Below are 144,179 nucleotides of genomic sequence, written 5' to 3'. Positions count from 1 at the left end.
ATAGCCACCTCTCTGGATTGTTGCACTACACCATTGTGATTGGATTATTGGAAGATATGCTGAGGATTTCCCATACCAATTAGTTGAACTGAAGAAGCTGCTCGAATGAGTAGTGAACATCTTCAAGGATTAATCAGCATGTCCAGTTGCTCTAGATTTACTTTTACTAGATATACCATGACCTGGATAAATGAAGACCTAATAGACATACAGTCAGAGGAAGGACATTTAAAAACTATAAAAATACAAAAACTGAAGGCCAATTGAAAAGTTGCTTAGAATTAGCCATTTTATAACATTCTAAACGTTAACGTAAAGGTGAGCCGCCCCTCGAATGTGATGAGTCTTCACACATATAGAAATTTCATGGTCACAGTGCTGAGAATAACCTGTAAAAGACAGGTATGAGACCTGTTATCCAGAATGCTCAGGACCTGGGGTTTTATGCTTTTGAACATTAGTGATGTCGATGCCATCAGTTGTAAGCAGTGCTTAGCAAGTAGAAGTTACCACACAATCCATGGCCTGTATAAAACCTCACAACTGGTGGCCTTCTATTTATATGGTCATGGACCATACCTTATAATATCTTAGAGTTATTCCCTATATTTTTACAGGTTACACGTTATACATTATTCCTCAGAGACAGTGTCTTTTAGTTTAAAAAACGTAACCTTTTCCTTTAAATAATGCCTCGTAGTCATATACAAATATATGTTTTGGCAGGTCTTTACTGGAAGAGGAGTGCAAGGCTCTAGAGAGAGATCTAGTATCTCTACAGGTATGTGATGTGTTTTTTCCTTAGTGATCATGTGCTTAACAATGTTTCTACCCTCGAAATTTTATTCACTTAATTATGCCATTTACATGGTAAACATATTCTTTGTACAGTATTGCACAGTTTAAGCTGCCAATCACAGGTGTCCAATCAGTGTCAGGCAACATGGAGGGTCACTGCTCTACAGGAAACAAGCAAATGAGGAACCGGCACACAGAGATGAATGCAAAAGGGGATAGACCCCTATGAGTTTATTGTGTCAAACAAGCACAACGTTTCGGGGGCTGGCCCCTTCGTCACATCACCAGTCTCCCTAGAGGACTGAGCACCGGATAATTGCACCAAGGAAAGGCCAGGGAGTGCATACAAATTTCACTTTGGTCACTGCTCTAGTCATTAATTTCTAGCTTAATCTCACTCAAGTTAGTGGCCTGAAAATGGCCCAAAAATGTGCCAGCTGTAGGTATTGATAATAATAATAATTCTCTAACAAAATTATGAATTTAAGGATGTGGAATACTTCCCATATGTCTGGTGTAAATCACCTGGGGCTAAAGCCAAGAGATTGTAAAGTTTTCTGCGGCCCTACTTTGAGGTCTGAAGTCAGGTTTCCTTTAGCTGGTAATGTAAAGGTTTTTGAAAGTATTGTAGTCTCCATATAGCTAGAGTTCTGAAAATATCTACAGCATCCATTCTCCCCAAAGCTAGCCATAAAGCTGGTCATCAAGTCATATCTAGGAGAGCAAGTAGGCATTGTAGTGTTTAAGCAGCAGCTCTTCCTCAATCCTACAACCAAAGCCTTATGTGTGCATGTGGGTCAAGATTTTACTGGCATTATTCACATAGCTCAACTTATCTAGCACCCCATCCACCTTGGGGTTATAGGTGGCCAGCCCCACAGGCATACAGTTCCTGTGTACCTGTATGTATTTGCCATTCTTCTGCTGCACCTGCAGATTGTAATCTGTTACATATATGCAATCTTCACTGTTTGAGCCAGTGGCATAACTACAGTGCGCCATGCCTCCCTGCAAAAAAATATTCGGATGGCCGGCGCACTGCACTTCCCAACCATCCCTCCGCCCATCTGCACTACCCTACCCTACACCCACTCCCAACCCAGCGCCGGAGCAGCCTGCATCCCCCTTCCCTGGCCAAAGATGATTCTTTTTCTCTCACTTGTGAAAATAACATATTTCCCAGCCTAAACCTTATGCTCCATGGTTACCAGATCACATGAAATATCAGTAACACTTCAATAAATTCAACTTGCTTAGCTGTGATTCAGTAACCTCGCTTCAGCCTGGTGTTGCTTCTTCAGGAGTGGAAATCAGATTTCACTAAATGTTTGTTCCAAGGCCTATTGATGGTCGAATTTCGAGGTATTTCTAACTTCGAAATTCGACCCTTGATAAATCTGCCCCCTGCCCCTATATATATATATATATATATATATATATATATAATAGTATATATATAGATTAATATAATATAGTAATATATTAGACAAACAAATCCCAATTCATAAATTTATAAAGAGCACTTCAGGGATTGTGTTCATGGCCATTATACATTTAATTATGCTTAGCTTTAAGGAATATGTAGAATGTTGTAAGCAGAACCTAAGTGCACTCAAGAAAGGGGACTGGTTATTTAATAAAATTTTAAAAAAATGCAGTATTAGCCAAGCCAATGTTTAAGCAGATGTGTAAGCTGAAATAACAAACAGTGTTTCTGTGGGAATCCTAATTTCATTGTTTATACAGTATATTAATGTGACTTAGCATTTGAGGAAAGTGAGCCTTGCCAGTTCAGTCAAGCCAAAAGTCAGTTTTCTCACTATACGATAAATTCCAAAGTAAGATACAGGAGCCCAAAGGGAAATTCTTTAGTCAAAGGCCTTGACAACTATAAACATTTAAGAATAAACACTGGGATTAAAAAACCTCACCAGCTATTTCCTTCTGATTATGGGCTTTATGGTAATGTTTGATTGCCCTTAGGCTTTAACTAGAGTTTTAATGATTAAACCTATGAATGTGAATGCTTACATGGAGAGAATGGGAAGGCAAATAAAGGGTGGCTTGAATATTAATGTGCAGAAGGCCTGGGACAGACTCTCTTCATAGCCTGGGGGGGGGCAAATACAGCCAAGCTGGAGACATATATGAATAATGAGTAGTGGCAGTGGCTAGATATGTTACATAATTAATTTGGGTTGAAAAAAAGTCCATCAAGTTCAACCCCTCCAAATGATCCCCCACTATCTGCTTTTAATGTCCTCTAATGTACTTGCAAAGTGTTTTCATGTCCCCTCATGAGCACAACCCCAACCATGACATTCAAACTTCATAATTAAAAATCTTCTATCCCTTTTACCAGTTTAGTTGCACAACTCTGCACTCTCTCCAGCTCATTTATATCCCTCTTATGGACTGGAGCCCAAAACTGCACTGCATACTCCCTGTATACTCTACTGTATACTCTACTGTATACTCTACTGTATACTCCATACTCCACTTTTACCAAAGACCTATAAACATTCAATTAGTTATATCTTATTATTTGCAAAAGTTCATGTATCTTAAGTCCATACATCCTGAGTGGATATAATTAGTTAGTGACATTAAATTGATCTGAGGCGCATATAGAGTACCTGTACTGCATACTATACACATTTCTCTCTCTAGGGCACTTCAGGTTATGCAGGTGGCAGCATTAAGGGAAAAAGAGTTATTTAGTCACCATACTGTATATAATCATGGATCTTATCCAAAATCACATCAGTACTAGTAATGAGTCTACATACCTACTGGTAAATAAACATTTCCGGGGTGTAATCTTTATTCAGGCCCTTAGGCCACACAGTATCTAGTCTGTGAATCCAGTGCATTTCTAGTTTCTGTAGTGATAATAGTCTGTTACTACCTCTTCTGGGTATTGGGACTGAGTCAATTACTTGAAATTTCAATAGACTCACTGAATGACTCGCCACTTGAAAATGAGCAGGTACCAATAAAGAGGTTTGGCTCTTACAGATGGTGTATTTGTGCTTTGATATATGGTCTTTGGGTGGTCTTCCCTACAAGGGCACTTCAATAGTTATTTATCTTAGGGACCAATGCACAATATACTTATACTGTATATATAATATAAATGTCAAAATATAAGGCTGATTAGTAAACAATTATTGGTACATGGCAGCTCATAAACAAGCACAATTAACATCAAAATGTAATCAGAGGGCTGTCTGATGTTCTTCTGGTTTGGAAAAAAATAGAAACCTTTCTCAAATCTTTCCTAAGCAGAAGAACATCATCAGACCAGCCTTCTTTCTTTCTCTTGACAACTTCCTTGACTACTTGGTGGTCAGAACGGTCAGAAAATGACCAGCAAGTGGCTCTATTGTAACAAAATTCATTCATGTTAACAGTAAATGTACACAAAAATTTGTGGCAGCGCACACCGGCATCTTGGAAGAATCGCCCACTCTCGAGGTTATGGTTAAAAGGTATATCTTTATTTTCACATCTGATTGACCCAGGGCCGGAACTAGGGGTAGGCAGAGTAGGCACGTGCCTAGGGCGCAAAGGTGGAGGGGCGCCAGGCACGTACTTACTCCTACCCCTAGTCCGGTCCCTTCTCTGCCGACCGCCCACTGTCCCATGCATGCGTCAATTCGCGCATGCGCAGAAACGATTTTTGTGCATGCGCAGAAGCGGTTTTTGCACATACGCAGAAGCGTTTTTTCGCGTGTGCGCAGAGGCGTCTTTATGCGCATGCGCGTCTTTTCGCGCATGCGCAGAATCGCTCATCCAGCCGGCACAGCAGCCGGGCAGGCTGCCTAGGGCACCTGTCCGGCTCGGCCCGGCTCTGGATTGACCATCTAGCGTCTGCGTCTCAGACGCTAGATGGATGAATTTGAACCCTTAGTATTATGCATGTTTTTTTGATGATTCTTTTTCTCTCACTTGTGAAAATAACATATTTCCCAGCCTAAACCTTATGCTCCATGGTTACCAGATCACATGAAATATCAGTGACACTTCAATAAATTCAACTTGCTTAGCTGTAGTCACATGATTCAGTAACCTTGCTTCAGCCTGGTGTTGCTTCTTCAGTAGAACTATAATTGTGCCAGAAATTGGGGTTTTTAGTATTTCAGTGGTTCATAAATAGGGCCGTAATAGTTACAAAACAAAAAACGATTCCTTAAAGTTGAACCATTCACTTACTAATAATCCCATCCTTTTAGGCTAGAAAACTAGAGCTCTCTCAGCCTTTACATACATATTTGCTTTGGCCACAGGAAAGACACACCCCCCATAAAAATAATATAATAAAATAAAAGTAATAATAACAGTAGGCCTTGTTTTAATAATCAGAGCTACATGCAGCTTTCTTTCTGGGTGATATGAAAGTGTGTTTCAGAGCAGGATTGCTTACAGCTCTCTATACTGACAAATCCCTTAAAAAATAAATCATTAGAAGTCCTCAAAGTCCTGTGAAGTTCAACCACCTTATGTGGGCTATATATATATATATATATATATATATATATATATATATATATATATATATATATATATATATATATATATTTATATATATATATATATATATTGGCATTAGAGTTGGAGTTAGAGAAGCGGTAGCCCCAGGGCAATGAACAGATACTGGACACACAAACTGCAACCCAGGGATGTCCTACCTGTGACCCTTCAGCTTCTGATATCTCCCAGCAGAGGCCACACCACAACCTTCAGCCAAGTAACCAAACGTTCTCTAATTATTCAAGCACAAAGCCCACACTGCTTTCCCTGCCTGCCAGGAACAACACAATTGCCTTTCTTTAGCTGCTGCTTTGATTGCTGCTGGTTACCTTTGAGAGATTGGCCATGATTCCAAAGCTAACATTAGTTGGTATTAGGGACTATACCATGTAAGTGAAAACAGTTACCCATAAGTGCCAAACCCATTCTTTTATGCTGAAGTTTGACTTTTTCAGGTACACCCGCAGCAAGGGCATACACACAAACACACACTTACACAACAGTGCGTCAGCTTTGGAGCACACAGTAATTGTTGTATTCTTCTTGTTAGCACTGTCACATAACACAGCTTTTAACTGCGATTATTCATCATTCACAGATCAGTCCCTGCCCCATACACACCCACACACACCCTGTCTGTGCATTCCACATATAACATTGTCACGTGAGACTTCATTATAATGTGCAGAAAGTCCTCCCAAGCACAAGATATAGATCTGTTATATTGACCCTGAAGTCAATAAAGGAAAACTATACCCCCAAAATGAATACTAAAACAACAGATAGTTTATATCAAATTGAATGACATATTAAAGAATCTACCAAACTGGAATATATATTTACATAAATATTGCCCTTTTACATCTTTTGCCTTGAACCACCATTTCGTGACTCTATCTGTGCTGCCTCAGCGATTTATGATTACCCAATGGCACATACTATTAAAAAAGTATATTATTATGATAATGGTTCATTTACATGAAGCAGGGTTTTACACATGAGCTGTTTTACTCAGTATCTTTTAATAGAGACCTACATTGTTTGGGGGGTATAGTTTTCCTTTAAGTTGTCATGTGTAGGCATTGTTAGTGCTTCAGACTGTGTGTAAATAGATCACATGTTACTGTGACAATGCTGCCCTCTAGTGTTTGTTCTTCATTTCTGCTTTACACAAACACAACATGTTGCTGCTGCTGATTGTGCTAATAAACTGTTTAACTGTCTTTATTGTTTGTGATGGGTAAATATATGAGCCCATTTGTATCTGTAGTTATCTATATAACATTAGTGATGGACTGTTTTCTGTGACACAGCAACGTCTCGAAGAGGAACATCTATATGCGACAGAAGTGCAGACTTCTCTCCCTGAGCCGTCACTTGCAGGTACTGGAGATCACATTGACATGTCTTCCTGTGGTTAAGTGAGTGCAGGAAAAGAGCTGCACAAAATGGCTTTTGTCTTTTCTTATTGAAGCTTTTACTGGTTGCCTATCTCAGCTGATATATAAGCTTCCTTTAAAAGTACAAACAGTTCTTCGTCACACAAAGTACAAAAAGTATACAAAGTTAAAAACAAGACACAAGATAGCAATATAAAACGAACGTATCTGTTACATATAAACTGAAGTGAAATAAACTTTGTTGCCAGTGTGTCACTCTCTGAGTGGATGTTAAGTATAACTACCAGTCTCTAAAAGCTATGCATTGTGTTCTTCCTCAAATCGTACAGATTCAGTGTCAAATATGCCCTTCACTTTTTCCAATCTATCTTTTAATTTATCACTTGTTCTTAATTAGAGAACTTTATATATCATTGAATTCACCTCTTATTTTCTTCATTTAACTATTGTTGCATATCGGAAGCTGCCTAGTAACCCAAGCTCTTGGAATGTATTATGGAAAACTACACCATGTTGTGTTACATCCCGGGATTTAATCATCCATTATTGTGGTCTATGGGTCTCTGGGTCTCTGGGCCTTAACCCCTAACATTCAGGTGCATCTAATGCTGTGTTGTTACAACCCTTGATATCCTCCCAATAAATAAATTGACCTCAACCAATTGACCATTGCTCCCAAATGTAATCAGTTATACATCACACTATGTGTAAATCTCCCTCTCACATCTTCTCCAATGTGTCAGACTGCACTACCTAAAGCACCATGTGAGTGCTGCTTCTGCGGGAGGCAGAGAGATTTAGAGTCAGTTTTTAAAAAAAAAAAAAAAAAAAAAAAAAAAAAAAAAGGAGAACTAGACCCTAGAAATTAATATGGCCAAAAATGCCATATTTTATATACTGAACTTATTGCACCAGCCTTCAGCTTATCAATAGCAGCAATGATCCAGGACTTCAAACTTATCACAGAGGGTCACCATGTTGGAAAGTGTCTGTGACACTCACATACTCAGTAGGCTCTGAGCAGCTGTTGAGAAGCTAAACTTAGGGGTTGTCACTAATTATCAAGCAGAAAATGAGGTTGGCCTGTAATATAAGCTGATGCTACAGGGCTGATTATTAAATTCTGATGCTAGTTGCACTGGTTTCTTTTTTTTTTACTATTGCACAGTGCAGGGAGGGAGAGGGGGGAAATGCGAGGCAGTTAAGGGGGGCTTTTTTTGGTACAGGGGTTAATTTCTCCTTTAAAGAGACAAGAGGTAGATCCCTTTCCCCATAGAGCTTATAAACTAAGTATATAATGAGTTTAACCACCTAATGCCAATTTTTAGATTTCTCTGTTTCTATTTTTCAAAATTCTCCACTTGTCTCCATATTTATTCTTTTCTTCCCAATTTGTCTTCTGCCCTCCCCCTCTTGTCTCCCTTCTTCTTCTTCTTCTGTCCATTCTTCCATTGTTGTCCCTTTTCCTAACCTTGTATTCAAAGCTGCATGCAATAAATAGTGCTAAATAAGCTCAAATATACTTGTTTTATTATGTTTTCTAATGGTGTTTTTGTGAACAATTTATTTTTCAGAACTAAGGGAGGAGAGGCGGGTCCTTGAGAGAGACCTACAACTTAACCAGCTTGCAGTAACCTCCAAAGACTCCCAAAGGAACCTCACAGTGTCGAGGTAACACATTTGACTTCATTGCAGAACAGAACCTTCCTGTGGCCTAAGTACTAATCCACTGACTCATCAGAATTCAGGGATCCAAGTCTGTGGCAGAGGCAGTGCCACAATATAGTTACAATATAACAAACTGGTATTTTTTATGCAACTTAGAGCGGCCACACTTGCGATTCCTGTGTATATGATGTCTATTATGTGTGAATTTATTGAAGTTATTACCCCTTGGGTGTTGGTATATTTCATAGGATATAATTGTGAAGTAACATGTACACAGATCTGGATTTTCCAGCAGTTACAGTCCCTCATTCCCAGTTTTATGCCATTAGAGTCAGTGGCTTTCAGTTTCATTCCAATTCAGTTTTGTTTCACAGATCTATAGAAACAGTCCCAAGGAGCTCATCTGGGTCACATAAATTGAAATTGAGCAGACGGCCTCTCTCTGGAAACTTGCAGGGTTCTGAATTGAGCATCTCTCCTTGTACACCAGCTTCCATGCCCGCCTCACCTGCTGCAGAGAGAAACCGTGCCCTCTCTTTTACTTCCCTGCTGCCAACACCCCTAACTCCACCTGCACCTTATCAGCCCAAGGCTTTTGGGAAGGCTACAAGTGGCGGGTCAGAGCAAAGCATAGAGAGAGGAACGGCTGTGGCATCTCACAGGCACATTACAAGTCCAAGCAATGCACAAAAGCGAGACCTGCTCCAAAATTGTCTTTCTTGTGAGATTCCGTTATCAACTAGAATGTCGGGAAAGTTTCCGCCTCCAGATTGTGTTGTTACAGAGCAGACTCAGAGCCTATTCAGGCAAGGATTGGTGCCCCAAAAACTGGACTTGCCATTTGTTCCATCACCACCAGCCGTGCAGCGACCATCAAATAGCTCTAAATCACTCTCATCTTTCCGCAGAGTGAGGTCACAGCAGTCACACTCTTGATCTGCATTTGTACTGTTTCCTGCTATTCTCTACAACTAGAGTCAAATAGGAAAAACATGGATTCCTTTGGAAAAAAGTTTGGGTTCATTGAGTTATCAGCTCTGACTTCTCTCTATCACTTCTCCAACCCCAATATGGCAGAATGTAAAGCTCCACCAGACCAGTTCAGATAAAGAAGCATCTATGGGAGAAATGTGTTTTTCTTCTCCTTTATAAAAATCATTCTTGGGGTGTCATAGTAGTAACAGGGTACATTTGTTTTATAGTAAATTTAGAGGACATTTAACTACCGGCAGCATTGGGTTCCTTGCATAAAATGACTGCCGGTTTTTGCTGTGGGTTTTTTGTAGTGAAAAAACGTAGTTTAACGCAACACAAATCTGACACTTTTATAATAACCCTGAAAAAGAAAAGTCATTACAGGGTTTAGTATAGCTAGACACATTGGGGCTCATTTATCAACTCTGGGCAAATTTGCCCATGGGCTGTTACCTATAGCAACCAATCAGATTGCTGCATTCATTGTTCTTCTTGCAGCTGGCTTTAAAAAGCTGATCACTGATTGGTTTCTATAGGTAACAGCCCATGGGCAAATTTGCCCAGTGTTGATAAATGAGCCCCAGTGTGTATGCTGCTACAGGTATGGGGTTGATTATATGGAAACCTGCTATCCACAAAGTGTTGAAATTTAGCAATACCATTTTCAATTGTGTCCTATTTAAATAAATAAATCTTCATTCCCTTTTCTCTGTACAGGTATGGGATATATTATCCAGAATGCTTGGAACCTGGGGATTTCGAGATAATGAGGATTTCCATAATTTGGATCACCATACCTCTAGTCTGCTAAGAAACATTAAAGGGATCCTGTCATCGGAAAACATGTTTTTTTCAAAACGCATCAGTTAATAGTTGGGTGAATTTATTCGCCAGGCGCGAATTCGCGCGATTCGCACCCAGCGAATAAATTCACGAAACGCCCACGAAAATTTGCGGTAAAAACGGACGCCGGCGTCAAAAACGAGACGCCGGCGCCGTTTCGCGAATTTCGCACGAAATTCGCGAATTGTTCGGCGAAGCAAAACGGTGCAAATTCGCCCATCACTAGTTAATAGTGCTGCTCCAGCAGAATTCTGCACTGAAATCCATTTCTCAAAAGAGCAAACAGATTTTTTTATATTCAATTTTGAAATCTGACATGGGGCTAGACATTTTGTCAATTTTCCAACTGCCCCTGGTCATGTGACTTGTGCCTGCACTTTAGGAGAGAAATGCTTTCTGGCAGGCTGCTGTTTTTCCTTCTCAATGTAACTGAATGTGTCCCAGTGGGACATGGGTTTTTACTATTGAGTGTTGTTCTTAGATCTACCAGGCAGCTGTTATCTTGTGTTAGGGAGCTGCTATCTGGTTACCTTCCCATTGTTCTTTTGTTTGGCTGCTGGGGGGGAAGGAAGGGGGGTGATATGACTCCAACTTGCAGTACAGCAGTAAAGAGTTATTGAAGTTTATCAGAGCACAGGTCACATGACTTGGGGCAGCTGGGAAATTGGCAATATGTCTAGCCCCATGTCAGATTTCAAAATTGAATATAAAAAAATCTGTTTGCTCTTTTGAGAAATGAATTTCAGTGCAGAATTCTGCTGGAGCAGCACTATTAACTGATTCATTTTGAAAAAATGTTTTTTTCCATGACAGTATCCCTTTAAAGATAATTTTAAAAACCGATTGTTTTGTTACCCATATGGATTCATGTAACTTAATTACAAAATACTGTTTTATTATTACAGAGAAAAAGAAAACCATTAAAACAATACAATATTTTCTTAAAGGGATACTGTCATTGTTTGTTTGGTGTGTTTGTGTCCACTGTGAATTGTAGGATCCCAGGGGGCGGTCCCTATTTATGATTACCCAATGGCACATACTCTTGAAAAAGTGTATTGTTATGAAAATGGTTTATTTACATGAAGCAGGGTTTTACATATGAGGTGTTTTATGCAATATCTTTTTATAGAGACCTACATTGTTCTGGGCATTGTGGGGTATAGTTCGCTGGGAAATGTGAGACAAATTTCTAACAAATCTCCCCGTGTGTCATTGCCGCTAGTGCTGCCCTTCAAATTGATATCAATAACCCCCCCCTCCAACAGATGGAATTGTCTGTTCAGCTCGGCCTCAGAACAATTGTCAGGTAACAAGATAACAGCAGTTCCTGATGCCTCTCCCTTTCTGGAGCTCTAGACAACTGGCTGAACTGCTAGTATAGGTGGCTATTAAAATGCTGTAATTCACATTTTCCTGACAAGAAGCAACTGTACTCTATTTACATGAATAGGAAGCAGCATGGGCGATTTCAGGCAATTCTGTGCCTTACAGACTTGCTAAATAGGTGAAACATGGTGGTGCAATGGTTAGCCCTGCTGCCTTGTACTACTGGGGTCCAATGTTTGATTCCGATCAGGGAACTATCTGCAAAGATGTTTAAATATTCTCCCGTGCTTGTGTTGGTTTCCTCCCACACTCCAAAAACATACAGGCAGGTTCATTGGCTCCTGGCCCTAGTGTGAGTGAGGGAGATAGAGACTTTGGATTGAAAACTCCACTGGGGCAGGGACTGGTGTATGATCTCCATGAAGAGCTGCAGAATATGTCAGCACTATATAGATGAGGGATGATAAAATAAATACTCTGTCCTTGATGGCTGGGAGATAACTGTTGTGTAGCTGCCTGAAACAACTTGCCTGTTACTACATAAAGTCTTGGCTGCCCTCACACCATTATTGAAACTGAATTTGAAATAATAGATTAAACGATTTGCAAAACAAACAGATTGAGGACTGCATAAACAAACCCATACAGTCCTTGATCCAGCAGGTGTTTTAAACCCACCTGATCATATCGATTGGGGAAGCCAATCTGAGGGCCCCATAAACTGCCCAATAAGCTGCTGACTTAAGCTGGCCAAAGACGCAAAGATCCGTTCGTACAAATCGTTTCGTACGGTCAGAACTTTGCGTCTATGGCCAGCTTTAAAGGAGAAGGAAAGGTTAAAACTAAGTAAGCCTTATCAGAAAGGTCCATCTAAATATACCAGTAAACCCCCAAAGTAATGCTGCTCTGAGTCCCCTGTCAAAAGACATACTGCATTTCTTTCCTTCTATTGTGTACTCATGGGCTTCTGTATCAGACTTCCTGCCTTCAGCTTAAACCTCATTGCCCTGGGCAAGAGCATGCTCAGTTTGTTCCTCTCCCCCCCCCCCTCCCTTCTCTACTGTAATCTGAGCCCAGAGCAGGGAGAGACTCAGGCAGGAAGTGATGTCACACCACATTAATACTGCAGCTCCTATCCTAAACAAACAGAGAGTTTCTAGAGCTTTTTACTCGGGTATGGTAAAACATTCTACAGAATAAATATAGCATTCTAGCTTGCACTATTGCAGCTAATCTATTGGCAATAAAATGCCTCCGTAGCTTTCCTTCTCCTTTAATCTGTCGGCAGCATATATCTGCCTTTGTATGGAGGCCTTTAGGGCTCTTACACACAAGTGTTTCTTCAGGTGTTCCCTTCTGTGCCTCTTTCCTTTGTTCCACCACAAGGGAACGCATTAGTTACAGCAGTCCATCTCTATTAGTGCACCCCTCCAGTTAGGGGCAAATAAGCAGGTCTCCCTGTAGCAAAGGTGAAATAATTGCCATTATTGAGTGCAATAAAAACACACGTGATGGGAATATAAATTTATTGAAATCTCTATCATCCTACACGTCACTTGTACAGCAGTGTAACTGAACAACAGTGTGCTTTTTACATAATTATTGCTATGAACAGTTAAAAGGTATCACATCAGCAAATACTGGAGGTTTTTTTTTGGGGGGGAGGTGTGTAAGCCGACACATGCATTCCATGTTACAGGTTACAGCTCTGGGATATAAATGGACAAATGAGCTGGAGAAAAAGAGCCATGTTGAAGCCGTGTTCCTCCACAAAGGCTCCACCTGCTGGATTCTATATATATTCTTTATTGCCAAAAAATAACGGACACAGATTCCCCGTATGATATTTCAATTCCACTCTTTCAATTTGCTTTCAACACCTTGTTACAGGCACCTTGTGTTCCAGTGGGAGCTGCACCCACTGATCTCTCTCTACAATCGTCCAGTTGTCCATCTCACATCACACAGATACCTTAATTAAAGGTACATTGTAAGTTTTAGGACAAATGCAAATACATCCGCAGAAAATTGATGGTTGATGGAAGATATTCATTTATGTGGATGTTCTTAGCCCGTGCAATAGGAGCACTTGTTGGCTTAAAGCAGATTTATTCAGAGCTCAGGCCTATCTTTTGTGGTCCAATGTTTGCTCGAACCCCTTGTGGGGGCAGATGTGGGATAACATGGTTGTGAGACACTTCTAGAGTTCCTGTGAAGTCCAAGGCAATAAAATAGGTTAGGGATACACTTTAGGATTGGCCCACTTCTCCACTGTCAGACCCACAGTTTGGGAACCACTGGCTTAAAGGGATGCTAAAGTGATAGACTTGGCCAATGTTCATACATTTATACAAACACGCTGCTCCCTTATCCATCTCCTCTGGGCTCAGCATTATTCTATGATAGGAATGCACTTCTGTTATGTAATAAGAGACACTAATGGTGTCAATACACAACCAGATCCGCTAGTATGGACACTCAAATGCTGGATCAAATCAGATCAGGGGTGTCCAAATAGCGGCCCGAGGGCCACATGTGGCCCAGGATGCATATGAATGTGGCAACGCTAGGAAATAGGAGGAGGAGGGACTCTGCCCATTGCCCAGTTAGTAATAATAATATAATAATAAGTCTGTTTAATATCCAGGTGTCCCATATTCCAGTGTATAGCTCCATCTGCTTATCCAACTGGTATTGTAGTTCTTTTCTGTGTATTTCCTTTACTTTTACAAATCAAATGTGTTTGTGTATTTCATGTGTGGCCCCAGACAATTTTTCTTTTTCCAATGTGGCACAGGGAAGCCAAAAGTTTGGACACCCCTGAACCAGATCATCCATTGGGGCCTATGGAGACCCGTCAGATAGGGTAGCCACCTGTCTGGTTTTGACCTGGGCAGCCTGGTTTTTTGAAAGCCTGTCCAGGACTGGGCAGGATTTGCTATGATTGACATGGTGATCGGCCAATCTCCATAACTCTTCCCCTGATGCTATGGCCTGACCCATACCAATATGTCGCGCCTACACTCAATTACGTCACTGCTCCACCCCCCTGCCCTGAGTTCCACGCGACAGCAGGTTGCAACCCTAGATAAGGACCATATTGACATTTCACGGCTGTTGTAGTCTGTCTGCAGTTTCAAAACTGATGTTTTTGCCATATATCAGGCAGGCCTGTCTGTGGGCTCCGTATAGGGACAGATAAGCTGATGACTTGGTATGAAGGGCCCAAATCAACAGCTTAAATCTGCCCTTGTATGGCCAAATGTGCTTAGCACTAGTACCAATCAGCAGGTAGCATTTAATGGTCACCTGTTCAAAAGCAAACTGTATCTGGCAAACTTCGTTATTACTCATCCCTCTCAATCTTAGGTGAGTAAATCCACAGTTTTCAGGAAATGGTTCACCTCTGCTTCTCCATTTTAGTTTATATGGGCTTTCAATATCAAGGTCACACTTCCTGTCATGTAAATACACACATCTAGAGCATTATGAGAACTAAAAGCTAAACATGAATGTGGTTAGAAATGCCACATTCTAAATACTGAGCTTGATGCATCAGCCTAAAAGTATCCCTATAACAGTAAAGATCCAGGCCTTCAGGAGTTCACCATCTTAGGAGTGTGAGTGAGGCATGTTTGGTGGCACAGATCATCACTGCTAGAGGGCAGCTATTGCCTTGAGCTGGTGCACAAATCAGTGTTCTGTACCTTTAATGCTCATCTCATGGATATTAAGCTGGGTCTGTTTCAGTGCTCAGGCCAAACCACTGGTACCTGGGGAACGGGGGCAACATGGTAAGTATTTGAATGTCTCATGGTCAAACTAAATATATTAAAATCCATTTTAACTGGAACTTGGTGACCATAACATAAGGAAAGTGACAAAGCGCAGGTGGAGTGTTTCCCTTTGTGCCAAGTTTCTGGATTTTGCAAGCAAAGTCCTAAGTTATTTCATTTCTCTTATATTTTGACTGTCATTGCTTTTGCACACACTGGCACATTACACAAAAGAGGAAGGGACATGTTGACGGGCCAATTCAGTTCCACTTTAAACTTAACTGCAGTAAGTCTATTCTTGTCTTTGGGAAGGATCTGTGCTGCAATAGTTTTATGAAATAATTCAGAAGTCGTATCCATTCTACTAAAGTCTGACTGGGGGTTCTAGCAAGTGTCAAGCTCCAAGATCTACTAAACACAGGCTGAGAATCAGTCCCGACGTTGGAATGAACCTCTCCCTGCGCCTAGAGCCATAAAGCTGCATTGATGTGTCACATATGTGCTTCTCTTCAGCTACAACTCCCAGCCACCCTTTGGTAAATCATTCCTGTTCTAATGAGCTTGCTAGTCACTACATTGTTTGTTGTCTCCATTTAAATGAGAAGTGACTGTGGTTGTGCATTTGGAAGCAGCTTTATTAGGGTCTCTGGCTCCAAATTCTGCTGTGATCCTGGGCTGGGGATAGTCACTTATTAAGAACAAGGAACCCTATTTAATAAATAACAGTTGGCTTTCAATAATGTGCTTAGTTAAAGCTACAGTATCCTCACACAGATGTGCTGCCATAAGTACAGGGCTTCTTTGCAGCCTGTGCCCATTTGCCCATCTGACTGAGGCACAAGTTATGGAGCGACGGGGGGGGATTCTATGTGGGAAGTGAAAGAGAACCCCAAAAATTAAAAGAACTCTGACTCATTTAACAATTTTGCCTGTTAACCCCCCTTTAATCACTTATAAACTTCATTTGAATGAATGGAGAAATATTCTTGTGGCACTGAATCTGCTCATTGATGCTGGGATGGAATTAAGGCCAACTAAAGGGAAATGGGCAGCAATACAGATAAGCAAATGTGATTGGAGGACGACAGGAAGCTCAGAAATGCAGAATAGAGAAATGAAATAAAAATGCCATGAACAAAAACAAGAACTAATTATATATATATATATATATTTTTTTTTTTGTCAGAGAAAGGAGTTATTAAAAAAATAATTACAAACTATGTGAAACCATAATACTTGCTGGTGTAGCGCGGGAACGTCGGCCACCATTTATACACAATTACACATTTGTCTTGTACACCTCTAAAGAGACAAAATTGTACATTCAAACATATATTAAAATATGGAATGCGAACAATTAGAAAGAAACCTTCTGCAGTTAATGATTTAGGCGAGGGAGCCAGGGACATTATAAAGTAGAAGTAGAAAGAGATGTGGGCGTCAGGGAAATATAGGATTTATGTTCTGGTACATTATCACTATGGATTCTGTGAACTCCTTTCCACAAACTAATGATTAATCTACGTAACATTTAAGACATTGGAGGTCACTTTTTACATGAAGGGTAAAAGGTTTCATCCAGTTTTCTGACCCAGGCCATCATATTTCCCAGCAGGCAGTGGTGCTTCAGACTCCTGTGTTCCTATCAGTGAATTTCTAGACCATGAGCAGCTGCTAAAGTTACACAGAGACATTCCCTGAGTGGAAATACATGTCCCTCTGACTCCTTATACTCTTTATAGAACACAAAGCTGGATATTTCCAGCACTACTTACATTCTGTGACTCTGGGTACCACAAATAATCTTGCTCTCAGCTTCCATATAGTCCCCATTTGGTGCCTGACAATTATGACCCTTTATACAGACAATCATTTTAGCCAATCAATTTTTAAATTCGAATCAAGTTTTTCTAATTTGAGTTTTTGGCTCGATCCAATTCCAAGCTGAGAAAATGCAAATTTATTGACAAATTTAGAATTTCAAATTTATGGGAGTTTTAAATAACTCACATGAATTTGAATTTCGACCCTCGATAAGTGTGCCTCTGAATGTTTCACAGGCACAAGGTGCACAGCACATAATTCCAACTGCAAAATTTAGGGGAGTGAATTACTGGAACCCTACAAAAGAGATACATTTATTTATACATAACAGGCATGGAAATATTCAGCTGAACCAAACACCAAGCCAACCAATCATCCACTGACTTCCTTGGGGCCCATATATGTTTTTATAGGATACTATAAGCCCATTGATACACACACACACATATATATATATATATATATATATATATATATATATATATATATATATATATATATACACATACACATACATATATATATATATATATATATATATATATATATATATATACACACATACATATATATATATATATATATATATACACATACATATACATACACACACATATTTGTATAGTAAGATGCTACCCACATTTACAACTAAATTATTATTCAGTTGTACTAATTATACATGCTATCAGATGAGCCCATACTTCTTAATAAAACTCTATAACCCCCTATATGTAATATAAGGCACTAAGTTTGCCCAGGAGCAGTTACCCAGGGCAACCAATAAGATGCTTGCATTTAAACAGATTAGAATTCTTTCTGCTGATAATTGCTATGGGTTACTGCCACTGGGAAAACTTAGTGACTTTTATTACATTACCCCGTGTTTAAACCAACAAATGATGATGCCAGTGACCAATAACTGTGCAGGAGGGAAGCAGGACAGGGATATTCTACAACCAGTAGCCGGGTGGTATCACGGGAAGAGTATAACAGACAGCAGTAAACCAATCAGATTTGACCAAGGCACTGGTTTCATGATTACATGAATGGCTCCTCTCATTATCTGCCACATATCCAGCAGTGGGGGGTGTCTTTCTCTCTCTCTCTCTATATCACACATGTAATTAGAGCCTAAATAGCAACAGTAAAGCATCAGCACAATATATAGAGCTTTGTACAATGAGGTATTTTGGAAGAGAAATATAATTGCAGTGTTTCAACAGATTCACCAACTGATGGGCACCTTGTACACTTCACATTACATTTAGTGTTGCTCCTGTCTGTGCAAGTATTGTCTGAGCAAATCTTCTGGGACTGGCCAGTGCGGAGCAGCAGAAATGATTCATGATACTAAATCACCAGCAGGTTTCCCTCACCACAATGATGTGAAATAGAGAATACTGTACAACATGTGTGTATCTGACTCATGTACATACACTATATCAATGCAAATATGAACAAATGCAATGTCATTTTAAAATCTAAGGATCCAGATGTTTTTATATGTGAATAAAGGCAGAGATAGATGTCACAGTGATGCATGGGATTAATACCTGTGCCTTATTAAATGGTGTCTAGTTGATGGTAGTGACCTTAGTAACCAGACCAGTTAAAATGTCAAACTGAAAAGTTGCAGAACAAAGCAATGAATAATTCACAAAAAGAAACAAAAATGTTAAAAATAAAAATGCAGACGATCTACAAAAGGTATTATAATATCTACATCATCATAAAAATTCATAACTTGAGGTCAGCTTCCCCTTCATTACCTGATTTCCAAGTTCATGTGTTTAATGACAGTTAATAAAAAAAGGTTATTATTTAAAGTAAGTTGGAAACAATGAATAATGATGGCGGATGTTGAACACACAGAGGCATGGCACATCATATACCGTGTATAGAATTCTGTTTTGTGATGTTCTGGTCCATCAGAGGTACGAGATACAGTACAAGGTACTGAAGCAAAGTTTCCTATCATTAAATTCATACAAAGTTCATTAGAAGCCAAAAGGGTAAGTGTTAGCAAAGCCAGCACTGAATATGAAATATATAGTGAATAAAGTACCCCCTCTTGTAAAATATAAGGATATTATAAGTTACCGAGGAGTTTCATGACCATATAAAACACGAGGCCGAAAGCCGAGTGTTTTTATACAGGTCATGGAACTCCGAGGTAACTTCTAATATCCTCATATTTTGCAACTGGGGGCACTTTATTTATTATAATACACAAATTTCAGTGAGTCATGTGACAGAAATGACATCAGAACACACCGTTTATAACTGATGACATCATAACTCACCGTTTATAAGGATATAATTTACAGGATATTCATGGCTTTTGTGTATTATAACAACATAAATCATGTTGTTCCTGGGGCACGGAGGCCTGTTTGCTGCTGGTACAGTCATTTTACCTCTATACATAACTCTATACATAACTCTACACATAACTCTACACATAACTCTACACATAACTCTACACATAACTCTACACATAACTCTACACATAACTCTACACATAACTCTACACATAACTCTACACATAACTCTACACATAACTCTACACATAACTCTACACATAACTCTACACATAACTCTACACATAACTCTACACATAACTCTACACATAACTCTACACATAACTCTACACATAACTCTACACATAACTCTACACATAACTCTACACATAACTCTACACATAACTCTACACATAACTCAGCATGAACAATGGACAAGCTGGAAGTATTCCTGGGCTGGCGTTATCTATATTACTTACTGAGACATGAAAGCAGCCCCGGCACAAATAAGGGTTGAAGTCATAATATAACTGTCATAGTCCGATTTGGTTCGACATATTTCAATTTTTATAATTCAACTAAACTTTATATTTTTAGTAGAAAAACACTGTCACTTGCCACTCCAGGCAGCAGTGCTGTAAAAGTAAACACTGTCACAAAAGTCATAAAGTGTGTGATTTGAGCTGTGCATCCAGAAGTTCAGCCATAATATCATCATTCCCATTACACATCCCCATGCAGCCATACACCATTGCTCTCTGAACCCCCAGTACATTCCCCCTATAACAGCACCTCTTTATTTACATAACAGAACCCTGTTTAGGTAAGAACTAAAAATACTCAACATCCTTGTGAAATGCTGAATTTCCATAATGCTGAGCTGCTGTAAGATTGCAAGTTCTGCACACTAGAATATACTGTAGCTAGCAGGAGCTAGAGGAGGAGGAAGCACAAATACAAATGGCCAGGGAACAGCCCATCGTAGGATATCATGTGCTTAGTAACCTGCCTTGCACCACACGCTACTCTGGCATTAAAAAGTTATAGATAAAAACATGATTTTAATGTTAAGTAAAGTGCTAGAAACTCCTCATATATTGTCAGAAAACGCTAAGGATGTGAGGGCCTTTACCGTTTTATGGGAATGGTCGAAGCAGTAGGAAACCCTGATGGTGGAAAGTAATAAAGGTTGCTTCATTGTTGTGGCTTATGCAAGGCTGAAACTGCTACTACAGCCACTAGAACTTTCATAGAAAACAAAACTACAGGAAACATTCATCTCTTAAAGGACAAGGAAAGTTAAACCATATAAGAAGCTAGAAATGTTGTACATAATGTTTTGGGCTTCTGTACCAATCACAGCCCTTTAGCAGTAAAGATCTGTGTCTCCAAAGATGCCCCAGTAGCTCCCCATCTTCTTTTCTGCTGATTCACTGCACATGCTCTGTGCTGCTGTCACTTACTGAGCTTAGGGACCCACTCACAATACACATAGAATAGAAATGTCACAATATAAGGCTGATTAGTAATTAATACAGATAATTACTACATGACAGCACAGAAACCAGTACAATTAGCATCAGATTTTAATGATCAGCCCTGTAGCCTCATCTTATATTACAGACTAACCTTATTTTCTACTTGATAATTTGCGACGACTAACCTTAGCTTCTCAACAGCTGCTCAGAGCCCACTGAGACACTTTCCAAGATGGTGACCCCCTGTGACAATTTTAAAGTCCTGGATCATTGTTGCTATTGAGAAGCTGAAACGTTAGCCTGGTGCAATAAGTTCAGTATATAAAACATGGCATTTTTAACCCTATTAATTTTTAGGGTTTAGTTCTCATTTAAAGCCTTGGTCACCCATTGTAATATTCAGAATCTTCTCCATAGAAGGACATTCTGAATCAGTATTGTGTTAGAGTTCAGTGTTAAAACTGGACTCTAACACCCATGGGAATGAGTGGAATCCCACTGCAGCTGATTCCGCTGGGGGAAAAAGCGGGACACTTTTCTGACAGCAATGAGATGTTGTTAACAGGCAAGAGCTGGCACTCCATATGCTGGGGACTACAATATCCAGAATCCTTCTGCTGGGAATGTGGGCTTAATTTTTTTTTTCCAGCAGCAGACGGAATGTAGAATGTTTCCTATCATCTATTGTTGTGTAAACACGGATAAGATATTGCGAGATAAAGTGCATAGGGCAGGGATGGGCAGTACCTGAATCTACTGATGTTATTGAACTCCAACTCCCAGCATCCCCACAAAAGCCGTTGTTTAACTCTGGCATAGGGCATGTTGTCTTGAACCTTCTATATACATAAAATGGAGCAGTCTGGGACTGTCCGCATTTGGGTGTTTCATGTAAAGAATCAATCATCGGTATGCATTGCACTCTAATACTAACAGGCACTAAATCAATCACAACACATAGAGATTGAATTATGAATCGAGTGCTGAGGTCGGGGAACTCACATTCCCAAAAACACATGCATTTTTTTGCCAATTTCTTTCTTAAAAAAATGTTTAAATTAAAAAGCTCACCACTTAAAGGGGTGGTTCACCTTCAAACATCTAGTTGTTTTCAGATAGATCACCAGAAATAATGACTTTTTCCAATTACTTTCTATTTTCTATGTGTCACCATTTTTCTAATATTGAAGTTTAAAGTGTCATTTTTCACCTTTAAAGCTGTCCTGGGAGGAGAGGTCGCCGACCCTGTAAACTGTTCAAAATTGATACGTTTAAATGATACATTTCTTATCTCTGTCCCTGCTGAAAAAAACTGAACTGAAAAAAGTGTTTGGAAGGTGAAAAACCCCTTTAAAGCTTGGAAAGCATTTTATTTTCTCTTTGCTCTTTTTTTGTTGTTGATGGGAAAAACAAATCACACAAAGCAATCAATGGCAGAAAAGGTGAGACATCTAAAAAAACTCGCATTTTCTGCCTTTGCCCCCTGAGACTCAATGTCCATAAATAAAGTGTTTTGAATATTATGGGTGCCTGCAATTTACATCTTGGGACCTTCTACCCCAAAACAATTGCACTGAATGACATCATTGCACCACCTCCAAGAACAATTGCAATTAGCGATGCATTGAATCCACTATTTTGGTATTTGTCTGAATCCTAAATCCTTTGTGAAATATTCATCTGAATACCAAATCCCAGTATGCATAAGCAAATGAGGGTAGGGAAGGTTGAAAGAGAAAGTCACATGATTTTAAGGATATGGATTCGTTTCAGAATCCAAATCCATCTGAAAAAGGTCTAATGCCGAACTGAATGCTGGATTTGATGCATCCCAAATTACAATAAAGAAATCCATTATCAAATCATTGTTTTACCAATTGACCAGCAAAACTGTCACATTTGTAACCATATTGAACTATTGTAAAACGCAACTATTCCTTCACTGGAAGAAGAGATGTGAATTGCATGAATCCAGCACTGGACTTTTGGGCCCTTTATCTTTATATATTTACTAAAATCAGCATATAAATGTATGTCAGTCAAGTCGTCACTGAGATACTGTTCAAGCCTTTTCAGGTTTGAGGCTCCTCCCCCAATTCCATTTCCCCCTCTGAATCCTGGCACATTGTGGGGAAAATGAATGAGGCTGTCCCTTCAGAAAATACTAAATCTTAACAGCACGGCCTCTCTGGACCTTCTGTGTCCCTGGTGATGTAACATTACATATATCATGACACAATGATCAGGTAATTGCATATTTAGGATTACAATGTGAATTCTACTTTTTCATCTCAAATGATACACAGTACCCCTCTATTAGATATGGACATTTAGACCAGTGGTTCCCAAAATGTGGTGCTGGATTACTAGGAGCACGTAACAGTCTTGGAGGAAGCAGGGTAAATTTAAGGGGCTAATTAAAATTCCTGAAAATATATTTGGTGACAAATGAGACCTTACAATCTAAGGTCCTTATCAAACACACACACTAGGGCCAATTTACCTGCCTGTAAGTTTTTGGAGTGTGGGAGAAAATTGGAGAACCCAGGGGAACCCGCGCAAGCACAGGAAAAACATGCAGATGGTGTCCTTGCTGGAAATGAACACTCCCTAGCGCTGTAAAACGTACACCTTATTTGAAGTTCACGGTGGGCTGGCCAAATATTGAAAGGAAAACACCCAAACGACCTTGTGACTGCCATATAGCATTTTCTGCACCTGCTCACTACTTCTAGTTTCATTCCAGTTTATCCAGTAACTGGCTAATACTCTGGCGAGATATTAGCCCTCAAGACCTTGTGACCTTAATAGAACTCTCCAAATTCTGTAGATTTACAAGTCCACTAAGCATGATGAGATTTGTAGTATTTCAGCAGCTGAAGGGTAAAGGCTGTACAGTGTCTTATACAGGCTATTCACACTATGATGGTAAAATGTAAGGTACGAAAAACAGCAGGTAAAACACACTTCATGGTAAAATCATGTCAGTGACAGAGAATTTCACTACTGTTACAAAATGTTATGTATTTGCTATAACTGCCATAACTCTGATTCCTGTGCCCTTACAGATCAGCCTACTGATATGAGTAATCTATAACAGCTTTATATACCAGAAGACTTTTGACTAAAATGGAAAATATACCCTATTTAGAGTTCATTCAATAAACTGTAGTGTGACCATTGTGAATCTAGAGAAGTATTCTGTTCTGTCCACACAATAACCTATTGCCTCAAGCTCTACATTCTGTTTAGTGAAAATAGGGAATATTTTCAATTCTGAGTATGTCTAGAGGCTGCTGCTGTCGTACATTTGCAAGTAAATAATGTATAAATACTGTAAATTCTTGCTCTTATTTGTTTCCATCATAGTATAGTTTAGTAGCGTATAATACAGCAGACCGGACACACAGACAATAGCTATAATATAACATCAGCAGATAAGTTAAATCTGAGTGTTACTGTGCCACTAAAACTTTTCCCACACAACCAAAGAAGGCCTAAATACCAAAATTATAAATAAAAAAAGGAAAGCTGTTAACAAAATTTAAAGCAGCCTGGTTAAGGTGAGCTTCAATATACTATGCCAACTCGATCCAAGTCCAAGATGCTTGGTTTACAATTCATTGTCTCAACTGATGTGAGCATTGTGGGAAGCAGGGGAAAGTCAAGGAAAAACAGAATGGGAGGCATGGTGGAGAGAACAGCGGTGGCTGGACAGACATGCTCTCATTCCTTCTCTGTAGGAAAGCTTTGTGCATTAAGGCAGTGTCGGACTGGCCCACCAGGATACCAGGAAAACTCCCAGTGGGCCCAGGTACCAGGAAAACTCCCAGTGGGCCCAGGTGTCAGTGGGCCTCTTGCTTCTAAACAGTTAGCCTATTTCATGGCCATTCCCTATTTCTTTATGGGGAAAAATGCATAATAATGGAAGAATATAGTAAGTAGATCTAAGAGACTAGTAGAATAAAGATGTTGAGCAAAGAGAGGAGGAATAATAGTTTGGAAAGTGGCCTAAGGTTTTATGGTGTGCCCATGGTCTAAGGTTTTCTGGTGGGCCCCTGACATCCCAGTCCGACACTGATTAAAGAGGAGACATAACCACCTTATGCTTGGTTCTGGTACAGTTTGTAGCACAGGTGACGATTGAGTTAAAGTCCCATAACCTGCTCTATATTTATCTGACCACCAGGGTCTGCTGGTACAGTACCATGACTGATAACATTTACATTAAGCACCAATGTCCACTGCAGCAAAAAAAAAAAAAAAAACAGGGCTGGCAATTCATTCCCTCCTTCTCATAATACCTTTGTATTAAAAAGATATGCATATATGTGAGTGTATATATATATATATATATATATATATATATATATATATATATATATATATATATATATATACACACATACATACATATATATACACATACATATATACACACACATACATATATACAAATTTAACTAGCATGTGGGTGCATTCAATTGGTTCAGCATACCCAGAGCTTCTAAAATAAAACATTTTGGACTACTATGTTGAACCAAAATTGGTGTATTTACAATAGACACTGTGTGTGCAAAACCAATTGTACATACTCTTGCTGAAGATCCTTATATTTCAGATTTAATCCTATCTTCTACCTGAACGCCTTGCAGATCACCGGGTGCTTTTTTTTTTTTTTTTTTACATTATCTTCTAATATGTGGATTATAAACTGACCCCTATCTACATGTACATGGAACCATCCTTTACTAATATACTTAAAGACCAAATTGGCAGCTTTATAGACAATGGTTTTAGCAATATGGTACTTAAATGTATAGTCTGTGACCCACAGAGAAGAGCACACAGGTGCTTTACCATATATCAGCTGGTTAAACTGGTGAACCTATACTGAATTTGAAGAAAAGGCGCTATAAGAAAATTAAATGCAGTGTTGTTAAAATTGAATTATCACAGAATTAAAAAAAAAAAAAAAAAAAAAAAAAAAAAAGCTTGTAGCGAGAGTTAGAAACTGATCCACAGGAGGTGTTCAAAGGGTTGAACAAAGCTTATTCTGGAATGCTATTCCTTCTGTGGTACAAGAGAATTTCCAAAGACACACAGCGTTAGGGTTATTCCAGGCAGCAGGGCATGAGAATTACATAAGTCAGTCACCCAATAAGTGGATGTGTTTGGATGCAGCAAGTAGGCAAGTGGACAGATTCCTTAATTTCTCAGGGAAGCCCCTTTGCTTCCTGCTGTACTGCTCAAGTAACAGGAAACGTGATGCTTGCACTTTGCTTTATTCCTTGGCACAGTAAAATGTTCTAATGCTTCAGGTACTGCTGAAACATTGTCTTGCCTCAGCATCCAGTCCATGACTGGCAACGGAAGATAGTGGAGGCCATTTCTGTCACAACCAGACCTCTACGGCGGAACAATGGAAAAACAAAATGAGGTTTTAAAAACATCTAAAAAATAAAATCCATGTAAACTAAACTTCCATAAGTGAGTTAAAATTATTGTGTTTTGAGATGACTTCATCTCTCCTTTCTCCCTGTTGCCCTATCTTAAGAGACGTATAGACAAAATTCCACACGATAAACTGTGTTCATTTGATCCAGAGGGAGAAGGAACAGGATGGTCCCACACTGGGAATCCTCGGCTCAGCAGCTGAAGGGTTGTAGGTTTTTTTTTTCTCCATGTGAATAGGAGTGTTGTTATAGTTTCTGTAGCATACTGTTGAATTCTCTGGGATGATGGGGTGAAAATGTGGGACAACAGAGGGTATGACTGGTCTGGATGAATATGAGATGGGTGAGTGGGTAAGGGGTAGTTCTCATCCATACCATTGCCAGTGCTCTCGGCTTTCCCCTTGCCTGATGGAGCTCATTACACTTTAGAGTCCTGGGTGTGGGCCTGGCCATTGCTGCCTTGTATTGTTAGGCTGAGATCTTCCTTCATCTTTTCTGGATTCAGTGGTTGAGCTTCTGGATTACTCTCACTTCTTGTACTGGACATTTGAGCATATCGGCCTGTCCGGTGTTCTTGTAGAGCAGGGCCCCAATCCTTGCTGGGCTTTACTGCATTCTTTAGTCTCTAAAATCACAAGTGAGAATGAATGATTGTCAATAACAAAAGAACTAAGTTTTTAGTTAAAAGGAACAAAACTAAATGGGAAGATATTATGTGTTATGTGCTGGATTGTGTATGTCAGTATATGTTGTTTTTGAAGATTGAAGTTGGACACAGGTAGTCACAACACAACCGCAATGGGAGCAGTGCATACTCTTAATTCTCTTCATTTTAGGCAGGTAGGACATTCATGCTGCAATTTCTTGGGTCGGATCTCTGCTTCCAACAGACTGAAGGGCTAAGTCTATCTTTATCAGCTTTTCTAAAGAGCAGAATAGCAATCACTGTTCATTAATGACAAAAACATACCGGTAGTCACTGTATAGTCCCCAGAATGGTACCAGACTGTATTTGAGTATAATATGTTTTGTGACACTCATGAGCTTCCACTACAGGATGGAAGTCCATAAACTTTAATACTGGAGTCATCTCCTATGCTGCCCTTACTATCCTTTACATTAGCTTTAAGGATCCTATTTAAATCTATTAAAATACTGCAATTCACCCTTTAAACAGGTTTGCTGAACTAATATTTCTCAAAATCTGAGATTCCTATTACAAATTATAATGATTATTATTACATTATTATGATTACAGTATAAAAAGGGTTACTCTCTAAATAATGTTTTAAGTGGAATGAAAATGCTCCAGTAATGACTATAGTGAAATACTGAACAATACATAAACTCTATAGAGGCAGATGATGGCAAAATATGCATAGAAAAACAAAAAAGAGTGCTCACTTTCTTAATACATGGAGAAAGCTTGTTATATATCAGACTGTGAAGTGTCTGCCTAATCTTGATTTTGGAACCTTCTACAGATACTTAACTAGTACCAGGTAAATTAAGATATAAGCAAGCAGATATTTTGGGATTACTCATTTAAAAAAATCATTAAATACCTGAATTACGTGTGTGTATCTACAGTACAGATAAAAAGGTGGCAACCCGTATAGCATTGTCAGTTTACATTATCTCACCTGAAGGAATGTATCCCCCTCTGAGCACCAGATCTTAAAAATAGCATAAAGTGGGATACATATGACTGAAGATAAGGCCATCAGAAAGCCAATAGTGATAGCCCAGTCTGGGTAGAGGTAATCGTTGTACTGTATTGGACGGTATTGGATTACAGTGAAGATCAGAATGAACTACAATTAAAACAGGAAGACATACAGTTACATTTATATCATCACTGATTCTAAATACCATATTTGTTTGATATACGTATTTATGCGTTTGTGCTTGAGATAAATAAAATAAAATAAATCAGCTTACCTCGGAAGTAAATCATATAAATACATTTAATTGAGAAACACTGATGCATTATTTACTTATATCCTCCTCCATAATTCCCCCCCAATCTACTAAACAGTAGGAATAATCAAGTATAAGTGCATCCAACTACATAGGAGCAGTATGCAATTAATCCCATTTATTGAAACCTATGCTGCCATCATGCTATTTCCATATATAACTAAATCAATTATCAATGAATTATTAATGCCAGATTATATAGTACAGTATTAGTTATGTTCTCTTTATACTGCAAAAGGGAGATATTGTCTATGATTTATCAGTTAAATCCCATGCATCCTTCTAAAAACACAATCTGAATTGATACCAAGGATTTGTTAGATTTAGAGTAGCAGAAGGTTGTACCGTGTTAGCAATATATCAAGCCATGTATAAATATATTAATATTATGACTTGACAGACACCATATGTTTGTCTATAATGCATATGTGAGGTCTGCAGCCAATAATACAGTTTAGTGATATTGCTATTCAACTATGTTTTATCAATTAATATCCAGTTAATCCTTTTAGATTTGATAGTAGTCATTTAAGACTATCCATTTACCATGTGCCAGATTTACCCTGTACTGTATATCAGCATCTAAAAAGCATTATTCTAAATGTTACCAGCAAGAAATAGGGTCAACTATTTTTTTTCTGTGGTGTAACTGTCAGTATCTAGACTTACAAATATTATTCCCGGGGAGATGAACCTCCAGCAGATCTGAAAGAACAAGGGAGGAGGGAAACCCAACATCATCTCAATGTCCTTAAAATATTTCCTGTGACCTGGGAAAAGGTTAGAAGAAAACATGGTCAGACTGAAAGTATCAGAATAACATTAAAACATACACAGCAAATACATTACTCGCTGTAATCTATATACATGAAACTTAATTTGCTATTAAGACAAATGTGCAGAGACCTGATTATGTTTGCATAGGAATATATGTGTATATGCTATATACAGTACATAATTAGAAGATAACCTAGCCTCTAAATGCCATTTTTGCTACTAAACGATTCCACTTAGCACTAAGAATACTCACCATAAATGTACATTACTGCTATGCACATAATACATGATATGATGACCAGGGAGAAACTAGCAGCATAATTATCCATAAGCAGGAGCCAGTATATGCCAGCCTGTGGGTAAAAGGACATTCAATGAAAAGGGCTTTTAGTTGAACAGTTATGGAGCTGTGTCTCTCCCTTGCCAGAGATGCTTAGAACACCCTGTATTCCACAGTAACGGATACAAATACCATTTTGGTGGCGTAACTTTGGGCCCCAGGCCTCCCTGCAAAAACTGTTTTTCCAGGCTAGATAAATAAATAAGTGGTCCAGGTTTCTTTGTATTATTGGCCACAACTACCATTAAAGTATTACACAACCCAAGGGAAATGGAATGCATGTCTTAAAAATATTGAAAAACCATATGTGCAGGTTATTGAGCAAAACAAGCTATTACCTGTGTAGTGAGAGGGATACCAAGAAGGAACCCAATGATCGCTACACCCAGTGTTACCAAGGTTTTCCAGCGAATGATCCAGTCATTGCCAATTTCATCCACAACTGCTGTGACCAGTGTCTCAAGCAGACAAAACTGCAGTCAATAGAAATATAAGACAACCATCAGGTTTGTGTGACAGAAAGTAGTCTTCAAGGGGAGATATGTTTAAACCTTGTGAGACTCTGCTGCAAGTTTTCTTTAACATTTCAAGAGCAATTATATTGTACTTTAATCACAGAGTTAAAATAGTGAATACCTGAGTACCCAGCCCAAGCAAAATAAGCATGAAGAAAAAGAGGATGGACCACAGAGGTGAGATTGGGAGCAGGGTCAATGCCTCTGGGTATGCAACAAATGCTAAGCCAGGACCATGGTCGGCAACTTCAGACACATCCACTCCCAAGTGAGTTGCCATGAACCCCAAAATGGAGAAGATGACAAAGCCAGCATAGACGCTAGTCGCACAGTTGGTAATGCTTATAATAATGCTGTCTCTGAAAAAGAAAAGAAAGACAACTTTAGATGATTGCTGCTGAACATCAAGGAATCGCCTAAGCCCTTTGCAGAAAACATTAAAAGAATCAAATGAAAGGGCAAAGCAAACTACAGTTCTCTATCAAAAATAAAAGTTAAAGTTTTTCACATCTTTCACCAGAATATAGTAGAACAAGGCAAAAGTGATGTAATGATTGAATTTAATGTGAATATCCTTTAAAATCCTTCTATTTATCAATCTCTGAATCAGTTCATATTGATGTACAATAAAGTTCTGCAACTGAACAGGTTAGGGGCTACCCGACTCCACTGACAATTCTACAGTAACAGTAAAGGATTTATTTAGCAAGAAAGTATTTCCATATTGATTATCAGCATGAAGCCCTTTTACTTTTACCCAACAGCCATTTCTTGGTGAGTAATTTCACCTTTCCTTTCATTAGAGCATGCACTCATTACTTGAAGGAGGTGCATGGAACCACCTTCCAACAATAGAAAGCAAGAGTAGTGGGTGACTGGAAATCATTGTTTTTGTAGTTTTGCTTAATATTAGTCAAATGTGTTTTTGCAGTTGTCAATAACCTTTAATTTTAAGTAAAAGTTGGGATTTGTAGTTTAACAACCTGATAGCATACATCTATGGTAATATAGTATATAGTATTTATAGACAGAAGGCCGTATTGCTTGAGACTGCCTCATTCACTCTTTAATGGCTTCTAACAGACTTATATTTAACAGTAACGGGTTCACTAACTCTTATAAATTGCCACTTATGGTTGCAAAATACAAGATTGCCTGGTAGTGATGGGCGAATTTGCGCCGTTTCGCTTCGCCGAAAAATGCGCGAATTTCGCGCGAAATTCGCGAAACGGCGAAAAATTCGCGAAACGGCGCCGGCGTCTCGTTTTTGACGCCGGCGCCCGTTTTTGACGCCGGCGCCCGTTTTTCCGACGCCGGCGCCCGTTTTTGGCGCCGGCGACTTTTTTCGGAAAATTTTTTTTTTGACGCCAGCGAATTTTTACCGCGAATTTTCGCGGGCGTTTCGCGAATTTATTCGCTCGGCGCAAATTGCGCAAATTCGCCGCGAATTCGCGCCTGGCGAATAAATTCGCCCATCACTATTGCCTGGGTCTTCATAAACCCACTATAAAAAGAAATAAGACATGTTTAACAAATATGTAAGTGGTATAGGAGTCTGTTGTGCCCTCAGCATTAATCATTTTGACTCTTACCTGTAACAGTTGTTGTGAAACTTGTTATAAGAAGCCATAGTAATAAGACCTCCCCATGCACACCCTAATGAGTAGAAGATCTGGGATGCTGCATCACCCCAAACCTGAAAAAGTAAGAGAACATTATTTAAAAAAATAAGAACATGTCCTTGTCCCTTAAGCAAGAAGTCTACCTAATACATTTTTGTAACACATTTTGTAACACATCTGAACACACATATGGTCTGCTAGACCTGCACTGAAAATTAGTAGCAACTACAGACAATGGCATTTTTAAGGGGCATTTTAGTGTTGATATTGCAATATTTAATAAAACAAGTCAAGGAGACTATTGTTCTACTGAATGCTAACTTGGACACGCCACGGAGGTTATGAAGCTATCATTAGGATATGCATGATTATTGATTGTTTTCAAAGGAGTACGATTAGAATGTCCTGAATATAGTTAACACTAGTACAAACATACAACTTATGCATTGTATAGTTGTAAATAATTTCAGTTATCTGACTTCTATCTACATATGTAAAGGAGAGAAAAAAAAATGCTGAGCCATAACCAAAAGTGTAGATAAGAGCTCAATAGCTCAATTCAGGAAGCCTACCTTGGCATGCAAAATCTTGTCCCATTGAGGAGTGAGGTAATACAGAATTCCATTAATAGCTCCATCCAGAGTGATACCACGAATGAACAGGATGGTGAGAACAACATATGGGAATGTGGCCGTAAAATAAACTACCTATGGGCCAGAGGTGGAAAAAATGATTAACAGAATGAAACTGGTCAAGGAAGGAAAAAAAGTATTTGTCTTCTGCTTAGCATGACTCAAAGTGTGACATGGGAAAAACCTCTACAGAGAGGATCTTATTGAGTTGCACTCAAGGTAAGAATCTTGTTGAGTTGCACTCAAGGTCCAAGGTAAGAAAGAACTGACTCATTAGATAAAGCAGAGTACAATAGGAAGATACAGAAACACAAGAACTTAGACAGTATGCAGCAACCAATACTCTACAAAGCTATTTGCTAGCAAAAAGATTTTTATAAACATTTTTTACTTATACAATGGAAAAAATTCTTACAAAAGAGGGACCCACCTTGCCAGAGGACTTTACACCTCTAATTAAGCATAGAAAGACAACCAGCCATGATACACCAAGGCATCCTAGGAGTGGTAACCGTACTTCACCAAAATCACCAATGTCTTCTGAAATCTTCAAGACATGTCGTCTGCAACAGAAAGTTTAAAATATATTCAGAGGCGCAGTAATGCAGGTCTGTGCTACATCATGAAAGTATTTCGAAAATGCATTATGTTATGTGAATTTACTAGAAATACAGTACTTACTATATTTAAGAAAGTAGAACAGCCTTGGGTGTAAAAAAAAACCCAGACATAAAAAGCTGTACAACACATGTAATCAAATTAAACATGAAAACCTAAATTCTTTTTTTATGGAAACATACATGCCTATTACAAAGATATTTAAACATCTTAGCTGTCTTCCTAGCCCCTATGCCCCAGGTACACAGGTGGGGCAGGCAGTAGCTTTTACTTTCTATTCTGCATTTCATAGATGTCACTGTACTCCTCATATTCCTCTCCCTCCCCGCGGCCTATAATTGTGTATCCTGTGCATGGGCATGATTTCTCTGATTCTGGCAAATAAACATAATATTTGAAAGTGGAAAGAGTCAGAAGAAGAAGGCAAATAATTTAAAAAGTATAAAAATAGATAATGAAGGCCGATTTAAAAGTTGCTTAGAATTGGCCATTCTATAACATACTAAAAGTGACTATATGACTATAATACAAGATGATTTCTATGTGTATAAATATTTAAATGCATTTACTGATAAAGTGGTAATGGTGTGATAATGATATACCGTACCTCTCTCTTAGTCTAATCTGCTAATCAGGAATTATAAAGGGAAGCATGACTCACTTGTACATGCTTTTAAAGCTTGGTTGTGTTTCGCCCTGAGGAGTTAAATATGTTAGATTGTCCTCCAAACAATCAAAGCCGATTAGGTACCAGGCACGCACCAGCCCTTGTGTTCTCCAGCACAGACAATGACTTTAGCTTAGGAACTCAAAAGGTATTTCCTGTGCGACTCTATGGCTGGCAATCTGATTCCGTAGGTAGCGTCATTACGTAATGCTCCCCCTTTCCTTTCTAGTGTTTGGCTCCCTCCAGGAAACACTTGGCATTGTAACCTCTTCCTCCACATGTGAATTGCCGGAGGAGTACCTTTTATTGAAGGGTTTAAAATTGATTTCCACATAACTGCAGTTGAAATGGAGGGTTCCCTCTCAAACTTGTTGCGTACATTGTTCTGTGTACATTGTGAAGTATACACTAGAGTATAAGTAGTATGAAAAAAACAAATTTTCCATAGTGAAGAAAAAAAGCAAAATATTTGTTTGACCATTTGATAGAAGATGTGATTCTGCTTCCATGTACAGATACTAAGGGGCAAATTCAATAAAGCGCGAAGCGCCGAACGCTAGCGTTAATTCGCTAGCGTTGGCCATTTTCGCTACTGCGCAAATTCACTAACGAACGCTGGCGTAGTTTCGCTAGTGTTACTTCGCAACCTTACGCCAGGCGAATCTTCGCTAGCGACGAAACTACGCAAATTCACTAACTTGCGCAGTGTAGCGAACGCTACCTTTTACGCTAGACTTCCTTCGCCACCTCAGACCTGGCGAAGCACAATAGAGTAGATAGGGATTGTTTCAAAAAAAGTCAAAATTTTTTCTAAGTCCCAAAAAACGCTGGCGTGTTTTCTACATGACGGGTGATAGGCTGAAAAAGATCGAAAATTTTTTTGGGGCTCCCCTTCCTCCCCCCTACATTTCCTGACTCATGGCAACTTACCTAGACAGTGGGCACATGTGTAGGGCAAAATAAAATTCTTATTGGCTGATTTGAAGGTTTTCTAGGCATTTGTAGTGCAGATACGTGTTCCTCCATTGAAATTTGAATTTCGCGCCGTATGCAAATTAGCCTTCGCTAGCGCAACTTCGCTTTATATAGTGAAACAACGCTAGCACAACTCCGCAACCTTTCGCTACCCCTGTGCGCAACTTCGCATTTTAGTGAATTTGCGTAGCGCTGGCGAAAATTCGCCTGGCGAAGTGCGGCGAAGAGCGGCGAAGTTGCGCCTGGCGCAACTTCGATTCTTAGTGAATTTGCCCCTAAAAGTGGAAGAGGCACACTTAAACCAGATAGTGCCATGTACAACCACCCAGGCAGTTAGCAAAGTGGTGTAAACAGTTCTTAAATGGGGCAAACAAATGACTAATATGTACACAATAAATACAGAATATCGCTTTTCTTGTTGAATAATAAATGCATGTGCCAAAGCTGTCCCTTACATGAATAAACTGCTTAGATTCTATGGAAGAATTATTATAGATACACCTCAAATCATGCCGTATGATAGCTACTATTTATGACAGTAAATCAAAATATTAATTTCAGTAAGGTTCTTTTAGCAGAATAATATATTAGTTTTACTGGACATTTGTTTTCGATAATCTACATATAGTAATTAATGTTACCACACAATAACATTTAACAAAAAAAATAAGAAAAGTTAAATCTATATGTAAATCATTCCTTGTAATGTTATTATGCACTAGTTATTGGGCATTGTGTTAATACTTAAAGCAGCCTCTTTATACTGGTGATTCATTATATTGTTGGCTTCACCACTCAAGTCATGAAATGGTAAACGAAAATCTCAAAGTCTATTGAAAATGACATGTTACATAAATGTAGGTCTCTAAACTGTTCATTTAAACAATTTGGTTCATTTCTATGTGTTAAGTGTATATTTCAGTGGGCACCGCCCAGAGTACAGTCACAATGCACTTTGCCCAGTGATTCCTCTGATTTTTTTAGTAGGCTATGTGCAGAGAAACGTTCTTTTGTGCGTACATTACAAACACTATGTAGAACGTAAGGTAAGTTGGTCAAAGCAAGTACTACATACCAGTGTAGAGAACATTTTCTGTGCATTTTGCAATAGATGTGTAGGTTAGAAGGAAAAAATGTTCATAAGTGTCGAGTTTACGAAAAAATGTGGTCTTTGCAAAAATTATGGCTCCTTTACATTTTTCAAAACTTATAAAACTGCCACACAAAGGTGCAAAAACAGCCATGAATCATAAAGAGCAGCAAAGCCTATATTTCAGACTTTCTGTTATCATTACCTAATTAGATCAATTGTTCTCCCCTTACACAGGCTACACAGAGTTTAATACTGAAAGCAGCATTTTATCTCATCCATCTCACATCTCTGTTTGGTTTCTATAAGAGGCACCAGTGTATTCTAACAACAGTTTAACCCATCAATAGAGCCTCAATAAAAGCCTTTAGAATGTACTTTATACAACATTATGCTTACAACCATAAAGCAAGAAACTTGATTATAAGCACCAGATTTGCTAATTGGTGCTGCAATTCACAATGTCATGTATTAGGGCTGCCAGACTGGTGCAATTCCAACTGTTGCTAAACTACATTGTGCACCTCAAACCAGATTTATGCTTATATGTCTGCAATAAATATTAATCAGTATGATAGTGGCTGCTGCTACGTTCTGTTGTTGTTATAAATTTAACCTTAATTGCAGTGGGTATTTAATTATTCTTTTCCACAAATAGATTGTTACTTTTTTTCTGCAGTGCATCAGTTTAATAACTCTTTTACTTATCTGTAGGAAATTTTTCTGTTTATACTAATTCTTGCCAGCCATTAGTTTTTATACTGTGATATAACACTGTTTGGTACAAGAACCAAGCACTTTAACACAACACACAGCAAAAACAACTGATAAAGGGTTATTTGTGTAAAACTAACATTTTGCTCCCTTTCCCAAAGTCTACTACATTCTTTCCTAAATCACTGTTAAAATGCATTTCTCTGATCTGCTGACTATACAAGTATTTGAAAGAGTTTGGAATTTGTTACCTCCAATATTCTTCACTGGGACTTGTCCTCTTCAGTGTCTGGTTTAATCCCAGTGTGAGGTTAAGTAGACTTTGCTGGGAGCTGAGGTTAAAGGAGACACTAGAGTTGGGACTCAGAACACCTGCACAGTTATCTGTGTTCCATAGGTTATTGCAGTAGGTCCAGGGGAGAACACGGTTCATAGATGCAAAGAAGTAGTAGAAGGCGATACAAATAACCACATTGTAATAAATACCAATATATGTGGAGACAACCATCATTCCGTAACCTACACCTGTAATGAATGACACAAAACCACTGGTTTAATGGTTAAAAAGCACAACTTACATAGTATATCTATGTCTGTTCTTATACATACTGTATGACAGTTGATACATTTGATATACAACCATATATACATATATATGAGCAATTTCATTGTTTTGTAATTTATTGGTTTCAGGGGTTTTGGCTATTATTACATGAATCTATAATACACAAGATAAACAACTATCCTGATAAATTTTATAGCGAATAAAGCACCCCTATTGTAAAATATAATGATATTATAAATCACAGAGGAGTTCCCATACCATATAAAATGCAAAGTGCTTTTACACAGGTCATAGAACTCAAAGGTGACTTATAATATCCTAATGTTTTACAACAGGGGATACATTATTATAATACACAAGTTTCTGTGAGTCATGTAACAGAATTACACCACTGAGCACTGATTATATCTGATGACCCCATTTATAAGGATATAAGTTACAGAATATTCATGGCACTTGTGTATAATATTCTTATAATACACAAAAGCCATGAATATCTTGTAAATTATATCCTTATAAAAGGTGAGTTCTGATGTGTATCAGTTATAAATGGTGAGTTCTGATGTAATTTCTGTCACACTGAAATTTGTGTATTATAATAAATAAAGTACCCCCAGTTGCAAAATATGAGGATATTAGAAGTTATTTCGGAGTTACATGACCTGTATAAAAAGACTCTGCCTTCGGCCTCGTGTTTTTATATGGTCATGAAACTCCTTGTTAATTTATAATATCCTTATATTTTACAAGAGGGGGTACTTTATTCACTATATAATACACAAAAGCCATGAATATCTTGTAAATTATATCCTTATAAACGGCGAGTTCTGATGTCATCAGTTATAAACGGTGTATTATAATAAATAAAGTACCCCCAGTTTCAAAATATGAGGATATTAGAAGTTATCTTTATATTTTACAAGAGGGGGTACTTTATTCACTATATAATCTGTGATGTAATCCTTATAATCTGTGATGTATTCCTTATATAGGGATGTAATGTGTCCCATGACACACTGCAACTTGTGTATTACTGTATAAAAGATCATCTATCCCTTGTTGTAAAATATGTGGATGGTAGTATTATTTTTTTTTTATAATACAGAAGAGCCATGAATTTCCTGTAAACAGTGTTTATAAACAGTGCTTAGACGGGCCATTGGTTATTATTGGAGCTTAGTGATGTCATTTCTGACACATGACTCACTGAAACGTGTGTATTATAATAAATAAAGTATCCCCTGTTGCAAAATATGGGGATATCAGAAGTCACCTCGGAGTTCCATGACCTGTATAAAAACGTTCGGCCTTCAAACTCCTGTTTTTATATGGTCACGAAACTCCTCGGTAACTTATAATATCCTTATATTTTACAAGAGGGGGTACTTTATTTAATATCTCAACACGTATTTATAAACACATTTTCCAGTAGAGCTGTATAATAAATGACTTTATATAATGAACAAAGATTTGTTTTTACAGTTAACTTGGAGTTCCCTGACCTCAGTGGCGGAACTACCGGGGGAGCAGGGGGTGCGAGCGGGCCAGGGCCCGCACCCCCCCAGGGCCCCCGGCAGCTCACACGCCACTGAAAAATTCGGCCGTACGGAGGGGGGCAGGGCCCGGCTGCGCGTCACGCACCAGGGCCCGCCCCCCTCTAGTGACGCTACTGCCTGACCTGTATAACTTAGCTTGCAGCCTTGTACTTTAATATGATCACAAAAATGCTTGGTGTCTATTAAAATATTTATAATTTACAATTAATACTCATAGTTCTTTAGCCTGCAGCCTTGTGCCCCCATATGAACAATGAAATGCTCAGGGACTTCCCTATTTTAAAAAGTAGGGGATACAATACTCTCTTTGTAATGCTGATTGGCACAACTATAATTTAGCATGTGGAGGTGATTTGGCTAGATATACCTTTACCTTTATACATGTATTTGTTTTGTCAAGACCAACTTTTTACCATTCTAATATACTAAAACATAAGTGTGGAGAGTAAATACATTCCATTTATACATATGCCTATGCATGCTGCTGTATGTGGAAATCTGCCTCATACCCAATTAATTATATTTGTTCCTATACATGCATTTTCATTGTAGCGCCCATGTATTTCCCCATCCTACCTTTAAATATGGGGCTGACTCGCCACACCCCAAGGCATCCCTGACTGGCGAACTGCCCAAATGAGAGTTCCATAAAGAAGAGTGGAATCCCACAGAACACAAGCATGATAAAGTAAGGAAACATAAATGCTCCTGTAGAGAATTAAATATCAGAATTAGTAAACAGATCGGATATTTGTTTCAGTAACACAAAAGCACAAGATAAAACAGCTGCCTGCAGAGGTACATTGTTGGACAGACACAGAGTTATGGAGAAACTGGGTGCAGATCAATGACTGCTTTACACAAGTTAAGTTATGACTATGTGTTTGTCTGTGGAGTACCTGACAACTGATCTGGCCAAACTCTGGTGTGATTGCTGATTGTCCAGAAAATAAAATAAGACAATATGATAACCCTCACTGTTATTTTATTGTGTCACTGCTTGGGCCTCTCTATAACTATGAAATGAATCAGGTAAAATATACTGATCTGCTGTTTAAAGTCAAATATCTGTTATTGTTTGCTGTGGGTTACTATACCTGGCAAATTTGAACCAGGTAGCAGAGTCTAGCATTTTGCACCTCTCTCTGATTATTACAGTACTGCAGTTTACTCTAGACGCACCTCCTCCATTCCTGTAGCAGAGGTAAGGGAATCTCCAGACATTGCCCAGGCCTACAGCATATCCCACGCTGGTCAATACAAATTCAATTTGATTTCCCCAGTTTCCTCTTTTCAAATTTTCATCCTTCTTTGTTGCCTCGCCAGGCACAGCACCATTCTGCAAAGAGAAAATAAACAGGAGATTATGCAATTTAGAGAGTAAGGATTTATAGCCAGCATTAAATAATTTGCTGTAAATTGCCAATTTCATAAAGAAGAAACATAGCTAAGGATTACATCTGCTATGCCACCCTCTATTATTAATAATATCAAGCAAGTGATGGAAAGGCAGTGCTCCTATTTGCTCTTTTAATTATTTGAACATAAATACTTAGCATGCTTTGTATAATGACTTGTAGTTTTTCAGTTAGTCTAAGTTTATGTGTTTGAGTCAGTAGTTTAAAATTACTGTAAAGTCTCTAGGGAACAATTAGCATATTTCACACACAGAGCTGATATAGGTGCTGCTTGTAACCGTCTTTGTGCTATAGGAGGTGATTTTGTTCCCTTTGGTTCTGCGTGTTTAGGCTGCTAAAAAAACAAGTTGTCCTGTGTGCCATTCTCCTTAAGGTAACCAGACTGTGTATAGGGCCAGTCGAGGCAATGATTAGGTCTTTGAGACTAGAGCAATAGAAAGCATGACAAGAAGTCTGACAGACCAGACAAAGCCAGCTCTGTTCTTTTGCTTCTCTCTTCACATCTTTAGGCAATGCACGAGCCTCGCAAGGAAGGTCTGAGCCCTCTTTCCCTATCTTGTCTATGCGCTAAAAAAATGAAACTGCAGCGAGGTATAACAGATGAAATATTTCCTTTTAGAAGCATTTTATTGGTTTACTTATTTATTTAACAATAACTGCCCTTAATTAAAAGGCATTTGAATGGAGCAAATATCAATTGAACTCGAAAAATAGGCTATAGAAATTTTAGTCTAAATTCTTTTCCCCAAAGCAGCTGTAGGCAGACGGGGTAAAATCTGCTGCTACGTTTTAGTTATTTATAGTTACGCACTGAGAGTCTCTGTAGCCTTTATCACGTCCGATTTGGCAGAAGCCAATGCAAAAATTGCAATAAGTGAACAGTGGGATATGAGACCAAATGCCTCTATACCCCATCTTTATTATAACTTGTTTATTGATAATGTGAACAGAGCAACAGGAGGGAGTGTTGTGTTAGAAGCAAGTCATTTATAATGATCAGACTGTGGGAATGTGAGTAAGATGGCAACCCTTGATCAACAATATAGGGCATATTTAGAATTTATCCCTACTGGACACAGATAAAATAGTGGAGATTGGACCAGCTATCATAAAATGCAGTAAAAAATTAAAAATAAGAAGTTCACAAACACAAGGGCAAACATCACAAGGAAAGAAGGGCTGAATAATGAACAGGCAAACCAACGCAGGATAAACTAGTACTTGCTATAAACTGTTCATCCTCCGTGCTTTTTACTTCTATAACAAGTGGAAAAACAATAGGGTTACAATGTAGAAGGCAGTGTGCAGGATGAGCAAGTTAGGGAGCAGTGGCAGCTGCCGGTCATAACTGGGCTATGTATTACTGGCTGCCAGACAATGCGGTCCTCTAAGCTGTTTTAAACCACACCCATTTTACTAAAACACAACCCAGATGTAATTCCTATATAATATAATTGTTAACGGCATATTAACCCTAGGCATGCCAGTACAAATACTACAAAAAATGGATAATCTTTTTATTAATCCCAGCTGTGCCAGTATAATCACTGTAGAAATGACCAATCCCAGATGTGCCAATAAGATCACTGAAAATGTCCAATAAGTACTCCATTAACTCCAAACATGCCAGTAAGATCACATTAGGAGACACTCCTGCTAATAAACCACTCCCCGTGTTACAGATACACATCAGTAAATATTATAAAATATAAAGATATTATAAGTTACCAAGGATTTCCATGACCCTATAACACACAAAGCCAGGTCATTGAAATCCGAGGTACTTCTAATGTCCTCATACTTTGCAACAGGAGGTACTTTATTTATTATAATACACAGTGCGTCATGTGACAGATGCCTGAAAGCACAGAGGCAATTCAGTGTATAAATACCCTCAGAACTCTTGCAGGAGGACACAGTGCTGCAGACTGGTGAGGAGTGTGGCAGGCACAGACTGAGGTAGTGGAGACTGGTGTGGACCAATTAAGAGCAGCAAGTTGTATGCAGATACAACACTTACTCGTTGTCTCTCTTCTGCATTGTCCCTCCAGCTCTGAGCATGCGCACACACATAAGGTCCCTGTCCTGACTCCAACCCACATAGCGATGTCGCATTCCTGCACCACTCTCCATTAGTGTTAGAGATGGGGGGTATGGGGGTGTTGGACAGATGATGGCCCAGGCATGGAATCCAGGATGGCCAAAAAAAAAAAAAGTAATTTTTTTTAAAAAAAATATAACTTTGCAGTCAGTGAACCCCAAAATAAGTGGGCCCTGGACAGATGCCCCATTTGTCCCCCATAGCTAAAAGTTGAAAGCGCGGAGCAGGGAGGGGTGGCGGCATTGGGGCTGCTGCCTCAGGCTGCAACAGCCTCTGAAACACCGCTGGCAGAGAGAAGCGGCAGTACACTAGTGTGCCCTCAGAGTCCTGAGATGCCTTTACAGAGAGAAGTGCTTAAGATAAGGCTTTAAATTCAGCACTTTTTAGGTAAATGCCAGGGCAGCTTCTGAGCTTACCCTAGTTATATAGATATAGTAAGATATAGGAGGAGGTCAAATAGTTCAGCAGCTGAGGCTCCACAAAAGAGAAAGGAAGGAATTAGTCCCCGGTGGCACTTTGCCAGGGACACAATTTCAGGGACAGTGGCTAAGTGCTAGGTAGGCCCTAGATCTCACATGAGAGGGTAACCCACTTTTGAAGTGTGCTTCATTCTGTGTGCTAGAAATTTGTGCCATAAGAGCAGGTCTGGACTGGCAATACACCCATTCGGGCAAATGCCCACTGCGCCACTCAATTTGGTCTTTAAAGGGCCACAGTAGGAAGCAGAAGTTTCCTTTAAAAGGGAGCCGAAGTGAAGTAGCTGAAGTGAGCCTAAGTCGCTAAAGTGAGCCAAAAAAGAAGCCGCCGGTTTTTTTACAACTTTTATTGGAGGACCCTGGCCACCAATTTTTTTTTACTTTTATTGGGGGATCCTGGCCACCAATGTCTTTTTTTAAACCTTTATGGGGGGGGCGTGACCACCAATGTTTTTTTTTTTTTTTAACTTGAAGGGGCACAAGCCTTGACCCCCCCAAGGCCAAAGCACTAACCTTTCCACAACACTGGGTTATTGTTATAATATTCTTCTAGAGAAATATGTTCCTGAGTTCATTTGCAAGTCCTGTGTGACCCTCAAAGTCACCCTGTAATGGAGGTGTGTGTGCGCAAAAGGTTAATTCAGCCTTAATATATACAAAAGACACCCCATTACAAATATTTTTTATCCCATAAACATATCGCAGTGCATATAAGCTGTAGAGTTCAGTGTACTGACATTTTCACTATATGCTTGAAAGTACTCATGCACAGGACTTTTATTTAGAAAATAATGTTAGAAAGATAAGCAAGCCAATAACAGACCCATACTTTACAAGAGGTATCATTAACATAAACATCAGTCGTCCGTTTATACAAGCTTTTTTTATTACTGGGAACATGGCAAATGGGACTAAAAGGAGCAAATGAAGCAAATATAATATGAAGGGTTAAACTCATTATGGTTTTCCGTATTTTTCAATAGCTTCTATTGTGTAAAATACAATTGAAACCGCTTCTGAAAATGCTAAATAGGAGCAAAGCAACCCTGGGGTGAATGGGAAACAAAGTCTCCACTTCTCAACCCCACACAATGGCTGAGGTCAGTGCTGCTCCCAAGAAGGCATGCCGGACAGTCCTTGGGGTCTTGTTATTCTTGATGGGCATCCTACATAAACAAGACAAGGCGTTCTGTTGTACCATCTGGGCAATGGCTATGCCAAAAAAACAAACTAACATGCACAGCAAAGAGCAGCAGTAAAATAAAATAAATGGTTTTGAAACATAGTATTGTTTATTTACTGATATAGGCAAGATTTGACACATAGGCAAATATACTAAAAAAAAAAAGGGGTTGTGCCACACATAAATCAGTAGCTGCTTGAAATTGGTTTCACATAGGATTTGTTGTTTCCAATTTTGCAGGTTTTATAGGTGTTTTCCTTCAAATAGTAACTCCTACATTTAGCTGAAAGAAGCTAGCTGTTACTTATCTCCATATTATTAGAGTTAAATAACATACAACAGAATCTGAATGATCACATATAGTAGTAAACATTCAATGTCTGTATTTTTATATTTTAACTTCTGAACTAAATGGGAGCTGCCAGATGATATGGCACCGTTGTTGTTGGTGAATAAGTAGCCATACTGCCTATAAGAATTGGGAGGTTACCTTGACTGAGTCTGTATAACTACAATTTCCATGACTCAAAATATATCAAAATCCTTTATTGTTAAGTGATGAGCACAAACCAAATTAGTATGAAAAACACATTATGGCATAGGTTCTGTAATATTCTCTAGATAAAACCAGTAGCCTTGCACTCCAGTGAGGAGGGTAGTAGTTAGGTGCCCTTGAGCTAGTAAGACAGCTACCTGCATATGATCCAGCTTAACCTCTCTGTATGATACAGGTTAACTGGTTTGCAGAATTTGCATTAAGTAATGACAGTACATGTCTATCCCTGCTTCACCTCCTAATTTTAAAGGTTACATGTGCAAAAAGTTGACTGCCAACAACTGTTTTGAATTCTTTGCAAATGGCGAGATTTTGTTGTGATTTCGCAAAGGTCTGCGGGGTGCTGGCATCAGGAGTCTGTGTGCGTCTAACCATGTCATTTAATTATTGACGCCAAGGACCAAGATGTGACAGCTAGTTATTCCTGTGCATTCCTCTACATCTGCCAGACAAAGCAATCTGCGGATAGCTAATTCACTTGGATCATCGGTCCTTATTAACTCCTTGTCCACCTTTTTACTCATGGCATATCTATGGTGCTTGCTTATAAATGGATGAAGTTCAGGAAATGCTGACTGGTGTACAAGGGACTAGCTTTGATGAGCTGACTAATATTCTGTTTGAACAAGTTTACAATGGGATGGATACAGACAAAATAAAACCTTAAACATTTGTAACATTTTTATTGTCTCAAAACACACACAAAAATTATAACATTTCCTGGCCAAGCAGCCAACAAATGTTTGAACTACATCAGCGGTGCAACTTTTTTTGTGTCTGTATTGCAAAGAAACTGTGCAAGATCAATGTAGCAATAACTACTTTTTGTCTTATAACACAAACCTCAAGTTTCCCATGATGTAAATTAGCCTAACAACAAAATGCACCAAGCTAATGAGGATCATGTCAGTAATAATATAAGGACTTCCACTGATGTACTGCACCCCTTGGTATAGTACGGAAGATCTAGGTATCGCTGTGCAGCTGGCATCTGTCAGTGGGTCAGGATAATGCAATTGGAAAGCAAGTGGCTGATTATAAGAGCACAGGGGATAATAGGGATAAGTATATAGCTTAATTAACCAATATGTACTTCATAGGAATCTCATTCATACAGGATCAATACAGCACACAGTGGGTGAAAGTTTCCAAATATAGTGCATACACTGTAAAAAACAAACATTCTGAGACAATTTGTATTTGGTTTTCATTTTTTATTATTTGTGGTTTTTGACTTATTTAGCTTTTTATTCAGAAGCTCTCCAGTTTGCAATTTCAGCTATCTGGGTGCTAGGGTGCAAATTACCCTAGCACCCATGCATTGATTTGAATAAGAGACTGAAATATGAACAGGAGAGGGAATGAAGAGAGAGACAAGTAATAAAAAGCAGCAATAACAATACTTTTGTAGCTTTAGGATGGTGGCACACGTTCAGATTCGGGGAGATTAGATGCCCTTGTGTTTGTGCACTTCTTGTTTTCAAATTTTCACTGCATTTTATGATAGCTGGTCCCACCTCCACTATCTTATCTGTGTCCAGCAGGGATACAGAATTTTAAATGTGCCCTATATTGTTGATCAAGGGTTGCCATTTAAGGGTGGAGGAACATACTCCGATTCGGGGGGGATTAGTCGCCCAGCAACAAATCTCCTCTTCTTCAGGCAACTAATCTCCCCGAAATGCCTTTGCTTCATTTTCCGGTCATCTGAAGTTCCCTCACAAGCAAACTTTGATGAACTTCGGTTAAAATTTGGTGGATCTCCATAGATTGCTTCCTCTTGACTGTAAAAGGAAGAGTCATGCATTTCCAATGCTTATCATCCAAACAAATACCCATTCTCATTCTGGGGAGAGAACTGTAGGGAGTAGTAATAAACATGGTGCATTTCATTGTAGTCAGGGGAAATCAAATCATGGAAAATTACAGTGTTCTGATCTCCACTACTGAGTGATAAGTGTTGCAGCCCTTAGGTAAATACATTTTCTAATCTGTATAAAAACATGAAAAATTTATTACTTCCCCTTAGTGGGACATATATGAAAAGTCGCATACTTTACTTAATTATTAGCTTTTTATACTTGAAACAGATTATTAGAGTATCAGAATTTTCTTTGCAGTGCATTGTCTCTAAATAAAAAGAATATGATGTTTTGGTGCAAATAGTTAGCAAAAATCCTCATCCCACAGAAATTTAAAAGGAAATCCAATCTGCCTCCATCATTAACAGCATATTTATTCTTGCAAAAAAAAAAAAAAAAAGCAAATCTGGAAATGGTACAGAACAGTTTACCTCTTTTTAAAATGGACTTATGTTCAGTAATTCATTTTTCTCCCTTTTTTATTACTTTGAATTAGAAATGAGAAAAGAGTTATAGGTTCCCTTTCTGAGATAAAGTGCAGAAAATGTCAATTTTTCTTTTATCATTCAAGGAAGCCCCAGTCATGTAGAAAGAAATAAGTCTCATCGCATTGCCTCCAGGATGTCTACAATTTTTTCTTTTTTTTATATGGTAATTGGTGATCTCCATCAACAAAAGCTTGATTTGCTAGGGGTCCTCACTCACATGCCATTTGGCTTTCATTGCCTTGTCTTCAATAAATGAAGCACATCATCAATACAGGCTTTCTGGGGACCAAGGAAAGATTGTCTCAACTACACTGATTTACGTTTGGGAACTCACTGCTCAACCTTGTGGGTGTGTGTGTATTGGAAGAGCTCTTCCGCTGTAGCATAAAAAACACACAGAACGAAAAAAAAAAAAATCACAAGAAGACATTTCATATAGATTAACTTGTGAGTCCAACATAAACCCGAAATGCCCCTTTCCATAGAAGGGCAAGAGTTATAGCATACAGACAGATGCCTCTGTAGACACGGAAGAGAAGATGAAATAGGGACTTGTGCAAAGAGGAAGTTGAAAGAAAAAGGGGAAACACCAATTATTGACTTTGTCTGAGCAAAGCAAATACTGGATTTTAGGTAAACTGAGAGAAAAGAGATGTATTTGCTAGGCACTCTAAAAACAAGTATGGAAAAAGTATATCCTTTAATCTAAATGGTTTGTACAGGTATAGGATCCATTCCAGAATGCGCCAAACCCCAGGTCCTGAGCATTCTGGATAACAGGTCCCACAGCTGTATTGAAAATAGTACAGTCTCTATCTTCATATATATTTATATACAATATGTTATTAGAATGATTTTACATGTTATGTTTTTTGCATTTCCCTCTAGCTTTTATTACTTCCGGTTTACTTTCTGTTTGATTTGTTGATCTTATGCTCTTTCATTTTCTTTTGCATGTGTCTGTCCCTTTTAAGTTTCTCTTTTGTCTCCTGTTTACAACCTCTGGCTCTCCCTTTCCAGTCCTCTTTTATTTGCCCAAGAGCAGTTCTTTGACATATTTCCTTTTCATCTGTATTTTCTTTCCCATTCTGTCAGCCATTGGTATGATCTAACATTTATTTCAATTATATTGCCTGCTCTTTAAAAGCATTTAATTTCCTCATACATTTTTCCACCTCTCTTGTCTCCCTTTCCTTTGTAATACTCCTTTTGACTTCTCTTCTGCTATTTAATTTCATGTTGCTTTTGTCTCTAACCCTTCTCTTCTGCTATTTAATTTCATGTTGCTTTTGTCTCTAACCCTTCTATCATCACATTTTGTCCATTTTCCACTTCTGGTTTCACAAAACCTTTATCTATTTTCATATTATTTATGCGTTCTGTTCTCTTCCTTCAGTTAGTGAAATCTTCACATGCATAAAGGTAATGCTTGTCTAGACTTTTTTTGTGTTTCTGTGTGGATATGCTGTAATTTCTTTAATAGGAGGAGGTTTACCTGTTAATTTGGTGGTGGAGAGCATTCCTGTCCAAAACAGATACCAGTATTTGACCTTTCCATTTTGATTCAGTAATCAGATATATACACACACACACTTTATTAAATCAGAACAAGCATTTTGCAAATAAAAAAACAACCTGCAGATGGCTTGATTAGCTTTCAGATGGTAAACATTGTTGGCACGACAGCCATTGTCAGACACACTGCTTTTTTTATATCTGTATAATGAGCAAATACCATCAGAATGTGATTGAAACTGGAAGGCATTTGTAATAAAAGCTATATATTACTGACACCATTCTGTTTAGCCAAGACAACAATGCAGAATGATGCATTCATTCCTGGTAGTCAAATGCCAAATCAGCCATGTTGTTTTTTTACAATTAATCAATTTGGTTTTAAAATTAATTTGACCATGAAGTGAGGAATGGGACTTTTGACCTTACCAAAGCAACAGAACTCAGCTCAATCCACTAGAAACCACTATGTGCCTTTTGTTCTTCTTAAAGGGGTGGTTCACCTTTTAATTAGTATATACGACCAATTCTAAGCAACTTTTAAATTGCTTTTCATTATTTATTTTTTATAGTTATTTGTGTTTTTCTTCTGATTCTTTGTAGCTTTGAAATGGGCGTCTGTCATCTTCTAAAAAAAAAAAATGCTCTGTAAGGCTACAAATGTATGGTTATTGCTAATTTTTATTGCTGATCCTTCTATTCAGACCCTCTCCTATTCATATTCCAGTCTCTTATTCAAATCAGTGCATGGTTGTTAGGGTAATTTGGGCCCTAGTTACTAGATTGCTTAAAATGCAAATTGAAGAGCTTCTGAATAAAAAGCGAAATAACTCAAAAACCTTCAATAATAAAAAATGAAAACTAATTGCAAATTGTCTCAGAATTTCACTCTCTACATCATACTAAAAGTTATCTCAAAGGTGAACAACCCCTTTAAACTACAGCTGATCTAAAACAGATAGGGAGCAACACACGCATGAAAAATGTTCATGGGTGGTGCAAAATAAATCAATATGCTGAAATTAAAATGGGCCCTCTCGTTCACCGAAACATTTGGCCTTAATTCAGTATCATTGCCATTTCCTACTAAAGTGGTGAAAGCTGAACATCAAAAACAAAGATAGAAGTAGAGAAACAAAAAGGTGCAGAGAAGAGACAGAATTGAAAGAATGATGAAAATAACACACAACATGGCAGTATAGAATAAAATATTTACTATTAATACTATTACTATTTAATATTTGATGGGGAAGATGGAGGATCACCTTTTGGATATTGTTTTGTGCCTCAAACAACCCAGTCTGAAACAGGGATGGCATACTAACATGAGGTACAAATAAGACTAGAAAAAAGACAAATGTTTAAGTCATCTTTTAAAAGTTTATATTAAAGGGATTTTTAAGGGATTTCAGATGATTACAGAGATGATAATACAAGACTACTTGATAATGCTCTATATGTAACTGTCATATACATTCCTGGAGCACTAAATGTTTATTCACTCACTGTTCACCACCAATAAAGCCAAAGCAGAAAAAACGTATTTGCTTCCTATTCAGATATATAAATGGATATGTATTTAAAAGTCTAAGCTGAGTACAGCACTGAAGGATACTCCCCACATTTATGGGGGCATATTTATCAAAGGTTGAAAATAACGCTTATTGATATTGGGAAAACAATTGAAAAAAACTGGTGTAACCCACAGCAACGCTAATTAAAACAAAATGGCTTTCAGTAGTGTTATTAATCATGGCACAGTAGTGAATTATTTCCCCCTGTTATGCTGCAAGTCGCTATTGTAAACATTGGGCCAATTGAACCACCTTGAATAGGTTATCCTCACAGAGCATATCATTTAGGCAATATCAATGTCTTATTCGAAGTATGCATTACTAAGATTCTAGGAAGCTTAGTTCCATTACATCCCTACAGCTAAAGTAACCTGGAGAGGGCTCCCCATCTCGGTTTTAAAGGACTAGTGAATAAACATTATCCACTAGACTAGTGTGTGTAATGATTCTGCAATGCTCACTATCTTTGTATAGATGCTAACACCTACTTAGCTTGAGTGAAGGAATATTATAAAAAATACTTTGAATTTCAAGTATTTTTTTAGCTACTTCGACCATCGAATTGGCTACTTCGAATCGAATGATTCGAACTAAAAATCTTTTAACTATTCGACCATTCGATAGTCGAAGTACTGTCTCTTTCCTACTTCGCCACCTAAAACCTAGCGAGCATCAATGTTAGCCTATGGGGAAGGTCCCCATAGGCTTTCTAGCCAATTTCTGATCGAAGGATTATTCCTTCGATTGGACGAATAGCGCTTAATCCTTTGACTTCGATATTCTAAGGATTTAACTTTGAGGGTCGCATATCGAGGGTTATTTAACCCTCGATATTCGACCATTAGTAAATGTGCCCCTTAATGAGTAGACATTCCAAACCACTTGAAGAGATGCAACTGTTTTGTCACTTTCTCTATTAAAAATACTCCATAATATTTAAGTGGAACAAATATATCCAATAACTATTAACAAAATTTGGACATTTACATCTACCAATGTCTCAGTGCCTTCATTTATCGCCAACACAAGCTTAAAGGGGTTGTTCACCCTTGAGTTAAATTTTAGTATGTTGTAGAGTGATATTCTGAGACAATTTGCAATTGGCTTTCATTTTTTATTATTTGTGGTTTTTGAATTATTTCATTTCAGCAATCTGGTTGCACTTACACATTATCCTAGCAACCATTCATTGATTTGAATAAGAGACTGGAATATGAATACAGAGGCTTGAATAGAAATGAGTGATAAAAAAAAAATAGCAATAACAATACATTTGTAGCTTTATAGAGCATTTGTTTTCTAGATGGGGTCAGTTACCCCTATTTGAAAACTAAAAAAAAGTCAGAAGAAGGAGGCAAATCATTCAAAAACTATAACTAAGAAAAAATGACAGCCACTTGGAAAGTTGCTTAGAATTGACCAGGAGTATTTATTTGCATATTCTATACAATTCTATTCTCCTATAACATTCTAACAATCTGCAGAACCGTATAATGACGCAGAAATACACAAACAGTATAGCAAAGAAAAATATACCAAGTAGTAGTGGCACAAGCATAAATTGAGGCATGAGAAAGCCCTGGCTCAGGAGTGCTTACAGACTAGGGGCTTAGGCAAAAATATTAGTTGGTTTCACATTTAGCACAGCAATGGAGCTCGTACAGATTGTTTGAAATACTGTAACAAACACAGAATTTTAGGTTATGTATTACCATTAACTAGTTGCTTGAATATTTTCATGGACATGGGACCAATAAAAGCTAACTGGTGATTAGTTTCAATGTGGCTATTGGGCAGGGGCAAACTTGCCAATGTTACTATAAAGCCCTCAAATGTCTATATACACACACATTTATCTTGCAGTGTTTACAGTTTTGTATGCAATGCTGTGCTAAGCACAGAAGAATAAATATAAATAGTTCTTAGCAGATCAGGATCCAAAAGCCTCTTGCATCTTTAGGTCTATGACCCTCTATGACCCTCTAGTAATACAGCCTTCCACTTTACAAATGTGTAGCTGTATCAGGACACACACAATCACAATCAGGAGATACTGAATATTACTTAAAGGGGTCGTTCACCTTTACGTTAAATTTTTAGTATCTTGTAGAATTGTCAATTCTAAGCAACCTTTCAATTTGTCTTCATTATTTTTTTTTATATAGTTTTTTAATTATTTGCCTTCTTCATCTTAATCTTTCCAGATTTCAAATGGAGGTCATTGACCCCATCTAAAATCACATGTAAGGATACACATTTGTTATTGCTACTTTTTTTACGCATCTTTCTATTCAGACCCTCTCCTATTCTTGACCCAGTATCTTATTCAAATCAGTGTATGGTTGCTAGGGTAATTTGGATCGTAACAAAAAAATTAAATTTTCCCGAAAACTTGCTGATTCTGGTTTAAGATTTTTTCGGATTTTTCACCCGAAAACTCCGATTTCATATCCTTTTGGCCCAAAAACTTCAGGGTATTGCACGTAACCCAGCGCACATCAAAAAATCTTTGGAACTCCTCCCATTGACTTATATGCACCCTCGACAGGTCTGAGATTCCAGATTTTCTAATTCTGACTTTTCCATCCTCGGGGTTTGATGAATTCCAAAAAAACATGTGATTTTTTTAAAAGTTCTATTATATAAAAAAAAATTCGGGATTTTTGCATTCGGGTTTAGTAAATAGCCCCCTAGGTAATATATTACAATTAGAGAAGGAAAAAAATGAACGGGGAATAAACACATTTAAACTATGGCCAGACAATATGGATTCTCCATAGGAAGAGAATCTGCTGCCCGGTTGCTCCCCTTAACTTCTTCACTACAGTGGATTCCTGCGAGAAATGCAAAATTTTTCATTTCGGTGCACAAATCTGCAGAGTATTTTCACGCTGCAGCCAACACAAGGATCCAGATGCAAACACAGATGAGGATTCTGCCAGCGGTCCGGGCTGTAATCAGCCTATGGATTTCAGCAGCCCGTCTGGCCATAGCCCCTAGGGATTATCAATAAATTTTAGGACCTTGCTGGTGTCTGCTGATATATCCTGGTAGAAAGATAAGATGACCCTGAACTCTAGCTATGTTACTGCATCTTTGCTGGCAGAGGGGTTAAGAAACCATATACACATATAAAGAATGTGCTACAGCCACTTACTGTATGTGTTTCTAGTTATTTATGTCTCCATGGCAAATGCTTCTGAACAGGTCTGAGTATTCTATTGTGTATAACTGCAAAACCTAAAACAGGAATGTGTTTCATATCCTCTGGGGAGTTCTTGCTTTCTTTGCCTGCGATCCATAAGGTGAGATTAGATAAGCAAGGGATTTGAAGCATGTAAAGTTGATAGCTAAACATACAATGGGCATTTAAGCAAACCTTTATTAAAGGTATACATAAATAAACGTGCAAAAGAGACATAATGTAATGAGACATGTTTCAGTTTAATATAATTTTCCATCCCCTTTCATAATTGCTTAATTAGAAGCTAAGCAGAAAACTCTAATCGACTTCCCATCTATGCTACTGTTTCCTATTGTAAAGCATTTTCCTATTGTAAAGCACTAGAAAACTGAACTAAAATATGCAAAATATGCATATAAATGTTCTGTGCAGAAACAAACCAAAAACGAAATAAAGTACACACAATGTGCATGGCTGCCTATAGATCCATGGCTGCCCCTCTTACAGGCTAATTTGTGCATTCCAGCGTGTGGCCAAATTGCCTCTTGAATGCGATCCCTTGAATGTGTTTGTCACCTGCTGGTCATTTTCCAACTATTCTGACCACCAAGTAGTCAAGGAGGTTGTCAAGAGAAAGAAAGCGGGCTGTTCTGATGTTTTTTTGGTTAGGAAAGATTTGAGAAAGGTTTTTTTTACTAACCTAAAGAACATCAGACCAGCCTTTTTACTTTCTCTTGACACCTTCCTTGACTACCTGGTGGTCAGAATGGTCGGAAAATGACCAGCAGGTGGCAGTATTGTAACAAAATTAATTCATGTTAACAGTACATGTATTCTTTAATATCTTGCAATTAATAAAAAAATAATGAATGTAAATTACAAATCAATTTTATATTCACTTTTTTTAAAAGTTTACTTATTCTTTAAGTAGTGTAAAATATGTTAATTGCAGGGAGACTGAAGGAATTATGCTACTTTTGCTTTACAAGTAAAATAATGGCCATGTAGTGTTCTGTAGGTATGCCTTCTCTTTTCTTGTAACATTGGTCCATTTATAGATGCCGAGAGTTGCCATAACCACCTAAATAAAGATATTTACAGCTAAAGAAAGAGAAAGGAAGGAAGGAAAGAGCTGAAGAACTGACAGGCACACAAAGATGGAGCCCTTTTTCAGGTTCATTCGGCCTGAAGTAACAACATTACAAGCTACCATTTCAACTCAAGACACTAAATGCACAATTCTCTTTTTTCATGTAATTCTTTGGCTGTTGTTACCACTTTATATTCTTTCTGCCTTCTACAAACTACATGACAATCTTCTGCCTGGTGACTAGAGCATTTTTAATGTAGTGGGTATTTGGATTATGAGTAATGTACATAGGTCTGCAAAATCAAGACCTGCTTAAAACAAGTTTTAATAATTTTGTACATACCATATTTCCATGAGCCACTAACAGCTAATGACCTGTAAGAAAAGCACAGCCTCACCATTAGGGTTTCCACCTGACTGGTATTTTACTGGCTGGCCAGTAAAAAATATGTTTGGGATCAATGTTATTAACGTTATTAATAGGAAACCAGACAGCCATGTGTCAGTGCAGGGCTGAAAATAGAATATACTAATATAATATATGTTGGAGAGTCTGCATGTATGTCACTGGATCCTGGGTCACATGCAGCAACAGTTTTTTTGTGCATTCACCGCTGTAAAGTAAACATTTGCCTTGTTCAGATCATACTGCTTAACGGGCAGAAGAAATTAACATACTTTAGCAATGCTTTCCCTGGACCTTTTTTTACTGTGGATAGTTTTTAAAACAACATCAATGCATTACAGGAACAAGCAACAAGAGTCTGCACTGCTAAAATACCTTTATGGTCTTTGTTATCTTGAGATTTTGCTTTATTTCTTAGTATTTACTGGTGAAGATGTATCTTAGTGCTCATATTTTTATGATCAAAATATATGAAGTAACGTATTATTCATTTATGCTGGTTTGATGGTGCCGAAAGTACTAGAAACATTATACTCTAGACCAGTGGTTGTCAAAAATATCTAGGACAGCAAATGTGTTTTCATCCCAAATTTCACCCTACCTGACCTTGAAACTGGGCTTTTCAGACTGAGCCCCCACTGCTCCAGCACCACCTCAGTTTGGGGACCACCAATCTAGACCATTTGTCACAGACCATCCTAGTATTAAAACTTGTTCTGATGAGAAAACTTCAGATATTCCTAGGATACCGAATGTTGTATTTTATAACTACTGATGCACATGGTTCAGCCAAAACGTGGCAGTAATATATTCACAAGCACACTACACACATCACCTGAAAGTCTGAACAATACTTATTATGTTTCTAATTACGTTTTTATATTAAAAAAATGCACTATTGTGTTATTTAAATCGGTTCACATCATTTTTTAAAGTAACAAGAAAAAAGATAGAAGGCATCCTTTTCCAAACTTAGGCAATGATGACAGTCACTGCACAAAGTTTTTGTGTTCATTTAGAGTCTGAGAGCAACTGACAGCTAATAGAAGCAACTGTTACCAATTTCTGACTTGAAAGCTTAAAACATGTCACAAGCCAGGTCCGAGTTCTTCTGTGTTTCCATTCATTTTCATGATATTCATGGCCTTCTTAAAAATCATTAAATTAAATTATATTTATATAGATGCAGAGTAAAGAAAATATATATTTATAATAGGATACAGAATAATGAAGTGTCTCTATTGGGACACTTTTGGATACAAAAATAAAGTAGACGCTTTACAAAACAAACTAAGAAATGAAATATAAACTTCAGTAAAATTAGAAAAGGTTGGACTTTACTGCCAATTTTCACATTGTTCTACAAGTAGCCAGAGAATGATGGAATTAACATATGCTTAGGCAGAGAGGGCACAGATATCAACAAAAAGCAGAATGAAAGGAAAGATTTCACCTACCACACAAAGTCCCATCCCGACTTCCAGAACAGTGAATCTGGGCAGCCAATATAATTTTGGTTAGATAATTCCAGGGAAATCACAGGAGCTGTCCCCCTCAGGTGTGGTTTGTGAGGTTCCAAGTACTAAACTGGCCCTTCGGGTGAGAGATCGAGACACATCGCACTCCAGGGACAAATGAGTGTGGAAAGAAAGAGGGGACAAAACCTACTGGTTCTCGACATAAATCCGCAGAAACACAATGCACGGCTGCGGAAGTGTATGTTTTTTAGAAAAACACACACACATAGTTTATCTGCCAGCCTTTTTAGGGAATGACAAGCTTTCAAAGTGTGCACAACTTATTAAGAAGTGTTTGGCACATCCATAAATATGCAGAGGAGGGGAAAGACTTTTATTCAGGACTTTCCCTCCTCCATCTACACCCTCACCCCCACTTTTTCTCTCTATTCTATTCAATAACCACCACTATGAATGCCACAGAAACTCACAACCTCCCCACTTTTATGCCTTCACAAAAGGAGGGGAACTTCTGACCTTTCCCTTTCATGTATCTCAACTAGTTTGGAAGACTACAAAACATTTAAAGCCAAAAGAGAAAAAAAAAGAAAAGGAAATGAACATTCTGCACGTGAAACATTTTTAAAATAGGAGCAGTGTTGCATGCTTTTTATGCATCATGCCACCCAAACCTTGCCATCTATCTCTTAATGTACATTGGAGACAGTAACAAACAAGAGGACCCCTAGCTCATTTCCCATCCCACTAACATGAATAAATGGCCCAGTGAAACCCACAATAAGTCAGAAGAGATTGAAACAATTCCAGAGGACATCCATACAGTCTCCCCGGGAGCCTGGCACAAAGAGGCTTTGAGACAAAGGCAAGGCACTCAGTGCATCCTTGTACTGATCACTATAACTTTCTGTCTCTACCTCCCTCTCTCTTTCTTTCTCCCCAACACAACCACCTTATGCATTTGCATTAGATTTAGCTGCAAATTTATATGATAGATTAATGAATAGATTTGTTCCTTTTTCCCCCATTATGCAACTAAAAAAGGATTCAAACCAAGGATTGATTTAGCTAAAGCATCTATATTTGCATCAGCAAAGGGGCTTTAATAGCCATCAATGTCATTGAATGATAAATACATTTTGAAAGCTGCCATGATAGTAAAAAAAAAAAACAGCATTATTTAATTGATTTCTGAAAGTTTAACAATTTGAAATGAACATCATAATAATTAAATACAAAGGGGCATAACTTAACCACTATTAAAAGTGATATAATCAAAGCTTAAATACATTTTAAAAAGTTTTTGTGTAAGTTATTTATATGTTTTGCATTTGTTGGCATTAGCTTAAAGAGTGGAGGGCTTTTCAATTAACTGCGTGTGCCTCCTGGCATAATCTGCCACCAGAAGAACTGATTAATTTTTCAAAAATATCACTACTCAAATGAATGTATAAAGTAGAAATCCTTTTAATGCCTGTGAAGTCTATAGGAACTGCAGCCTCTAAAGGAAACAAAATGTAATTTTGCTTAATTATTGCATTGTTTTGCTTCTTAGTTGGAGCTAAAAATCCTAAACCAAGCCATTAAATTACCTTCTTCTCGAATATTGCTCTTATAAATGTTTCTGCTTGGGTCTCCTCACAATGTGACATGGTTGATATGCTTAGTTGTGCAGATCATGACCTTCTTGTGGAAAGGAGGTCTTCTTATCCCCTGACCTTGTTGTATCCAAGTTAAGACTTGTGTAGTTATTCAACCATCAGGCATGGGAAATCCAGCTATGACTCCTTCCCTCAACCCTGGCTTTTGTAGTAATTCAAATATATTATCATCATTCCCCTATGCAGGGGTCAAAAAGTGACCTATGTTATCTCCACCAAATCTGCTTGGGGTGGAGTAGAAACAGAATTATGAAACAGGAACCCTTACTTTTCGATCATGGCAACTTTAAATAGTGTGTAAAATAAACTGAACAGATTAGGATAATTTTTGCACTCTTGACCACCACTGATGCGTTATGAACACCAGTACATACCTATCTTATACTAAAATCCTTCAAAAAGTCTGGCACCTACAACTAAGCGGTTCATGAGATCAGCATCCCAAACAGTAATATTCCAACTGACATCGCATGCCACTATGATACATTTATAATTTTGGCCACACACTGAAAAGGGACACAGCCAAAGGGAGACATGACCAAATGTTCATGGGAAATTCAAGATGTCTGTAAGCTACTACCTTAAAATATTGCTTGTTGGTGAATGCAAATTCAGCTGGTTCTACCTTTTGAATACATGACAAACAGGCACCTTGGGGAAACCAATCCATAATTCAAGCCTTTTGTGTTTAATTCTACTTTTGATTAAGCAGCGAATATGGGAATTTAAAGATTGATTGGAATTTACTGGAACCAATTACCAATAAATATAATTAACTGAAGAAAGAGGAAGGGGTTATATGGTAAATAAAAAAGTAGGGACATCAAATTACACAAACTCAGCTTGGTGTGTCCCTTAATTAAGTCTCATTAGAGGAATCCAGCTGCTTCTCACTCGTTGTCCCACTGCATGCATTATTCACCCGATTACACAGCTGACCCCCACCTAAACGGAAGATCTGCGTTCACTAAGGAAACTGCATACATACAAGCAAAGATTTTAACTCTGCTTAATGCCACCCTTGCTATTTTTCAACGAATACAAAGAAATCCTTCTACATTTTTACGATGTAATAAAGTTCCTTTAATAAAATTACCTGACGTAAAGAACAAGGACTAGAATGTCTTGATTTCATTTACTAAAGGGTGGAAACTCAACTGGTTAATGTTCTTGCTTTGAAAATGTAAAACCATATGTAATTCTCCCTTTTTCGGCCCACAATAAAATTTAGGAAATAAAATCAACAGTACCTGTCAACTCACGTGGTATCACAAGATTTTCACTCTAGCAAATAATTCCTTACGATACGAGTAAACTCTGAGAATACGTTTTATGCTTATTCAGTAGTTTGACTAGTTGTTGAAATGACAAGGCCTAACTTGTTAAGTGAAGGCAATGTTAATGAAATGAACACATATATTTACAATCATATCAGATTGCTTCATGCACACTTAGGATCCTCTGGAAAGTATATTTGTTTTCTATGTTTAATTATATATGTATACTATGCGATTATTTAATGATTTAAGGTACAGTCTCATAATCTTTAGTAAACCAACAGGTTAGAGCTTACCTCTGGTGGCTTGCGTCCTAATTTTTTTTGTTTTCTCTTAGGTTCTTAGGGAAGTTGGAATTTTATGAGTAAGCAGTTACAATGTGCAGAATATTTACATGTGGCAAATAGCGTTGGTAACAAAATGGAGGTCATTTATAGTAATAGGTCAAATCTGGTGCAATTATTTAATTTTCTGCCCATTTACCTTTATTTCGGCCACACAAGACATCATAATATATGAGCTAAACTTTGACACACAGTGCAAATGGACCAATCACATGGTTTGAAGGAGAAAGTGAGGGACTGCCCCTCCTCTGACTTTTGCATACAGAGATGCCTTATCCACACACCAAGAAGCTAGCAGTTTCTGTAAAGACATATCATATTCCAATAAGAACACAGGATGATCTGTGGAAAAGTTTTCTATGCCCAAATAGTCTGGCATTATGGGCAAAATCAGCCAAACTACCTGACCAAATCGGGGCATATATATGCACATGTCTATTTGAAGACGTAGAGCAAACACCAAATAGAAGGTGTTCAGTCCCTTTAAGGGGTTGTTCACCTTCCAACACTATTTTCAGTTCAGTTGGTTTCAGGTAGTTCACCAGAAATAAAGATTTATTCCTTTGACTTTCATTTTTTACCTTCTAAAGCAGCTCTGGGAACTGTTCTAAATTGATATATTTATTTGATACATTTCTTATCCTTGTCCCTGCTTAGCAGAATCCCTGAATTTCATAAAGGCAGCTGTTGGAATTGATACAATATTTGCTAATAATCCAGAGATGCTGCTGAGAAACGTATCGACTAAATGTTGCAAAATTGTAACAGTTCAAAATCTGCACCTGAATTACTGAGCTGCCAGACTGAAACACCAGAGACAAAAACATTAAACTTTACACTTAGATTTTGGAAAAACGGTAAAAAAATAAGAAATGGTAATTGAAAAAGTCTTTATTTCTGGGGAACAAACGGAAAACAATTGAACTGAAAAAAGTGTTTGAAAGGTGAACAACCCCTTCAAAAGACATTGCACTGATTAACTTTGTGTTTGGAATATGAGTGACAGATGCTTCAAAGAAATTGCTGGGTTAAGTATTCTTTAAAGCTGAGCACCTTGGTTGAGATGGTTTTCCTGTGGAAGTAGTAAAATAGGACAAGCAAAATCTGCTAAAGCAACCAACACAATGCAAAGCTATGTGTTACTGGAAAGTATATCTACCACTCTTAAATCTTTTTGAAAGTAGCCAATCAGTCGGTTCTTGCTAGGCCATCTGTAGCGGATATGTATGATAATGATAGTAATTATGAGACCAAGTTACCTATACTGGTAAGTGATCCGTTATCTGGAAACCTGTTATGCAGAAAACGCAAACTCTACAGGCAGGTCATCTCCCATAGAGTCCATTTTAAGCAATTCATTTCCTTTTCTCTGTAATAAAACAGTACCTTGTACTTGATGGTAACTAAGCTTCATGAATCCATATCGGCAGCAAAGCAATGCTAATGGACCTGTAATCCAGAAAGCTCTGAACTACAAGAAGGTCATTTCCCATAGAGTCGATTTTAAGCAAACAATTTATTTTTCTCTGGAATAATAAAACAGTGCTTTGTATTTGATGGTAACTAAGCTGCATGAATCCATATTGGTGGCAAAACAATCCTACTGGATTTATTAAATGTTTGTGTGAGTTTTTAGAAGATTTAAGGTATGGAGATCCAAATTACAGATATCTTATCTGACAAACCCCTAGTTCCAAGCATTCTGGCTAACAGATCCAATAGCCATAACAGGGATGCTTCAGTTTTTGCATTATTTAAAGAACATGTTTGTTCTTTTATTTTGTTTCTAATGTGTGTGTGTGTGTGTAATATATATAACATCAAAAAGAAATGTTGAGATATGCTTCCACTCTCATCTTCTTTATCTGTATTACTCTATGGCTTCTACTTATAAAGCTGCCCATAAACAAAGCAAGTAATTGCAGTGCACCCTAGTCGGATAAAACACGCAAAGTCTTCTTTGACAATTATGCCACTTGGAGTTCACTATTCAGCACCCACCACAGACACAAAAAGCAGTAAAAAGGTGCACATATTCTAACAACCATCGGATGTCACATCCAACATCAGCACTGTAGATACCTTAAAACACGTATATTGTTGCATTAGGCAAAGACTTGACAGTAGCAACATTTCATCATCGCATGAACTTTTTATTATTACATAGTCAACTCCACCTGCCCCAATAAAGGCTTTTATGATATGAATGTATCTACAGTGTTGTACATTTATGTTCTTAATTATGTTAAATAAGAACTAAAGCTTAATTAGAGAAGTAGGGTAGAAATGTGGTACTTTGTGTTTTGGGCATCTATATCAGCTCAAAGCAACCACAGGCCTTTAGCAGTAAAGATCCATCCCTCCAAAGATGCCCCTGTAGCTCCCAATCCTCTTTTCTGCCGATTCACTGCACATGCTCTGTGCTGCGGTCACTTATTGAGCTTAGGACTTGACTCACAAGATACTGCATATATAATATGAATTTCACAATATAAGGTTGATTAGTAAATAATTTAGATAACTGATACATGGCAGCTCAGAAACCTTTGCAAATAGCATCAGAATTTAATAATTAACCCTGTAGCATCAGCTTCTATGACAGACATACTTCCTTTTCTGCTTGATGATTTCCAATGACCCTTAAAGGGATAATGTCATGGGAAAACATGTTTTTTTCAAAACGCATCAGTTAATAGTGCTGCTCCAGCAGAATTCTGCACTGAAAACCATTTTTCAAAAGAGCAAACAGATTTTTTTTATATTTAATTTTGAAATCTAACATGGGGCTAGACATATTTGCATTTTCCCTGCTGCCCCAAGTCATGTGACTTGTGCTCTGATAAACTTTAGTCACTCTTTACTGCAAGTTAGAGTGATATCACCCCCCTCCCTTTAATTCAATCAAATTTTCATCACCGGGAACAGAGCATTGGGGATTGACGTACAGGAAATTTTAAAAACGATCATATCTCCTGTACCTCCCCAGTGTTTCTGAACCAATGTGGGTGTCGTTGGGCAGCATGCAGCCCCCTAAAATCCTGCCGCCCTAGGCCCGGGCCTTGGTGGCCTTTCCACAAATCTGGGCCTGAGCCTAATAACAGAACAACGGGAAGATAACCAGATAGCAGCTCCCTAACACCTGCATTGGTGAGAGCTCCAGGCTGTGAGTTTTTCCCAGGCCCATTTTGGGTCTGGGGAGAGCAAACTGCTTTTCCCCCACAAATGCCTCCAAAAAAAATGAGGAAGAAGACGGTGGCCATTGCTGGCCAAGGAGTGAGGACCCGCTTGGTGTCTAACAGGAGGACTGCTGCTCCTGGTTTGGCAGCAGCAGTTGAAAATGTTCAGGTGCGCAAGGAGGTGGTGGCCATGGCTACAAGTGACAGCAAGGAAGGAAAGTACCTCTACATGCAGTGATCCATCTGTTATGGAGTCTCCCAAGCAAGCAAATACTCTGGATGTACAAGCCCAGAGAGTTGCAGTTCTGCTGCTGAGAGTTGCAGTTCAGAGGCAAGCCAGGAAGCGGCGGTAAGGCATGCTGGGAGCCAGGAAGGAAGTGCTGCAGGCTGTGAGGAAGCCATGGAGAGTGCTGAGGCGACATGCTGTGTGGCTATGGGGGTGGCTGAGGAGGCGCTGAGAGAGAAGCCCAATCCTGCTGCTGCAATGGCCCAGGTAGGAGCAATAAACCTGTGTGATCATGGGGGAGAGGAGGCTGCTGGAAATGGCGCTGGGAAGCCAGAGACTGCGGGCTCAGCTGGGCCCAATCACAGCCAAATAATAATGGCCCTGAGAGACATTAAAGTCTTGGAGGAGAAAAGGAACATTTTGGAGGGGAGCGTTAGTAACACGGTGGCTGGACTGAGTGCTCTTAAAGGGACCGAGGGATCTAAAGCCGTGAGTAAAAAATTGTTTTCATGTCTAATGACTTGGAGGATATTGAGAACAACATTACCAGGGTTCTGGCAGTTATACAGCCCTGGAAAGAGGTTTGTGATAATCAAAAGAGATTCCAGGAAATGGAGGAAAATGAACTGGAAAAGTTGCTTAAGACTTTTCCTTTTCTAAAGAGACTGTGATTCCTGGGGGTGGCCATGTGGGGTATTTGTGTGCAGATTCCCAGGTCCCAGAGACTGTTTCAGTGCCCAACACTAGTTCCCATACTAATGCTATAAATGCTGTGAGTAGGGTTGCCACCTTGCCGGTATTTTACTGGCCTGGCCGGTAAAAATTATGGTTGATCCCAATGTTATTAATAGGAAAAAATAATAAATATATAGGAAGGCCGGTATTTTTTTCCGGTATTTTTCCCTAGCTGTGAGTGTGGCTGGTGTGAGCATGCCCAGTGCAGTGAGTGTGCCTGGTGCCAGTGCGCAGTGGGACAAGGCTGCAGGGAGTAATAACATGGCTGCAGGGAGTACTAACATGGCTGCAGGGAGTACTAACATTGCTGCATCCCTGACTAATAAAACTGTATGTGATGCTGCAGTAAGACAGAACGTAGCTGGTGAAAGCTGTATCACAGAGGGTGCAGGGAATCCTCCTGTAAATAGTGAGAGTGAAGGGGCACATGGAAGGAGAGGTAGTTTGGGATGGGAAGAGACTGTTTAGGCACAATGTCTCTGAGGTGGGTGAGAGTCAGACCAGTAGGAGGAAGAATGAGGTGAAAATTAAGTGGGTGAAGGAGAGGGGTGAGTTCCCGGGGTGCAGGTTTGTAGCCAGGAATCTCAAAGAGTCAATGGGCTTTACCCCTGCAGATGTGTTTGGGCTGGTAAGGGTCACAGACACTGAGTTTGATCTGAGCTTTAAACTGTCTCAGGGGCTGAATGAGTTCTGGTGCAAATATGAGGGTAAGAGAGAAGCCCCAGAGTGGGAAGGGTTTAGTGTGATTCTAGTCTCCCGGCCTGAGACCAAGACTGTCAGCATTATATTTAAGACAGTGTGTGTCCCCCCGGAAGATGTGATGGTCTGGCTAAAGAGGCAATGCACTGTCCTGTCCCTCCCTTACCCCACTGTATGATGAGGAGGGTTTCTGGATAGGAGGGTGGAAGGTACAGGTCAAACTGCACATGAATTTCCATGTTCCCAAACACTTTCCCAATTCCTTCTTTAAAGGACAAGGGGGTTTGCTTCTATCCCGGTCAACCCAGGGTGCGTTTCAGGTGTGGCTCAAACAGGCGCTTTGCAGCTAAATGCCCAGTGGTGAAGTGCGCCCTCTGTGGCGAAACTGGGCACCCCTGTAAAGAATGCCAGGAAATCCGCTGCAATTTGTGCCTGAAGTTACGACATGCCCACTGTTCTTGCCCTGATGCCTGGCACAACAATGTTAGAGATTGCCCTAATTTACAGGAGGAAATCAGCTAGGGAATGGAAATTGTGGAGGAGGGTGCCCCGACATCTGAAGTAATGGGATCATAGAGGGAGGTTGTACAGCCGGAATCCAGTGCCCCATGCAGTAAGGTGGTAGGTAGGGCAGCAGGGAAGTTACCCAAAGAGAAGGGTGAGCAGAGGGCCAGTCAGCCTAGGAGTGGAGAGTGCTGACAAAGAAAGCCTCAGTTAAAAAGAAAAACAACCCCCCAAAAATGGTGCTAATAACAGGCAATAGTTTTGTTCTGCCAGAAGGTAAAAGCTGGGGAGATCTGGCTGAGGAAGAGAGGCTGAGGGATGATGAAAAGAGAGAGAAGCGGAAGGCTGGGGCCTTGGAAAAAAGGAACAGAAAGAGGAAAGAGGGGCAGGAGGAGGTTTTGAGTCAGGAGGAGGAATGGGAGTCCCTAGAGGAGGATATTGAGATTGACCTGGAGAGGCGAGTACCCCAAAATTCCAAGTGAAAAGGAGGGGTGAGGAAAGTGGCGGTGCCAGGCAGAAATAAAACAGGATTTAAGGATAAGGGAACTTACTTTCATTAAATGAATGTTGGTTAATAATGTGATGTTTTCTGTGTCTGAAATGTTTATATAATTTTCTGTAATGTTTTTACTTTCAATTAAATTCCCTAACACAATATAACAGCTCCCTGGTAGGTCTAAAAACAACACTCAATAGTAAAAGCCAAGTCCCACTGAGACTGATTCAGTAACATTAAGTAGGAGAAATAACAGCCTGCCAGAAAGTAGTTCCATCCTAAAGTGCAGGCACAAGTCACATGACTGGGGCAGCTGGGAAACTGACAATATGTCTAGCCCCATGTCAGATTTCAAAATTGAATATAAAAAAATAGTTTGATCTTTTGAGAATTGGATTTCAGTGCAGAAGTCTGCTGGAGTAGCACTATTAACTGATACATTTTGAAAAAAAAACATGTTTTCCAATGACCGTATCCCTTTAAGCTTAGCTTCGCAACAGCTGCTCAAAGCAGGGCCAGAACTAGGGGTAGGCAGAGTAGGCACGTGCCTAGGGCACAAAGCTTGGGGGGAGGGCACCAGGCACGTACCTTCTCTGGTCTCCTCTCTCCTCGACTGTAATTGTAATTCCCTGTCTATTTGCGCTTCTGCACATGCGTGTGCTCAGCCGGCACCGCAACTGGCCAGGTTGCCTGGCTGGCCTGGCCCGACTCAAAACACACCGAATGTGTGCGTGTCTTAGACACTTCTAACAAAATCCCAGATGTCTGTGACAACTCTGAAGGCCTGGATCATTAATACTATAGAGATGCTGAAACTTTAGACTTGTTCAATAAATATGTAAAATATAGCATTTGAATTTATATTCATTTTTAGGGGTTAGCTCTCCTTAAACAGGCTGCATTCCCTTTCACACAATTTATTCCTTTAACCCATGGATCAGAACAGTGCAAATTGGCCTGAGAGACTTAAGACGCTAGGGAAGCCGTGCAAAAGAAAATGAATGGGGCGTTACCCTCCGATTTCCACAAAAACAAATTAAAAATAAAATAAAATGTTTACTAGCTATAATAAATATTAAATAAAAATACACTTGAACTGCAATGCCTGTAAATTAAGAACCACAGTTGTTTACGCACACATATAAATGTTTTTATGAAAATGTTACATATTACCATGGGCTTGTTATTTTTTTCAGAATAAGTTATTATACTAAAAAAACATGCTCTACAGAAACAGCTCTTGTTGTTCTTCGAATTACAAACATTCTTTCCAAATGAAGAAAGCAATGCATAAAAAGTGGAAAAATCTCAGCTGTAATGACGATAGTTATGAGGACCATAGATTTCCTTACAGGTCACCCTTCTGCTTGGCTATATAGTTACTTGTACTATCCCTGCTCTTTGCTTTGCAAATGTTTTCTACAGCAAATGTTGATATTTTCTTTACAATGTATAATTTAAAAGATTAATTTAATTTCTTCTGCTTCTCTTCATATTTTTCATTCAGTAAACCAGATTTTTATAATCTGATACATTAGTTGCTGGCATTTTTCAGTAGCAGCTGCAGCTTGCATGGCACCAAATTTCCAGCTTTACTGAAGGGTTTTACATAGCAACTGTTAGTATTGAATTAATACGAATATATTTGATTCTGTTAAGAAACACCAGCAACTGAAGTGTAACAGCTCAAAGAACCGGTAAACATATTTACTTTAACTAAGTTATTCTTAAAGGGGACCTGTCACCCTAAGAAAAAATTTCAAATTCTTTTCTATCATGTTAGTTGAGCAAAATAAACTTTACTTACACTGTATTTATTATTTAAATTTTGCTTCCTTCTGTCTTGGAATTATACAATCACAGCAAGCAGGCAGCAGCCATTTTGTGGACACGGTTATTAAGGGAAATTGTGTATCACCCCAAAATCTTGTGTATGCACCAGAATGGGGGACCTAATGCCCATGTGCAGTGCCCTACACAATTATAGAGCTTGAGGAGGGAAGGGGGAATGTGAGGAGAGCAGTGACATGTAGGAAGTGCTGAATGGAAAGTGAAAGTAATTGATTGCCCCTCCTCTATGCCACGGGCATAGAGGAGGGGCAGGTAATATTTGATTGACAGTTTAGATATTTAAACGCCTTTATAACAGGTATGGATGTTTTAATGAAAATTTTTTTGGGGGTTTCATATTTAATTTGCAAAGGACTTTCATTATGCAGATTTTTATGTGTAGGTGACAGGTCCACTTTAAAATAATGTAGGGAATCAGTGCAAAATCATTGCACTTATCATTGCAGAGAGCCTGTGTCTGTGTGCTGTAAGCTGTTACCTAGCAACCAGCTATTCAGTGCAGTAGGAAGTGACACAGCAGCTAAGGAGTGGCTGACAGGAAAAGGAAGTCACAGAGACTGGCAAAAGAAGAAAGCCTGGCATAGAGAGCCACATGGTGGACAGAGAAAGAGGCCAGAGAGCTGCTGGTGGGACCAGAGAGCTGAGAGGCTGCACCAAAGGCATTCATTTGGATCATGCTGGCACAGGGAAGCCACATACTGTGCCTGGAGAGACAGAGAGTGTGAGAGGAATCCAGACTGGAGAAACAACCAGCAGGAGATTCCTATCTGAGCATCCAAAGGGGTTAGTAATCGCACTGTGTGCCTGAATGTGCTCTGAAGTATCCAAAGAGGATTTGTGAGTATCCTGTTTAAAGGGACAGTACCCTAAAGAGCGCTGAAGATAAAGAGGCTGTGTATTAAAGGACATTAAAGGACTTTACCTTTTTTCTTAGTTAGCCAGACAGATTGCGCTAGCAAGTTAGTTAGTGAGGCCCTATTGCCACCGGTTAGGAGTGCTGATGTATTAGGTGCCCATTTATTTTATATAAACTGTTATTTAGTTTAACCAATAGTGTGTGTGTGTTATTACTGTATTCCTAGTGGGGCCAACCGTAGGTCATTCCCGGATCCCACTAGGTGGAGGCACTGCGCTAGTAAGTACCAGGTACCCAGTCTCTCCCAATACCACTGCGGAGTGGCTCAGGTTTGTCCCGTGTCATCAGGTAAGCGCCACACGTGGAGTGTAACACAGACAAAGGGGTGTCGAAAGGGTTACAATAATTTATGACTTACGGAGCATAGCTTGTTTTCTTTTGTTAATAACAGGGGTGGTTCATGTTTTAGGTAACTAAGTATGTTATAGAATGGCCATTTCTAAGCAACTTTTCATTTGATCTTTATTATTTATTTTTTTATTATCTTTTTTTTCCATTATTTGCCTGTTTCTTTGGACTCTTTCCAGCTTTCAGATGGGGGTCACTGCCCCCATCTAAAAACAAATGCTTTGTAAAGCTTCAAATATAATGTTTTTGATACTTTGAATTACTCATCTTTCTATTCAAGCCCTCTCCGATTCATATTCCATTGGCTTATTGAAATCAATGAATGATTGGTAGGGTAATTTGGATCCTAGCGCACTGAGCACTGAAATTGCAAACTGTAAAGCTGTTGAACAAAAAGCAAATAACTCAAAAACCACAAATAGAAAAAAAAAAAATAAAAAAAAATCACAATATCGCTCTCTACATCATACTAAAAGTTAACTCAAAGGTGAACAACCCCTTTAAAATGAATATGTAAAGTTTGATATTAATAATTCTGTACTTCAGTGTTCCATGTTACCATTACGTTTTTATTTTATACTTTTTAGAAAAGTATGAAAATGTCTATCTAGAGCAGGGGTTGCCAACCGTTTTTACTCGTGAGCCACATTTAAATGTAAAAAAGAGTTGGGGAGCAACACAAGTCCATGGGGATGTCAAATAAGGCCTGTTATTGGCTGTTTGGTAGCCCCAATATGGACTGGTAGCCCTCAGAAGGCTATGTTAGGTAGTACACTTGGTTTTTATGCAACCAAAACTTGCCATCAAGCCAGGGATTCAAAAAATAAGCACCTGCTTTGAGGCTACTGAGAGAAACATCTAAGGGGTTGGAGAGCAACTTGTTGCTTGCGAGCTACTGGTTGGGGATCACTGATCTAGAGTATCTAAACTATACTGATAATTTGTGCAAATGAAAAGGGCTCACAACATGAATAGGAAAAATAAAGATAACCCTTTATCATACTTTGATTAACCTCTCTAAAGAAAAAAAATAGCCAAACAGTGATGCAATTGTTAGGATTGCTGCCTTGTAGGGTTTAACTTTGACATGGGCACTAACTGCAAGAAGTATGTTCGTTCTTTGTACTTGAAGTTGTTACATTTTTTTCCCTACACTCCAAAAATATACTGGTAGGTTAAAGGGAAAGTCAAGCCAAAAAATAATGTTTTGCCTAATAAAAGAAAACATCATTTTAAGTAACTTTGTAATATAAACGGGTTACATTTTGTTATGGTTTTTAACTTATATGCGTTTGTATGGCTATTGAAAGCAATGTTTATCTTTCCCTTTCTATTCTTTGCCCTGGTGGCTAAGATTGTTGATACAATGCAAGTCAAACCACTTGATTAACAGACCTGTCTTTGCTGGGGAAGATTTTGCAACTTGTTGAAAAAGTAACAACCAATAGTCCAGCAAATGCTGATTTCAATAGCAATTGTTTTTACACAACTTTAAAAGCACTGAAAATTTTAAATAAATATACATTGGAAAGTTACTTAGATTTAGGTTTTCATTTATTAGGCAAATTTTTATTTTGGGGTTGAACCCTCTCTCTGGCAGTAAATTTTCCATTGCTCTAAGCTAACAAATGTTTAGAACAAGATAATACCCTGCATATCCAACCAAGTACCTACTTAATGTCTGATTTTGGGCATACTGGCTGGATGTCAGTTACTCTACAAGGTTAAAGGACAACCGAATAAAACAGTGTTGCACAAAAGGCAAAAATAAAAACAAATAGACTATCTAAGGATGATGACCTAGCCCTCAGACAGGCAAGTTATTGCTATAAACATTTTGACCACTTACATGGAGTCAAACTGCACTCTTTCTGTTCAGTTCTTAAAATATACCAGCCACCTCAAACCTCATACTACGGGGCTTATTTAATAAAATCTGAATTTTTCTGAGTATTTAAATAAAAAAAGTCCGACCAAACTAGAATCCACAATTGGACGTTATTATTAAAAATTCACGATTCATATGATTTTTTCAGAGTTTTTTTCTCCCAATCCCTCGATTTTTTTCCCCCAATCCTGAAAATCCAGAATTTTTCAAGGTTTAGCATGAAAAGTCAGTTTTCAGGCTAATTCCAGAGCAGACCACTGAAACATCCAAAAAGAATAGGGAACTCTACCATTGACTTATAAACAACCTCAGCAGGACTGAGATGCTGGGTTTTCAGATTCAGATTTTTTGTAGCATCGGGCTATAATAAATTCCAAAAAAAATTGTTTTTTGCGTTTTCAACATTCGGACTTTAATAAATAACCCCTTTGGTGTGGCCAAGGTTTAAAGATCAACTTGCTCATTTATGCAAGTGCAAGTGCATTCCCATGACGAAAATTCTGGCTACAACTTACATTAGAATCATAAAGGCTCATCCAATTATGTTTGTTTGTTCATTGACACATCAAATCAATGCAGTGCTTAGACGCAATTACCTTGGAATTGTGTGGGAAAACTCTGCATTGTTTTGTAAAAAGAAATAGTAATTTGCGGAGTGGAAAACATTCAGAGAAGTGGCACATAGGTGCAGAAAAAAATTATTCCAAATTTATAAACTCTAAAAAAAAAAAAAACATATTGGGGCATATTTATCAAAGAATGAAGTTAGAGATCACCACAGTTTGCTAGAGTGAAATTCCACCACTCTCCATTCATTTCTATGGAAAGTGAAAGTTCACCCTTTGATTTCACTCTAGCAGATTGTGGTGATCTCTAACTTCACTCTTTGATAAATATGCCCCTTTGTCTTTTTTGCACTGCTATGTTTAATATTGTAATGTTCCATATACAATTTCCATGAGACAAACATGATTCAATGGCATCTAGCCATAAGGACCTCAGTAACAAGTTGTTGGGCTTGTTTACCTTTGAATTAACTTTTAGTATGATGTAGTGAGAGATATTCTGAAACAATTTGCAATTTTTTGTAATTTTTTATATTTTAAGGTTTTTGCATGATTTATCTTTTTATTTAGCAGCTCTTCAATTTGAGCAATCTGGTAACTAGGGTCCAAATTACCCTAGCAACCATTTCACATATTTAAATAGGAGAGGAGCTTAATAAAAAGTAGCAACAACAATACATTTGTAGCCTAACAGAGAATTTGCTTTTAAGATGGGGTCAGCAATGCCCATTTGAAAACTGGAAAGAGTCACAAGAAAAAGGCAAATTATAAAACTATAGAAAATAAATAATGAAGACTAATTGACAAGTTGCCATTCTATAACATACTAAAAGTTAACTTAAAGGTGAACCACCTCTTTAAAGGAAAACTATACCCCCAAAATGAATACGTAAGCAACAGATAGTTTATATCAAATTGAATGACATATTAAAGAATCTTACCAAACTGGAATATATATTTACATAAATATTGCCCTTTTACATCTCTTGCCTTGAACCACCATTTCGTGACTCTATCTGTGCTGCCTCAGAGATCACCTGACCAGAAATACTACAACACTAACTGTAACAGGAAGAAGTGAGGAAGCAAAAGGCAGAACTCTGTCTGTTAATTGGCTCATGTGACCTTACATGTGGTTTGTATGTGTGCACAGTGAATCTTACGATCTCAGGGGGCGGCCCTTATTTTTTAAAATGGCAATTTTCTATTTATGATTACCCAATGGCACATACTACTAAATAAGTATATTATTATGATAATGGTTCATTTACACGAAGCAGGGTTTTACACATGAGCTGTTTTACTCAGTATCTTTTAATAGAGACCTACATTGTTTGGGGGGTATAGTTTTCCTTTAAGTGAAATATTCATGAGAAATGCGTTTGCCGTTGCTCACAAGACATGATACCACATTTAATGATGATGAAAATGTACTATTTTATTATTGTCATAATTCATCTTTCTTACCAAAACATTACTTTGCATAGGATGTCCAATTCAAAAAAAATGTTGTTCTTGAAAGAATATTTTGTATACAGTTTAGCACTTATTTCACTCTTTGCGTAGAGGAAATACGTACATAAACTGAAGAGTTAAAATAAGCTCCCTCTCAAATAAAACAACATCGAAGCTCAAAGTCAATAATTCAGTATATAAGAGTAAATATCAAAGATCAAACAAGGTCCGTGTTACTGTGAATGTAGAAAATTAAACAGGCAGAGATCATATGTTCCAGATTTGATGTCAATGCTTTTGGGCCTGTAGTCTCAAAGATGGTGTTTCTGTTAGGAACACTTAACACTATCCTGTCCATGAAGGATAGATAAAATATTATACCCTTGCTTTTATTAAAAAAAAACAAAACAAAAAGATAAAAATAAAATGTTTCCCTGATCCAACTCCTTTCCTACTCTGTTTACATTTAAGACTTAATTGTAATGTGTTTTTGCTTTGCCTTTTACTGTCAGACTCTCTCTCTTTTGACTCTCCACATTTGGAGGATATAGCTTGGAGGGACCCAGCTGTTACCTTGTGCGTAACTACAAAGTGCCCTCATGGGAGAACACGTCCAAAAGACAAGTGAAGCACAAACGAGCTATCCAAAGAGGACACTGAGGAGGTGGGGGGTATGGGCTATGGGGAACATATGGTATCCTGACAGTAGTCAAGAAATACACACTGTGTCACGTGCCACGTGTCTGTCCATGTGTGCAGGTCTTAATACTGCTCACATGCATTACTGCTCATTTTTTGATTTCCTTTCTACATTATTTGCCATAAAAAAACTTGTCAGTTTTTGTCTCTCTGTTTTAATTTAAAAGTTAAATTGATAAAGTGATGAGAAACTGACATTTCTTTCCAAAAAAGTGTGGCTGGTGAAGTATTTGATGATAGTTTTGTTCATGTACCATATTAATGAAAATTCAAACTCATTATGACAGGAAGCAATGTGGCCCCAGCAATAAAAAGTCATCTGTATAATAAGCTTTAAAAAGGCACATTCTAGCATCACTCTCCATTATATGCTGGTAGTTGGCGCTTAGGGCAAAGTTTTCGGTCAAGGGCAAAATACAAGGGAACATAAATGCTGCATCAGTATCCCCCAGAGGCTGACTTTTCAGGTCATGTGTCTCTTTAGCATGAGCTAGCAGCTGTACCCATCTGTAGCTTTCCATTTTATCCCCTAGGCCAGTGCTGTCCAACTGGCAGCCAGCGAGCTGGACCCCCTTGTGTGCCCCCCCCCTTATGAAAGTCTGCCTGCTGTGACTGCTTATCTTGTATAAGCTTTAAAATGTATCATTACTGATATTAACTGGCCCATGCACTGTAAACACCTGCATTGTTCACACCCCTAAAGCCCTGTACTGTTCACACCTCAGACCCAGACTGAAAGTGCCCATATTGTTCACACCTTATACAAACTGCTGGAAGGGAACCAGCATTGTGTCATTGTGCATAGTAAAGTATGAATGGTCCTGATAGGTTTCCCTGTCTCCTGCTGTATTCTGCCTGCCTTATGCTCCCTGTGTGTGCGCCATACTCTGCCTGCCCTATGCTCCCTGTGTGTGCCATACTGTGCCTGATCCTATGCTCCCTGTGTGTGTGCCATATTCTGCCTGTCCTATGCCCCCTGTGTGTGTGTGTGCCATACTCTGCCTGCCCTGTGCTCCCTGTGTGTGCCATACTCTGCCTGCCCTGTGCTCCCTGTGTGTGTGCCATACTCTGCCTGCCCTGTGCTCCCTGTGTGGATCATACTCTGCCCTGTGCTCCCTGTGTGGATCATACTCTGCCTGTCCTGTGCTCCCTGTGTGTGCCATACTCTGCCTGCCCTGTGCTCCCTGTGTGTGTTATATTCTGCCTGCCGTGTGCTCCTTGTGTGTGCCATACTCTGCTTTCCCTACTCTGTCTGTGTGTGCCATACTCTGCCTTCCCTACTCTGTCTGTGTGTGCCATACTCTGCCTTCCCTACTCTGCCTGTCTGTGCCATACTTTGCCTTCCCTACCCTGCCTGTGTCTGCCATACTCTGCCTGCTCTATGCTACCTGTGTGTGGCATACTCTGCCACCCCTATGCTCCCTGTGTGTGTGTGTGTGTGTCATACTGTGCCTGCTCTATGTTCCGTGTGTGTGTGTGTGTGATACTCTGCTTGTCCTAACCTGCCTGTGTGTGCGCCATGTTCTACCTGTGGGAGGTGAACCTGGTGGGGGTTTGTTAGCATTTGGAAATACTTGTTAGGGGTCCTCAAGGTGTTTAATCATGTGCTGTGGGGAGGATGAAACATATGGATTTATGGGTATGTCTTAATATGACATAATAAACTTGTTTCACACGGATGATGAGTGAATTGTCAGCCCTCCACCATGTAGGCCAGAAAAATTTCAGCCCTCTGTACCACAGGAGTAGGACAGCACTTCCCTAGGCTATTGATCTCACTAACACTTTACCGAGTTGCTGTATCACTGAGAGGAATAGTTGACTTTTATCCTCTGCATTAAAACAACAGATGACGTTCAGTTCCAATAAACTATATATGACGTCACAGTCTCAAACAAGAGACCTAAACACATTTTACAGTTAAAGAAACATTTTTATAAGAGTCTTGGCAGGAATAGTCTGTAATGGTCCCTTACTGACACAATAGTCGTCCAAACTCGAGAGATTTTTTATTAATTAATTATTGTCAAGTAGTGATACAGTGAAGAAAATGTAGAAATAATGTATTCTTGCTTCATCATATACAAATGAATATATATGTATGTGTGTATGTATGTTCATTTATTATATTATAATCAACATCACTTACAGAAGTAAAAAATGATGCACAGGTTGATATTTGCTGCCAATTCAACCTTACTTTAGTGAATTGGCAGTTCGTTAGCTCATGTATGGAATTTAGTAATTTTTGCGGATTGATATCTGTCTGAAGCGGTTTGGATATTGTTCAGGTCAGGTACTGAATCAAAAATCCTCTTGCTCTATAACCAAATACTGTAGCTGATCTATCTATCTAGGTAGCATAGTGCTCACTTCCAGCATTTTTTTTTTACCAAAATAGCATTGTTGCCTGCACACCTACTGTGTAGAAAATAATTTCCCCTTATAGCTACCCTTTAAATATACTGCTATTAAATTAACTAAAATCTATTTGGACTGAAGAGACGCTAACAATCTCTAGTAGAAACAATATTTAAAAAAATGGCAACTATGCCTAAGGTACATGCACAGTTATTATCATGTATTTATAAAGCACCAGTGTGGCAGTATGGAATGGTACATTTACCAGGGGCAGAGTTAGCATAGAGACAGCTATGGGACCTGTTATCCAGAATACTTTCCAGATAAGGAATCTTTCTGTAATTTGGATCTCTATTCTTTATAAGCCTACTAAGGAATGATTGAAATATTAATTAAACCCAATACGACTGTTCTGTATCCAATAAGGATTAATTATATGTTAGCAGGGATGAAGTACTAGGTACAGTTTTAATGTTATAGAGAAAAAATTAATTTTTAAAATTGTAATTATTTTATTAAAATGGAGTCTGTGGGAGACAGCCTTCCCATAATTTAGAGCTTTCTGGATAACAGGTTTGCGGATAACGGAAACAATAAAAATTGCTGCTGGTGCTACAAAGTCCAAGAGAAATACAGTATGCTTTCCATTTTATAGAATGAAAGGCAGAGAAATTAGGCCTACACAGAGGGGGGGGGGAGGGAGAGAGAGAGAGAGAGAGAGAGAGAGAGAGAGAGAGAGAGAGAGATAAGGCTAACAGTTAATAAGCTGGGGTGTTTCTTCATGAAGCAGAATACAAGGGGATTTCTTGTAATTGGGTACACAAGAGGAGGGAGTCTGAAGTAAGGTCATTTTGAAAGCATGACCTCAGATAAAAGAGAGAACATTTTTTACCTACTGTGCTCAACTAGAACATTGGACTCCAACAGAAACGAAAACAGAGACAGTCCTGAGAAGCAGGCATGAGAACAAAGGCAGACCAACTGAGAGGACAAATGTATAAACAAACTGCAGGTGCTCAGTTGCAATTAACTGACCACTGTTAGCATGAAAGCAATCAGATGGTACAACAGCTCACTTTTAAGAAAAACTGGCACGTATTGGCATCTACTAATTACAGCTGAATTCGAATCCTACTGCTTTCCCTTCCTGCTAGCTCCTTTGTGTAATTAAGTATGCATTTAGAGGTGTTTAATTGCCTTTGCCAGTTATGAAACGCATGTTTTTTAGTATTATAATTTTGCCTGATGTATATGAAGGCATTAAAGGAGAAAGAAGGGTCTATTTAATGGGGGGGGGGCAAAAGTTAGTCACCCCAAGTGATTCTATATATTTACCTCACACCCTGGGCCAGTGCTTCCAGCGAGCACCACGGATCGATCGGCTTCCTTCTTCTTTCTTCAAATTTCCTGGGGCAGACTTCATTAAAGTTAGGCTTTTCGATCTACTGTGCATGCGCACCCACCCGAAGAAAGAAGCCGATTGCTCTGTGGTACTTGCTGGAAGAACCGCGGCGTGATAGGAGCACTGGCCCGGGGTGTGAGGTAAGTATATACAATCATTTGGGGGTGTCTAACTTTTGGCACCCCAAGTAAATAGAGCATTGTCTTCTCCTTTAAAGGAGAAGGGAAGCTACAGAGGCATTTTATTGCCAATAGTGCAAGCTAGAATGCTCTATTTATTCTGTAGAATGTTTTACCATATCTTAGTAAAAAGCTTTAGGAGCAGCTGCAGTATTAGCTTGGTGTGACATCACTTCCTGCCCGAGTCTCTCCCTGCTCACTTATCGCTCTGGGCTCAGATTACAGCAGAGAAGGGGGAACTGAGCATGCTACTGTTCGGGGCAAGGAGGTTTAAGCTGAAGGCAGGAAGTCTGATACAGAAGTCCATGTGTACACAATAGAAGGAAAGAAATGCAGTGTTTATTTTGACAGAGGACTCAGAGCAGCATTACTTTGAGGGTTTACTGGTATAATTAGGTGGACCTTTCTGAGAAGACGTACTTAGTTTTAACCTTTCCTTCTCCTTTAAGGTGGAAAATTTGTGCATGGCTTCACTGGACAACTTGCTAGACTCCCATCAAGGACATAGATGTTGAATGTTTTATATTTTTTGGAGATGCCCTTGCTGTTGGAGTTGGCATTTGGCTCTGAATTTGAAATATAAATATTTAAAAAGCTGTAAATGGGCATTGAACTAGAAATGTGATTGATCTTACAGATCAACACTTACAGATGTGTTTTATTCCAGTCTGCTTTACAATTTCTGTAAGAGAGAAGATATCCAAAACGACCTTTTTGAACCTTACAATCACACATTATTAATCAGGATGTTGCACCCCTTGGGCTTAAGTAAGGACAAAGATTGTGAGCAAGCATGGCATTTAGCTGACCACAAGTGTGTGTAATTTCTATAGCCAGCACATGCAAAGGGATAACAAATCCAATCACAATTTAACATAAATGACTTTTGGCAACAAGTGAGCTAATAATGGTGCTTAGCTAAAACTGAGCAAAGAAACACACTATTATCTTTTCAAATGTTCTGTCCCAGAATCAGTCTGTACCAATTAAATTTCAGGGCATAACATTGCTAAGACTGGCTGCATTGCAAAACCATTGGACCCCGGCCATCTAGGCTGTTTCAAACTGGTCACCTCATTTAACAGCTATAAACAGAGCTGCCATCAGAAATCACTGGGCCCGCACAACAAAAGTTTCTGGGCCCTCCTTGCCACCCTCCTTGCCACCCCTCCCTCACCCATCAGTATGAAGGCCACACAAGACACAAGCGTTAAAACATTAAAGGAGAACTTCGGCTTTCAAACCAAAATTTGATAAAGAGGCCCACATAACACATAATCCCCTAATATACCCATCACAGTTACCTGTTTCTTCAAAAAGTATGAATAAATGCTATTTTCTATGCTGAAATCCAGCTGTTTAGCAGTTATTCTCTTTCTGCATCATTTGAAATCCTGGCAGGGAAGGAGGGACTAAAACACTGATGTTACAAATTGTAACAACTTCTCCACAACTTACAGACAGCATGCAGGAATTACATATCCCGGCACAATGCATTGCACTATGATGTTCCGTTCCTTATTGAAATCACGTGTGCAGGGAATTGTGGGGTTTGGAGGATGCAGGCTAAGGACAGCTGGCGGTTGATACAAAGTAACAGTAGTAACTTTTAGTCAGCCAGCTCGGTAGTAGAAAGATCAACTGGAGAGCAGTGGGCTAGGCTTAGAGAACTGTCAGAAACCATTAAAATCATGAAAAGTCTGCATTTTTTTTAATTGATATATATTGCAAAGTTGCTTGAAATTATGTTTACTTTTCAGAAAGCTTAAGTTGTGTTTTTGTGGAGTTCCCCTTTAAGTGCCCATTAAAAAAAAACAAAAAAAAAAACACTTTGGTGACCAGGGCCCCCTACAAAAAAACATTAGTGGCCATGGACACCCTACAGTGATAGGGCCCCTACAAGTTATTTAAAAAAAAATCACTAGTGGCCAGGGACCCTACAAGTTATTTTAAAAAATGTGGCCAGGGACCCTACAAGTTATAAGAAAAAACAACACTGCACTTACTTTAGCCAGGGAGCTCAGGTGCCTGTATCTTTAGTTTCTTGTGCTCTGATTCGCCAGTGAAGTGTAAGTCCCGGTAAAGACACATGGCAATTGAATAAACTGGAGGGGAGGTTAAAATTTCACCCATCCGATCCCCATGCGGCTTTTCCTGGGACTTACACTTCAATCAGAGCACAGGAAGCAAGATGCAGGTTTAGGAGCTCCAGCCCACCCTCCCTTCCAAAGCCTGCAGGTCACTGACTGCAGGGGCCCGGCTATGCAAATAAGTGCAGCACAGCCAGGCCCCCCTTAACTCCCCAAACCATCCGGCCCAGGACAGCAGTACCACCTTTCCCTCCCTGATGGCGGCCCTGGCTATAACCAATGAACATATATGTTCTTTATAGGGTCTTACTGTCTTCTTATATAGATACTTGGCTTAGACTGAGACCCTTAAAGGAAAATAACCTTAATTAGAAGCAAAGATTGCATTTAGATATTTTCTTTTACTGAAAACCTTATTAACTTGTTAATTTTTTTTTATCTTAGTGGGTGGAAGCTGACATTACTGGTTGCATTCAGGGGCATAACTACCGGGGGAGCAGGGGGTGCAAATGGGCCAGGGCCCGCACCCCCGCAGGGCCCCCCGGAAGATCGTGCGGCACAGAAAAATTGCGCACACGAGGGTGGGGGCGGGCCCGTCTGCACGGCTCGCACCAGGGCCCGCCCCCACCAAGTTACGTTACTGGTTGCATTGATGAATACTCTAGTAAAACTTGCTAGTTTTTAGAAGCAAAACAAAGTTTCACTTTAGGCCTCCCTTACATACAAAGATGATCATTTTTTAATCCACAACAAAAAAAGCTTCTACAGTATCACTGCTACTATGAACATGATTTTGAGGAGGTCCTTTTTCACTTTTGAGTCTAAAATTATCAAATACTTATAAGAACCTTTAGTGCTAGCTCAGGCCTCACACTGCACAGGCCAAAGAAATGCCTCACACTGAGACATCAAATTTCAGACAGGATTGCCAAGAAAGCTAGACTGACCATTTCCATCTGTACGTACTCAGCAAGAATCAACTGATAAACAGCCCCGGAGGAGAACTTTATTTTGTATCAATATTCTTATTATAAGTGAAATAGCATGTGTTATTAATAAAATTACATAAAAGCATTAAAACCAATACAATAGAACCATTTCATGACACCACTAGGCTAAATGTGATGCAATGTCTAGGTATGCAAGATAATTTTTATGAACTGCCAAACAGCCACATGAGATAGTGAATGTATATAACTTTTCACATGTGGAATACTGTTTATACCCAATGGGATAGAATTGGCTTGTTCACGTGTGTGAAATCCCAAACAGCCACCTAGGAATTGCTGTAGAAATAGAATCCAATAGGATTGTTTATGGAAGACTCCTTCTCACCCATGTCCACACAAAGACATTCAGATTTAAAAACAGTAAATTTGCACGGGGCAGTATCCCATAGCAACCAATCAGTGTTTGCCTTTTTTAAGCAGCTGAAGGTTGAACAATGAATGTGCACATTTGAGTGCAAACACCGGAGGATCAGCAGATTTTCACCATGTGTTTATATGCAGGGCAAGTATCAGCCCCATGTAGCGTTACCCTCAAAAAGCACTCTTTCCCTTAAATTAGTAGTTCCCCTACTTGCAGTGGAAGTACAACCACATGTGGAAATACACTTAGTAGCTGCCACCTAATCTAATATGTTTTTGCTACTCCAATATATTATATATGCGTCTTTCACTGCTTTACTGTACATGTTCTTAAGTGCTCAATACACACGAGATGACTTCCAAACAATTAACTTTTAAAAAATTAACATATATGGCAAAATTGCTTAAAACTACATCATATTTCATAATGCAAAAAACAGTTTATGGATGGTACACAATGGCTATTTGCCATAAATAGGTTAGTACTGTCCTACCAAGACTTTTATCAATAACCTTTCTACATCTGTATCCTGAGGTTTTTACAGGTGTTGTTCACCTTTAAATTAACTTTTGGTATGATGTAGAGAGTGATGACAATTTGCAATTGGATTTAATTTTTTATTTGTGGTTTTTGAGTTACCCTAGTAAATTTACCCTAGTAACCATGCATCGATTTGTATGAGAGACTGGTATATGAATAGGAGAGGGCCTGAATAGAAAAAAAGAGTAATAGAAAGTAGCAATAACTATACATTTGTAGCATTACAGAGCATTTGTTTTTTAGATGGGGTCATTGATCCCTATTTGAAAGCTGGAAAGAGATAGCAGAAAAAGGCAAAACAAAAGAAAACAAGAAGACCAAAAGTTGCTTAAAATTAACCATTCTATACCATACTATAAGTAAACTAAAAGGTGAACCACCCGTTTAATAAGTTTGTGTTGATTTTTTGCCTTCGTCTCTCAGAGAGCCAGTTGCTTTTACCTTGATATATTAGGATATTTTTCTTTCAAAAGGTGCTGATTACTTTGCACCTCTTAGTTCTGTAGCATTTGCAGCAGGGGAATTCATAAGTGACCCCTTTTGTATTTAATATCACAAGTATTTCTGGAAAGAAAGCCTTATCTGCAATGTGCTGAATTCAATGTCCCAGTTACTGAGAGATTAATGTGAATGCTTTAGCATGTCAGCATGTTACATGCGTGTGGACCTAGGGTGGTGTCACATTTCTAAGTTATCACATTGGCTTTCCAGTTACACTTGTGTGAACTGTGCATCTGCTTACATTGATAAAGGAGGGGAGCAGCAGAAAGCTCTGGGTTTGCACTTTACACTAGAAAAAGACTTGCAGCTTGTGAATGAATTTTCCATGTTCAGTCGATGTAACACCCCAGTGACGTCTAGTCTAGTGGCACAATCTGATATGCTCCAAAATAACCATTGTGTCTTTATTTACATGTTTATCTCAATGAGTTGTGGTTAAAAAAAAAATACACTTTCAACACCTGTTTTTAACCCATAGCAACCTACACCAGACCCTCACCAAACTGCATCGATGGGCACACTTAATATCCAGCCCCCCCCAATACCTGCTCTCTGATTGCAGAATTGAACATAATAGTTGCCGATTGCCATCTTCAAATGCCTCCTATGTCACCCTGGCAGAAATCACTGACCAGGAGCATGCACAGTGGAAGCCAGGACTGATAACCAGAACCAGATCCTTAAAATGTGATATCACTTTTATATTCATAAGGCCCTACTGATCAGTAAATATACCTTGTGTAAATTAAAGGAATACTGACCCTATAAATTAAATATCATCTCCATGAAATGATATAAACTCAAGCAAAACAAATTTTCCAAGCTGCCTATTTTCAAAAATGTATATGCTGTGCAATACAGGAATTAATGTTGTTGACCATGTTTATTTATAAAAACACATAGCAGCCCAACCGCCTCAGTGCTACTTATTTCAGACTATGGTAACTAGTAATAGTTTTGTTTTTTTAAAGTGTCATTCCCAAGAGTTCTAGGGGATGACAAAGCAGCATTTTCAGAAAGGTGTATTTAAGTAGTGAGGTTGACTGGTGTGTATTTAGCACAAAATTCACACACGCACCTGCAGTATGTGGGGAGGTTGGGCAATAATGCCTCAGGTGGTAAAACTCAGACTGCCTCTAAATATCTCTACCTTGTCTGGGCGTGCTACAGATACTGACAGGTCCCCTTCTGTATCTTAAAATTAAGTAAAATATGTTTTTTCCTCAGTGAAAGGCTGCTGATCCCAATAAATTCTTCCAAGACCAAATGCTAGCTACAACAAGGCTTGATGAAATCTTCTGAGCTGACAGTCAGGACTCTGCATTCACCCACAGTAACGTCACTGAGAAGTGGCCAAGAACACATCTCAAATGGAATATGAAAACTTTTTAAAAGGCATTCATCTGCTACTTGTTCCCCAACATATCAAGTATACAGCAGCACCTGTCCACATGTTCAGTGAAAAGGATTCCTGGGACTATAGCAGTTGTAGACAATTGAAGGACTATAGACTCAACAAAAATGGTGCCCAAGCACAAACCTAAATAGGATTATGTTTTTATGTATGTAATTATGTTTCATTAATGGCTTTAAAAACATTATTTTTTTGTCTAGCTCATTGTGAGGCTTTATTAATACTTTAAATTCTAAATTTTCTATAATTTTCATTAAAGCAACTACACAAAAATGGAAGACGTTTTATCTGCTGCTGTTGTAAAATTTTCATCTCACAGCTGCTAAAGCATGGCAGTAAGGCTGGTATTACTTCTGTTTTCAATTTTTCCTAATTTTGGGGCTACAGATGCAGAACTTATAGGAACATATCACTGGTAGATGGGTTGTTTATATAGAAGAACGCAGCAGCCTGACTCTCTAAAGTGCTCTTTAGGAAGGATAGGATTTGGGAGATATGAAATAAGGGAAATCTGAAAAAAATGCCATCCCTTTAACAGCACCTTATAGTCTCTTTTTTGATCTTACCATAGAACATCCTTCCTGTTCACTTATTCATAGGGGGGGTGGTCAGGCAGAAAGAAAAATTAAGAAGTGCCAAGGCATAAAGGCCACATCCTATACAGATGCCTGCTAACTATGATTGATTTGTCCCTTCTCTCTTTCCAAGTACAATAAGCAACCAGGCGAAGGAATTTTCAAGCCTTGTAAGGCAACATGTGGTAAAAGGCAAACTTAAGATATAGAACTATTCCAGAGCAAGCAAGCATGCAACTTACTCTGATTTGCTCCCGGACTTAGGTGATTTTACTACCTATGCACAGGGTTCTCTACTTCTCCACCATTAAAATCATATGTTCCCATCTTGCCTTTGTCCCCACATGTTCAAGTGAATTTTTAAGTTGCAATTTTACTGAGCAGGGATGCAATATGGGAGGAGACCACCCCTGAACTAACTAAGGAGAGCAAACTCATCCCATGCAAAATATTCACCTGTGGAGTTTGACTATAGGAAATATATTTTGATAACTGTATAAAAGGCTTCTGTCTCTTCAGCATACCCCTAGTTTGGGTCTTCTGGGTGCCATCAAAGAAGAAAAGCTTTGTCTTGTTGGCAGGATACACAACTTAGGTCTATAGATTACTTTCCATTTAATAATTATGCAAAACCTTGTTCTTCTCACTTCCTGGTCAGGAAGGTCAGGCTTATTTTAAAGACAAAGCATAAAGGAGAAACTGTAGGAATTTTTTTTCCAGCCTGCTGCTTTTATGCAAGGGCAATATTAAAGGGGATTTATTGTGAAAATAAAAATGTAATATAAGCTTCATCCTATAAATAACCTGTCTCTCTTCATTCTGTCGTCATGCAGTAGGTGGAGTCAATTTTTGATTGACAGTTAGGGCTAACATATCTGTTGGGGGGGGGTTGCACCCTTAATCTACAGTAGGCGTTCACTCTTTAAAAATAACCAGATCTGATTGAAATCCTGTTTCTCTTCATGCAATGTGTTTGCCAGAGTGTGTTATTTTGTTTGTGCTGGAGTTGGTTATTTAAGTTATTTTGCTAAGATAGGGAGCCCCCCTAAAAGACGTATTAGACCTACCAAAATCAGATCCAGACCTCAGTATGAAGAGAGCATGAAGAGCGACAGGTTGTGGAGAGTGAGATACTGAAGCGTAACTTGATCATTTCTTAAATGGTACAGAATTTTGAATTGATTGTATTTAGAACATGTCTTTTCGATAGATACCCTTTAACCCTTTTCCTGCCAAGCACGTACGGCGTACGTGCTGGCAGGCAAATGCTCAGGCTGCCAAGAACGTACATTGTACGTTCTTTGGCAGCTGAGCTCTCTCTCTGCTTCGGCGGCTTTTGCCGCCTCCGCAGAGAGTGGGGAGAGAAGACAGCCCCCTAGGCAACGAGGCTGGGGGGCTGTCAAGTCGGATCTGCGACTCGATTGTCGCAGATCCAACTTCAAAGTAGCAGACGCATCGCATGGAGCGTCTGCTACTACACTCGCCTTCTTCCTGCCTGCAGAGCCGCCCACGCACTTCCTGCTGCGCAGCAACTCTGCAGACACGCTGCCAGGACTCCTCCAAAGAAGACAGCGATTCTCCTGCTCCAAAAACGGTAAGTGCACGTTTTTTTTTACACACTTACCTGCACCTACACATACTTACAGTACATTTATACATTTTAGTAAAGATTGGAATTTTTTTAAATTTTTTTTTTTTAATTTTAGCACACTTGGTCCCTTTTGTACAGTTATTTACACTTATTTACACTTATTTACATGTATTTGCACACTCAGATAACTTTTATTAGTGCACAAATATGTATACACAAACAGGTGTTTTTTTTTACGAATTCATTATACTGTTATCTTTTGTTTTTTTTGCCTAAAAACGTGTTATTTTGGCAGCCTGACTATTGGATAATCGATTTCGGCCACTAATTACGCTGTCAGAACAATTATTTTGTTATTTCATTGATTTACGCTATTTTTGTGGTTTTATTGCAATTTTATCCCTGCATTATTGTTCCTTATGTATCTTTAGTATAGTTTTGGTGTTTGGTGCTTTGGCATAGAAAGATAGATTTTACTTAGTTTGATCCGCCAAAATATGTGCTTTCCAAAAATATATGGGTTTCTGGGGGTCTTTTTACAGTTTGGGGGTCTTACGGCACATAACGTACAGTTAGGGTTCTCTTTTCTGCAGCTTAGTTGGCTAGCGTGAAAATTCATTGGCACGTTTTTCATTTGGGGTCCATACACAACACATACTTTGGTAAATCTATACATATTGGGCATCAAACTATTTATTAGACCTCTGACGTCCATATTTAGAGAGATTTTTCTTTGTACGTAAAACATTGTGTGTGATAAATGCGGCAAACTGCAACATTTTTAGGCGATTTTCAGAAATGTTGTAAAAACCTATATGTTTAGAAAAGCTTTGCAGTTTGGTAGTTTGGTGTAGAAAGACGTCGTTATCTTTGTTGGAATCGGCAGAATGTGTACTTTCCAAAAATATATGGTTTTGGGGGGTCATTGCTGTTAGGAGGGTCTTGAGGCACATACCGTATATACTCGAGTATAAGCCGAGTTTTTCAGCATCCAAAATGTGCTGAAAAAGTCTACCTCGGCTTATACTCGGGTCAGCAGGCAGTAGCCGAGATTGCAGTGACTTTTAATCATTCCTATACCAACAGTTCACTTGGGGAGAGACTGCAATATCCCACAATGCCCTCTGTTGGTTTTATGAAAGAATAACAGTGCGCCCTCTGTTGGTTATATCAAAGAATAACAGTGACTGCAATATCACACAGCGCCATCTGTTGGTTGTATCAAAGAATAACAGTGACTGCAATATCACACAGCGCCATCTGTTGGTTATATCAAAGAATAACAGTAACTGCAATATCACACAGCGCCATCTGTTGGTTGTATCAAAGAATAACAGTGACCGCAATATCACACAGCGCCATCTGTTGGTTATATCAAAGAATAACAGTAACTGCAATATCACACAGCACCATCTGTTGGTTGTATCAAAGAATAACAGTGACTGCAATATCACACAGCGCCATCTGTTGGTTATATCAAAGAATAACAGTAACTGCAATATCACACAGCACCATCTGTTGGTTGTATCAAAGAATAACAGTGACTGCAATATCACACAGCGCCATCTGTTGGTTATATCAAAGAATAAAAGTAACTGCAATATCACACAGCGCCATCTGTTGGTTGAATAAAGGATTAACAGTGATGGCAATATCACACAGCGCCATCTGTTGGTTATACGAAAGATCAGTGATGGTTTTATGACACACAGCACTCTCTGCACAATTCTCTGTCACCATCAACTTTGCAAAGAAGTCCGCTGGGGGAGTCGCTGGGGGAGTCTCTTTAGCGGAAGGTGCGCTGCTGGGAGACAGAGCTGTAGTTGTGTCTAGGCTTATACTAGAGTCAATAAGTTTTCCCAGTTTTCGTAGGTAAAATAAGGTACCTCGGCTTATACTCGGATCGGCTTATACTCGAGTATATACGGTAATATGAAGTCAAGGGTCTATGTTCACAGAAGGCGAATCGGCAGCGGAGAAAACTCATATTCACTATTTTTATTTGGGGTCCGCACATGCCAGCTGCCTTGGTATATCTATGTATATTGGGCATCAAACTGTTCAGTAGACCCTTGGCATCAATATTTATGGTGTTTTACAATTGTATGTAAGAAATTGGGTGAGATAAATGCGGCCAATTGCAATATTTTTAGGCGATTTTCAGAAATGTAAAAACAGTTGCTTTTAATCGCCAAATTTAGGAAAGGCTTGCGACTTGGTACTTAGGAGTGCAAAGACATGCATACCCAATTTGGATTCGCAGGAATGTGTACTTTCCAAAAATATATGGTTTTATGGGGTGAACGCACTTTTTTCTACCTTTGCCCCCCCCAAAACAATGTAAATGTGTTGATTTTGCAGTACCTGAAATGACAGACCATTTGGGGGTCTTTGTTTTGGGGCCCTATATGCCACGTGCTTGGGTACACCTATACATATTGGGCATCAAACTGTTCAGAGGACCCCAGGCTTTCATATTTGGGGTGATTTCTCTTGATACCTAAAAGTATGTGGGAACTACGATGCTAGAGGGTGAAAATTTTGAGGTGATTTTTGGAAATGTCACCAAAATCACCAAATTTAGGAATCATTTGCGGCTTGATACTTTGGTGTACAAAGACATGCATACCCAATTTGGATTCGCAGGAATGTGTACTTTCCGAAAATATATGGTTTTATGGGGTGACCGCACTTTTTTATACCTTTGCCCCCCCCAAAATCAATGTAAATGTGTTTATTTTGCAGTATCTGAAATGACAGACCATATGGGGGTCTTCCTTTTGGGGCCCCTATATGCCACGTGCTTGGGTACACCTATACATATTGGGCATCAAACTGTTCAGAGGACCCTAGGCTTTCATATTTGGGGTGATTTCTCTTGATACCTAAAAGTATGTGGGAAATACGATGCTGCAGGTTGGAAAATTTGAGGTGATTTTTGGAAATATCACCAAAATCACCAAATTTAGGAATGGTTTGCGGCTTGGTGCTTTGGAGTAGAAAGACATGCATACCCAATTTAGGTTCGTGGGAATGTGTACTTTCCGAAAATATATGGTTTTCTGGGGTGAACCTACTTTTTTCTACCTTCCCCCCCCCCAAAACATTGTGAATGTGTTGATTATGCAGTACCTGAAATGACAGACCATATGGGGGGTGTCTTCCTTTTGGGGCCCCTATATGCCACGTGCTTGGGAACACCTATACATATTGGGCATCAAAATGTTCAGAGGACCCTAGGCTTTCATATTTGGGGTGATTTCTCTTGATACCTAAAAGTATGTGGTAATACGATGCTGCAGGTTGGAAAATTTTAGGTGATTTTTGGAAATGTCACCAAAATTGCCAAATTTAGGAACGTTTTGCAGCTTGGTGCCTTGGAGTAGAAAGACATGCATACCCAATTTAGATTCGTGGGAATGTGTACTTTCCGTACATATATGGTTTTCTGGGGTGAACGCACTTTTTTCTACCTTTGCCGTCCCCAAAACAATGTAAATGTGTTGATTTCGCAGCACCTGAAATGACAGACTATATGGGGTCTTCATTTTGGGGCCCCTATATGCCACGTGCTTAGGTATATCTATACATATTGGGCATCAAACTGTTCAGAGGACCCCAGGCTTTCATATTTAGGGTGATTTATCTTGATACTCAATAGTATTTGGGACATACGATGCGGCAGGGTGGACATTTTGAGGTGATTTTTGAAAATGTCCCTAAAATTGTCAAACTTAGGAACGTTTTGCAGCTTGGTGCTTTGGAGCAGAAAGACATGCATACCCAATTTGGATTCGGGGGAATGTGTACTTTCCAAAAATATATGGTTTTCTGGGGTGAACTTACTGTTTTCTACCTTTACCCCCCCTAAAACGATGTAAATGTGTTGATTTTGCAGTACCTGAAATGACAGACCATATGGGGGTCTTCCTTTTGGGGCCCCTATATGCCACGTGCTTGGGTACACCTATACATATTGTGTATCAAACTGTTCACAGGACCCTAGGCTTTCATATTTGGGGTGATTTCTCTTGATACCTAAAAGTATGTGGGAAATACGATGCTGCAGGGTGGAAAATTTGAGGTGATTTTTGGAAATGTCATCAAAATTGCCAAATTTAGGAACGTTTTGCAGCTTGGTGCTTTGGAGTACAAAGACATGCATACCCAATTTGGATTCAGGGGAATGTGTACTTTCCGAAAATATATGGTTTTCTGGGGTGAACTTACTTTTTTCTACCTTTTCCCCCCCAAAAACTATGTAAATGTGTTTATTTTGCAGTACCTGAAATGACAGACCATATGGGGGTCTTCCTTTTGGGGCCCCTATATGCCACGTGCTTGGGTACACCTATACATATTGTGTATCAAACTGTTCACAGGACCCTAGGCTTTCATATTTGGGGTGATTTCTCTTGATACCTAAAAGTATGTGGGAAATACGATGCTGCAGGGTGGAAAGTTTGAGGTGATTTTTGAAAATGTCACCAAAATTGCCGAATTTAGGAACATTTTGCAGCTTGGTGCTTTGGAGTAGAAAGACATGCATACCCAATTTGGATTCGGGGGAATGTGTACTTTCCGAAAATATATGGTTTTCTGTGATGAACGCACTTTTTTCTCCCTTTGCCGCCCCCAAAACAATGTAAATGTGTTGATTTTGCAGCACCTGAAATGACAGACCATATGGGGGGGTCTTCCTTTTGGGGCCCCTATATGCCTCATGCTTGGGTACACCTATACATATTGGGCATAAAACTGTTCAGAGGACCCTAGGCTTTCATATTTGGGGTGATTTCTCTTGATACCTAAAAGTATGTGGGAAATACGATGCTGCAGGGTGGAAAATTTAAGGTGATTTTTGGAAATGTCACCAAAATTGCCAAATTTAGGAATGTTTTGCAGCTTGGTGCTTTGGAGTACAAAGACATGCATACCCAATTTAGATTCATGGGAATGTGTACTTTCCGAAAACATATGGTTTTCTGGGGTGAACTTACTTTTTTCTACCTTTGCCCCCTCAAAAACGATGTAAATGTGTTGATTTTTCAGTATCTGAAATGACAGACCAAATGGGGGGTCTTCATTTTGGGGCCCCTATAGGCCACGTGCTTGGGTACACCTATACATATTGGGCATCAAACTGTTCAGAGGACCCCAGGCTTTTATATTTGGGGTGATTTATTTTTATACTCAATAGTACGTGGGACATACGATGCTGCATGGTGGACGTGTAGAGTTTATTTTTGAAAATGTCCCTAAAATTGCCAAACTTAGGAAAGTTTTGCAGCTTGGTGCTTTGGAGTAGAAAGACATGCATACCCATATTGGATTCGGGGGAATGTGTACTTTCCGAAAATATATGGTTTTCTGGGGTGAACTTACTTTTTTCTACTTTTACCCTCCCCCAAAACGATGCAAATGTGTTGATTTTGCAGTATCTGGAATTACAGAACTGATAGCTCAAATGGGGTCTCTACATTTTATGGCCCCTATATACCACATGTTTAGGTAAACTGATACATATTGGGCATCAAACTGTTCAGTGGACCCCAGGCTTTCATATTTGGGGTGTTTTACATTGATACCTAATGATGTGTGGGAGATATGATGCTGTAGAGTGGAAGCTTTGAGTTAATTTTTCAAAAAATTCACCAATTTCTATAAAACATTATAACTTTAAAAAACAATTGCAACTTGGCAGTTTGGAGTACAAAGATATATTTACCCATTTTTGATTCACCAGAATCTGTTCTTTCTAATAATGGGTAGTTTTCTTGGGTAAACCTACTGTTAGTGGAATGTTTGGCCTTGAAATCAGAAGTATGCTGTTTGGGGAGCGGTGCTTTAGAAATTTGGTACTGTACTGCTTAGAGATTTTGATCTATACAAGTGAGAAATCTCCATAAAACGATATATATTTGGTATTGCCGCGTTCAGGAGACATAGACCTTTCCAAATCGGCTGTGTTCTCGTACATAAAGTAAATGATGTTTCTGATATATGTGATTGTTCTTTGTGAAACATGATTTTTTTCATTTTATTAGACACTTAGAAGCCTATATTTTTTTACAGAAGTAGAATTACACCAAAATTATTACATATTTTTAAAGTTCAGGTTGTCCTGAAAAAAACAATATATTGTTTTACTGGGTAAACTAAAAGACCACCCCAGGAAAGGCCCTTAAAGTGAAAGAGTACAAAATGTCTAAAAACTGCTTGGCAATAGATGTTCGCATCTAGGACAAAACGGCTGGCAGGGAAAGGGTTAAACAAAAAGCAGAATGGCCAGAATTAAACAAACAACATTATAAAGAGACATTCTTAGCAGACGACTATTTACAAAAAAGGGGCATAAATCTTAACAACTATTGATAATATATATATATATAAATATACTAAGGGGGTTTATTTATCAGGGTTGAAATTATCTCAATATTGGCTGCTACAAACTCCGATCTAAGTTTTTAATGCTTATTAATTACATTTTTCCAAAAATTTGCTTTGCGGTAAATACTCCAATTTTCATGATTTTTTCGGAAGTTTCACCCAATTTTCAGGACTTTTTTCAGAGTTTTCACCCGAAACCTGCGAAAACTTCAGGGTTTGGCACGAGACCCAGCGCAAATCAATAAGATCATTGGGACTTCTCTCATTGACTTATATGCAACCTCGACAAGTCTGGGATGCCGGGATTTCAGATTCAGAGTTTTCCAGGTTTAATAAATTCTGAAAAATTTGTGAATTTTTAAAAGCCAGATTTTATAAAAAAAAGAATCACAAATGTTGTGATTGTTGCATTCAGGGCTTAGTAAATAACCCCCTTGGTGTTCCTGTAAGCACTTCTGCAATTTATTATGTTCATAGTTCTTTTCTAGGCATTTTCCATTTTCTGTTACTTCTGTGCTGCTTACACACAATAGATCTTCTCATCTTTATGAGGTAAGTGAAGGAAAATCAGTTGCTGACAGGATGCAAATTAAAGTCATAGGGTTACTTGTACAGCTATGCTACTGGGAGGAATTTGTTCCTTTCTCTACCTGTCAGCATTGCAGAAAATGCAGACAAGGCAAGCGCTGGATATGCAGATCAGCTTGTCTCTGGTGATGTTGCCTGAATATTCGTTTAGCCCCTAGGCCATTGGCACAGCAGCCCTATCATGTGAGTTATAGTGCAGAAAGCACCTTAAAATGAATATACAGAACTAAACCGGTACCTTAATATGAATGTGCACTTAATGTAGGCAGTGGTTGTTTAAGTCAAGATGCAGTTTGTATTTGATGTTTTGTGGATTTTAAATTATCTATATTTTTTGTTATGCAGCTGTCAAGATTGAAATGTTAAAGTTTTAAACAAATAGTGGTGGCTAGGAAGCCATTAACCTAGCACCTAGATTGCACTTGGAATTCAGAATAGGAGATGTAGAAGAGCGGATGTGAATACAATATAATCAAGCAGAATTGAAATATATCACTTGTACAAAAACAACTTGAATATAATTTGAAATTGAAATACAGTTACAGTAATTCAAGCTCTGGCCAATACCAGTAATCATGTTTTCAGAGCCCGCAAAATTAACACACCAAAAAGGGCAAAATTGACACAATAGATTTGTCCTTATAAATTAATAAAAAATAACAGTTCCTGAAGATAGTTTATAAGAAAAATGAGTGCTAGTCTAGTCTAATCTAGTGTTTCGTAAAACTGCCCCTGAAATACGATAGCTTATGAGAATCTGAACTATGTCTGTAGGTGTAAAATAATACAGTTGAGTGCCCAGCCCTACATGCCCTCTCACCTACTGTTCAGTAATAAACTGAAGAAACATCCTGTCTCTCAACAGCACATAACCTCTGCACGGGACACTCCTGAACTAATGATACTACTCTAGACTAAGTTTGGCAGTGCTATTTTTTTGGAAAAAACAACCAGCAGGATATAAAGTTGTTTCCTATTTCATATGATTACTTCCTAATTTCTATGTTTTATTGGATATGTGGCCTAAGTTAACTGCAGACATTTTTTATTTCTGAAATCCAATAAACATCATTGTAAATTAAATTATATAATACAGCAGGACTGCTGTAAAAATTAAAACAATATATAAAACCCTCTTGGTACACCACACAGTACAGGTACACAGGGATAATATAAAACTCATACAGGTATTGGACCCATTATCCGAAAACCTGTTATCCAGAATTCTCCGAATTACGGAAAGGCCATCTTTATTTTATCCAAATAATCCAAATTTTTTAAAATTATTTCCTTTTTATCTATAATAATAATAATAATAATAAGACAGTACTTTGTACTTGAAGCTAACTAAGATATTATTAATTCTTATTGAAGCAAAAGCAGCCTATCTGGTTTATTTAATGTTTACATGACTTTCTTGTAGACTTAAGGTATCCAAATTATGGAAAGATATGCTATCTGGTCCCAAGCATTCTGGATAACAGGTCCCATACCTGTACCTACAAAGACGGTTACACTTAAAATGCCCCACATTTATTTATTATGGGATATACATGCTTACCAGGAGCCCCTCTCCACATTTTTCACTCATGGTCCTTGGTGGGATGTATAATACTGGAAAGAAAAAACACTGATCCTATTTCCCTTGTACTGGGTGTTCTTCTTGAGCTTGTATTGGTTTCCAGCCCTATGGATTTCTGAGCTGTAAAGTAAAGAGAAGTTAATTGATTAAAATATAAGGGGGAGCAGAAGGCATGACAGTGTATATATCTTCAGTACACCAGCGGGAGTGGATTTTTTTTCCTTTTGACCCTCTGATAAACACTTTATTTCACCAAATTTTTTAAAGCTCTACATAAGTCATGGCTATTTCAATAAATAGTATGTAAGTTTGCCTAGTAAGGTATACCCACTAGCAGATCACTAAATGGAAATGCTGTGGCCTGCTGGTCAGGAGGCACAAGAGTGTGTGGCATGCTTTAGATATGCATAGAGTAATATAGAAAATAAAACCACTGACAGAAGTATCAAGCCCCCGTCCAAGAAACATAAAATGCATTGGCCTTGATAATGATATGCCCCAGGCTGAGGACAGATGGAATGACTGAAGCTCAGTGGCTGAAAATGAATAGAAACTCGGATGACATACAGCTGGATGTTAAAGGAATTGTTCAGTGTAAAAATAAAAACTGGTTAAAAAGAAAATGTTTTCAATATAGTTAGCCAAAAAAGTAATATATAATGGCTGTAGTGACCATATGTCTAACATAATTGCCAGAACACTACTTCCTGCTTTGCAGCTTACTTATTGGTTACCAGTCAGTAGCCAATCAATGACTTTAGAGGTGCTATATGGGTCATAACTGTTTGCTTTTGAATCAATTGCAAATTCACTGAACAGTTATGTCCCATGTGGCCCCCCTTAAAGGAACAGTTCAGTGTGAAAATAAAAGCTTTGTAAATAGATAGGCTGTGCAAAATAAAAAATGTTTCTAATATAGTTAGTTAGGCAAAAATGTAATGTACAAAGGCTGGAGTGACTGGATGTGTAGCATAATAGCCACAACACTACTTCCTGCATTTCAGCTCTCTAACTCTGAGTCAGTCAGTGACTTGAATGGGGGCCACATGGTACATATCTGTTCAGTGAGTTTGCAGTTGATCATCAGCATGAAGTTCAGATTCAAAAGCATCAGATATGACCGATGTGGCCCCCCTCAAGACTGATTGGTTACTGCCTGGTTACCAGGGTAACCATTCAGTTCCAGGCAGAAGTAGCATTGTTTCAGTGAATTAGCCATGCCTTCAAGAATATCTAGCAAATAAATTGTCATCCCAAATCTCTAATTTAACTGACCTTTAAGATGGGATTTCAGGTATATCTAGGATAGGAAATAGATTATCTGCAAATCTCACAACCAAGCTGTTCCCAAGGGCAGCCAGTACCCCAGTTTGTGAACCACTGCTTTAGGGCAAGTCAAGCCATTAAAACTATTCAATTAATTTATATGATCATTTGGCAAACAATCTGGCATAGTATAACATTCTTTACTGATAGTTATCTATTTTTCTGGACAATATTCACTCCAAAAATAGTGTTCATCAGATTGCTCTCACTGAGGGCTTGCAAATTTTATCATTAATATAATAGGTTTCCTTACTGTGGAGCTGGACCAAAGCAACAGACTTGGGTGTCTCAGCTTAAAGTTAAACAAAGGGGTGATGTTTCTTTGCCTTTAAGCTGGGTACTTGCCCAGCTAGCTGTTCCCAGAAGCTCAGTATGAATCAAAGCTAATGCTAGCTTCCGACTTACAGTAGATATTCCTGCAGGATGACAACATAGCAATGTATTTTGTTGTGCACCTTATAAGGGGGTAAGGAGGGGGTTCCATGCAACATGATGGAACACAAATGGGATTTCAGGCTGAAGAGTGCTGCACATTTTAGGAACAGAGAAGAAATCATCTGTTGTAAACAGGTGGCAAATTGTTCTACTTGAAGAACTTACAGGTCAACACATGACTGAGATTAAGAACATCTCAGAAATGTTATATGTAGCACAGTAATGAGAAATTCCCATTCTGGATTTATTGTAAAGGAAAGTACCAAAAAAAGATTAAATGATAACAATATTTTACTTTTTAGTTACCAACCTTGATATAAAATGTGTTTTAAGAAACTCATAATTCTGGTCAATAAAAATGGGTCAAGTTTTGTCAATATAAAATGGGTCAAAGTTTTTAGTTTTCATACTATTGCCCCTTTTTAAATGATGTAGTTGAACTAGCCCCTTTCTTGGGATTAGTGTATATATGTTATTAATAATGCCTGAACATACATAGCAGAAAATTTTTTGAGCAGTAATCCTCCTGTTCTAAGTACGGTGTACTGCAGTAAACATTTATTAGCTCTGCTCCTTGATATCTGAAAGGTAAGTGCTTTCCATACCACTGTGAAACACATGCTGAAACCCTGACTGCTGCCACCTTGGATTGGAGAGTCTAAAGCTGGCCATAGATGAGAAGATTTGTATGATTTTTAGGACTGTGTATAGATAGTCCCAACATTTTTCGCACCATGGCGATCGGTTGTTTAGCAGATCGGACAGGTTCAAACATAACTACGGAACAAGGTGAAGTTATTGTTTTAATTGATTTGAAAGAAAAATAAAACATTTAAAAATATTTGTTTTACTTTAAGGATATAGACGAACAGATCGTAGCTAGGATGAACGAAAATAGAACTGCAAATTAACGCACATTCTTATGCAAATATCCTTATTTCTGTTAAAATTCATTCTTTGTCTGTAAAGGTTTGTGCCATTTTTAATCGTTATTTTTAGATTTCTCAACTTCTGTTCAAGTTCTCACAGTATCATGTTTTTACAAGAAACTTCAAATAACGAAAGAAACCTCAAAATTCATGTGCAACTCCTAGGCGTAGATTTATCAAAGGTCGAATTTCGAAGTAATGGGAGTTTTTTTTTAAAATTTATTAAAATAGTCTATGTTTTCTTCTTCAGGTGAATTTGCTTCAGCTTAACCCAACCCATTACTCTACTGCCCCACCCCACAATATCCATGTTTTTCTTCTTTGTAAGTGCTTCATATTGCGTTATTAATCCAGAGACTAGCAGATGAAAGGCTAAAACATGGGGGGAACCCAGTGCTGCATTTATGTCCAATGCCACCCTAGGGACAGGACCAAAACGTGCCCCCCGTGCTAGCAAACTGGACATGTGCACACTTACGTGTTATGCCACTTCTGTGTATCTATGACGTCACTTCCACATCTGTGGAACAAAACCTAAGGTGCCTATATATAAATACGGCCCTAGGGTGACCTATTTGGTATTGGGTTGTAGCCTATCACTCTCCTGCTTCTTGCTTCACTAAATGCTAACTGGGTATGCAAACATCTTTTTGGATGGCACTGAATGCTTACTGCACATGCACACATCTTACTCAAAGGGGAAATGTATAAAAACCAACAGAATGGCATATGACAGGAGTAGGGGGAGAGGCCAAACCAGGTAACTCCAGGGAAATCTGTGAGAGTTGATGGGTATGTTCACCCCCATTTGCTTTAAACATCTTCCCAAGTGTCCCCATGTGATCTTGCAGGTTATTCTGAGCTGTCTACCCCAGATTGCAAGCCCAAAACTCAGGAGAATGCAGCAGCTTGAAGGGGTCCTTAGTGAGTGAAACAAAAAAAAAAATTATGCTGCCGTAGCTCTAAAAATAGGGTGATATAAAAAAATGTACACTGGTTCCTAGTGATAGCACAGAAGCAAAAAAAACATTAGTAACCCTTAAGTATCAAAGTGTCTAGTTATAAGACATGTGACTGGATGACTGTTTAGCAACCAACCCCAATAGTTTAATGCAATAATTTAATGATGATCTTTTTGCTTTTGAAATACTTTTTTTCTTTTTATAGATTTTTAAACAGTTTTATCAGTGGTTAGGGGGAAGATATACAGAAAAAAAACAGGGGGAAGGTCACAAAGTAACTCATGCACAACATACACTTTATATATCTTTACAGTGGAACAATTAATTAAGGCACAGCATTGGAACTACTTTTTATGTGCATGTGTGTTGTATACAGGTGATGCTTGCATCTATCATCAAAGGATAGAAAATATTTAAAATCTATTAAGTATTTTAGGCCACAAGACTTAGTGAAAGTGAGGTACTTTAAGGCTAGGGCCAGACGATGTAAACGATGGAGAATCTGCTGCCCTGTTGCTCCCCTTGTCTTCAACAGGTAGGGCTGATTTCAGCATCAAAATCCGTTGAATCTGCCTGCACCTGAGCGGAGACAATGCTTCCGGGTGCAGTCAGAGAAGGAGCGGGGGGCACATTGGGGCAACGGATTCTCAGCCTGCAGAGAAACACAGGTGAAGATCCGCAATTGTCTGGCCCTAGCCTAAAGGAATAGTAACAAACAACTAAAAGCATTTGGAAGTTATTAAAATTTACGGATTTATTTATCAAAGTTTGTGAGGTTTTTTTTCTCTCTCACAACTCGAATGTTTGCATATAAAAAAACCTGAATGTAAAAAAAGTTGAAAAAAAGAAATTTATGCAATCGGGGGGAAAACAAAAACTCAAATTGATAGAGTTATCTGCAAAAAAAAAAAAAAAACGAATACCTCAAATTGATTGAGTTTTAGAGAGTTAACCACCAAAAAAAAAAATCACAAAAGCTAAAAATATCCTCAGATGTTTCAAGGGACCTCTGCCATTGACTTTTACATGACCTTGACAGATTTTAGCTGGAATACTATTTAACAGCATGGGTAAAACGTGTGTTTGCTTTAGAAACACTTCTTATTTTAAATAAATAAGCTATTGTGTAGCCTTGGGGGCAGCCATTTAAAGGGATACAGTCATGGGAAAATTTTTTATTTCAAAACACAATGTAATGGTTGGCACCCTAAATCTAGAACCGATGCCAAGCACCCTGGTCTCGGCTCATGCTTCTGCCTGTAGCAGCCGCCTTTGGCCTCAGGAGGAGCCCTCAGCTACTCAGATGCCGCCAGGTCTTAAAACGAGAAGTGCAAGGCGAGGGGTTCTAGACAGGCAGAGGAGCTCAACTGTAAGCAAAGTCTTTGGGCAGAAGGTTGTGGTACAAGGCATTAGGCAATAGAGTAGTCAGATCGGGTCGGGGCAAGCAGAGAATAAACGTAGTCAGGCAGGCAAGGGTCAAACCAGGAAGTCAATCAGAAGGGTTAAGCAGAATCGAAGTCGGTAATCAGGCAAGGGTCGGGATCCAGAAGTCAGGATAGTCAAATAGCCAGGCAGGGGTCACAACAGGAATCAAACACAGATAAATCAGAAGCTGAATAGAAATAAGTGGAGGTTAAGGGAGCACTGACAATCACCCTCGAGAAACAATAAGATGGTGTGCAGGGTTAAATTATATATAGTATTTGAAAGGAAAAAGGGAAAAGAAAACCCTAAAAATTGCACCTCCCCATTGTTGAATCCGATGACTCAAAGAACCAATTAAAACTTAACGTTATTATTATTAAAACAAAGCGTCCAGAAAAGATTAATTAAAATGATGTTAAGATCAGGGGGATAAACGGACTGTAATTATATTGTGCGATATATACAAGCCGTGGGGTGAATATACGACCAATCCAAAGGTTTTGGGATAATCCGGTATATGGATGGGGCTTATTACTTAGTTTCCTGGGAAGCAATGGGTAAAAACCCAATCCGCAAGTTCCCTTGCTTGATTCCCCATCCACCCCTTCACCCTCAGTTTAACCCTCCCGGTTCCTTGGAAGGGAAACCAATTGATAGCTAGACCAAAACAATAAGGGTCACAGACCCATACACAAGAAGTCTTTCTGCTGAACACTTCGCAGCCATTAGGATTATCAACCGCACAACTCCCCCCCCCCCACAAAATTAAATCAGGGAGATGTGTAAGTGCTAGCGAGTACTCCCAAATTCTACCCCAGCAAGGCTCCATTGTTCGCCCTCCCCTTCACCCACAGAGCGTCCCTCCCAGTATCGCCGTGGATCAAGGCCTGTAACAAGCCGTATTAGTTTACACCCCCTGCCTAAAAAAATCTAAAAAGCGCTAGAGATGCTAGCCCACTTTCAGAGTGAGGAACAAGTGAGTTCAATAACATAACCACTTCCCCCCTTCCAGAAGAGAGAGCGATGAAGACACCCCTGCACATGACGAATTCAGCAAGCTGAAATACTTACTCCTACTCATCAGAAAACTTCCGTCACATGTATGCCTAATTTCAGTGCAGATTGCAAGGCACCTGTAAGAAACATTTGGTAGGAGTAAGAACCAAACCGACACATTGTCGGTATGACCTGATTAGAATATTACAACAAGCGCAGGGCAAACAATGCACAATGAGGAACATGAGGCATGTACCATAAACATCTATATATCGGCGTGCCTAGCAGTCAGAAATGTCTTAACAGAAAACAGATCTTAAAAGAACAGGGACAAGGGCACCTGAGACCCATCTTGGGTTAGAATTCCTTACACCATGTAAGGTCCTGTGCTGAGGGAAACTCAACTAACGGTGAAAACACTGGTACCAATCCCTTTATACAGAAGATATTCTCTGTGGAAACCAGAGCAAAAATAGTACCTAAGGAATAGAACCTTGGTTGGTTAACCCACCATAGTCTAGTGGTATAACTGGGTACCCCTAAGGTTACAGATCCAAAATAACCCCAGTGAACCTAAAGGGGAATCCCATGAATCATGGAGGAAGGCTACAACCCCTGGAGTGAGGATTAGAATCACCCTCTAAACCTCTCTCACCCTATAAGTCTGTTTTTATCCCTCCTGTAAGGAACATATTAATATGTGGAAATCAACTATCCTACATATATTGACTCCATCAATGAAGCTGACCTTAGGACTGGAGAGGCCATATGGATGTTCCAGGTTCCAATATTGTTGGTGACTCAAGAGGGCATTGACATAGAGAGGAAAATCAGCACTCCTTGGATGTTTCCACCATCTGCCACAATGATGCTCCGCTTTGCTGGCAGTATAAGCAAAAGGCTCCAATCCTGGACCAGTCCTATTTGTAACCTGAACAAGGTCATCTCTATTGTGTAACAGACACTCTGCTAGTTACATAGTTAAATTGGGTTGAAAAAAAGACAGTCCATAAAGTCCAACCCCTCCAAATGAAAACCCAGCATCCATACACACACCCCTCCCTACTTTTAATTAAATTCTATATACCCATACTTATACTAACTATAGAGTTTTGTATCACAATAGCCTTTGATATTCTGTCTGTCCAAAAAATCATCCAAGCCATTCTTAAAGGCATTAACTGAATCAGCCATCACAACATCACCCGGCAGTGCATTCCACAACCTCACTGTCCTGACCATGAAGAACCCCCTACGTTGCTTCAAATGAAAGTTCTTTTCTTCTAGTCTAAAGGGGTGGACTCTGGTACAGTGATCCTCTTTATGGTTAAAAAGGTCCCCTGCTATTTGTCTATAATGTCCTCTAATGTACTTGTAAAGTGTAATCATGTCTCCTCGCAAGCGCCTTTTTTCCAGAGAAAACCCCAACCTTGACAGTCTACCCTCATAATTTAAGTCCTTCACACCTCTAACCAGTTTAGTTGCACGTCTCTGCACTCTCTCTAGCTCATCTTACGGACTGGTGTCCAAAACTGCACTGCATACTCCAGATGAGGCCTTACCAGGGACCTATAAAAAGGCATTATTATTTTTTCATCCCTTGAGTTAATGCTCTTTTTTATGCAAGACAGAACTTTATTTGCTTTAGTAGCCACAGAATGACACTGCCCAGAATTAGACAACTTGTGATCTACAAAAACCCCTAGATCCTTCTCATTTAAGGAAACTCCCAACACACTGCCATTTAGTGTATAACTTACATTTATATATTTAAAGTGGCAGCATCCTGCATGGAACCTATAGCTCTGCACAATTTAGTATCATCTGCAAAAATAGAAACCGTACTTTCAATGCCCCCTCCAGGTCATTAATAAACAAGTTGAAAAGCAAGGGACCTAGTACAGAGCCCTGCGGTACTCCACTAATAACACTGGTCCAATTAGAAAATGTTCCATATACCACCACTCTTTGTAGTCTTTTAGCCAGTTCTCTATCCAGGTACAAATACTATGTTCCAGGCCAACATTCCTTAATTTAACCAGTAAACTTTTGTGTGGCACTGTATCAAATGCTTTAGCAAAGTCTAAATAAATCACATCCACTGCCATCCCAGAATCGAGGTCCCTGCTTACCTTCTCATAAAAAGAAATTAAGTTAGTCTGGCAAGATCTATTACGCATAAAACCATGCTGACATACACTCATAATATGATTTGCTATAAAGTCCAGTATCTTATCCTTTAATAAACCTTCAAAAAGCTTTCCTACTATGGATGTCAGACCAGTGGCGGAACTACCGGGGGTGCGAGCGGGCCAGGGCCCGCACCCACTCAGGGCCCCCCGGCAGCTCACGCGCCACTGACAAAGCCGGCAAAATGCGGCCGTACGGAGGGGGGCGGGGGCCGGCTGCGCATCACGCACCAGGGCCCGTCCCCCTCTAGTGACGCTTCTGTGTCAGACTAACTGGCCTATAATTTTGAGGATGAGAACAGGATCTTTTTTGAATATAGGCACCACATTAGCAATTCACCAGTCTCTTGGCACTATGCCAGACTTAAATGAATCCTGAAAAATTAAGTAAAGAGGTTTGGCAATCACAGAGCTAAGCTCGCTAAGTACCCTGGGATGAATACCATCTGGCCCAGGAGCTTTGTTTATCTTAACATGTTCTAGTCTCTTTTGAATTTCCTCTTGTGTGAACCATGCATCATTAGTTGTATTACTAGAATTGGGACTATGAAGAAGGAAACCTTCAATGACCAGTTCCTCATTTGTGTAGACAGACACAAGAGTTGAAGACTCCTATAACCTGAAAACATTTGGTCTGAAATATAGACCAGCCTTATTTAGGAGAAGACCTAAAAAAACTCCCAATGGCCTGATGTCTGTACACTGCCTCTATAGGCCTCCTTCCATACAAGTGTTCTTTCCTGTTCCTTCGCATGGCAGTGGGCAACCAATGGGATTCATTCCTGTCACGTGACCTAAATTAGCAAGAAATCAATAAATTTGGCTCCCCAACCCCAAGCATCCATCTCATTTCCTGTCACTCTAGCTCACCCAATGTGCCAGCAGGGTCTCTGGGCTCTACCTGCTGAAGCTCCAGGTCCGGGTACTTTTGCCTGTGTGAGGCCTGTGTGGGTCCAAGGAGGACCATGGCCATGTGTGCCTATAACCACAGTTAGTCACAAAACCTTTGGGTGCGTGCAATAAGTTGGTGTTTGCATCCAAACAGAAAGTGTGGGGCTCACCTCACTGTACACTCTGCCGGATAGCGTTCAGCGAAGAATGAGGACTGCAGGTGTATGATACAGATATCTGAAGGACGCGAGTTATCTGGCAGACGGGCCATTTCCTATGATGCCCAGAGTGCGTTTGTTCATTTGTCTCCTCTGAATTGAAAATGGGAGAAGATGGGTGAGTAGGAATAGCAATTCAGAACAAAGCACCTGTGGCTGGATCATCCGGTTGATTAGTACTCATTACAATAATTGCAATCGGTATTGATCAAAGCTATCATTGCATAGCCTTTCAGAATGTTGTACCAAGTGCTCACCTACAGTTCTCTATACTACCATATCAGAATGTCTGCATTAAACCAGTAATGGCTGGATTAGTCATTGAGCATGTGGAGGACCTAGGCTGTCCTGCAGGTGCAATTCTGCAGTTCATACAACTATATGTCTGCAAACATCAGTATTATCATGATATAACCATTCAGTGGGTTTTCTAATCACACCCTTGCATCATACTAAGGGCACCCTTCACTTCATTGGTTGCCTTACTAAGATATCTGCATGTAACCTGCCCATCATAATGTAGCCATTCAATTAGGTGCCAAATTAAGTGTACTATGCAATTCAATATATTAACATATTGCAGTCTTTACAGTTGAAAGCATTTAAACATATGAATAGGGCGTTCGGGAACTGCAACATGTTTACCATATTGCAACTTCTGCAGACATGAGCACTTTTAAAATAGATATGTAAAATATTAAAAATAAACATTTCTGCAGTCCATTGCTATGGCATTATAGCTGTGCAAGTACTATCATGATAGATATTCTACATTTTATGGTTCATGCAGCATATTAAAATGGTGCTTCAGGTCTTCATATTCCCTTCAACTACCTCTCCAGGTTAATCCAGCTATTATCACATCACAACTTCTGAAGTCATTATGATATATCATTCATTACATTGCTGAAGCTCATCATGGCGGTTTCGATAAATTGTACTGGGTTTGTGGCCTTTTTCCATGATTCTATCCTACAGCGTACTCTGTAGGTTATCTCGACTATGCTCAATAGCAAAGTATTTCAACACTAATTTGATGGGTGCAGGTCTCGGCAGGTTATATGTTAATTCCAAAATATATGAATGCTGGATAGATAATGCTGTGTCTTATTATAATGATACAATTATAATGATACAACTACCCAGTTGTACTTGACTAGCCTTAAGTGACATATAGCTTCGTAACGTATAGAATACAGAGCACTTTTGTTGTACTTTTACTAATGTTTTGATAATGGGTTATTAATATAATGTATTTATGATCCCTATAATGTGGCTTCTCGGCATGCAAGGTTTTGCGTGCATATTCGCAGCTAGTGGTACCTTGTCCATTATGCAGTATTATTTTATACAGCACTGCAGTTCACTACGATTATATCATGATCTTGTAAATTACCAAGGCTGATGCATTCAGGAAACGTTGAATTTACCGTCAATACTATGAAGGTATAGGGGTTGCAAATATCCTATTACTCCTCTACAGTTATTAATTACTCCCATGATGCAGCTCATTATTATATTATAACGGTATTGCATCTGCAGTTAACCATTTCAAATGAGTACTTTGAAATCTGTTTATAACGTGGTATTCAAATGATTGCAATCCATCATTGGTGTTTCAATTCCTAGGCTGTCCTACATTCTATTATCTTTACCAGCTTACAACTGGTACTGGCCAGGGAGTATCATTGATCCCACATGATAGCAATGCAGCATTTAAATGCAGGCATGCAAAAAATGGTGAGTATGGGGAGTTTAAGCAATTACCAGGAGACTGAGACGCAGACAGTTATTCATTTAGCAAAAATGTTCCTTCCCATTAATATGCATAAAAATACACAATGCAGTAGGGTACAATGATAGTGGGACATATGGTGTCAGGCTAATTAAATTGAGGGTGGTTCACCAAATAGTTATATATGCATTCTGGGGCATTATGGCAGTATCTCTTCCACAAGTACCAGTGTCCATGATATGCTTGGTCTCCTTCCACGTGGAATGTCTACCATATATTCAGCACTTTATCTTATTTTTCTGTTATGGTGTTCATTACCATATGACACCTTAAATGGCTATAAGCTTTCTATGCTATTTTTATTTTTGATACAATATGTATGGCTACAGCTTTCCTAAGTGAGACTGTTCAAATGTACATAATTTACAACATGAAAGAAGAAATCTTCATCAGCTATAGTCTGGCTTTCAGTACCGTATATACTCGAGTATAAGCCGTCCCGAGTATAAGCCGAGGTACCTAATTTTACCTCCAAAAACTGGGAAAGCTTATTGACTCGAGTATAAGCCGAGTATAAGCCTAGGGTGAGAAATGCAGCAGCTTCTGGTAAGTTTCAATCAAAAAATTGAGGGTTTCTGCTCCCATTGGAGGTGCCGGCGTCTCGTTTTTGGACGCCGGCGACAATTCTTGGAGACTATTCTTGGATGCCAGCGACTATTCTTGGAGACTATTCTTGGACGCCGGCGACTATTTTTGGACTCCCTCGACTATTCTTGGACTCCGGCGACTATTCTTAGATGCCGGCGACCGTTTTTTGCGCTTGACCCGAGTATAAGCCGAGGTAGAGTTTTTCAGCATATTTTGGGGGCTGAAAAACTCTGCTTATACTCGAGTATATACGGTACGTTAATAATGAGGGTATTGTCGCAAATTATTGCTGTTCTACAATATTCTCCATAAAACTGTGTGTATTTTATTTTACAGTTCACCATCAGAGAGGTCTTGATACTAATTGGCAAACTAATAGAATATAAACAATATATCCATTTGCGATGTCATTCTCTTGCAATAACTTTAAATAGTCGGCATGGTACTATTGCGGTATTTTGTGGCAACGCCTACTATTGAGACGTTTGTATATTAATACATTATTATACATTATGGTATGGCAATTATAGGGATAATGCATTACTATTAGATTACTTAATCAAAGGATCATACTACAAAATCCTGCCATAGGTCTACCTGGATTTATCCGGTACATATTGGGCTTCTGCATGAACTTGTTAGTATATTGAACTAATAATCTATCTTTATAACAGGTTTAACCAGGGTTCACCTCTCAAAAACTGTAAGTATATAAATGTATTATCCATAAGATGGAGCCCTATAGTACTACAAATATAAGTGGAGTGGTGAGTATGCTACAAGGTGGAGTAACTTCAATGTATAATCTCTCAATGGGAAAACTTCTATTAATGCTTCTGCAACTGCATGGTGGTCTATTCTAAGTAATATTGTTGAATGTGATTGCCTTCGGTCAATATATTATTTAGCTGCAGCTATCCACAGTACCAAATTTGCTCTATGAAATAAATACTCTAGTTGGAGGGTGCAGTGGCCTGTATATCAGTTAGCTCTCTTGGTTATACCCTCCCTATATATGATGCTTTTGTACGTCCCATTGGTTGCCCACTGCCATGTGAAGGAACAGGAAAAGTGAAAATCATATCATACTTACCGAGATTTTCCTTTCCTGGACTGTAGCATGGCAGTTGGCATGGCTTCCTGACCCGAGTGGGGAGAGCTCTCTGTTTTAAATCAATGAGATGGATGCATGCGGGTGGGGAGCCAAATTTATTGATTGCTTGCTAATTTAGGTCACGTGACGGGAATGAATCCCATAGCTTGCCCACTGCCATGCTACAGTCCAGGAAAGGAAATTCTCGGTAAGTATGATATAATTTTCACTTGTATGACAGATAAAATGGCCCATACATCATTACACTAAGCTTATTAGTAGTAAGTGTCAAAACCTGCCCTGGCTAGAAGCCACCCCCTTTCTAGCTTGTAGGAGGCACGGACTTCCCACCCAACTAAGCATAAAATACATACAGGGTTATTCCAGGCAAGCATAGAGAACTATTTCTTTTTCCTTATCTTTGTCATAGTTAGAACTTGTAGTCATGTACGCACACATAAACACACCTATATATTCACATATATACCCACACATCTATGGCCCACCTATAGATGCAGACATATATGTCGCTTTGGTAGACTTTGTATTATGGAGCTTATACATGTTACAGTTAAGCCTTAAGTAAGCATTCATTCCGAAGGTTTTTGGCCTTAGCATACGCATGTATTCTCCAGGTGACTGTAGATATAACCATGTTGGAGCAAAACAGAAGATTATCCATTAGAATCCCCCATGCAGGGTGTGGACCATGGTGCTACATGTATTAAACTGTGTGCTTTATCATAGTAGATTATTACATATGCCTCAGTCAAGGCCCTGAGATACTGGCAGAGCACAATGCCCAATACCCAGCAATGGATAGTAATTATACTGCACATTTGACTGGAATAAGCAAGAATTGCATGGCCCTCCATTCATTCAGGCAGTGATCTACAATACAAGGCTGCTGAATCTGGGAAAATGTACATTCAATGGCCCCAAACACTTTGTTGTGTACTACATACCTGTGGTTTTTGTTAAACAAGAAATCCTTATGACAGAACTCCTGCCATGTTTAGCAAGAAAATATGTGGACTTACCTACCACAGGGAGAAACATGGCATGTAATAAATTAAATTCCCTGATTAATTGATTAAGCCATACTTTATAATAGGAGCAATGCATTGGAATAAGACATTCAGATGTAGTATCCATGTCAGTACTCCTCGGTATTAGACCCCAATGTACCCCACAACCACATATAATGCATAGTATAGGGTGGCTGATGTTTAGAGTAAGCATATATCAGGACCTAGCAGCCACCCAGCCCAGTGATATATATCCATTAGGGTTACTTGTTCCAGGTGAGCAATAACCAGAGCATATAAACTGCAGAACAAAATAGGAGCACATAGATACATTTACGGCAACATGCAATACATAGTTTATATTAGCTGCTGCTTAGAGTAAGCATATATCAGGACTTAGCAGCCAGCCAGACCCGTGCTCTATATCCATTAGGGCTACCCAGTAATCCATATTCATTAGGGCTAGTGATGTCAGGTATGCAAATGGCCGAACTCAGTACACTGTAGTTCAACATAAGGTCATATTAAATTCCACTTATATCCATTAGGTCTACTGGATTAAGATGGGCTATTAGCCAGAATCCAGTATACACTACACATCAGTGGAAAAGCATGCTAGCCCATGTATCTATTTCCATTAGGGCTACTGGTTTCAGGACCAAACAGTGCAGGTATACATATGATCACATTGTATGCAAGCAATTAGTTAGACTTCATTACACTGCAGAACAGAATATGGACATGCTCCTTACCTGCTGCTCATTATGCAAGGCTGTAAGCAGACCCTTTAAAGCCACTTATTGCAGGACACCAGATTCATTGTTAACAGGCAGATAGGCCTCACAAGTTTACTGATAACAGCAGTACTTACCTGAGGCAGCTGGGCCAGCGTTCTAATCTGCCGAGTTAGAGTGGGCGGGCCATCTCCACTTGCTATAGCTGGGAGTTTCACAGGAATCACCCGATTATACTCAGCTGGTGTCTGCACAGACAGAGGAATCGCATAATTGTACTCAGTGGGGGTTCACTTTACCCGTAGAACCCGCTGATTATAAACAGGGATGGTTCGCCATTAGGGTAAGGCCACACTGGGCGTTTTAGGGAGATTTGCTCGCATGACGATTAATCACCTTGTCTTTGCGGTGACCAATCTCCCCAAACGCCTTCCTTCACTCTACGCGACTTCGGAAAAAGAACCGCCGCATGTGATTAGCACCGGTGTTTTTTCATTTTAGCCGGCGCAGAGTGAGGGAAGGCATTTGTGGAGACCAAAATTGGCCAGGTGACCAAATCTCCCCAAAACGCCTAGTGTGGCCTTACTTTATGTATGTTTTAGAATGTCTTATTCTAAGCAACTTCTAGCTTTGTCTAGCTTTCAAACTGGGGTCACAGACCCCATTCAAAAACAAATTCTCTGTAAAGCTACAAATTTATTGTTATTGCTACATGTTATTGCCAATATTCTATTCAGGCTCTCTTCTATTAATAGTCTAGTCTCTTGTTCAAATCAATGCATGGTTGCTAGGGTTATTTAGACCCTAGCAACCAGGTGGCTTTAGTTTCAGACTGTAGAGCTGCTGAATAAAAAGCCAAGTAATTAAAAAAAACACAAATAAGTTAAACAAACCCCTTAAGTTGTTGGGGCACCAATATTCGACCAGCTAATACTTCATTAATACAGCGCTACCAAGCACAGGCATTACTTTATTCGTGGGGGTACTGAAGATCCTTGCACTCCATTTTGGAGAACATCATGTTCCATACATGATAAATGAATCACGCAGGTGGTTATTGCCTCAGAAGGTGGACCGATACATCCTGAGGTGATTATCACCAGTTGAATTTAACCATATTGATTTTCATAAACTTTTCTTAAATTCCTGATTTTTACCAAACACTTATATACTGCTTATTGTTTCTGAGAGAAACATCATTAAACACCCTTTAAATTATTATCTTAAAGGAAAACTATACCGCCCAAACAATGTAGGTCTCTATTAAAAGATACTGAGTAAAACAGCTCATGTGTAAAACCCTGCTTCATGTAAATGAACCATTATCATAATAATATACTTTTTTAGTAGTATGTGCCATTGGGTAATCATAAATAGAAAATTGCCATTTTAAAAAATAAGGGCCGCCCCCTGAGATCGTACGATTCACTGTACTCACATACAAACCACATGTAAGGTCACATGAGCCAATTAACAGACAGAGTTCTGCCTTTTGCTTCCTCGCTTCTTCCTGTTACAGTTAGTGTTGTAGTATTTCTGGTCAGGTGATCTCTGAGGCAGCACAGATAGAGTCACGAAATGGTGGTTCAAGGCAAGAGATGTAAAAGGGCAATATTTATGTAAATATATATTCCAGATTGGTAAGATTCTTTAATATGTCATTCAATTTGATATAAACTATCTGTTGCTTAAGTATTCATTTTGGGGGTATAGTTTTCCTTTAAATTAAAGTGACATTTTGTGTACAAGTATACTTATTTTAGTTTTGTTAAACTAAACACTTAACTTGTTTAAGTGTTTCGCTTTTCCTGTAGCAGCTCTGTCCTCGGAATGAAAGGTGTCATGTTAAGGAGATATAATATTTGCTGCTGATTACTTATACATATTTTGAAAGCAGTCACAAACAAAAATAATGATAATTATAATTCTTTATATATTGTGACATATTCGGCAGCATGTTAAATTGGTCATTGTTGTGTTTCACAAAAGGTTACTTTGGCCAGACTCTTTACAATGCCAGGCTCAATACTGGATGCTGATTGCTGGATGCGGATCCTTTTCTTCTTGTAAGCTGAGAGCAGGTCTGACTTAATGGGATCTTATTTAAGACAGCACATACTGTACTGGCTATTAATGCGAACACCGTCTGGATAGTGTATTTAACCCTGTTTGTTTTCATCTACAGGCTGTGGGCAATGTGAAAACACATTTCTTACACCACAAATACATTCTAAAAGTGTCCCCTTACCTAGGGTAAAATAGTCTCCCTTTGCTTGCTTGGCACTCTGTTCTGTAGCATAATCCCACTGCTTGGCCACACAGGGCCAGTATATGTGTTTAGTACGTGTGTGAGAAGTCCTTTGAGTGCCATGGGTGTGTACACCATCAATAAGGGTGGCTATATGTGAAGTAAACTTTTTTTAGTAGCATTTCCGTAGCTTAGCAGAGCTAATATTTACACAAAAACACTTATGTTTGGGAGTAAGCAATTGGGAAAGACCATAAATATGCCTTAGATACCCTTTAAACAAAAAATGTTGTGGTATAGGTAAATATTAATAATTAACAGCGGAACAAACCAAGTCTCTGTTATGGTGCTGTACAGTATAAAGGGCTTGAAAAATAACATACATTATAGTCAAATGAAACTATTTAAGAGCAATGAGTATTGAAAGCAATGTGAAAGTATTCTGCACCAAATGTAACAGTACATGCAGTTTTTGTAAGATACCTCGATATTCATTTATGAAAGCTTCTTACATATATACATAATAAATATTCTAAACTGCATACAATATATACAACAGCAAAGGTACAGTGCAACATATAATAGCATGGCCATGGAAGCAATGAAAGAAAAATGAACAGAGCATATACTTATAGAAAAATAACAGCTGTAGAAATACCTATGTTGTTAACAGCTGACCTAGTTTTTCAATCCACTGCTAATAAAGATGTTGGTAGAAAGCGCTTAGTTAATATGATTTAATTTTTTATTATCCTTATTTTTATACTTATTTACATAGAGACGGCATGTTATGCAGCAATTTTTTAAGCTTGATCATTCACACTGCTACCAAAGTACCCAAATCAAAACCCATGTAGATATGGGCAGAACACATGCCCCCAAATGTAATAAATGGCATAATGTTTGCCCAGGAGCAATAACCCATAGCCACCAATAAGATGTCTGCTTTTAAACAGGTGACCAGTAAATGCTACCTGCTGATTGGTTGCTATGGGTTACTGCACCAGGGCAAACTTAGTGCCTTTTATTACATAACCCCAAGTGTGCTCTGGTCATATCAAATCAAAACCCCTTCACTGTAATAGAGTATTACTTCTAATTGTTACTATCAGAAGGGGCTTCATATTAGCAACACAAATATAATACTGTACAGTAATAGTTCACTATACTTATGAAAAAAAATTCCTGATTGTGCCTGATTCAGAAGGCAGCATTTACATATTTTTGAATAGTGGCATGTATCTCTGCTCCCAAAAAAAATTGAATGTGTATGTATAATCACAAAACAAAGTTACACTACGGTCTCAAATCCCTAGATGCGTTTAAGAGACCTAGGGGCAAATTTAGTAAAGTGCGAAGTGGCTAACGCTAGCATAAATTCGTTTTGCCACTTCGCCAATTTACTAACGGGCGCTGGCGTAAATTCGCTAGTGAAGTGGACCTACTCTAGCACTACTTCGGACCCTTACACCAGGCGAAGTTGCGCTATGGCAAAGGGACGTAACTATGCTAATTCACTAACTTGATGATTTTACTGAACGTTACCTCTTGCGCCAGACTTGCCTTCGCCACCTCAGACCAGGCGAAGTGCAATAGAGTAAATAGGACTTGCTTCAAAAAAAGTTGACATTTTTTCTAAGTCCCAAAAAACGCTGGCGTCTTACTTTTTTAAAGGAGAAGGAAAGCTACGGAGGCATTTTATTGCCAATAGATTAGCTGCAATAGTGCAAGCTAGAAGGCTATATTTATTCTGTAGAATGTTTTGCAATACCTGAGTAAATAGCTCTAGAAACTCTCTGTTTGTTTAGGATAGGAGCTGCAGTATTAACATGGTGTGACATCACTTCCTGCCCGAGTCTCTCCCTGCTCTGGGCTCAGATTACAGTAGAGAAGGGAGGGGGAAGAGGAGCAAACTGAGCATGCTCTTGCCCAGGGCAATGAGGTTTAAGCTGAAGGCAGGAAGTCTGATACAGAAGCCCATGTGTACACAATAGAAGGAAAGAAATGCAGTGTTTCTTTTGACAGAGGACTCAGAGCAGCATTACTTTGGGGGTTTACTGGTATATTTAGATGGACCTTTCTGATAAGGCTTACTTAGTTTTAACCTTTCCTTCTCCTTTAAGGGTGATAGGCTGAAAAAGATCGTAAATTTTTTTGGGGGTACCCTCCTTCCCCCCCCCTACATTCCCTAACATATGGCACCTAAACTATACAGTGGGCACATGTATAGGGCAAAATAACATTTTATGAAGCTTTCCCAGGCTTGTGTAGTGTAATGGATTTGCTGCTACATATACATCCATTGTACTTTAACTTGGCGCCGTATGCAAATTAGGCATCGCTAGCGTAACTTTGCTTTGCTTGACTTCGGATTTTAGTGAATTAGCGGCGGCCTGGCGAAGTGCGGTAAAGGTTTCGCTAGTGGTAATAAATTCAGTTGCAAAAATAACAATAAAGTTCAAATTTATTTATTAGGACATATAGCCTAATGCGTTTTGTGCCAAATGGGCACTTACTCATAGGCCCATTTGGCATGAAACACGTTAGGCTATATTGCATAATAAATCATTTTTAACTTTATAGTTATTTTTGCTACTGCATTTATTACCACTCTTACACACTTCTGGGGATTTTTATTTGCAGCATTTACATACCCAACTTCAGCATTTGAAACACTTTATACAAGTACTGGCATTGCAATTTTAGGTTCACATAACAAACCTTTATCAATGGAGAAAACGTAATTAGTGCCACTTATCAAACAAACTTCACCAAGCATCTGTAGGCAAGGAATTCCTTGATCTTATCTTCCTTTGTTCAGGGCAAGTCTAACAGTAGGGCAGAAAGAACATGTGCCTTGGACCCCTCTGAAAATATTGATAAAAGTACAGAGGATATGGCAGTTTGAGGGATTCTGTGTGTTGCAGTTCCACAAGTGCAGGAGGATTATGAACATCGCTGTTATATGTATATAACATTCTTTAGATACATCCAACCGATGGGCCCATTTTTGGAGTGCTTGTAACAAGCATATTCACATGCACACACACACATAAAACAAAAAGACTTAGGACTGGACCGGATTGACTCAATAGGGATCCAGCTACAGTATCATCTTGGTCAGTGCATTTTCTCAATGGTTATTTTGGCAAAGGCTTTACTGCAATTGATACTCTGTAACTTCATGGTGTAGTGTAATACAACTGTTATTGTTGCCAGAGAAATATATTCTTAATTTTCCCATTGTTGTGTTCCCGACAATAACATTTAGCAAAGCACCTAGATATTTTATCTTACATAGTTTAAACATACCGTATATACTCGAGTATAAGCCGAGTTTTTCAGCAGCCAAAATAAGCTGAAAAAGTCTACCTCGGCTTATACTCGGGTCATTACGGTACCTAGTTGATTCACGCGACGTTCCCCCGGCAGCTCGCACACTTCCTGATTATGCGCATCATCACTGCTGGATTCATTGCAGTCATCTCCTGGAAAGCCTACACCGTGCCCTCACCTCCCTCCCTTTCCTCTACTGCATGGATGTAAGTTATTCCCCTTATTGTATTCTCCCTTGCTGTGAACTGCTGGAGCAGGCATCCTCACCCTATGGCCTATATGTACTACAACTCTCAGCACTGTGTAATCTGTCTGTGCCACTGCTTTGGCCTCAGTCTTTTGGGCTGTGTGTAGAATAAAGTGCATGGAATTGCTATTTAAATATATATGGAGAGGACTGCTTGTTTTTCCATATGGAGCATGGGATGGAAATTACCAGTAGCTGCTGCATTTCTCACCCTCGGCTTATACAAGAGTCAATAAGTTTTCCCAGTTTTTGTAGGTAAAATTAGGTACCTCGGCTTATACTCGGGTCAGCTTATACACGAGTATATACGGTATGCTATGTACAAATTAAGCATTGTACCGCTATTTTAATTCACTATTTTAAATAACTGCTGATTTCATTAGATTCTGTTACATATTTAGGCATTTCTATATAGAATATTGTATATGCCAAATATTTAATATACATTGAGTAGAAAACCTTATCTACTCCAAAATGAGGGGTAAAATAACAACTATACAAAATGTATTTAGTAAACCGTGCACATACAAATTGCATGTTATTTTTTGGGCAAATGTGTAATGAAAATGGGAAACCTGTACTTTTTCACCAGGCGCTTGACTACCTGGGCTCAACCAGCATGGCTATAATGTCCAACAGGAAGATTTGTCACTCGCAATAAATTGCCGCTACTGCGGGGAACAGATCACTTGAAAATGCTTCTCTGCCGGCAATAATTGATATCAAAGTCAAAGCTCATCTGAAGTTGCCTTGGGACTTTGGAAGAATGAAGCAATGTGTAGGATTTACCATTGGCGGTTTTAAGTATTGGCAGTGGAGAAGCCTTTTTCGGGAGATTTGTCGCCCGCAGTAGCACCAATTTATTGCAGGGACATAACCCTTAAAATTTATATCTTCGCACCTACTAGTTCCATCTGCTAACAATAAGTCTCAGTAAAATAAATTTATTTTTTCTGAATAAAAAGCTTTTTTTTTACACAAGTGCTGCCTTTAGGTGTATCAACAATTTTTTGGTGAAGGGGTGGTTGTGGAGTCAGAAATATGGCATGCTGAGAGGTAAAACAAAAATAAACTGACATGTTCACTGCATCTGGTGCATACAGAAAAATTATGCTTTGTCACACATTATTTTTATATTACAGAAAGTCATTTGTGTGGAATGTGTGAAGGCCCCTCAGTGTAATGCACCTCTTATTTCAAAGTTAACAACTATACCTCCAGAACATTGCAGACGTGTATTTAAATATGCTAGATAAAAAGCCCACCTGACTTGTATGCAGCATTGTGTTCACACGCACATATACATTCTAGGTTACATCAGCCAGTAAATGCACAGAGCTCTGTCTTTTACCCTCAACACTTCCTGTTACAGTTGCAACTTGCAGTTGTACCCTGTCAGGTGATCAGCGAGTGACACTTAAAAGCATCACAAAACGTAGCCTCAATGTAAAAAATGTAAAATAACTATATTTACTGATATGTATATGCCACTTTGATTTGGATATTAATTATATTTTGGTTCACTTTTTCTTCTGAAAATAGCAACCATGGCTTAAAGGGGTAGTTCACCTTTACATTAACTTTTAGTATGCTATAGAAGAATTTTCAATTGGTCTTCATTATTTATTTTTTTTTTATAGTTTAATATTCATTTGCCTTTTTTCTTCTGACTCTTTTCAGCTTTTAAATGGGAGTCACTGACCCCACCCAAATAACAAATTCTCTGTAAGGTTACAAATGTATTGCTATTGCTACTTTTTATCACTCATCTTCCTATTCAGGCCTCTCCTATGCATACTCCAGTCTCTTATTCTAATCATTGCATGATTGCTAGGATAGTTTAGATCCTAGTAACCAGACTGCTGAAACTGCAAACTGAAGAGTGGCTGAATAAAAAGCGAAATAAATCAAAAACCACAAATAATAAAAAAAAAAAGAAAAAGAAAACCAATTGCAAATTGTCTCAGAATATCACTCTCTACGTCATACTAAGAGTTAACTCAATGGTGCATGACCCCTTTAAATGACAAGCCTCCTTTTTCCCTTTACACTTTATCTAAAAAAATACAGCTGCATATGGCCTTTCCTGAATGAAAATTCTGTGAGATGTTGCCCACATGTATTTTCTATTACCAGCTTCAGCTATATGCAAAAAATATAAACAATGCTTTTATGAAGGAAATATTACATTTTCCAACTGTAACTCCATTTACAGTTGGTAAATACTACCCCCCCCCCATCACAAATGTACACACAATGATCTAGATTTACTTTCACTACCCCTTCAAACTGCAGCGAGTTAGTCTGTTGTAGTGTCAGTTACAGCAGCTGCCACGTGTTCTTCCCAGTAACCCTGCCCACTCATGTTATGGAAATGTACAGGGGGGGCATCCTTGTGCCACATGCTGCTCTGTCAGAAATAAACAATATAAGTCAACAAACACTTCCATGATGTTGTAGTTACACGTAATAACATAATATGACTTTATTTTTAAATGCACTGGACTGCAAGCTAATTTTAGAGGCACATTCTAAGTAACATGCTCCTTGAAGTGCTGCTCACCCAGCTAAACTTACAGGAGGCACCCTTGAGGAACTGTAGCTAGAGTAACAAGCACATGTATATCAGATGACATTTACATTTTCATAAGTATATTCACTAGAATGTTGTTTTTTCTGTTTACATGCAAAAATGAAATTTCTATGCCTTGGGAATGCAAACTCATCACACAGGAGCCAGACCTAGTGTCACACCCCCCCCCCCCACACACCTGTACAAGTGCCACAAATGGTCAGTCTGTTCAATATTTCTGAATGTAGAGATACAAGACACCAGTATTTTCACAACCCCACCCCCTTCTGTCAGGATTCAGTGATGTTGAACCTCCAGTAGCCCTCCAGCACTTGTCATGAGTTCAACAGCAGCTGGAGGGTTGCAAAATGCTAAATATTCCTGAATGGTATCAGGGGAAACCAGATAGTAAGACACAAACTCCACCCAGTATTTGGAATGCTTGTCAATACAGGTCACTGTCACTTCTTATCTGCAACTAGGATTGCCACTTAGCCGGTATTTTACTGCCTGGTAAAAATGATGGTTGATCCCAATGTTATTAATACTGAAAAAAAAGATAAATAGATAGGAAGGGTGGTGTTTTTTTCCACGGAAAAGGTGGCAACCCTATCTGCAACACAGCTGTATTCCAGAGGTTGGGAGGGTAGCACCACATGCACAGCGCCACACTGCTGACATTCATATCCGAGCCCACTGCCAACCCTTGTCTGGCTGCTATTGCTCAGAAAGTACCTACAGCAGAAACATAAAGCTCATACCTGTTTACAAAGGAGAGCCATAATAGTTCCAGGAGCAAAGTAAACCCCATGTACACAATTCTCCTACCATTGGTAGAACTGAATTTATCTTCATGATATATCTCTTATCCTACTCTAAACACACACACGTCTTTTATACAAATGTGTATGCAAATATATATATTTTTTTTTTTTCATTTAGCAATGTGAGTGAAGGGGAGGCCATACTGCAGTGCTTAATACATCTGCCACACACACCAATAAGACAGTGACCCCCAATGGTCATATTATAGCAAGTGATGTAATGTGAGTTTAAAAGAGTTTCACACAGAGTTGCATTGTGCCGGGGCAGCTGAAGCCAACAAGCCTGTTGCACTGAAAAATCAATAGAAGCAGAAGTTTGAGGCGAGAAAGAGGCAGAGCTGCTCAGCTGCAGCAAATCGTTACTACATCTCCTCCAACTTGTACATCGTGACAACATGCGGCACACACATATAGAATAGTGAAACATTATATAAGCCCTTACCATGCTGCTGAGCTTTGGGACCCCGCACTCCTGGAAGGCTGTAGTACTTTCAGTAGCCCTGACCTGTCAGCGTGAGAGGGTTTTCTTGAGCCTGCGGTTGCATCATCCAGCCCAGAGCCGCCCACTCACTCGCTGTTCCTCCCCTCTCCCCTCAGGCTGTTTCACGCTCCTTCCCCGAATGAATGTATATTCAGGTTTTGAAATAATAGCAACAGTAGTGCTGAACTGCTGTATTCACCCTTTATAGCAGGGATCCCCAACCTTTTGAACCCTTGAGCAACATTCAGAAGTAAAAGTAGTTGGGGAGCAACACTAGCATGAAAAATTTTCTTGGGTTGCCAAATAATTGCTGTGATTAGCCATTTGGTAGCCCCATGTGGATTGTCAACCTATGTTGAGACTCTGTTTGGCAGTACATCTGGTTTTTATACAACCAAAACTTGCCTCCAAGCCTGGAATTCAAAATTAAGCAGCTGCTTTGAGGCCACTGGGAGCAACATCCAAGGGATTGGAGAGCAACATGTTGCTCACGAGCTACTGGTTGGGGAACACTGCTTTATAGCATGGCCCAGCTATACGTATTCAATTGAATTATGTACTTATATTAGGCAGGCCCGGACTGGCAATCTGTGGTTCTGGCAAATGCCAGAGGAGCTGCTGTATGTTCCCATAGGCCAGTGATCCCCAGTAGCTCGTAAGCAACATGTTGCTCTCCAACCCCTTGGATGTTGCTTTCAGTGTCCTGAAAACAGGTGCGTATTTTTGAAATTCCAGGCTTGCAAGCGACTTTTATTTGCATAAAAACGAAGGGGCAAAAGTGACTGAAGGGCGAAGTGACTGAAAATTCGCCAGCGTGCCATCATTTCGGGACTTCGCCGATTTACTAACTTCACACTCTTATGCCGGGCGAAGTTTCGCTCCGGCAAAAGAGCGTTACTTCGCAAATTCACTAAGATGCGCCTTTTACTGAACGTTACCTGTTCCGCCAGACTTGCCTTCACCAGCTCAGACCAGGCTAAGTGCAATGGTTTGTATAGGGCTTCTTCAATTCTTTGTTGAAAAATTTTCAAAGTCCCAAAAAACTCTGGCGTCTTTTACTTTTTCAGGGTGATAGGTTGCAAAAGTCCGTAAAATTTTTTTTGGGTACCTGGGCTCCCCCATACATTTCCTACCATATGGCACATAAATTATACACTGGGCTCATGTGTAGGGCAATATCACAACTTTATATTATTTTATTAAGGTTTCCTGGGCTTGTGTATTGTAATGTATTTGCTGCAACATATACGTCCATTCAACTTTAACTTCCCGCTGTATGCAAATTAGCCAACGCTAGCGCAACTTTGCTTTGCTTGTCACAGTAACGCTAGCGCAACTTCGCCAGAGTTCGGCGTCCCGGACGCAACTTCGGATTTTAGTGAATTAGCATTGTCCTGGCGAATCTACGCCTGGTGAAGTGTTGCGATGTAAGCGAAGCCGGTGCTGGCAAATTTTCGGGGTTAGTGAATTTGACCCTTAATATAGTGCCAGGTAGAGCCTCCTGTAGGCTGTCAGTCCACATAAGGGCTACAAAATAGCCAATCACAGCCCTTATTTGATTCCCCAAGGGACTTTTTCATGCTTGTATAGCTCCCCAACTTTTTTTAAATTTGAATGTTCGCTCACGGGTAAAAAACTTTGGGGACCCTGCTATAGACAGTCACTATTTATTGGGCTGGTGAGGGGCTGTTTGGGCCTTTCTATACCTGAAATGCCAGGGCCTAGTTTGATTCTCAGTTCAGACCTGATATTAGGAGGCATATTTATCAAGGGTCAAATTTCGAATTGAAAAACTTCGAAATTCAAATTCAAAAAGACCAACCAAAATTAAGTCTAATAGGTCCCTTTTTCGATTGAATAGGTCCGTATTCGGCCGAATTCGAATCGTACCAATTGAAGGAATAACACATTCAATCGAAGTCCACCAATTGGTTGTAGGAGGTCCCCCATAGGCTAAAACAGCAATTTGGCAGGTTTTAGATGGTGAATGGTCGAAGTCGAAATTTTAAAGAGACAGTACATGATAGATTTTTTTCATTCGAAAATTTACTCAGACCTTTGATAAATCTGCCCCTAGGTGTTAATTTAAAAAAAATCCTTTTTACCTTATTTTAGTTCACCACGTGTTTGGAACCACTGACAGATTTACTGAACGTGGGATTTGTAGTACAAGGGCAGCTGGAAACTGCAGGATTGTGAACTACAGACAGTGATGAAATGTAATGTTCCACTTCTTGATCTACAACTCCCAGAACCTTAGCTGTTAACATCTTAACATCATAACAATTTATTGTGGGTACACTTGCAATAGAATGCACAACTTTGTGGCTTTCCATGTCTTGTTCAAATATCTAAAGCTTTTGGAAGCTAAAGTTGTTTAGGGGTGAAGAGAGATGGCTTAGAATAGAGCAGTGATCCCCAACCAGTAGCTTGTGAACAACATGTTGCTCTCCAACCCCTTGGATGTTGGATGTTGCTCCTCAAAGCAGGAGCTTATTTTTGAATTCCAAGCTTGATTTTGGTTGTATAAAAACCAGGTGTATTGCCAAACAGTGCCTCAATGTAGGTTTACAATCCACATAGGGGCTACCAAATGGCCAATCACAGCACTTATTTGGCAGTAAAGGTTGGGGATCCCTGACTTAGAGGATAAAACATTGTATGGAGTTGAGTTTAGTGCTGTCAAGTCAGTCTATGTGATGTTTTACTATAACTCTTGCAGCAGGAAAAGAAAAGTAGAAAAGCAAGTATCTACAAGCTACACCTACAAATTGCACAGTCTCATGTACAACAACTACCAACCCATCTGGCAACTAAAGGTCCCCATAGACGCAAAGATTTCTCTTGCCGAACGACCGATTTTAGTGAAGTCAAACCAATCCTTCGAAATTATTGTGTGGTTAGTGGGATTCGAACGATGGAACATCTTACGATTTTTTACAGAATTCCACTTGAATGAGCGAAATACTCCCCACTCACCTGGAGAACAATTTGGTAAATTTGAAGTTGATGTACCATACGTCTTTTGGCACTGTAGAATTTTGCTGGCAGTAGTAACATCAGATTCAGAAAGGGAGAGTTAAACTGGTGAAATTGATGTAAAAAAACATTTTGAAGTAGGATGGCATAACTAAAAAAAAAGACATTCAGACAATTGTGAAGTTGTTGTTTAATGATCATCTAGCATAAACAAACGTTTTAATCCAATGCAATCTTAAAGGAACAGTTCAGTGTGAAAATAAAAACTGGATAAATAGGCTGTGCAAAATAAAAAATGTTTCTAATATAGTTAGTTAGACAAAAATGTATTGTATAAAGACTGGAGTGCCTGGATGTCTAATATAATAGCCAGAACACTACTTCCTGCTTTTCATCTCTCCAACTCTGAGCTAGTCAGCGAATGGAAGGGGGGCCACATAGTACATATCTGTTCAGTGAGTTTGCAATTGATCCTCAGCTCAAATTCAAAAGCCACAAATATGACCCATGTGGCCACCCCTCAAGTCTCTGATTGGTTACTGCCTGGTAACCAGGGTAACCAGTCAGTGTAAAGCAAGATAGCTGAAAAGCAGGAAGCAGGAAGTAGTGTTCTGGCTATTATGTTACACAGCCTTTATTTTTTGGATGGGGAATGTGCCAATATAAATCAGGTAGACTAAAAGCCACAAATACACACAGACACAAAGTAAATATTAAAACTGAACATGCCTGGGGCATCTAATTTTCATTTGCTATTAGTATTTCGGACCTTAATCACCCAGGACCTCAATAGCGCACTAGTATATACAGGTATGGGATCCAGTATTAGCTCCATATTACATAAAAGCTATCTGCCGTAGACTTCATTTTAATCAAATCATTAACGTTTTTAACAACGATTTCCTTTTTCACTGTAATAATAAGCTAGTACCTTATACCTGATCCCAACTAAGATATAACTAATCCTTACTGGAGGCCAAACAATCCTATTGTGCTTAATACATGTTGAAATAATTTTTTTAGTAGACTTAAGGCATGGTGAAGCAAATTATGGAAAGATCCCTTATCAAAAGGACCAGATTTTTCCCTATTGCTGAAATTACCCAATTATCAAATTTATAATCTAAATACCGTATATACTCGAGTATAAGCCGACCCGAGTATAAGCCGACCCGAGTATAAGCCGAGGTACGAAATTTTACCTACGAAAACTGGGAAAACTTATTGACTCTTGTATAAGCCTAGACACAACTACAGCCCTGTCTCCTAGCAGCGCACATTCTGCCAAAGCGACCCCCCCAGCGATCAACCGGACTTCTTTGCAAAGTTGATGGTGACAGAGAATTGCCAAACGGATTACTGTGTGCATTGTCCCACTGTCCCACTACCATGTGCAGAGGGTGCTGTGTGATATTGCCATCATTGTTAATCTTTCGTATAACCAACAGAGGGCGCTGTGTGATATTGCAGTCACTGTTATTCTTTCATATAACCAACAGAGGGCGCACTGTTATTCTTTCATATAACCAACAGAGGGTGCTGTGTGATATTGCAGTCACTGTTAATCTTTCATGTAACCAACAGAGGGCGCACTGTTATTCTGTCATATAACCAACAGATGACACTGTGTGATTTTGCAGTCACTGTTATTCTTTCATATAACCAACAGAGGGCGCACTGTTATTCTTTCATATAACCAACAGATGGCGCTGTGTGATATTGCAGTCACTGTCATTCTTTCATATAACCAACAGAGGGCGCACTGTTATTCTTTCATATAACCAACAGAGGGCATTGTGGGATATTGCAGTCTCCCCCCAAGTGAACTGTTGGTATAGGAATGATTAAAAGTGACTGCAATCTCAGCTACTGCCCGCTGACCCGAGTATAAGCGGATGTAGCACACCCTTGAGTGTACTTTTGCTGTGTATTGAGGCTGTGTGTGACCAGGCTAACACTGCTATTAGTGTGCCCCAGACCCCCAGTGTACCCGTGCAACTCCCTGCAACTCCCGGTACCTGGTGTGGATAAATGCAGCAGTAGATTCAGCCAGACAAGTCCTTTGCAGTAAATTATAACTGGTTTATTAACAGAACACCGGCAAGATCATAGGTTACAGTACTTGTTCACTGGCAGTTATAGAGTCGCCTCCAACAAAAATATTCCCTCCGGGGGGGGGGGGTAGAAGATGCAACAGACGGAGTAGAAATCAATATAGATCAGTAACAATAGACTTGGGAAATAGTTACCACTCTCACTGGCACTATCCTTATGGTTGAGCACTAAGGCATGGGTTTCTCAGCATGGGGTCTTGTATCTTGGCACCGGACTTGATCCTCACCTCACCCACTGTATTCAGCCTGGGATCTTGGGTCTTGGTATCCTATCTGGTCCTCAACTCACCCACTGTAGTCCCTGCACTAGTGGTTCAAATACCACGGGGTCCTAACCCCACTATTTCTCCTCGTTGGAGCCACGTCTGCTCTCTAGCTACCCTGGGCTAACTTTCACTCCTAGAGCGACTATTACTGTAGTACTATCCCTATCTCACGCTTAACTAACTTTTCCGGCAGATCTGGACCTGTAGTACCTCACACTGAGGCAAAGTCCCAGGACAGACCCAGACCGCATGGTGCTAAACCCTTTTATATTATCAAACAGTGCCATCTAGTGGACAATCCCCAGGTACTAGTGTGGACCCAGCTAGGGACATAGCTGCCTGAGTTAACTAAAGGACCCTTAGGTGTCCAAATACTAAAGAGGAATGCCTGAGATAACTACACCCAAATCTCAGGGTCTCTACATTCTCCCCCCACTTAGAAACGTCAACGTCCCCGTTGACAAACTAAACAGTTACTCTCAAGTGCACAATAAATCACATTTTAAATAACATTTACTATTTGTACATCACGCTTCAACAGCCTCTCCAGAGGACTGCCCATGGTACAATGGATCCTGTAAACAAAATATTGCAAACATGCATTTTTCCTAAACACTGTATCAATACTTAAAATGCAACCTCATACTGGGTCCACGGCCGTGGCCCTAAATCCTATTACCTCGGGATTAACCCTACTATTACCAACACTGTACTTAAATCAGGTATTCACATTTCTTTTATTTATGCACTTAGGAGGGAAAAAGGGAATTGGGATTTTAGGACAAGTGTCCCTTAACTATTTACAGTCTCTGGGTTGTTTGCCAAAGTCCTCCTTCCAGGTGGGTGCGATTCACCCCGAGAGTGGCTAAAAATAAAGAACCCACTACAGAGTCCAACATGGTTTCAGTCATGCTGCAGGTCAAACCTGAATCTCTGTTCTTTATGTGTCCTGACTCCAGGGGAAGCCTCCCCAACTTGAAGTGTCTCAAACCAGAGATGAATAACAAAAATAAAACTCCATTCCTTGAAGTCACTTGGGAAAAATAAACAAAGTGCAACCAAAAGACCTCCAGTGGTCAACTTTAACTTTAGCTGGGGGTGGTTACTTCACCCTCCCCCCACAACAGAAAACAGCACCCTCCTGGGTGTGGCAGGACCAAAGGTCACAGAACTCTATTACAGTCCCTGATCACCCTGAGGACTTACACCAGGTACATGAAACGCCGTTTAACATCCTCATAAGACGTGTAATATCTGGGATGAGGCTTCTCCACCTTCTGGCCTTGATCCCCAGTGACTTCCACACTGAACAGCCTCGGGATAGGATTGTACCGGCCGCTGCTGTGGACTGCGTGCTTCAGCACGGTGCGGCCCCACCACCATTCCTGCTCCAACATGCGGACATATTCCCAAGCCTGCACTCTCTTGGGCCTTTCTGGGTGTAACAGAATATTAGGGGGCATTTTCTCCTTCATGGTGATTTCTTCCACCACCCAGTCATCCAACTCATTTTCCACCCTCTCATATACCCAAAGAGGGGCATATGGCATGTAATACCCCCAGAGTCGGTTCACCCGGAAATTGATGACTCTCTGGATGCGAGACACCGATTTGAATATGGTGGGATCAGCCCTACCAGGCAACACCCAAAAGTTATTTTCCTCCTCAGGACTGACTTTCGGCGGGGCCCAGAAGCTTGGGGGAAGTTTAAACATAGGCTCTGCTGCCGCCCCTCCTTGTTCCTCTGGTTCCGCCTCATATTCCTCCCAGCCAGGTGCCGGTTCACCTGTATATACACTACCCCCTTCGGCCGAAAGGGGTACACCACCCGTGGGCACTTTTCCTTCCTTTAACCCCTTCAGGTAGGATATCGGGGCCAGCACCTCTTCCTGCCCGGATTCCACATATGCCAGGGTGGATTTAGGTATCCCCCCATCTGAACTTGTCCCTCCGCTGGACACCCCCCGTGATGAAGATCGGCCACGTGGTCCTCGGGCCCTAGGGGACCTACCCCGAACTTGAACCGGGACTCTCCGGCTAACGGGGGCATTAGAGTCTCCTTCTGCTGGCTTTCACACTTCAGCGCAGGCAGGGGTAGTAGCGGGCAAAGCCTTTTGGGTTTGGCCCACCAGAGTGATGGGTGAAATAGGAAGCGTGGGTGGCGTGGGTAGGGCAATGGCACTATCCTCCCCCTTGTTGGTGTCTATGGTTTCAATAGGGGTGCCCTGGACTTCCACTAACCCGGGCTCGGGTGCGGACAATTCCCCGCTCACCTTCCAATCTCCTCCTTCGGCTGGGGACGGCACCGGATCAGTCGGGCCCGGAGTGCTAGGCCTGGACACAACCGGGTCTTTGGCGTGGCTTTCCTTTTCCGGCCCAGCAGCTCGATCTCTCCCTCTAGTCGCCAGGAGGGCTATCACTGCTCCGGGAGTGCCTGTCTTTGTCTCGTCCAGCAGAGGCCCGATCCAGCAAGGCCGTTGACACTTTGGGCATACGGATGCAATCTGTTTCAACTCCGCATAAACCACGGCACTGCAGCCTCCACAAATAGGAACCAGGATAGGGTTCCCCTCATCCGTCACATCAGCCGCGAACAGTCCTGCCCACAAATAGCGATAGCCGGCATCCAGCAGCATGACTCCAGCTGGTCTCTCCGGCAGTGACCTGTAACTGGCTTGGTCACTATCCGACATTTCTGCTTTCCGGCTCGCCTCTATGACACCGTTAACAGAGCTCTGATACTGCGTCTGCTCCGCTCACTAGCTGGTCTCACACTGCCCTTCCAAGATGACCGCCGTGACACCAACAGCCAGACCACTCCTTCCCACTAGGCGCCAAAATTTCCCGTACTGTCATTGGTTGGTAACACACCTCCTGATCTCGGGGAGGGGTGGCTAAACAGGGTGGTACGGCTGTCTATTCGGCTCACGTCACTCACCACAGTTTCGCGCCTTTCCTCTGGCGCCAATTTACACAATCCGGATTGGCTCTCCCCACCAGTCTAATCACAGGCTTTCCAATCAATCTCTGCCTCCACAAGGCAACAGTAATTTAGAGCGGTCGGAATTCAGGCTGCAAGCTGCGCTAGGCCCCAGATGCCTTTTTCCTCTCTGGTCCGGCACTGCAGCGCCTGTCACACTTTTCTCTCACAGCAATGAGTTCAATAAAGACATCCCGGACGAGCCCCCAAATGTAGCACACCCTTGAGTGTACTTTTGCTGTGTATTGAGGCTGTGTGTGACCAGGCTAACACTGCTATTAGTGTGCCCCAGACCCCCAGTGTACCCGTGCAACTCCCTGCAACTCCCGGTACCTGGTGTGGATAAATGCAGCAGTAGATTCAGCCAGACAAGTCCTTTGCAGTAAATTATAACTGGTTTATTAACAGAACACCGGCAAGATCATAGGTTACAGTACTTGTTCACTGGCAGTTATAGAGTCGCCTCCAACAACAATATTCCCTCCGGGGGGGGGGTAGAAGATGCAACAGACGGAGTAGAAATCAATATAGATCAGTAACAATAGACTTGGGAAATAGTTACCACTCTCACTGGCACTATCCTTATGGTTGAGCACTAAGGCATGGGTTTCTCAGCATGGGGTCTTGTATCTTGGCACCGGACTTGATCCTCACCTCACCCACTGTATTCAGCCTGGGATCTTGGGTCTTGGTATCCTATCTGGTCCTCAACTCACCCACTGTAGTCCCTGCACTAGTGGTTCAAATACCACGGGGTCCTAACCCCACTATTTCTCCTCGTTGGAGCCACGTCTGCTCTCTAGCTACCCTGGGCTAACTTTCACTCCTAGAGCGACTATTACTGTAGTACTATCCCTATCTCACGCTTAACTAACTTTTCCGGCAGATCTGGACCTGTAGTACCTCACACTGAGGCAAAGTCCCAGGACAGACCCAGACCGCATGGTGCTAAACCCTTTTATATTATCAAACAGTGCCATCTAGTGGACAATCCCCAGGTACTAGTGTGGACCCAGCTAGGGACATAGCTGCCTGAGTTAACTAAAGGACCCTTAGGTGTCCAAATACTAAAGAGGAATGCCTGAGATAACTACACCCAAATCTCAGGGTCTCTACACGGAGGTAGACTTTTTCAGCACATTTTGGATGCTGAAAAACTCGGCTTATACTCGAGTATATACGGTAGATCAAAATATTTCAAGAAATGTGTCATTTCATATAAGTGAAGATAGAGCGAATTGGGTTTTTGCATTGGTTATATTAGGTACAAGATCTTTTCACTGGAGCAAAAATATGGCGTCAAATTGTCATTTAGAGAACATTAAATTCACTAAAGCCTTACCCCATTTTCTGAACAATTTGATTTAATGTTAGTGAATTTAATAACTTTGAAGTACCAATTTACATTAGACAAATTGCTTGCCTCCAAGGACAGCTTTGAGTATTTTGAAGCTGGGGTAAGTTTTTTGGTATTATTGATATTATTTTGAAAGAGTTGAACTGGTAATTCAAGCAGACTTCTGCAATGAAATCCGTTTTTCAAATGAGAAAGCAGATTTTTTATATTTAATTTTGAAATTTAACATGGTGCTCAGCATGTTGTCAATTTCCCAGGTGCCCTCAGTCATGTGACTTGTGCTCTGATTTAGTCCCTCTTTACTGCTGTACTGTAAGTTAGAATGATATCACACCCTCCCTTCCACCCTCCTCCAGCATCCAATCAACAGAACAATGAGAATGTAACCACATAACAGCTCCCTGGTAGATATGAGAATAGCACTCAGTAGTAAAAATCCAAGTCTCACTGCAACTCCTTCAATGACATTGAGTATGAGAAACAATGGCCTGTCTGAAAACAGTTCCATCATGAAGTGCTAGCTTTTTCTGAAAGCACATGACAAGGCAAATTTACCTGAGATGGCTGCCTACATACCAATATTACAACTATTCAGGGATACCATAGATGTGTGGGTATATATGTGAATATATAAGTGTATTTATGTCTGTGCAAGTGTGCGTGTATGAATGTATGTGTGTGTATATATATATATACAGTATATATATATATATATATATTACATGACTACAAGTTCTAAATATGACAAAGATAAGGAAGAAGAAATAGTTCTCTATGCTTGGCTGGAATAACCCTGTATTTGTATGTATGTATTTTACGCTTAGTTGGGTGGGAAGTCTGTGCCTCCTACAAGCTAGAAAGGGGGTGGGTTCTACCCAGGGTTAGGATTTGACACTTACCATTAATAAGCTTAGTGTAATGATGTATGGGCCATTTGTCAATCCAGAACACTTGTATGGTAGGAGGACTATAGAGGCAGTGTACAGACATCAGGCCATTGGGAGTTTTTTAGGTCTTCTCCTAAATAAGGCTGGTCGCATGCCTAAGGTCTATATTTCAGACCAAAAGTTTTCAGGTTATAGTTACATAGTTAGTTACATAGTTAAATTGGGTTGAAAAAAGACAAAGTCCATCAAGTTCAACCCCTCCAAATGAAAACCCAGCATCCATACACATACCCCTCCCTACTTTTAATTAAATTCTATATACCCATACCTATACTAACTATAGGTGTCTTCAACTAGCAGAGTGTCTGTTAGACAATAGAGATGACCTCGTTCAGGTTACAAATAGGACTGGTCCAGGATAGGAGCTTTTTGCTTATACTGCCAGCAAAGCATTGGCTTAAAGGCCAGGCTCTGTGTCCAGAAGGCAGACTTATTTGGGCTGTTTTTCTTCAGTTTTCCTAGTTATTGGGTATTAAGAATAGTGGGCTGGCTGTTCTTCCATACCAGATAGGTAACTGATTTAGACAGCAGATGGTGGAAACATCCAAGGAGTGCTGATTTTCCTGTCTGTCAATGCCCTCTTGAGCCACCAGCAATATTGGAACCTGCCTCCTCACCGTTACCTACTTGTGTATTTTACCTGTTTCATTGCCTGTTTCAGGCTATAACTTATTAGATTATCTTGAACAGGATCATAGTCTTCCCTTATGTGAGACGTTTGCAGTTATTACAGTAGAGTGCGATCTCCTACATCTGCCAGCCTTATCCATTTCATTTGTGAATGAATTGAGGAAATTTTAGGTATCTGTGCTGCAAGTTTGTCTAGCTTCAAACCGGATGTTTGGATGTGTTTGTCTGTTTTCGTCCAAGTCTGTCACACTGTTTCCTAGACTGTGAGGATTTCACATTTACGCTGACTGAGCATTGTGGTCTATTGTACATAGTCACAGGGCTCTCTGTCCAGGTAACCTTCTAGATACAACACTCATATTAGTCTTGCTTGTTCTCGGATTTCACATTGCGGTTTTATAAAAGCAGGTCTTCCTTGTGAGGCTTAGCCACTCCGGATGCACTCCTGATACATCTGACCCAGCATGGATCTAGCCTGGTGGATTAGAAGCCCTTCTGACACTTACTGGAACATCCATATGGCCTCTCCACACCTAAGGTCAGCTTAATTTATGGAGTCAATATATGTAGGATAGTTGATTTCCACATATAAATATGTTCCTTACAGTTGGGATGAAAACAGACTTAGAGGGTGAGAGAGGTTTAGAGGGTGTTTCAAATCCTCTCTCCAGGGGTCGTAGCCTTCTTCCATGATTCATGGGATTCCCCTTTAGTTTTACTGGGGTTATTTTGGATCTGTAACCTTAGGGGTACCCAGTTATACCACTAGACCAGTGGTTCCCGACCAGTAGCCCTTGAGCAACAAGTTGCTCCCCAACCCCTTGGATGTCGCTCTCAGTGTCCTCAAAGCAGGTGATTATTTTTAAATGCCAGGCTTGGAGGCAAGTTGTGGGTACATAAAAACCAGGTGTAATGCCAAACAGAGCCTCCTGTAGGCTGCCAGTCCACATAGGGGTTACCAATAACCAATCACAACCCTTATTGGCACCACTCAGGACCTTTTTCATGCTTGTGTTGCTCCCCAAATCTTTTTATATCTGAATGTTGCTCATGGGTGAAAAAGGTTGTGGACCCCTGCACTAGACTATGGTGGGTTAACCAACTAAGGTTCTATTCCTTAGGTACTATTTTTGCTCTGGTTTCCACAGATAATATCTTCTGGATAAGGGGATTGGTACTAGTGTTTTCACAGTTAGTTGAGTTTCCCTCAGCACAGAACCTTACACGGTGTAAGAAATTCTAACCCAAGATGGGTCTCGGGTGCCCTTGTCCCTGTTCTTTTAGGATCTGTTTTCTGTTACGACATTTCTGACTGCTAGGCACTCCGATATATAGATGTTTATGGTACATGCCTCATGTTCCTCGTTGTGCATTGTTTGCCCTGCACTTGTTGTAATATTCTAATCAGGCCATATCGACAATGTGTCGGTTTGGTTCTTACTCCTACCAAGTGTTTCTTACAGATGCCTGGCAATCTGCACTGAAACTAGGCATACATGTGACGGAAGTTTTCTGATGAGTAGGAGAGTAAGTATTTCAGCTTGCTGAATTCGTCATGTGTAGGTGTGTCTTCATCGCTCTCTCTTCTGGAAGGGGGGAAGTGGTTATGTTATTGAACTCTCTCTCTCTCTCTCTCTCTCTCTCTCTCTCTCTATTAACTTATAGAGCTTACATGATTGTGTGCTATCTAGTCAGTGTTATTCCATTCCTGATTACAAATTCTTGTTAAAGCCTATTCCCTCCTGTTTGAAAAATCGTAGCTTGCTACATCCCGATGAATACTGACCTGGAGTTCGACAAGGGAAAAGGGAAGATTGTGTCATACTTTCGTGATCTTCCTTTCCTGACGAACTCCATGTCAGTATGGTCGCCCTTTTTTTCGGGTAATTTGAGAAGCTTGTTACAAAGGTGCCGGTAAGTGGGTTTGGTTGGCCTTTTAAAGGTTTTGGGAGGGTCCTTCTGATGGGAGCATGGGGGAGGGGCTATCCCGATGAGTACTGACATGGGAGTTTGTCCAGGAAAGGAAGATCAAGGTAAGTATGACACAATCTTCCCTTTTCTCCTCACCTCTCCCTAATGAAGACTGCTGTCCTTTCCTCTATCACTGCCAGAATGGCCGCACATTTCCTGTTTCTGTTCTCTTTTATTCCCTTTTCATTAAAAACAATTTCAGTTTAAGTTATGACTTCACAGTTTAAGTTATGACTCAGTGCAACCTAGTAGCCAAATTAATTATAAATTAACCATTACTAAAAAAATCTAATTTCTCCCCCTTTACGTACATACAAATTGGGACCTGTATCTTGTCTTATTTGTCTCAGTTTTCCTTGCACTTCCTGTCTGTATGCTTTTGTATTCATCTTCATACACCTATATTGTGTGAATCACAACATGTTTCAGGATACCTCCCTTTGTCAAGTGAACAACAAACTGGTGCTTGAGTTTCCATACCCAAATGTCCCCTCAAACTCCTCCCTTAACTTTGTGCTGGGTATACAAGCACTTCTGTTAATAATATTGCATGTGCAAAAAAACACCAAAGTTCACATACATAAATGTCCATAAATAGTCCATTAATTGCCAGTGAAGCGCAAGTCTGTGCTACAGTATCCATAATTAATTCTTCACAGTGTTAAATAAAAAAACTTCAAAATGCCTCAAGTAAGCGTTTTGCTAATAGGGACTCGTTGGGTTTATACAGTAAGGGTCAAAATTTATGATATATCCACGATGTTCCCCAATGTGGGACTTTACTGCTCGGGATGTTTGCCCCATATATGCTAGTCCACACGGACACTTTAACATATAAAGTGAATCTGAAATACCGCAGGTTGAAAACACTTTCACGGGAATGAATTTTCCGGTGTGTAGATTCACTTTATCCCCCGTTAAGATTGAATTACACACATTGCAACTTAAACATGGGGAGGTGCCATATTTTGGTTTACTGAAAAATCTCATCGTTATTTATGAGTAACTCACCCACACACAACATATCCCTTAATGACACACTCTTTTTGTAAGAGAAGAGTGAGAATTCTTTAAAGAGTTTCCCGTAAACCTTATTACTCTGTAAAACTGGCCAAAACCTTTTAATCACGTTTAATCTTATTACATTTATTATCAAATTTTGACTCAAATGTAATGCGATCAAATTTGCCTTTTATTTCTTTGTACCCTAATAGGGCCCTTCTAGGTATTTGTTTAACTTCCTTAGAGGTATTTCTATTTATTTAGCATTGTATCCTTTCTACCTGAATCTTGCAAATCTTGAAAACTATCCATATGAAGCAGATTATTTCTGTGGGCTTGCGATAAAGTTTTGTGCAAAGTTCCCCATCTTGTTTATATATGGTCACTTCTAAGAAATTAATAGACTTGTCTGAGTTTTCACCCTAAAGCTGGCCACAGACGCAAAGATCCGATCGTACGAATCAATGTACGATCGGACTTTCCCATCTCCCGACCTGCCACTAACCATTCAGATCAAAAGTCTTACCATTCCAACCAAATAAAGTAGTTAAAGAACAGATCTGCCAATGTTCTGCCCCTGACAGCAATCGTACGATAGACAAAGCTAGTGACAGTCTCCCACTGAAAATTGTACGATCGGCAATACATGCAGAGATATTACCCGTAGCAGACAGAAATTTTCTAACCTGTCTGATCGACCAAACGACCGATCTCCACCGGACGAAAAATGTCGGGACTCTCCACACACAATCCGAAAATTGTACGAATCCTCGATTCGTACTATGAGATCTTTGTGTCTATGGCCAGCTTTATAAACCCAACGAGTCCCTATTAGCAAAACACTTCCATGAGGTGAAGCACAATATCTCAACATCCCAGAAGAGGAGACTGAGCCAAACTACTATTACAAAAACAGAATAGATGGATTAAAATGCTAGTTACTGTCTTCAATAATTCGTAGAACTTTGAATGTTTATGTAAAATGTTCACAGTTCACAAGGGCTATGTCACATGGGGTTGTATTTTCCATCAGCATATGTTTACTGCAGAGAAGATCCAGAAAGCACCACTGTGTCCTGTTGAATGGGAACCGTGTTATATCTAGGGATGCACCGAATCCAGGTTTCGGTTCAGTATTTGACCAGGATTTGACCTTTGTGCCTGGCTGAACCGAATCCGAATCCTTAAAATCATGTGACTTCGTCACAAAACAAGGAAGTAAAAAATGTTTTACCCACACGCTGTTCTCTCTTTTCACCTCCCCCTCACTGATTTGCATATGCAAATTAGGGTACGGATTTGGTTCAGTATTCGTCCGAATCTTTTACGAAGGATTCGGGGGTTTGCCCGAATCCAAAATAGTGGATTTGGTGCATCCCTAGTTATATCATCCCATTTGGCTCAAGTATTTTCAATAGATCCCAAATTTCATAAACTTTGCAGTCCAGTATTTGCTAAACTATAGATCTAAGACTTTTTTCTGTGACATGGTCTATAGAATGTTGGAAAGACATCAAAAAGCCTGGCAGGGTGGTATAGGAAACCCCTATAGGGTGGACTTTTCATCTCACAATAGAAGGCAAATTCACATTTGTTTGTATGCTTTGGTTGAGAGTATTTAATTCCATAAAATATATAGCAGCTTTAATAGATTACAAAATCGTTTCCAAATACATTACAGATAAACCGCTCCCTAAAATTCATCATTGTTTATAAACTTTGACATTTTACTGTAATGAAGCACAGCATTAATTACTCAAAGTACATTATCTTCTAGCCCTAACTAGTTCAAGTCTCTCACTCCCACAATAAGGTGGATTCATCTAGGCTGCCAAGTACATTCAACCCACAATCTCACAGTAAGGGGGCTATTTACTAAACTCCGAATGCAAAAATCCCGAAAAATTTGTGATTTTTTTTTTTAAATAAAATCTGACTGTAAAAAAACAAACAAAACTGTTTGAATCAGAATATCCGGTATCTCAGACATGTCAAGGTTGCATATAAGTCAATGGGAGAAGTTTTTTTTGATGTGCGCTGGGTTTCGTGCAATACCCCAAAGTTTTCTGGGCAAAAAGCATAAGAAATTCGTGAAAATCTGATTTTTTTTTTTTCCCTCAAAGCAAATTTTCAGGAAAATGTAATAATAAATAAGCATAAAAAACCCGATGCGGATTTGAGGTTTGCAGCAGAAAATGTTGAGATAAAATTGGACTTTGATCAATAACCCCCTAAGTGTTCCCTCTTTGTACACCGTATTTGCAGTCCCTTCAATTCGAACGCATTTAAGTGGGTTTTACACCACAGTTTTAAACCAATTTGTGAATGCAATTCATAGTGATAAAAAGCTGTTTAAAATACTAACCACATGCACAGTGAAGTCTAGCCGATTTGCTTCTCCCATAGCTATGCTATGGGTTGTGTATCCAAAACAATATTTTCTAGGCCCCGGCTTTCTACGTTAGAGCACAGTTCTTGATAGTGTTAAGTTTGTAAAGGCTTGTATGTAACAGAACAATTAAATATATAATGAAAGTGATTTAACATTCAGAATTAAAGTATGTATGCAAGCTGCCTGTAGTAAAATGCAAAGCTATGTCCATTTCTTTATGACTAGAACTTTATCCTTATTAGATGTATGATAATGCTACCACTCACACTATTGGCAGTTTTCCTTGAGTCGATGCAGACAACTGAAAACTAAAGATTCGCATTTACCTAATGTGAAAGAAGAGAGTATGTGCATGTGATCATTTTTCGCAGCTTTCACTTGCATTCCTTGTTTTATTGGCACTTCTTGTGTAATACATTTGGGTCATACAAATGTAAAACTGTGCACTACCTGAAAAGATCTTCTGTTATCTGTATCATATTTATCAGATTATATCTGCTGAAACTGATATTTTTCCTTAGTTCCTAAACTACAAGAAATCAAGGACCTTTCCTACTGATTTTCCATTCTGACTTCCAAACTACTGCTCAGTTGCTAGGGCAATTAAGTCCTAGAAACCAGATAGCAGTCAAAAATCAATATGAAAGTCAAACAAGAAAAAATACAGAAAGCTTTGCAACAACAAGAAACAAAAAACCTAAATGGTTAACCCTAATGGGCAAATTTATCAAGGTTCAAATTTCATGTTACCTCAATTTAAGTTTTTTTGTGCTAAAACTCACAAACTCGAAATAGATTAATCAAACCCTATTAAGTGCAAAAAAGTCAAATGTAAAATTCTGCATCTAAAAGCTGTTTAGTTTTCCTAGGTAAAGTTTAAATAATCTTTTTCAATTTCAGTTTTTTGCATTTTTTTTTTAAAGTTGCTTATTGAAAATGATTAATTGAATCATGGTATGAATGAGAAGAATGTGATTTCAATTTGTTCCAGTTTTTTTCAAGTTTTTAGTTGACCAACCTCACATTCAAGTTTGGTGAGTTTTTTAAAATGTGAAACAACTCACAAATTAAAATTAAAAAAATGTATTAAAAGTTAATTGATTAAAAATTTATTAAATTAAAAATTAAACAATTAAAATATGCTTCCAACCATATTTAAGTGCTATTTTGTAAATTCAGACTTTAGAGTTTATAATCACACTTACATTATAAGAACTACTGAAAGGAACCCCTTTCTTCTTGTCTCAACGCTTAGCACATAATCTTAAAAACTGTGTAATGTATTTATATTCTGTTATTGTACATATATGCAGTAGGGTAGAGGTTCACAAGATACTGAAGGGACAGCTTTGCCTTTTCTGTGTCTGCCTATTTATCGACAAATGTCTTTGGATATTATATTCAAAAGATCATCAAATATATACATGCTAATCTTTCGTCATGCCACAGTTACTAGAAAAAGGTGTCTATAGCCACTATCTTAAAATGCAATCTATAATTATTATGAAAATTCATGTTTACATATTATGCAGATTCTGTCTTAGATGTCACAATTAAATAAATTAGTTATGGATGACTAACTCACTTTCACAAGTCTGTGCCCTTGCTTACAGAACGGTAAAATGTAAAAGTGAGGCATCATAGAAAAGAATTATATTATTTTAGCAAAAATAATTTCATAATTCACTCAAGGGCATCCTCTCCTCTCCAGATACTGGGGACTCACACAGTCTCTATAATAAAAAATGGAGTCTATGGGAGACGGCCTTACAGTAATTTGAATAAAATTACTGTAAGAGCATGGAAAACATAAATAAAAGCATGGAAAACATAAATATGATAATATTAGGTGATAAGGCTATTCTTTTTTTTTTTTATTTCAAACTATTTCTGTTCATCGAAGAACTGTTCTTACTTTGGACAGGTATGAAGAAACAGTTCTACACAATGGTCAGTGAAGTGAATGATATACATTTTACGGCTGTGATTGACTATATAAATATTTCCGTCATAGAACTTTTGTTAACACTCACAGATACAGGCCTTATAACCACTATGTACAGGAAGGATATGAATCATAACATGCCACTGCACAGTACATCTTGTCATCAACCACAACTCCTCAGAAGTATCCCCTATTTGCAAATGCTTAGGATGGTGAGGAACAATTGTGTTTCTATACAGTTACACCAACAACTGTATGAACTAATCTACAGGTTTGTACAACAGGGCTACAAACTAGAGGATTTGCAGGCATGTAAATTGAGAGCGTTTAGATATACTGGAGGTACAAACTGATAGAGTGGCTTTTCTTACCACTTTCTCCCCAGACAACCATTGGTCTGTGCTTGAGAAGGACGGGATGGTTCCGCCGGTATTGCATATAAACAGGGTAGAAGTTTGAGAGAAATATTAGTCAGAACAGACCACTGCTGACAGTGGCCCTACAATGTGGCTAACTCCAGGAAGAGCCAGTTAGATGTCCCTCTTTCACCACCTGCAATAATTTACCACCCTCAAACTGGGAAATTGTTTGAAATTAAGCAAAGACTAAAATGTTCTTCTATATTTTTAGTTTATTTCGTCAAGTACCCGTGCAGGTTAATGTACTGTATGTGGGTAAAACTGTCACTACGTTCCATGAAAGGATGGCTAACCATGCTCAGTGTTGACCTTGGGGAAGGCAGATACACCTGTTGCCCAACATTTTTTTGCCCAAAAACATTCTTTGTCCAACCTGTGATGCATGCTAATTGACCATGTACCCTTTCTGGTACATGGGGGTAACCAGGAGAGACTGCTATCACCGCTAGAACGCTGATGGATCCATATATTAAATACACTGAATCCATATGGGCTTAATGAACTGGTGTCATATTCATCTTTATTTTGAGGTTTTTGACTGGGTCTGATGAATATTCATTGAATTACACTTACATGTTGTGGCACAGTATTTTAGCCAAGAGTGGGCATTTTAACATATTGCTTTTAGCCTTATTTGTTTTTGTATGTAATCTAATATACGGTACATCTTCTAGCATTTATTGTGGTATCCCAGTCTGAGCCTGTTAGCTGGTATTGACTTATTATATTTTCTACATTTCTATATATTTAACTCAATATATTCTAACCCACAAGAGTTACTATTTGCTGATTCTAAGGGTCAGGGCACACAGGCAGATTCAGGGAGATTAGTTGACAGCAACAAATTATCCTTTTCTTCTGGGCAACTAATCTCCTGAACTGCCTTCCTGCCGGCTTAAATGTAAATCACTGGCAGGATGGCACTCGGCACGGTTTGTTTTCTGAAGTCTCCCGAAGTTTCCTCGTGAGGCAACTTCGGAAAAAGAACCTTATATATAAAGCAGCCCATGTAATCACACGCATGATAAATATTTTCAACCCCAAGGTTAACTAGAACTACTGTTTATTAATTAATAGAGCTCTATTTTCCCGGGGTCCATTAACATAGAATCCCCAGCATTATTATATAACCTATGTGCTGAAACCACATAAACTAGCCTGTCTGTAAAGTTTGGCCCCAGTTCCATGTTTTTAAAGCCAAATCTGCAGTGTTCATCCCAGGACTAAGCAGGAACTCGCCCCATACAGTATGTACCCCAAAAATAATCTGCTCAATTGGGTACTAAGGCTGAGGGGGCAGGCAAAACTGCACAGTTTAGGCCCGCCCCACCCTCGTGTGCGCTATTTTTCTGTGCCGCTGCAGCCGACTCCAGCCGGCTGCAGCGCGCACGATCTTCCGGGGGGGCTCTGCGGGGGTGCGGGCCCTGGCCCATTTGCACCCCCTGCTCCCCCGGTAGTTACGCCCCTGGAGATCCCCTTTCTGAGTTGCATTTGTCATTTCATTCATGCAAAGGACTGGAGGCCAACCACACAAAAACTGCAGCAGTGGAAAAAATATAAATAAGTACTATAATTGCATGATGCATCATTCATTATTATTAATAGTACATATGCCGTTACATAGTGATATACAGATGTCAGTCCAACGTGAATAAAAATGTGTACATATATATATATACACACAGTATATGTATATTTTGATATAGTTCTGAGAATTTGTTTTTCCTGTGTTGTTTATTTTCTTAACTCCTCTACTTTGTATAGACATCATCAGACTACTATTTAGGGATATAACAGAGTAACATAATACCACTAATTATTTTTAGTGAGTGAGCTAAAATAGAATTGGAAGAAACAAGACAGGCACGTGTGTACAAAGACAAGAAGCCACCCCTTTAGAGACTTTAGGAACTGAATTTAATGTAATATTCCTCATTTGGCTTTTATGGCATTGCAAATCTTAATTCTGTATTGCGAACCTTTATGTGCTTGAAGGTGGAAAAATAATGTTATTTGTTTTTACTAGGTGTAAATAAAATATACGTAAATGATTTAAATATGCCACATAACATATAAGTTCCCAGATAAAAGCATATAAGGCAGAGAAGTGTATAAATGTGGTTTAAGCTGAGTATGGCACAATACATGAACAGTCTAATTTTTTATGTAGCATATGAGTTCTATATTAAATTAGATAATTGAGTTTATTAACAAAAGAAAAATTAATTAATTAATTTTCAGTGCCAATAAAAGGTTACTGAAAATCAATTATATGGTTAATTGCTTGTTAGAGTTTATTGTTTGCAAAGGGCAGAGTGCTGAAACATGTACTTTCTGCCCTGATTCCCCATTAATTTCCATTGCGCCTGCATAGTGAATTGAGGTTGGGGGTGGAGGGTTATCTGTAGCCTTGAGGGGATTAGCATATGGCTCAGAGAGGCATGCTCAGTAGATACATAACAGAGTTTGTGTTCACATCATCGCAGGATAAACAGTGATGGATTTATCTTTATATGAATAGACTCAATTCCTGAAAACTGTGTGGCATGCATGAATAATGCCAACTTACTGTAATGTTGCCAATACTAGAGAGTCATTAAAGACACGCAGTTCAAAATATAAGTAGATAAATATGATTCTTTTAATTTAGAAAAACAAGTCATGTTTTAATGAATTCTTTCTCAGCCGAAACTCTCTCTCTCTTTCTCTCTCAAAGCTTATTCTAGAATGAATTTAGTAGTCCAAATTAAAGCGTGCCCACAGTATTGATCTTTTACCTGTATTTAGGTGGCCTAATATGTCAAAGACTATTCCACATCTTGCTACAGTGAATTTCCAGTACTGGCATAGATATATAACACGATTACCCAAAGGATAGATTTTGATCTACCAGTAGATAAGCATTTCTATGAAATCCCACTTCTGGTTACTTATACTTAATACTAAACAGCAGAATAAGCAAAATAAGACATAACCCTTGCCATACTTGGGCTCTAACTACTGCAAAGGGTATTGTCCCTGTCTAATTCCACTCCTCTACTGGGATTCACAAATGAAACATGGGGAACAAGGTACATACCTCTTCTGTCACCTTCCCTAGACCTGGCATTTGTCCCCAGGGCCAGAATTAGGGGCAGGCAGAAGAGGCGCCTGCCTAGGGGTGCAACGATAGGGGGAGCTGGACAGGTACCTGTTAATGGGTCTTCTGCATACCCCCAGTTACTCCCCTCTCCACTCCCTCTCCTCTGTCACTCTCCTCTCTCTCCACACTCCCTCCCCTCTGCTGTTCCCCCTCCCATTTGCCCCTATTATCTCCCTCCCCTCTGCCACTCTCCCCTCAGCTACGGTGCATGCGTGCACACTTGCCATACATGGTTTTATCACAACAAGTGAATTTGGGTAGTCTTTAATGTCCCCCATATATGCAGAGAGTAAATTGTGTCTAGCATGAACTAATGTTATTAAACTCCCCGAACCCAGAAGAGCCATCACCCAGTGTCCTTCCATGCCCACCATGCAGAATGGGTTACACGTTTCTTTTTGTAGGACTTGCATACAGATATTCTTCTCCAGCTATAATCCATAGTCTCTGATGTTAGGGAGCAATTTACTGTGAAATAATCAAACTCTTGATATTGCCAGCATTGCAACCCCCTTCTCTCTTTATCAAAGGTCTTTTGCCCCTGAGTGGATGCCACTCTAGCCCTGGCACGTGTATTAAGTCCAGTATTAAGTCAGTTCAGAGTTTCTGTTCCTGTTATTTTATGTAACCACCCCTTAAAGGAAAAGAAAACCCTTTTCGTGCAAAACGCCTCCCCCCGGCCTACTCCCCCCCCCCGGGCAAATGACCCTAACTTGTTAGCCACCCCTCCATGCATGTCCTCTCTTGCTGAGTTCACGCGCGCCATCTTCGTCCAATCACTTTTCTTACTGTATTTGGCGGCGCATGCGCAGTAGGAGGTATTTGCCGGTTGGATCTACTGCACATGCGCCGAAATTCACGAAGTTTCCGAAAAAAGAAATCGGAAACTTTGTGAAATTCAGGCGCATGCACAGTAGATCCAACCGGCATATGCCTTCTACTGAGCATGCGCCACCAAATGCCGATGAGTACAGGAAGAAGAGTGTTCGGACGAAGATGGCGCCCGTGAACTCGGCAAGAGAGGACCTGCACGGAGGGGTGACTAACAAGTTAGGGGCATTTGCCCAGGGGGGAGGGTTTTGCTCCAAAAGGGTTTCCTTCTCCTTTAAATAAATGGGACCAATGATTTTCCTGCAGCCTCTGAGTCTTGTTAGGGCTCTATGGGGAGGCTTCCTCTCCTAGGTAAGCTTCATTAGCCACCATCTGGGTCATTACCATAGGGTTTTACCTGTGTCTTACCCATCTTTGAAGGTACTCTTCTTTCTAGTAACAATCTAACACTACTCATTCAGCTTGATTTGATGAATTGACTGCAGGCTGTAGGCACTTCTTGGTCTGGGGACTCCAAGATGCGTGAGGATTTCACTTTTTCTTTCTTTTTTAAATATATTGTCTTAATTTTTTTCCCCAAACCACAGGATTGTGAATATTAAGATAAATACAAATATTCAGCATAACAGTATTACAAATATAGTCTCAAGAAAGTTTCTGGTTCGTGTAGGACTTAAAGTTCTGGTTACATAACTTTTATGATATCAATGTTAATAGCCCAAGAGCAATTGGGAGAACAGTAGAAGTGTGCAGTAAGGTAGCTGGTACACATACTTGTCAAAGTGTACTGTGCTACCATATGAAAGTCTTAGGAATCCTGTATTACAACATAAACAAATCAAACAGAGGGATAACAGAAAAATTAACATAACATAAATAAAATCAAATCAGAGCAGACCATTCTTACTCATATAGGTGGTTAAATAGGTGCCTGGTGGCTACGGTACGGTGGATCCTGGGAGGCAGATGTTACTATGTTCCATTTAGAGATGCTGTAGCAAGCAGGTCTGGACTGGGAGTCAAAATAGGCCCAGGCATTACAGTACAGAGAGGCCCAATTAGCTCCCCACCAACCCCCTACATAGTGACTTTCTATGGCAGCCCCTTTGACATTTGCCAGAACACACAGATTGCCAGTCCAGGCCTGGTAGCAAGTAAGAGGGGGTTAGTGCCCCAAAGGCATTCTAGGTCATACCAGGTTGTATGTCGAAATGTATTGACTATCTTTTGTCTAATATCTGGGGGAAGATGTAGGATATAGGTGCATCACATATCGAAGAATTTATGTGTTTGGATTGTTTTATTGGCGGACGCCTCCAACCAGTCCATATTGTATAGAAAGTGTAAGGATTTTACTTTTTAACTTATTATTGTAAGAGTCCTGTTCATTTAGGTCATAGTAAACCTTTTGGCACTTGCCTGTCAAGTAAAAAAACTAACACCTCTGCCCATTTGTTTTTCTCTTGTTCCAATTTTTCAAACACAGCCGTATAAGCCTCAGTATCATTTGTCAGTGTCATCTTTTGCAGATACTTTTGTACTGCCTTGTGAGTAGTTATTTGTGTTTGAATCGGGCCGCACCGCCCTCATTTTCTCAGTCAGGACTTCAACTTCCTGCTGTATATGGAGATTAATTTGATTTTGTTGCTCCAAAGCAGCTTTATTGGCTTCTGTATGTGCATTAATCAATTCATCAGCAGCCTGTTGGTTTCTTGCTGATTTTCCACATGCAGCTGTGGGACCTCCTGTCGGCTTGCTGCTGGGCTCTTAATGTTTGCATTATTTTGCTGATGGGTTTGCAGCATCACATTTATTATCACCTCCTTTAATTGTGTGTAGAGACCTTGAGGTTTAGGTATGTTTTACTTTACAGTTTCTCCTGTATTTGGTCCTTTGAGTCATCCAGGCAGCTATGTCCTTTATCCTGGGTCCATTGTAGTCCAAGGTTAGCCCAGTATATGGCGATATTATTTTGATAAAAAGAGAGCACACTAGCTCAGAGCTCTTCCTGGATCCAACCTTGTGGGGAGGTGGGTACAGGATTGGGTCTAGGCAGTTCCCAGGCTTGTTAGTTAAAATTAAGTATAGGCAACATTATTATAGACTCTCTAGGAGCGAAAGGCAGGGCTAAGTTGTGTAGCCAGGCAGCTCAAGGCCCCAACGAGGAGGACAGTGGGGTTAGTACCCTTGCAGTGAACAGCCGCCAGGACAGGGACATGAGTGGGTGAGCTTAGGGCAGGAGATTTGCCAAGGAAGCAAGATACCATACAATGGGTGAGCACAGGGGCAGGGGGGAGCTCCCAGGGACCAAGATACAACAGTGAGTCTACTTCTGCTGGGGAAAGGATCACCAAGACAGGCAGTACTACCCCTGGGGAGGAGATTTACCAAGAGAATTCCCAACTATGAGTGTAACAATCTATTGAGAAGATTCCTTGGACTGATGTGAATTTGTATGAACTGCCACTGAGAACTGTTGCATTCACTAGATGCCTGTCTGTTTTGCTCAATAAAGAAGTTATTTGTTGTGAAGCAACCCCTGGACCACTGTTATTCTCAAGTTGGTTAATATATATCACCAGGAACCAAGCCAGGATCCACCTGAGGGTAAACTGTTTAAAGTGCACCACTGGGAGTTGCCTCAGGGTATAAAGGGTACACTGACAGTTAAGCTGGCCACAGACGCAAAGATCCGATTGTACGAATCAATGTACGATCGGACTTTCCCATCTCCCGACCTGCCACTTAACCATTCAGATCATAGTCTTACCATTCCGAGCAAATAAAGTAGTTAAAAAACAGATCAGCCGATGTTCTGCCCCTGACAGCAATCGTACGTTAGACAAAGCTAGTGACAGTCTCCCATTGAAAACTGTACGACCGGCAATACACGCAGAGATATTATCGGCAGCCGACAGAAATTTTCTAACCTGTCAAACGACCAGTCTCCTTCGGACAAAAAATGTCGGGTCTCTCCACACACGTCCCAAAACTCGTACAAATCCTCGATTCGTACGATGAGATCTTTGCGTCTATGGCCAGCTTAAGTCACTCTATTTCATCACATCTCAGGCCCACTAATGGGTGTGCTGCAGCATGTCCCCGCCCCCAGTGATCATGATGGGGAAGATATAAAGTAAATGAATAATCATGAAATGATCAGAATATTAGCTTTAATTGTTGGTTTTCAAAGTAGAGGCTAAACAGGTGACTGAACCCTAGTATTGAAAAATAATGTTTGTATTTGTAACTGCCAGCAATATTAATTACTAATAAAATAGATTAATTTGGGGGAAATTGGATAACTTACATTTTTGTAATTAACATAATGGTTACATTGTCCACAGTTTTGTAAACATAGCAGTTCTATCATGTTTCATGGCTGAGATTCTAGATTTATAAAAGAGCATTCACCCTGTGTTTAATGTCTGGGGCACTTTGCTCTTGTGAAGAAAAGCATTACCTACAATTAAGCTTCGGAGTATTACATTAATAGCATAGATTCTAATGTTAGCGAAGGGGATGGCATTTTTGCGAGAGTTGTCTTCCATGGTAGTGCTGATTTAACTGCGGGTGACAAATCTTACTGTGTGCCATTTCTCTTACTGGCATTCGCTACACAGGATAAAGTAAGATAACATCTAGATAAAAATCACAGTTTAAATATTTGCACCTATGTGCAACTGTAAATATGTGAAACCTC

At 39.4% G+C, this 144,179-nt stretch overlaps 2 protein-coding genes across 6 annotated transcripts in view; one reads left to right on the top strand and one right to left on the bottom strand.

The window, feature by feature from the left end:
- ccdc24.L (coiled-coil domain containing 24 L homeolog) overlaps nt 1-10,077 on the top strand; it is a 58,471-nt gene extending 48,394 nt beyond the window's left edge. For both annotated transcript variants that reach the window (XM_018258364.2, XM_018258362.2), the window contains exons 6-9: nt 727-781; nt 6,645-6,714; nt 8,306-8,402; nt 8,774-10,077. In XM_018258364.2, coding sequence (XP_018113853.1) covers nt 727-781; nt 6,645-6,714; nt 8,306-8,402; nt 8,774-9,335 — 784 coding nt within the window. In that variant the 3' untranslated portion in view covers nt 9,336-10,077. The remainder of the gene's footprint in view (nt 1-726; nt 782-6,644; nt 6,715-8,305; nt 8,403-8,773) is intronic.
- A 15,393-nt stretch (nt 10,078-25,470) lies between these two features.
- On the bottom strand, nt 25,471-117,601 carry slc6a9.L (solute carrier family 6 member 9 L homeolog). Of its 4 annotated transcripts, XM_041590440.1 has the most exons (16): nt 117,463-117,579; nt 107,931-108,041; nt 102,508-102,648; nt 93,164-93,304; nt 39,614-39,770; nt 39,008-39,139; nt 36,562-36,835; nt 32,677-32,809; nt 32,187-32,321; nt 31,585-31,688; nt 30,114-30,351; nt 29,816-29,950; nt 29,391-29,490; nt 29,030-29,130; nt 28,024-28,194; nt 25,471-27,005 (listed from the first exon to the last, which is right to left on the bottom strand). In XM_041590440.1, exons 4-16 carry the CDS (start codon nt 93,191-93,193, stop codon nt 26,799-26,801), a joined length of 1,917 nt encoding a protein of 638 aa, XP_041446374.1. In that variant the 5' UTR covers nt 93,194-93,304; nt 102,508-102,648; nt 107,931-108,041; nt 117,463-117,579; the 3' UTR covers nt 25,471-26,798. The 4 variants fall into 4 exon arrangements, with proteins under 4 accessions (XP_041446374.1, XP_041446373.1, XP_018113848.1 ...); XM_041590439.1 differs by lacking the exon at nt 102,508-102,648; XM_018258359.2 differs by lacking the exons at nt 102,508-102,648; nt 107,931-108,041 and having other exon boundaries at nt 117,463-117,601.
- Between the last annotated feature and the right edge of the window lie 26,578 nt (nt 117,602-144,179).

Source organism: Xenopus laevis, chromosome 4L, assembly GCF_017654675.1.
Source record: "Xenopus laevis strain J_2021 chromosome 4L, Xenopus_laevis_v10.1, whole genome shotgun sequence".
Taxonomy (NCBI): Eukaryota; Metazoa; Chordata; class Amphibia; order Anura; family Pipidae; genus Xenopus; species Xenopus laevis.
Note: the sequence above shows the minus strand (reverse complement) of the source record. Positions and strands in the feature narration are given on the sequence as shown.

What these genes read in the sequence shown, in the direction of transcription:
- slc6a9.L (XM_018258359.2), bottom strand. Translation starts at nt 93,193, where the DNA reads ATGAGTGAAAAATGTGGAGAGGGGCTCCTG. An exon ending in ACAAGATTTTGCATGCCAAG is followed by an intron (nt 31,689 to 32,186) that starts GTAGGCTTCCTG and finishes TTACTTTTTCAG; the next exon opens with GTTTGGGGTGATGCAGCATC. An exon ending in AGGGGGATACATTCCTTCAG is followed by an intron (nt 27,006 to 28,023) that starts GTGAGATAATGT and finishes TTGTGATTTTAG; the next exon opens with AGACTAAAGAATGCAGTAAA.